At 45.5% G+C, this 144,179-nt stretch overlaps 4 protein-coding genes across 11 annotated transcripts; 2 read left to right on the top strand and 2 right to left on the bottom strand.

Annotated features, from left to right (window-relative positions):
* Nucleotides 1-9,731: 9,731 nt before the first annotated feature.
* LOC130291017 (transcription cofactor vestigial-like protein 4) lies at nt 9,732-18,993 on the top strand. 4 transcript variants are annotated; one of them, XM_056539345.1, is made up of 6 exons: nt 9,732-9,850; nt 15,275-15,415; nt 15,729-15,879; nt 16,635-16,887; nt 17,962-18,067; nt 18,590-18,993. In XM_056539345.1, exons 1-6 carry the CDS (start codon nt 9,844-9,846, stop codon nt 18,793-18,795), a joined length of 864 nt encoding a protein of 287 aa, XP_056395320.1. In that variant the 5' UTR covers nt 9,732-9,843; the 3' UTR covers nt 18,796-18,993. The 4 variants fall into 4 exon arrangements, with proteins under 4 accessions (XP_056395320.1, XP_056395322.1, XP_056395319.1 ...); XM_056539347.1 differs by lacking the exon at nt 9,732-9,850 and adding an exon at nt 12,549-12,570; XM_056539344.1 differs by lacking the exon at nt 9,732-9,850 and adding an exon at nt 13,738-13,866.
* Nucleotides 18,994-35,228: 16,235 nt separating this feature from the next.
* Nucleotides 35,229-84,130, bottom strand: CFP (complement factor properdin). Of its 3 annotated transcripts, none has more exons than XM_056537988.1 (10): nt 84,000-84,130; nt 60,341-60,491; nt 58,716-58,870; nt 56,666-56,836; nt 56,186-56,383; nt 54,643-54,816; nt 52,396-52,587; nt 51,742-51,850; nt 38,889-39,028; nt 35,229-38,073 (listed from the first exon to the last, which is right to left on the bottom strand). In XM_056537988.1, the coding sequence occupies exons 1-9, from the start codon at nt 84,004-84,006 to the stop codon at nt 38,890-38,892; spliced, it is 1,296 nt and encodes a 431-aa protein (XP_056393963.1). In that variant the 5' UTR covers nt 84,007-84,130; the 3' UTR covers nt 35,229-38,073; nt 38,889. The 3 variants fall into 3 exon arrangements, with proteins under 3 accessions (XP_056393963.1, XP_056393961.1, XP_056393962.1); XM_056537986.1 differs by lacking the exon at nt 84,000-84,130 and adding an exon at nt 60,655-60,832; XM_056537987.1 differs by lacking the exon at nt 84,000-84,130 and adding an exon at nt 62,823-62,969 and having other exon boundaries at nt 35,230-38,073.
* Nucleotides 83,234-98,481, top strand: LOC130290397 (leucine-rich repeat neuronal protein 1-like). Of its 3 annotated transcripts, none has more exons than XM_056537983.1 (2): nt 83,234-83,958; nt 95,941-98,481. In XM_056537983.1, the coding sequence occupies exon 2, from the start codon at nt 95,983-95,985 to the stop codon at nt 98,191-98,193; it is 2,211 nt and encodes a 736-aa protein (XP_056393958.1). In that variant the 5' UTR covers nt 83,234-83,958; nt 95,941-95,982; the 3' UTR covers nt 98,194-98,481. The 3 variants fall into 3 exon arrangements, with proteins under 3 accessions (XP_056393958.1, XP_056393960.1, XP_056393959.1); XM_056537985.1 differs by lacking the exon at nt 83,234-83,958 and adding an exon at nt 93,129-93,225; XM_056537984.1 differs by lacking the exon at nt 83,234-83,958 and adding an exon at nt 93,595-93,746.
* Nucleotides 98,482-130,178: 31,697 nt separating this feature from the next.
* On the bottom strand, nt 130,179-143,020 carry ELK1 (ETS transcription factor ELK1). The gene is made up of 6 exons (XM_056539674.1): nt 142,521-143,020; nt 141,929-142,137; nt 138,351-138,782; nt 137,238-137,660; nt 134,826-134,927; nt 130,179-133,980 (listed from the first exon to the last, which is right to left on the bottom strand). Exons 1-6 carry the CDS (start codon nt 142,624-142,626, stop codon nt 133,882-133,884), a joined length of 1,371 nt encoding a protein of 456 aa, XP_056395649.1. The 5' UTR covers nt 142,627-143,020; the 3' UTR covers nt 130,179-133,881.
* Nucleotides 143,021-144,179: the final 1,159 nt, after the last annotated feature.

Below are 144,179 nucleotides of genomic sequence, written 5' to 3'. Positions count from 1 at the left end.
TTTTTTAGAATCCAGGATTTCTATAAAAAGGAAATATAATTTTCTTATGAAGTAGATTAGAAAGGATAAAGTTTTACCAAGATGCACTTAATATTAAAAAAAAATGTCATTCCGACCATTCCCATGTAAAGGAGAACTCCAGCAAATACTAACTTATTACTTTTCTGTGGATAGGGGATAAGTAGATGATCACGGGGGGTCCGACCGCTGAGATCTCCGGAACGGGACCCAACTCCATTCATTTCTATGGGAGCGCCAGTGATGCCCGAGAGCTGTACTCCGGCCTTTTCTGCCCATAGAAATGAATGGAGCATGTGCCTTCTGTAGCATACATTTCTGACGAAGAGTTGGGTCCCATTCTCGAGATCATGGGGGGTCCCAGTGGTCGGACCCCCGCAATCAGCTACTTATCCCCTATCCTGTAGATAGGGGATAAGTGAGTCTTTGCTGGAGTTCCCCTTTAATGCAGTGTTCATTACTTTTATCTGATTCACAGGAAGCCTCTCTGACCCCAATGGCCACCCCCTTTGGAGGGGATCTTTATCTCTCCAAAAAACCTAAATCTTTCACCTGACCCCTCCCTGAGCTGCACAAGTGCCCGGGGGCCAACATTCCTGAGCAAACACCCTACAGAGTAAACATCGGCAGATGGCTGGCACAAGCCTTCACTCAGCGAGTGCGGAGATGGGGGGTGGGGGTGGCCCTTTAATCTGCTCCATCAGACAATTGAGGAGTGTGTGCGGCTCGTGAAAGGATCATTCTGTGCACAAGTCACGACACCCCCCACCATATTGGAACAACGCGCAGTCACAACTTGTTCACCTGTTGACCTAATTCTACTTTTTGTTTTTTTTGTTCCTGGCGGATGTGAAGAGACTTGTCCCCGCGCACGCTTCTGTATTACATTATTCTCCATGATAACATGGAAATCCCCCGCATGACCGTACACGGTAAACATTACATCCACATTCAACGCGGCGCCGGTTCAACTTCAAGGATAGGGAGCAGGGGCGGTGAGATCAGATTCACTCCCCAATAGAGGCGATGGAGGGAGGATGTGGTCATTATACAGACCCCTGCCCCCCCTCTACCTCCGCCGTGGTGTAAACTGAACCTGTATCCTGCAGGTGGAATTAAAAAGAGCAGCTTCGGGAATGTAATTTCCCTGCACCTGTTCTCCCCTAAAATTCAGATCTGTTTGTAATAGGTATGACAGTGTTTTCCAACCAGAGTGCCTCCCGCTATTGCAAAACTACAGCTCCCAGCATGCCCGGACAGACATTGGCTGCCCCCACCATGATCACTGTAGGGATGGTATTGGGCAGGTGATGGGCAGTGCCTGGTTTCCTCCAGACATGATGCTGCCCCCACCATGATCACTGTAGGGATGGTATTGGGCAGGTGATGGGCAGTACCTGGTTTCCTCCAGACATGATGCTGCCCCCACCATGATTACTGTAGGGATGGTATTGGGCAGGTGATGGGCAGTGCCTGGTTTCCTCCAGACATGATGCTGCCCCCACCATGATCACTGTAGGGATGGTATTGGGCAGGTGATGGGCAGTGCCTGGTTTCCCCCAGACATGATGCTGCCCCCACCATGATCACTGTAGGGATGGTATTGGGCAGGTGATGGGCAGTGCCTGGTTTCCTCCAGACATGATGCTGCCCCCACCATGATCACTGTAGGGATGGTATTGGGCAGGTGATGGGCAGTGCCTGGTTTCCCCCAGACATGATGCTGCCCCCACCATGATCACTGTAGGGATGGGATTGGGCAGGTGATGGGCAGTGCTTGGTTCCCCCCAGACATGATGCTGCCCCCACCATGATCACTGTAGGGATGGTATTGGGCAGGTGATGGGCAGTGCCTGGTTTCCTCCAGACATGATGCTGCCCCCACCATGATCACTGTAGGGATGGTATTGGGCAGGTGATGGGCAGTGCCTGGTTTCCCCCAGACATGATGCTGCCCCCACCATGATCACTGTAGGGATGGTATTGGGCAGGTGATGGGCAGTGCCTGGTTTCCTCCAGACATGATGCTGCCCCCACCATGATCACTGTAGGGATGGTATTGGGCAGGTGATGGACAGTACCTGGTTTCCTCCAGACATGATGCTGCCCCCACCATGATCACTGTAGGGATGGTATTGGGCAGGTGATGGGCAGTGCCTGGTTTCCTCCAGACATGATGCAGCCCCCACCATGATCACTGTAGGGATGGTATTGGGCAGGTGATGGGCAGTGCCTGGTTTCCTCCAGACATGATGCTGCCCCCACCATGATCACTGTAGGGATGGTATTGGGCAGGTGATGGGCAGTGCCTGGTTTCCTCCAGACATGATGCTGCCCCCACCATGATCACTGTAGGGATGGTATTGGGCAGGTGATGGGCAGTGCCTGGTTTCCCCCAGACATGATGCTGCCCCCACCATGATCACTGTAGGGATGGGATTGGGCAGGTGATGGGCAGTGCCTGGTTTCCCCCAGACATGATGCTGCCCCCACCATGATCACTGTAGGGATGGTATTGGGCAGGTGATGGGCAGTGCCTGGTTTCCCCCAGACATGATGCAGCCCCCACCATGATCACTGTAGGGATGGTATTGGGCAGGTGATGGGCAGTGCCTGGTTTCCTCCAGACATGATGCTGCCCCCACCATGATCACTGTAGGGATGGTATTGGGCAGGTGATGGGCGGTGCCTGGTTTCCCCCAGACATGATGCTGCCCCCACCATGATCACTGTAGGGATGGTATTGGGCAGGTGATGGGCGGTACCTAGTTTCCCCCAGACATGATGCTGCCCCCACCATGATCACTGTAGGGATGGTATTGGGCAGGTGATGGGCAGTGCCTGGTTTCCTCCAGACATGATGCTGCCCCCACCATGATCACTGTAGGGATGGTATTGGGCAGGTGATGGGCAGTGCCTGGTTTCCCCCAGACATGATGCTGCCCCCACCATGATCACTGTAGGGATGGTATTGGGCAGGGGATGGGCAGTGCCTGGTTTCCTCCAGACATGATGCTGCCCCCACCATGATCACTGTAGGGATGGTATTGGGCAGGTGATGGGCAGTGCCTGGTTTCCTCCAGACATGATGCTGCCCCCACCATGATCACTGTAGGGATGGTATTGGGCAGGTGATGGGCAGTGCCTGGTTTCCTCCAGACATGATGCTGCCCCCACCATGATCACTGTATGGATGGTATTGGGTAGGTGATGGGCAGTGCCTGGTTTCCTCCAGACATGATGCTGCCCCCACCATGATCACTGTAGAGATGGTATTGGGCAGGTGATGGGCAGTGCCTGGTTTCCTCCAGACATGATGTTGCCCCCACCATAATCACTGTAGGGATGATATTGGGCAGGTGATGGGCAGTGCCTGGTTTCCTCCAGACATGATGCTGCCCCCACCATGATCACTGTATGGATGGTATTGGGTAGGTGATGGGCAGTGCCTGGTTTCCTCCAGACATGATGCTGCCCCCACCATGATCACTGTAGAGATGGTATTGGGCAGGTGATGGGCAGTGCCTGGTTTCCTCCAGACATGATGTTGCCCCCACCATGATCACTGTAGGGATGATATTGGGCAGGTGATGGGCAGTGCCTGGTTTCCTCCTGACATGATGCTGCCCCCACCATGATCACTGTAGGGATGGTATTAGGCAGGTAATGGGCAGTGCCTGGTTTCCTCCAGACATGATGCTGCCCCCACCATGATCACTGTAGGGATGGTATTGGGCAGGTGATGGGCAGTGCCTGGTTTCCTCCAGACATGATGCTGCCCCCACCATGATCACTGTAGGGATGGTATTGGGCAGGTGATGGGCAGTGCCTGGTTTCCCCCAGACATGATGCTGCCCCCACCATGATCACTGTAGGGATGGTTTTGGGCAGGTGATGGGCAGTACCTGGTTTCCCCCAGACATGATGCTGCCCCCACCATGATCACTGTAGGGATGGTATTGGGCAGGTGGTTGGCAGTGCCTGGTTTCCCCCAGACATGATGCTGCCCCCACCATGATCACTGTAGGGATGGTATTGGGCAGGTGATGGGCAGTGCCTGGTTTCCCCCAGACATGATGCTGCCCCCCCCCCCCATGATCACTGTAGGGATGGTATTGGGCAGGTGATGGGCAGTGCCTGGTTTCCTCCAGACATGATGCTGCCCCCACCATGATCACTGTAGGGATGGTATTGGGCAGGTGATGGGCAGTACCTGGTTTCCTCCAGACATGACATTACAATCGAGGCCAAAAACTTCCATCTTGGTTCCATCAGACCAGAGAATCTTGTTCCTCACAGTCTGATCCTTTAGATCTTCTCTGTAATCTCCAGACGTCTTCCATGTTATTACTGAGGAGGCTTCTTTCTTCTTTCTGTCCAGATTGTGGAGGCCTCAGTGATGGTTCTGGACCTTCTGGAAGTTTCTCCCATCTGCACACAGGATCTTTGTGGCTCAGAGTGACCATTGGGTTCTTGGTCTCCTCTCTTACCAAGGTCTTTCTCCCCCGATTACTTAGTTTGTTGGGGCGGCAGCTCTAGGAAGAGTCCTGGTTGTTCCTTCTTCTCCCATGTAAGAATTATGGAGACCACTGGGGCTCTTGGGAACTTTCAGTGCAGAAGAAATGTTTTTGTCCCTTCTCCAGATCTGTGGCTCCACACAATCCCGTCTCTGAGCTCTACAGGCAGTTCTTTCCGCCTCATGTCTTGGTGTTTGCTCTGATATACATGGTCAGATCTGAGACCCTACATAGACAGGGCTCTGTCTTCCTAAATCCTGTCCAATCATATGAATTTACCACAGGTGACTCCGACCAAGGTGGAAAAACATCTCAGAGATGATCAGGAGAAATAGGAATCGCATAAAGACATTTGGGGGAGATTTATCAAAACATGCGCAGAGGAAAAGTTGGCCAGTTGCCCATAGCAACCAATCAGATCACTTCTTTAATTTTTAACAAGGCCTCTGCAAAATAAAACAAGCAATCGGATTGGTGGCTATGGGCAACTGGGCAACTTTTCCTCTGCACAGGTATTGATAATTCTCTCCCATTGTCCAACGTGGAGAAACCCTTTAAGGAATTTCTACCACAGTCACACACAACAATAACTATTGATAAATGGCGGTGTAAAAAGACAAGATAGTGGAGTGAAGTGTTGGCTTCTCTTCTGATCTCCACTACAAATAAAGTGAGTGATGATTAAGTAAACATAGGCTCGTCCCTCGCTGACAGGTATTTGAGGGATAGGGAGTGAGGCACGGATCAGGCTTGTGCCGCTCCCATGGAAGTGTGCAGAGTCTGGCTTGTCTTTCCTGTGGCGCCCCCGGGGCAGGGTGAGGATGAGGAAGGTGTGTCAGCGTTATGCCTGGCCTTATGTCTGGAGGGAGGGGGCAGATCAGGAAATATCAGTTAATAACAATGCACCTCAATCCATAGCCCGGGGCCGCGATGCCCCACATTGGAATCTCATTGTTTCCTGACATAGTGAGCGCTGTGCCCGGCGTGCTCCAACCCCGATGACTATTCCATAATGCTTCCCATTCTCCTGCGGCGCTCTGTCAACACCGGGCGTTCCCTTACATAGCTGGAAATTATAGGTTTATATAGGGTTTATGATTCTGCCGTATCCTGCCCCATTAAAGGGACCGCACACGGTATAGTCTACTGTTAATCCAGCTGCAGCTGAATAAATGATTATGTTTACGTGCGGTGTATGGCGGCACGATGTGAGCTTTCAAATCCACCCATATGGGCTGCAAATCATCATCCATCGAAGGAGTATCCTATATCCATATCATGGGTACAATCAGACGTCATGCATGGAAGTGGAACCCTTGGGGTCATTTTTTATTTTTTTTTAAAAGTGGTCCCTAAGGGCGCTTTTCATGGTGCCGCAACTCAGGACCACAAAGCTTTGCAAACGAGCTTGGAGAACGACATTCCACCACATTGGAACTTCTAAGGAACTTTTGTGGGATTGAGAAGATATCAGAAGGGCATAAAGGTCACCACAGACCAGCGGTCTCAAACTGTGGCCCTCCAGATATTGCAAAACCTCTACTCCCAGCATGTCCGGACAGCCAACGGCTGTGAATGTGGCACAGATTGTGTTCAGGACGCAGTCAGTATTATATTTAGGGAGCACAGCATGGGGCAGTATTATATGTAGGAAGACCAGAATATAGTGGTATTATATGTAGGAAGCACAGCATATGGCAGTATTATAAATAGGAAGCCCAGCGTATGTCAGTATTATAAATAGAAAGCACAGCATATGGCAGTAGTATATGTAAGAAGAACAGCATATGGTAATATTATATTTAGGAAGCCCAGCATATGGCATTATTATTATACGTAGGAAGCACAGCATATGGCAGTATAATATGTAGTTAGCACAGCATATGGCAGTATTATATGTAGGAAGCACCGCTTAGGGCAGTAATATTTTTAGGGAGCACAGCATGTGGTAGTATTACATATAGGGAACACAGCATGTGGTAGTATTATATTTAGGGAGCAAAGCATGTGGTAGTATTATATTTTGGGAACACAGCATGTGGTAGTATTATATTTAGGGAGCAAAGCATGTGGTAGTATTATATTTAGGGAGCACAGCATGTGGTAGTATTATATTTTGGGAGCACCGCATAAGGCAGTATTATATTTAGGGAGCACCGTATGTGGTAGTATTATATTTAGGGAGCACAGCATGTGGTAGTATCATATATAGGGAGCACAGCATGTGGTAGTGTTATATTTAGGGAGCACAGCATGTGGTAGTATTATATTTAGGGAGCACAGCATGTGGCAGTATTATATATAAGGAGCACAATATGCGGCATTATTATATTTAGGGAGCACAGCATGTGGTAGCATTATATTTAGGGAGCACAGCATGTGGTAGTATTACATATAGGGAACACAGCATGTGGTAGTATTATATTTAGGGAGCACAGCATGTGGTAGTATTATATTTAGGGAGCACAGCATGTGGTAGTATCATATATAGGGAGCACAGCATGTGGTAGTATTATATTTAGGGAGCACAGCATGTGGTAGTATTATATTTAGGGAGCACAGCATGTGGTAGTATTATATTTAGGGAGCACAGCATGTGGTAGTATTATATTTTGGGAGCACAGCATGTGGTAGTATTATATTTAAGGAGCACAGCATGTGGTAGTATTATATTTTGGGAGCACAGCATATGGCAGTATAATATGTAGGAAGCACCGCTTAAGGCAGTAATATATTTAGGGAGCACAGCATGTGGTAGTATTACATATAGGGAACACAGCATGGGGTAGTATTATATTTATGGAGCACAGTATGTGGTAGTATTATATTTAGGGAACACAGCATGTGGTAGTATTATATTTAGGGAGCACAGCATGTGGCAGTATTATATTTAAGGAGCACAGCATGTGGTAGGATTATATTTAGGGAGCACAGCATGTGGTAGTATTATATTTAGGGTGCACAGTCTGTGGTAGTATTATATTTAGGGAGCACAGCATGTGGTAGTATTATATTTAGGGAGCACCGTATGTGGTATTATTATATTTAGGGAGCACCGTATGTGGCAGTATTATATTTAGGGAGCACCGTATGTGGAAGTATTATATTTAGGGAACACAGCATATGGTAGTATTATATTTAGGGAGCACAGCATGTGGTAGTATTATATTTTGGGAGCACAGTATGTGGTAGCATTATATTTAAGGAGCACAGTATGTGGTAGTATTATATTTAGGGAGCACAGCATGTGGTAGTATTGTATTTAGGGAACACCACATAAGGCAGTAATATATTTAGGTAGCACAGCATGTGGTAGTATTATATTTATGGAGCACAGCATGTGGTAGTATTATATTTAGGGAGCATAGCATGTGGTAGCATTATATTTATAGAGCACAGCATGTGGTAGTATTATATTTTGGGAGCACAGCATGTGGTGGTATTATATTTAGGGAGCACAGCATGTGGTAGTATTATATTTAGGGAGCACAGCATGTGGTAGTATTATATTTTGGGAGCACAGCACGTGGTAGTATTATATTTAAGGAGCACAGCATGTGGTAGTATTATATTTAGGGAGCACAGTATGTGGTAGTATTATATTTAGGGAGGACAGCATGTGGTAGTATTATATTTAGGGAGCACAGCATGTGGTAGTATTATATTTTGGGAGCACAGCATGTGGTAGTATTATATTTAGGGAGCACAGCATGTGGTAGTATTATATTTTGGGAGCCCAGCATGTGGTAGTATTATATTTTGGGAGCACAGCATGTGGTAGTATTATATTTCGGGAGCACAACATGTGGCAGTATTATATTTAGGGAGCACAGCATGTAGCAGTAATATATTTAGGGAGCACAGCATGTGGTAGTATTATATTTAGGGAGCACAGCATGTAGTAGTAGTTCAGACATAGCCAGAAGTCTTCATGGCGGCCTGGGCCAAATAGACAAGAAAGAACGGCACTGCTCAGAGAAGATGTCACCTGTGAGTCACTGGAAGTACATGTTTGTCCTGCTGACAGTTGTAGTCCCTGCATGATCTGCAGTCAGATGATGATTAAGAACTGATCTTACGGAGAGGAGGGGCCCAAGCTGAATGTTTTGCACTGGGGCCCAGGAGCTTTTAGCTAAGCACCTGCCGAAAATGGTAACAAAATTGTCGAAAGAATAAATAATGTGGAACACGTGGGCAGCCAGCGCTCCACTCCCTCTCCCTGGGGCCGCCAGGTTTGGTAATGTTGAGTCCTATAGAGAATAAATGGAACACAGTTGGTTCACAAGTGGTGCGCACCATTAATTTATTATGTCACAAGGGCACTTATGATGTCATGGGGGGAGTGATCACACGTGTGATGTCATAATTCTAAGATGGTGGCCATTGATCTAATTTAGTTCCGAATTCTGTGTGTGCGCTGTGGAGGTTGGTCTCTCCCCCTGGTGACATCATGCCACGCCCCTCAATGCAAGTTTAATAGACTAGCATTGAGGGGGCATGGCGTCACGAGGGGGCGTTGCCGTCCCCCGCAGCGCGCACACACAGCGTTTGGAACTAAGTGTTCAGACCACTGGCCAGTGGAGTACCCCTTTAAGCCTGTGATGTCATCGATGCTGCACATGGATCCATTCACACACACCTTATCCACTGCAGATTTTATGCTGTTAAATCAATAGAAATAAATAGTTGCACACGGCATTGAATACGCAGTGGATACGGTATGTGTGAATGTACCCTTAAAGGAGGAGTGTCTCTTTAACCAACATCCTGGCTTTATAAGACACTGCAGCCCTGTCACCATATAGATGGAATTAACCCTATAATGGCTCCTTCATATAACACTTTAGGTTTCATTCACACCATATACACCGTAATGGCCATCATATGGAGAGAGCACGGGCACCGGCCTTGTTCTAATAGGGTTCAGTTTACTGGTCTTTGAGGGAGATTTATCAAAACCTGTGCAGAGGAAGAGTGGTGTAGTTGCCCATAGCAACCAATCAGATCGCTTCTTTCATTTTCCACAGGCCTCTTTAGAGGCCTGTGGAAAATGAAAGAAGCGATCTGATTGGTTGCTATGGGCAACTGCACCACTCTTTCTCTGCACAGGTTTTGATAAATCTCCCCCATTTAGTACATTAGTAGAAGAATAGATGGGGTCGTCCTTCATACTGTATAAACATATATATATTTATTTAGCAGCTGCACAGGCTACGTCTCTACGTCAGGCTACTGATCAGTATATGGACAAACAATACAAGTTGTGCTCTGACATGTTCATACGCATACCTTGTGATCCTATGGAGGAATGAGAAGTATGTAAACCAACTGGATTGTATGAGGGAATGTGCCTGCTACCTGCCTGATACGTGTGCGGGCCTGTGCTGTACCACAACGCCACTACCTGTGCTTGCTCCTGTCTGCCCGCCATTACCTGTACCGAACCACACCACCACTACCTCTGCTTGCTCCTGTCTGCCCGCCATTACTACCAGTACCACACCACTACTACCAGTGCCTGCTCCTGTCTGCCCACCATCACCTGTACTGTACCACACCGCTACTACCAGTGCCTGCTCCTGTCTGCCCGCCATTACTACCAGTACCACACCGCTACTACCAGTGCCTGCTCCTGTCTGCCCACCATCACCTGTACCGTACCACATCGCTACTACCAGTGCCTGCTCCTGTCTGCCCGCCATCACCTGTACCGTACCACATCGCTACTACCAGTGCCTGCTCCTGTCTGCCCGCCATCACCTGTACCGTACCACACCACTACTACCAGTGCCTGCTCCTGTCTGCCCGCTATCACCTGTACCACACCGCTACTACCAGTGCCTGCTCCTGTCTGCCCGCCATCACCTGTACCGTACCACATCGCTACTACCAGTGCCTGCTCCTGTCTGCCCGCCATCACCTGTACCGTACCACACCACTACTACCAGTGCCTGCTCCTGTCTGCCCGCTATCACCTGTACCACACCGCTACTACCAGTGCCTGCTCCTGTCTGCCCGCTATCACCTGTACCGTACCACACCACTACTACCAGTGCTTGCTCCTGTCTGTCTACCATCACCTGTACCGTACCACACCGCTACTACCAGTACCTGCTCCTGTCTGCCCGCCATTACCTGTACTATACCACACCGCTATTACCAGTACCTGCTTCTGTCTGCCCACTATCACCTGTACCGTACCACACCACTACTACCAGTGCCTGCTCCTGTCTGCCCACTATCACCTGTACCACACCGCTACTACTAGTGCCTGCTCCTGTCTGCCCACTATCACCTGTACCGTACCACACCACTACTACCAGTGCCTGCTCCTGTCTGCCCACTATCACCTGTACCACACCGCTACTACTAGTGCTTGCTCCTGTCTGCCCGCTATCACCTGTACCGTACCACACCACTACTACCAGTGCCTGCTCCTGTCTGCCCCATCACCTGTGCTGTACCACACCACTACTACCAGTGCCTGCTCCTGTCTGCCCGCCATTACCTGTACCACACCACTACTACCAGTGCCTGCTCCTGTCTGCCCGCTATCACCTGTACCGTACCACACCACTACTACCAGTGCCTGCTCCTGTCTGCCCCATCACCAGTGCTGTACCACACCGCTACCACCAGTACCTGCTCCTGTCTGCCCGCTATCACCTGTACCACACCACTACTACCAGTAACTGCTCCTGTCTGCCCCATCACCAGTGCTGTACCACACCGCTACCACCAGTACCTTCTCCTGTCTGCCCGCTATCACCTGTACCACACCACTACTACCAGTGCCTGCTCCTGTCTGCCCCATCACCAGTGCTGTACCACACCGCTACCATCAGTACCTGCTCCTGTCTGCCCGCTATCACCTGTACCGTACCATACCACTACTACCAGTACCTGCTCCTGTCTGCCCCATCACCTGTGCTGTACCACACCACTACTACCAGTACCTGCTCCTGTCTGCCCCATCACCTGTGCTGTACCATACTGCTACTAGTGCCTGCTCCTGTCTGCCTGCCATTACCTGTACCACACCACTACTACCAGTAACTGCTCCTGTCTGCCCGCCATTACCTGTACCATACCACACCACTACTACTAGTGCCTGCTCCTGTCTGCCCGCCATTACCTGTACCACACCACTACTACCAGTAACTGCTCCTGTCTGCCCCATCACCAGTGCTGTACCACACCGCTACCATCAGTACCTGCTCCTGTCTGCCCGCTATCACCTGTACCGTACCATACCACTACTACCAGTACCTGCTTCTGTCTGCCCCATCACCAGTGCTGTACCACACCGCTACCATCAGTACCTGCTCCTGTCTGCCCGCTATCACCTGTACCGTACCACACCACTACTACCAGTACCTGCTCCTGTCTGCCCCATCACCTGTGCTGTACCACACCACTACTACCAGTACCTGCTCCTGTCTGCCCCATCACCTGTGCTGTACCACACCGCTACCATCAGTACCTGCTCCTGTCTGCCCGCTATCACCTGTACTGTACCACACCACTACTACCAGTACCTGCTCCTGTCTGCCCCATCACCTGTGCTGTACCATACTGCTACTACTAGTGCCTGCTCCTGTCTGCCTGCCATTACCTGTACCACACCACTACTACTAGTGCCTGCTCCTGTCTGCCCGCCATTACCTGTACCGTACCACACCACTACTAATAGTGCCTGCTCCTGTCTGCCCACTATTCCCTCCATACAGCGCACCTCGCTGCCGCCAGCCTGACACCCCCAGGAGCGCTTTGTCTATCTCACTTTTATGTCAATTGCATAATGAACCGTTTTGCACCTTATTATTAGACTTTGGGGGACATTTATCAAACCTTGTGCAATGGAGCAGAGGAGTAGTTGCCCATAGCAACCAATCAGATTCTAGCTTTCATTTTTCTGAGGCCTATTTAAAAATAGAATCTAAAATCTGATTGTTGTTATGGGAAACTGCTCCACTGTTTCTCTGCACAGGCTTGATAAATTCCTCTCCATTCTCAAGATCTCCGCTTGCTGTCGGTGAATGGAGAAATTTTGGTTTCTTACAATGCATATGTGAGCTGATCTATTGGCCCAACAAAAAATCGCCTCCATATTTTGCACTAGAGATGCAGTTTTTGAGGCTTTAAAAAAAACTAAAAAACGAGTGAAGACACAGCCTAAGTTTTGCTTTTTTTTTTTTTTTGACATCCCCTGTGTTTTTTCAAGTCATGTGATTCCTTCATTAGGTAACTTAAAGGGGTACTCCAGGAAAACTTTTTTTTTAAGTGAACTGGTGCCAGAAAGTTAAACAGATGTGTAAATTACTTTTATTTAAAAATCTTAATCCTTTCAGTACTTTTTAGCAGCTGTATGCTACAGAATAAATTCTTTTATTTTTTAATAAATTTTTTATCTTGTCCACAGTGCTCTCGGCTGACACCTCTGTCCGTGTCAGGAACTGTGCAGAGCAGCATAGGTTTGCTATGAGGATTTTCTCCTGCTCTGGACAGTTCCTGATACGGGCCTCAGGTGTCAGTAGAGAGCACTGTGGACAAGACAAAAAAAAAATTCAAAAAGAAAGGAATTTCCTCTGTAGCATACAGCTGCTAAAAAGTACTGGAAGGATAAAGATTTTTAAATAGTAATAGTAATTTACAAATCTGTTTAACTTTCTGACACCAGTTGATTTAAAAAAATAAATAAATAAAATAAAATATTTTCCACCGGAGTACCCCTTTAAAGAATTGAGGCGGAAAAACACAACAGAAAAAATGGCAATATTAAGTGTATGAGGCGTTTTTTTTGGTGGTGTTTTTACAAACTTGAGTGAAAAGCATGGACATTTTTGCGCACGTTTGGCGTATAAGGTGAATAAGTAGGGTTAAAAAAGAGTACATTTTCTCCGATAGTACATGAGGCCCAATGTAAGAGGGTGCAGCTAGGTTAGGCCGGTGGCATGCGTATGGATGGATGATAACAGAGAGCAATAGATCACATTGTATCGCACAGTAAATACAGACAGACCGAAGGTTTATTGTTTTTTGACATGTTCTTTGTTCTGCCCAGGACACTATGGGGGAGATTTATCAAAACCTGTGCAGAGGAACACTTGCCCAGTTGCCCATAGCAACCAATCAGCTCGCTTCTTTCATTTTCATGAAGGCCTCTGAAAAATGAAAGCAGCGATCTGATTGGTTGCTATGGGCAACTGGACAAGTTTTCCTCTGCACTGGTTTTGATAAATCTCCCCCATTATATGGCTATATTATTTAGGCAATGAATAATAGTATTGCTCCGCACTTTGTGGAGATATTATAAAGGCAATGAATAGCGGTATTTTTAAGGGAACTGTATGGCAATATTGTTCAAGTAATATGGCTATTATTTGCGCACCGTTTGGCTATGTTACTTAGGCAGTGAATTGTGGCATTATATGGCGACATCCGTTAGTGAATGAAAAGTCATATTACTTGGATATTGTTTGGCAATTTTATTTAAGTAATGAATAATGATATATTGGTGCAGTGTATGACGGTATTATTTAGGCAATAAATAATGACATTATCGTATTATTTGGGCACAATATACTGATACCATCCGGATATTATTTAAAGGGGTGTTCCGGGCAAAAACATTGTATCCCCTATCCAAAGGATAGGGGATAAGATGTCTGATCGCGGGGGGTCTCAGCAGCAGTCACCCACGCCCCCTCCATTCATGTCTATGGGAGGGGGCGTGGCGCCCGTCACGCCCCCTCCCATAGACATGAATGGAGGGGGCGTGGCGTGACGTCACATTCCCAGTCCCGGAAACCCGGAGGTTTCCGAATCTGGAGATTCAGCAACCGCAAAGAATGCGGGTGCTGCAGGGAGATCGCGGGGGGTCTTAGCAGCGGGCCCCCCGCGATCAGACATCTTATCCCCCATCCTTTGGATAGGGTATAAAATGTTTTTGCCCGGAATACCCCTTTAAGTAATGAATAATGATATATTGGTGCATTGTATGACGGTATTATTTAGGCAATAAATAATGACATTATCGTGGCGGTATTATTTGGGCACGATATACTGATACCATCCTGATATTATTTAAGTAATGAATAATTATATATTGGTGCATTGTATGACGGTATTATTTAGGCAATAAATAATGACATTATCGTGGAGGTATTATTTGGGCACAATATACTGATACTATCCTGATATTATTTAAGTAATGAATAATGATATATTGGTGCATTGTATGACGGTATTATTTAGGCAATAAATAATGACATTATCGTGGCGGTATTATTTGGGCCCAATATACTGATACCATCCTGATATTATTTAGACACCCTATTGTTTGGGCACTATATGGCACTATTATTTCTTCTTGAGGGAACCCTGGGATCATTTTGCTCTTATCCTGCATCGACTTTGATGCTGGATGTAAGAAATATCCACATGACCGGCAGTAGAAATCAGTAGCCTTAAGGTGCAAGTGAGAAGAATGAAGACAAGTCACCTCTACGGGGCTGCACTTCTTGTCATAGACAACATTAGCACATCCATAGCCCTCCGAAGTCTTCTTGTTAACCCCCATCCCCCCCCCCTCTTACAAAGGTACAATCACAGTAGGTGCTGACATCCCAGGTGGTGAGATGGCGGGGGGTTGCATGCTCTGAAAGGTGATCATCCAGGTGAGGGGGTGGGTGGAGCTAAGTCCAGCTCCTCTTCTGATTGGCTGTCCTTTTATGCAGGTAAATATAAAACCAGCCCGGTGCAGCTCCAGGTAGAATTGTCTGTGATTTTGCAGCTGTTTAGTGCAGTGACAATGGCCGTATCTAGCCTGCAGTACACCATGGGAATCTCCAGTGGCTTCAAGGTCTACATCCTAGAAGGTGGGTGCTGTCTACTATCTATAATGTAACTATTTGTCCTATTATTATATTCATTATTTTACCAATTTCTAGTTTCATCTAACCCCATATTAATGATAGTTTGTTCCAAAAAGTAGCATTCTACCCACCCAAACCATCCAGTAATGCTCCATATAGGTTGCTCTAGGTGGGCACCAATGACCCCTGTGGGGATAGTTTGACTTTTTCTATGTATTGGCCCATGCTTGGACCATTTGTATGTCAAACTAAGGATTCACATTTCATGTCAGTAATTTGTTGACACTCATCACTTATTTACAATGTATCCTTGCAGGACAGCACAGCGCACGCAATGTGGACCGCTACCGACCATTGACCAACCACGGGATCAACCATGGGATCCCCATATACCCCATCAAACGCAAACTGAGTCCAGATCCACCACAACCTCACAAGAGACTTTGTTCTTCCAGCCAACAGAACAGGTAAGTGCTGTTCTATCGTTATTTTAGAATCTGCAGAGTATTACTATTATTAGTATTAGATCTGCAGAACGTGCCCCAAAATTGTTTTTTTGGGACTATGCTGAAGTTGGAGTATTCCTTAGACAAGCATTTCCCGCCCTGTAGCTCTCCAGCTGTTGCCGAAACTACAACTACCATGATGCCTTGACGGTCTGCTGTTGGTGGGCTCCAAACTATGACTCTCCAGCTGATGCAAAACTACAACTCCCATCATGTCCTGACTGTCTACAGCCTAGAGCTATAGTAGTTTTTCAACAGCTGGAGAGCCCAAGCTCGGGGAACAATGTCCGAGATCAGACTATATGTTCCAGTTCCCTCAAAAAAAAATCTCAGAACATTTGCAAACATTATTACAATTTTAATTATTTTGTTTATATATATATATATATATATATATATTTTTTTTTTTATCCAAGATATCCAGTTACAAAAAGGAAAAAAACAAAGCAAACAACAAAGGATGTTTCTCAAGTAGTACTAAATCCTTTACAAAGATAATAAGCAAGGCTTATAGGATATCTATCTCGATATCTCGATTTATATTTTACAACACAACCCCCCCCCCCCCAAAAAAAAATAATAATAAAAAAATAAATAGGGAAGAGAAATTATGTTTTATTTAACCTTTTAGATAACCATACTGACCATATCTGTTTATAGAAAGTAATATTATAGATAGCAATAAACATTATTAAAATTTCATTGCCTTCTTACAGGAACAAGTCCTCCCATTCACCTATGAACATGAAGTGTGCAACAAGACAAACTCCGACATCAGAGCCCCCCAGTCCCAAAGTATTTCCTTCTCATGTGGACCTCCAAAATGTTCTGAAGAGGTTAATGCCTGAACGGCGGCTCCTGGAAAGGAAAGAAACCCGGCAAACAGAAGAAGAACAACCTCTAGCATTGGTCAAAAGGTTGGAAAAGCCAAGTGAACAGCCAATGGTGTCCTCCGCCATGCTTCAACAGGTGGGTGACGTCCTTATGACCGACCAAAGTTGGTCTACAGAAGTGATGTCCAAACGGTGGCCCTCCAGATGTTGCAAAACTACAACTCACAGCATGATTGGACCCCATAGCAGTTCCTTATAAGTCAGATTCTTGTGATCAGCACCATATTAATACAATATGCAAGGTGCCTCCAGCTGTTGCAAAACTACAACTCCCAGCAAATAGATAAAATGGTAAAATGTGATTAAATTGATTAAATGGGGCGTGATTAGACCCCATAGCAGTTCCTTATAAGTCAGATTCTTGTGATTAGCACCTTATTCAAACTTATACAATATACAGGGTGCCTCCAGCTGTTGCAAAACTACAACTTCCAGCATGTTTGGACCCCATAGCAGTTCTTTATAAGTCAGATTCTTGTGATCAGCACCTTATTCATACTTATACAATATGCAGGGTGCCTCCAGCTGTTGCAAAATGACAACTCCCAGCATGATTGGACCCCACAGCAGTTCCTTCTAAGTCAGATTCTTGTGATCAGCACCTTATTCATACTTATACAATATGCAGGGTGCCTCAAGCTGTTGCAAAACTACAACTCCTAGCATGTTTGGACCCCATAACAGTTCCTTATAAGTTAGATTCTTGTGATCAGCACTTTATTCATACTTATACAATATACAGGGTGCCTCCAGCCCTTGCAAAACTACAACTCCCAGCATGCCCGGACAGCCAACGGCTGTCCGGGCATGCTTGGAGTTGTAGTTTTGCAACAGCTGGAGGCACGCCGGATGGGAAACACTGCTATAGTTTTATATTGATCCATTCCATCTACTGGTTTAGTTTGTAAGACTGTACACACTCACTTATGGAAGGGCAATATGCAGCGCATTGCAAAAGTATTCAACCCCCCTCAAAACTAAATTTTTTTATTTACTTCTACTATTTTTTTACTTTACGTTGGCTGTCCTGGCATGCTGGGAGTTGTAGTTTTCCAACATCAGGAGGGCCACAGTTTGGACACCACTGGTCTACAGGGATTTCATTATGGTCCATTTTTATCTCATATAACCATTGCTTCTCCTCTTTCAGATGAGACCATCAGTCATCACTTGCATATCCAGACCTAAAGCAAGTCCACCTCCGACTACGGACAACAAGACCTCAACAAGTCCTCTCTGGAACTCACAAACTCAACGTAAGTTCTAAATCTTTTGGACCTGAATGTTGTATTGATAAAATATTAAAAATATTTTTTTTTTAATCAACTGATGCCAGAAAGTTAAACAGATTTGTAAATGACTTCTATTAAAAAATTGTAATCCTTCCAGTACTTATAAGCTGCTGTATGATCCACAGGAAGTTCTTTTCTTATCAGTCTGGCCATTTATCAGTGCTCTCTGCTGACACCTCTGTCCGTGTCAGGAACTGTCCAGAGCAGAAGAGGTTTGCTATGGGGATTTGCTCCTACTCTGGACAGTTCCTAAAATGGACAGAGGTGTCAGCAGAGAGCACTATGGTCAGACAGAAAAGAAAAGAACTTCCTGTGGATCATACAGCAGCTCATAAGTACTGGAAGGATTAAGATTTTTTAATAGAAGTAATTTACAAATCTGTGTACATTTCTGGTACCAGTTGATTTAAAAAACTTTTTTTTCCAGTGGAGTACCCCTTTAATACATTGATAAAAGTCCTAAATCTGACCTTGATCTATCTGTAGGATCCCCCAGAACCTGCTCCCCAGACGTAGAAGAACATTTCCAAAGAAGCCTCAAATCCTGCACCTCGCATCCAAGCGCCCGCTCCCCTCCTTCCCCCTACAGTTCGGTAGAGGACCACTTCTCCAAAGCCCTGGGCTCCAGATGGCTCTTAATCCGAGCTGCAGCAGACTCCCCTTCGTCTCAAGAGAACCCAACCAGGCGCTAGCGCCGCCCACTGGACCTTTTTTTCATCGGAACCCTCAACACTTAGGTTCTGAGACCACTGGTCGGAACCCTCAACACTTAGGTTCTGAGACCACTGGACTGGAGATGACAGACTCTGTTTCTACTTTTGTAATATATATTTATTTGATATTTTATCGGTCGAAATGGAATTCTGAAGAATTTTGGGGGTGAAGGCTATCACTAGGGGGGTGGGGGGTGGGGTCAGTGTTTTCCTGTAATGGGTGAATATTGGATCATTGTGTACAAATGAAATGATTAAAAATAAAAGTGATTTGTTACATCATGGACTCGGTTCTCTTCCCTTACAACAGGGTTTTCCAACCAGGATGCCTCCAGCTGTTGCAAAACTATAACCACGGTTTTGACTCAGGTTTAAAAACCGTACTGCAACCACATACATTTTTTTTTAACATGGACGTCAATGGGAAACGCATTAGTATACGGTCCCATACGGGAAACCGTATACGATTTTTATTTTGCACATGCGCATTTGCATCCTAAAGTCCCCACCCTACACCCCTCCCATTAAAAATGGCCAAAATTATCAAAAACGTATGTATTTTTTTAAATTTTTTTAAAATAAAAATGGATGGAACTTTATGCACTTTTAAAAACAGTATACGGTTTACTTTTTCCCATACTGTTCCATCCGGGGTTTTTTTGCCATACGGTTTTCTTTTGAAAAACTGATTGAAAACAAAATGGCAAAAACTGATGTGAACTCGGCCGGGGCTTTTGGTGCAGGTCCGTAATCCCCTGACCTTCAGGGGCAGGGCATGATGGTAGTTGTAGTCTTGAAACATCAGCCCCAAGAGCCCACCCTCAAGGTGCCTCCAGCTCATAGGGTGCACCGTATGAAGACCACTGGCTTAGATAGAGGGTGGGCTCTTGGAGCAGATCAGTGTTCCACAACCTTTCTCCAGCCTTCAGGGTCAGGGCATGCTGGTAGTTGTAGTCTTGAAACATCCGACTACAACTACAGGTTGGGGAACATTGGTGTAGACCCTCTGGTGGCCCTCAAGGTGCCTCCAGCTGATAGTGTCCACAATTTGAAGACCACTGGCTTAGATAGAGGGTGGGCTCTTGGTGCAGTTCAATGTTTCCCCAATATTTCACCAGCCTTCAGGTTCAGGGCATGATGGTAGTTGTAGTCTTGCAACATCTGGAGAACTACAGGTTGAGGAATATTGGTGTAGACCCTCTGGTGGCCCTCATGGTGCATCCAGCTGATAGGGTCCACACTTCGAAGACCACTGGCTTAGATAGAGGGTGGGCTCTTGGTGCAGGTCCGTAATCCCACAACCTTTCTCCAGCCTTCAGGGTCAGGGCCTGCTGGTAGTTGTAGTCTTGCAACATCTGGAGAACTACAGGTTGAGGAATATTGGTGTAGACCCTCTGGTGGCCCTCATGGTGCATCCAGCTGATAGGGTCCACCAAATATCTGCGCTAATGTCAGGCCAATGCTCATAACACATCTGAGGACAATTAAAACATGGTCCTTAATACAGCCAATATCTACAAATTGCTTTTCAAATAATCAACCCCTCCAAGTTGGGTTACTTCCCTATGGATATAGCTTGTATGGTCGGTGGGCTCCTGGTGGTCTTCAAGGTTCCTCTAGATGACACTAGGGTCAATGGTAACATCACATTGTAACCCATACAGTCAAAATGTAGGAAGGCTTCTATTTCCCATACATGTTTCTTAAAAGTGTAAAAGTTTTCAACCCCCCTTTTTTTTATTTTATTTAGGAAGTCGATTGGTTTTCAATAAAGTTACAAAATAGTAGAAGTAAATTACTATTTTTTTGTTTTTAAGGGGGTTGAATACTTTTGCAATACGCTGCATATTGCCCTTCCACGAGTGAGAGTCAGCTATTGGTACAGTCTTAAAGACTAAACCAGTAGATAGAATGGATCAATATAAAACTATAGCAGCGTTTCCCATCTGGTGTGCCTCCAGCTGTTGCAAAACTACAACTCCCAGCATGCCCGGACAGCCGTTGGCTGTCCGGGCATGCTGGGAGTTGTAGTTTTGCAACAGCTGGAGGCACCTTGTATATTGTATAAATATGAATAAGGTGCTCATCACAAGAATCTGACTTATGAGGAACTGCTATGGGGTCTAATCATGCCCCATTTAATCACTTTAATCACATTTTACAGTTTTCTCTTTATTTGCTTTATAATATAGATAGCCATTGGCTGTCCGGGCATGCTGGGAGTTGTAATTTTGCAACAGCTGGAGGCACCCTGTATATTGTATAATTATGAATAAGGTACTGATCACGAGAATTTGACTTATAAGGAACTGCTATGGGGTCAAATCATGCCCCATTTAATCACATTTTACAGTTTTCTCTTTATTTGGTTTATAATATAGATAGCCATTGGCTGTTTGGGCATGCTGGGAGATGTAGTTTTGCAACTGCTGGAGGCCAAAAAATACTTGCCTTTGGTTTATGTGAATGAAACTTTATCATTGTATGATGAGTCATGTAAGTTTTCTAAAACCTTTTTTCAATTGTTTTCAAGACCTGTGCTTGCTTTGATAGAATAGAAATTGTCTATGGGGTAAACACATCTGTTAGTTTGCTACTATGTATCAGTGCAGGTATAATGTGTCAGGTATCTAAAATGGATACAATGTAAGATTGTTCCCATTCTCTGACAGCAAGCAGGGATCTTGAAGAATATTGATACAAAGAGGCTTTTCGCAATACAATGATGAAGTATCTGCACTGGGGGGTTCTATACCTGATCTGATGGAGAAGAGTCACCTGCAGCCCCCCCCATAGAGGACACTGAGGTTCAGGGGGGGGGGGCATCTGGTTCTGATTTGCTGTCAGTGAATGGAGTCTTCCTCCTGAGGAGCAGGTCTTAACTTGACAAAAAGCCTCAGCGCCAGGTGTGTTACCTGCACCAAGTGATTCATTGTATTAGAGACGACCGCACAATGAGTCATGTGACCCCCATGACAGATGGCGGCATCCTCAGCGTATGTATATGTTATAGGAGTGACATCATCAGCTGGTATAACAATAGACAGCAGGCGGTATCACACATGATGGGCTTAGATACACCAACAGTATGCCACATGATAGGCTTAGGTATACTATCTCAGCAGAAAGTATCATACTTCATAGGCTTAGATACACCAACAGCCTCCCACATGAGAGGCTTAGATATACCACCTTGGGAAAAGTAGCACACTTCATAGGCTTAGATACGCCAACAGTGTCCCAAATGAAAAGCTTAAATATACCACCTCAGCAGACAGTATCACACTTCATAGGCTTAGATACACCAACAGTATGCCACATGATAGTATATCTAAGCCTATCTCAGCAGAAAGTATCACACTTCATAGGCTTAGATACACCAACAGCGCCCCGCATGATAGGTTTAGATATACCACCTAGGGAAAAGTATCACACTTCATAGGCTTAGATACGCCAACAGTGTCCCGCATGATAGGCTTTTATATAACACCTCAGCAGACAGTATCACACTTCATAGGGTTAGATACCCCAACGATGTCCCACATGATAGGCTTAGATATAACACCTCAGCAGAAAGTATCACTCTTCATAGGCTTAGATACACCAACAGCGCCCCACATGATAGGTTTAGATATACCACCTAGGGAAAAGTATCACACTTCATAGGCTTAGATACGCCAACAGTGTCCCACATGATAGGCTTAGATATAACACCTCAGCAGACAGTATCACACTTCATAGGCTTAGATACGCCAACAGTGTACCAAATGATAGACTTAGATATAACACCTCAGCAGACAGTATCACACTTCGTATGGTTGGTACGTCAAGAGTGTCCCACTTGATGGGCTTAGATATACCACCTAGGGAAAAGTATCACACTTAATAGGCTTAGATACGCCAACAGTGTCCCACATGTTAGGCTTAGATATAACACCTCAGCAGAAAGTATCACACTTCATAGGCTTAGATACACCAAAAGCGCCCCACATGATAGGCTTAGATATACAACCTAGGGAAAAGTATCACACTTCATAGGCTTAGATACGCCAACAGTGTCTTACATGATAGGCTTAGATATAACACCTCAGCAGACAGTATCACACTTCATAGGCTTAGATACGCCAACAGTGTCCCATATGATAGGCTTATATATTACACCTCAGCTGGCAGTATCACACTTCATAGGGTTAGATACGTCAACAGTATGCCACATGATAAGTTTAGATATACCACCTCAGCAGACAGTATCACACATGATAAGCTTAGATACATCAACATTATGCCACATGATAGGCTTAGATACACCACCTGAGCAGACAGTATCATTATACACTGTAATATGCCATTACTAGATTAGCAGACAGTATCACATATGATGGTCTTAAATGCAAACACCAGTGGCTTAGATACATTAAAACAGCAGTATAGCATGGGATACGTTTAGTAGACTACGATTTTGGAGACGGGAAAAAAAAACGGATAAAACCGTAAATGATGCAAAACGTACACAACAGGATGCTACGTTTGGTATACGGTTTTCTATGAAATGTCTATATCTACGGTTTGCAATACGTTTATTTTTTACTGAAACTGGATATGGGGGCCGTATTGCAAAAACGAGATGTGAATGCGGCCTTAAAGGGGTATTCCGGGAAAAAACTTTTTTATATACTGTATATCAACTGGCTCCAGAAAGTTAAACAGATTTGTAAATGACTTCTATTAAAAAAATCTTAATCCTTTCAGTACTTATGAGCTGCTGAAGTTGAGTTGTTAATTTCTGTCTAAGTGCTCTCTGATGACACGTGTCTTGGACTCGGTTCTCTTCCCTTACAACAGTGTTTTCCAACCAGGGTGCCTCCAGCTGTTGCAAAACTATAACTCCCAGCATGCCCAGACAGCCTTCGGCTGTCTGGGCATGCTGGGAGTTGTAGTTTTGCAACAGCTGGAGGCACCCTGGTTGGGAAACAATGCCTTACAACAATTGGCCGACCAGAAGATAGGAACCATGAGGTCCGTAATCTCCCAACCTTTCTCCAGCCTTCAAGGTCAGGGCATGCTGGTAGTTGTAGTCTTGCAACATCCGGAGAACTACAGGTTGAGGAACATTGGTGTAAACCCTCTGGTGGCCCTTAAAGGGGTATTCCAGGAAAAAACTTTTTTTTCATATCTCAACTGGCTCCAGAAAGTTAAACAGATTTGTAAATTGCTTCTATCAAAAAATCTTAATTATTTCAGTACTTATGAGCTGCTGAAGTTGAGTTGTTCTTTTCTGTCTAAGTGCTCTCTGATGACACGTGTCTCAGGAAGAAGCAAATCCCCATAGCAAACCTCTTCTACTCTATGCAGTTCCCGAGACAAGCAGAGACGTCAGCAGAGAGCACGGTTGCCAGACAGAAAACCACAACTCAACTTCAGCAGCTGATAATTATTGGAAGGATTAAAGTTAAAGGGGTACTCCGGTGAAAAACTTCTTTTTTTTAAATCAACTGGTGCCAGAAAATTAAACAGATTTGTAAATTAATTCTATTAAAAAATCTTAATCCTTCCAGTACTTATTAGCTGCTGAATACTACAGTGGAAATTATTTTCCATTTGAAACACAGAGCTCTCTGCTGACATCATGAGCACAGTGCTCTCTGCTGACATCTCTGTCCATTTTAGGAACTGTCCAGAGTAAAAGGAAATCCCCATAACAAACATATGCTGTTCTGAACAGTTCCTAAAATGGACAGAGGTGTCAGCAGAGAGCACTGTGCTCGTGATTCAGCAGAGAGCTCTGTGTTTAAAAAAGAAAATAATTTTCTCTGTAGTATTCAGCAGCTAATAAGTACAGGAAGGATTAAGATTTTTTAATAGAAATCATTTACAAATCTGTTTAACTTTCTGGCACCAGTTGATTTAAAAAACAAAAAAAAAGTTTTTCATCAAAGTACCCCATTAACTTTAACTTTAATCCTTTCAATAATTATCAGCTGCTGAAGTTGAGTTGTTGTTTTCTGTCTGGCAACAGTGCTCTCTGCTGACATCTCTGCTTGTCTCGGGAACTGCACAGAGTAGAAGAGGTTTGCTATGGGGATTTGCTTCTAAACTGGGCGGTTCAAGAGACACGTGTCATCAGAGAGCACTTAGACGGAAAAGAACAACTCAACTTCAGCAGCTCATAAGTACTGAAAGGATTAAGATTTTTTAATAGAAGTCATCCGAGCTTCGTATCCTTCAGGATGTTCTCATCAGATGAAAGGGCACCTGGCGTTTCACGCGCCGTAATTAAAAGATATGGGGAATAAGAAGACGACATGGTCGGATTTAAGGCTGGAAGATGTGTCAGTACTCCGGTACTCCGCCAACCGCCGGCCCCACCTTCCAGGACAAGTCCTCGCAGCTTCTCGACATGTCACAAGAGCATTCCTCCCCACATGCCAAGCAGCCACAGCTGTCTCTTTAAGGTGTTACCTTCTTCAGACAACAATCCCCCGGGCTACGAGTTGTGAAGCTACAATCCACTCAGGAATACGATCCCCGGATAAACCGGTCCGACCGGTCTCCTGGAAGGAAATCCAAGACTCCGGGCTACATGTGAAGAATGCCTGTGTGTGTGTCACCCCATAGAACAAAGTCAATTTGCCCCTCGGGGCATCTAAAAAGAACAATGCATTTGTCTAAGGCCACGACATCAAACACACCGGGCTCGGAGGAAGACAAAGAGCCGTCTTGTATCATGTACAATAGACTTCATCAATGTGAATACGGAGGAAGGGGGGAATAATAAGGAGGGGGCGCATTATCTTGTTGCTGTGACCAGTATGGGGGGCTTAGATAATTGCAATAAGTACGCATATGCAAAGTCTGACCATAATAAATTGGAAATACATGGCCCGGGGCAGGGGGTGGACGGTCCAGGTGTGTAGATGTCTGCATAACATAGAAATGGTACCACCTACTATCATGGGTACTCGTAGCATAACACAGCCCAATGTCTCACAATGTATATTATAGTGTTTCCCAAGCAGGGTGCCTCCTGTTATTGCAAAACGACAACTCCCAGCATGCCCGGACAGCCGTTGGCTGTCCGGGCATGCTGGGAGTTGTAGTTTTGTAACCGCGGGAGGCATCATGTAGATTGCATAACTAAGAATAAGGTGCTGATCACAAGAATCTGACTAATAAGGAACTGCTATGGGGTCTAATCACACCCCATGTAAGCATTTTAATTATATTTTACAGTTTTCTCTCTATTTGCTTTATGATATATATATATATATATATATATATATATATACAGTATCTCCCATAAGTGAGTCCACCCCTCACATTATATACAGTATATTCCATAAGTGACACCACCCATTATATACAGTATATCCCATAAGTGAGTCCACCCCTCACATTATATATACAGTATATCCCATAAGTGAGTCCACCCCTCACATTATATACAGTATATCCCATAAGTGACTCCACCCCTCACATTATATATACAGTATATCCCATAAGTGACTCCACCCCTCACATTATATACAGTATATCCCATAAGTGAGTCCACCCCTCACATTATATATATATACAGTATATCCCATAAGTGAGTCCACCCCTCACATTATATATACAGTATATCCCATAAGTGAGTCCACCCCTTACATTATATATACAGTATATCCCATAAGTGAGTCCACCCCTCACATTATATACAGAATATCCCATAAGTGAGTCCACCCCTCACATTATATATATATACAGTATATCCCATAAGTGAGTCCACCCCTCACATTATATATATATACAGTATATCCCATAAGTGACTCCACCCCTCACATTATATATACAGTATCTCCCATAAGTGAGTCCACCCCTTACATTATATATACAGTATATCCCATAAGTGAGTCCACCCCTCACATTATATACAGAATATCCCATAAGTGAGTCCACCCCTCACATTATATACAGTATCTCCCATAAGTGACTCCACCCCTCACATTATATATACAGTATATCCCATAAGTGAGTCCACCCCTTACATTATATATACAGTATATCCCATAAGTGACTCCACCCCTCACATTATATATACAGTATATCCCATAAGTGACTCCACCCCTCACATTATATATACAGTATATCCCATAAGTGACTCCACCCCTCACATTATATACAGTATATCCCATAAGTGAGTCCACCCCTCACATTATATATTCAGTATATCCCATAAGTGACTCCACCCCTCACATTATATACAGTATATCCCATAAGTGACTCCACCCCTCACATTATATACAGTATATCCCATAAGTGACTCCACCCTCACATTATATATACAGTATATCCCATAAGTGAGTCCACCCCTCACATTATATATTCAGTATATCCCATAAGTGAGTCCACCCCTCACATTATATATACAGTATCTCCCATAAGTGACTCCACCCCTCATATTACATACAGTATATCCCATAAGTGACTCCACCCCTCACATTATATACAATATCTCCGATAAGTGAGTCCACCCCTCACATTATATACAGTATATCCCATAAGTGACTCCACCCCTCACATTATATACAATATCTCCGATAAGTGAGTCCACCCCTCACATTATATACAGTATATCCCATAAGTGACTCCACCCCTCACATTATATACAGTATATCCCATAAGAGAGTCCACCCCTCACATTATATATACAGTATATCCCATAAGTGACTCCACCCCTCACATTATATACAGTATATCCCATAAGTGAGTCCACCCCTCACATTATATATACAGTATATCCCATAAGTGAGTCCACCCCTCACATTATATATATAGTATATCCCATAAGTGACTCCACCCCTCACATTATATATACAGTATATCCCATAAGTGACTCCACCCCTCACATTATATATACAGTATATCCCATAAGTGACTTCACCCCTCACATTATATATACAGTATATCCCATAAGTGACTCCACCCCTCACATTATATATACAGTATATCCCATAAGTGACTCCACCCCTCACATTATATACAGCATATCCCATAAGTGACTCCACCCCTCACATTATATATACAGTATATCCCATAAGAGAGTCCACCCCTCACATTATATATATAGTATATCCCATAAGTGACTCCACCCCTCACATTATATACAGTATATCCCATAAGTGACTCCACCCCTCACATTATATATACAGTATATACCATAAGTGAGTCCACCCCTCACATTATATATACAGTATATCCCATAAGTGACTCCACCCCTCACATTATATATAGTATATCCTATAAGTGAGTCCACCCCTCACATTATATATACAGTATATCCCATAAGTGAGTCCACCCCTCACATTATATACAGTATATCCCATAAGTGAGTCCACCCCTCACATTATATATACAGTATATCCCATAAGTGACTCCACCCCTCACATTATATATACAGTATATCCCATAAGTGACTCCACCCCTCACATTATATATACAGTATATACCATAAGTGAGTCCACCCCTCACATTATATATACAGTATATCCCATAAGTGACTCCACCCCTCATATTATATATACAGTATATCCCATAAGTGAGTCCACCCCTCACATTATATATACAGTATATCCCATAAGTGACTCCACCCCTCACATTATATACAGTATATCCCATAAGTGACTCCACCCCTCACATTATATATACAGTATCTCCCATAAGTGACTCCACCCCTCACATTATATATACAGTATCTCCCATAAGTGACTCCACCCCTCACATTACATATACAGTATATCCCATAAGTGACTCCACCCCTCACATTATATATACAGTATCTCCCATAAGTGAGTCCACCCCTCACAATATATATGCAGTATCTCCCATAAGTGAGTCCACCCCTCACATTATATATATACAGTATATCCCATAAGAGACTCCACCCCTCGCATTATATACAGTATATCCCATAAGTGAGTCCACCCCTCACATTATATATATAGTATATCCCATAAGTGACTCCACCCCTCGCATTATATACAATATCTCCCATAAGTGAGTCCACCCCTCACATTATATATACAGTATATCCCATAAGTGAGTCCACCCCTCACATTATATACAGTATATCCCATAAGTGACTCCACCCCTCGCATTATATACAGTATCTCCCCCACCATGATTACCGTAGGGATGGTATTGAGCGGGTGACTGTCAGTGTCTGGTTTCCCCAAGACATGATGCTACTGTGGTGGCCCATTACAGGAGGTGTTACCCCGTACCCTTGCTGTCCTGTCAGGCCGCCTCCCTGCAGTGTCCCCTGGGCACTCTTATACCCGTCCCCTCATGTACATATGTTTTGCCATTTATTATGCTGTAAAGTGTGTTAAGAAGTGTTATAACTTTGAGAAATTGTGGTAACGGGATGTGATAAGGGCAGATGTTGTTACCTTAGGGGCAGATGGCATTTACCCCCTGTATTTGTGATGCCAGGGCGTGGTTTATCCTTCATACCACCCCAAGGTATACCGCTGGATCCTGGGCTGGGCACGGGGGGCAATAAAGACCAGACGCCAAGTTACAGACAACGGTAGCTTTACTGAGTGTAGACAGATGGTAAATTCTATACAGTTCAGTCAGGGCCCAAGGAGATGACCAGTGACTCAGAGACCTTAAGGGCTTGCTGGGAATAGTAGTAGGACTGGACAATTGAATGCAGACCACACTGACTTGACAGATGACAGATGACTTGACTTGACTCATAAAGCTGTGACTTTATCTTACTTGACGTGATGGTGGCTGCAGGACTGGACTTTGAGGTCTCCAACACTCTGGACACACACACTAGGCGACTGCACTGGACCTCAGCCAAGACTTGTCTCCAAAGAGAGAGAAGCTCCACCCAGGGCTTATATGGGGAACTAGCAGGGAGCCCATAGGTCACTCTTGGGATCACTTGGTCACTAGTCCCTCCTGGGTAACAATCACATGACATATCTCTTAAAGATACAAGACATTTTATAATACAATACACTGCAGAGCATATGTACAGGGGGGAAACAGGTGCAAGGGGCCCTGGGGACACTGAAGGAGGCCGCCTGACAGGACAGCAAGGGTACTGGGTAACATCTCCCATACTGGGCCACCACAAAATGTTCTCATGTGATCTTCAGTTGTCATGTGAGTTATCATGTGAATTTTACCCAGCAGGTATCAGTGACCAGGTGACCAATGGGACCAGAGTCTCCCCCATATAAGCCCTAAGTGGAGCCTCTGCTCTCTTTCTGCTAAGCTGAGGTCCAGTGCAGTCAAGTCTGGGAGTCTAGAGTCATAGGAGCCTCAAGTCAAGTCTGCAGCCACAAGATACAAGTCTACAAGTAAGATAAAGTCACAGCATTGTCAGTCACAAGTCAGTCTTGTGAAAGTCCTCTGTCAAGTCAGCGTGGCCTGCACGAAATTGTCCCATTCTACTACCAGTCCCAACAAGCCCTTAAGGTCTCTGAGTCACTGGTAAACTCCGTGGGCGCCCTGGCTGAACTGTATAGACTCTTCCATCTGTCACTCAGTAAAGCTACCAATGTCCGTAACTTGGCGTCGGAGTCATTATTGCCCCTGTGCCTAGCCCAGGATCCAGCGGTATAACTTCAGGTGATATTCAGCAGACACCACGCCCTGGCGTCACAAATAAAAGGGGTTAATGCCATCTGCCCCCTAGGGTAATTCCATCTGCCCTGCATCTCACACCCCATACTAAACTACCCCACCATGATCACTGTAGGGATGGTATTGGGCAGGTGATGGGCAGTGCCTGGTTTCCTCCAGACATGATGCTGCCCCCACCATGATCACTGTAGGGATGGTATTGGGCAGGTGATAGGCAGTGCTTGGTTTCCTCCAGCCATGATGCTGCCCCCACCATGATCACTGTAGGGATAGTATTGGGCAGGTGATGGGCAGTGCCTGGTTTCCTCCGGACATGATGCTGCCCCCACCATGATCACTGTAGGGATGGTATTGGGCAGGTGATGGGCAGTGCCTGGTTTCCTCCAGACATGATGCTGCCCCCACCATGATCACTGTAGGGATGGTATTGTGTAGGTGATGGGCAGTGCCTGGTTTCCCCCAGACATGATGCTTCCCCCACCATGATCACTGTAGGGATGGTATTGGGCAGGTGATGGGCAGTACCTGGTTTCCTCCAGACATGATGCTGCCCCCACCATGATCACTGTAGGGATGGTATTGGGCAGGTGATGGGCAGTACCTGGTTTCCCCCAGACATGATGCTGCCCCCACCATGATCACTGTAGGGATGGTATTGGGCAGGTGATGGGCAGTGCTTGGTTTCCTCCAGACATGATGCTGCCCCCCCCCCCCCCCCCATGATCACTGTAGGGATGGTATTGGGCAGGTGATGGGCAGTGCCTGGTTTCCTCCAGACATGATGCTGCCCCCACCATGATCACTGTAGGGATGGTATTGGGCAGGTGATAGGCAGTGCCTGGTTTCCTCCAGACATGATGCTGCCCCCACCATGATCACTGTAGGGATGGTATTGGGCAGATGAGGAGCAGTGCCTGGTTTCCTCCAGACATGACGATGCCCCCACCATGATCACTGTAGGGATGGTATTGGGCAGGTGATGGGCAGTGCCTGGTTTCCTCCAGACATGAGGCTGCCCCCACCATGATCACTGTAGGGATGGTATTGGGCAGGTGATGGGCAGTACCTGGTTTCCTCCAGACATGATGCTGCCCCCACCATGATCACTGTAGAGATGGTATTGGGCAGGTGATGGGCAGTACCTGGTTTCCCCCAGACATGATGCTGCCCCCACCATGATCACTGTAGGGATGGTAATGGGCAGGTGATGGGCAGTACCTGGTTTCCTCCAGACATGATGCTGCCCCCACCATGATCACTGTAGGGATGGTATTGGGCAGGAGATGGGCAGTGCCTGGTTTCCTCCAGACATGATGCTGCCCCCACCATGATCACTGTAGGGATGGTAATGGGCGGGTGATGGGCAGTGCCTGGTTTCCTCCAGACATGATGCTGCCCCCACCATGATCACTGTAGGGATGGTATTGGGCAGGTGATGGTGCCTGGTTTCCTCCAGACATGATGCTGCCCCCACCATGATCACTGTAGGGATGGTATTGGGCAGGTGATGGGCAGTGCCTGGTTTCCTCCAGACATGACGTTCAGTATTAAGGATAAAAACTTCCATCTTGGTTCCATCAGACCAGAGAATCTTGTTCCTCACAGTCTGATCCTTTAGATCTTCTCTGTAATCTCCAGACGTCTTCCATGTTATTACTGAGGAGGCTTCTTTCTGCCCAGATTGTGGAGGCCTCAGTGATGGTTCTGGACCTTCTGGAAGTTTCTCCCATCTGTACACAGGATCTTTGGAGCTCAGAGTGACCATTGGGTTCTTGGTCTCCTCTCTTACCAAGACCCTTTTCCCCGATTACTCAGTTTGGTGGGACGGCAGGCAGTTCTTTCCTATTGAACACTGCGTCAACAACTGAAATAAGCTGCATAACGAGTGGATGATCCTCATGATACATCTTTCATTGTAAAGTGATATTTCTTTGTCAGAAAATTGTATTAAAATTTTATATATAAATTACTAATATATTATTACCACAAATTATACTGGCTTTAGCATGTTTTTGCCTTAAATACTGTGGACAGGAAGTTGTGTAGTTCTCTCATTGTCAGTGTGGTGTTGTCTTCTGCTCCCCACCTACTCCCTCTCTCCTTTACCACTTTAACCCCTTTTGTAGGGTTTTCTATATGTAATATGGATGCCATTCAACTTATTCTTTCCTTGGACCCTGAATGGTCTAGAATTGCTATGTTGCATTACCCCACCCCCTGCTGAATGCTGCAATGTTGATCCCCACTCACGTCTGGCTGTTCTTCAGTTCTGACATTATAATCATGAACCAGGAGGATCAGGATGAGCAGTGCGCTGAAGCTTTACAGGACATCTATCTATGGTATTATCAGCTGTATTTCTGGTTGAATTGTGTCTGGTAACTCATAACATTATCTATAGTAATTTCCCTCAGGGTTCCAAAATCTGCAAGCGTCCCCCCCCCACCCCCCCCCCCCCCCGCCCCCGTCTATGCTGAGCACAAATGAAATGAAAATGTGCCCACCGACATGATATGTCAGGAAAGGGCATGATAATGCCAATGCGATAACAGGTCTCTACCCACTAATGGGAAAAAGTGACTTGGAAAAATAATAATACAGTTCTGCCATCTAGTGGTCTTAGAACAAATTGCACTGCAAATGTATCTTTTATTTTTATTTTTGCGCAACCACTTTTTGTGGTTAGATTTCTCTAATCCAGAGAATAAATAACGCTACAATAGTATTGTCATTTTCTGCACTAGCGATCCCATGTGTAAGACTCCTATGTTTCCAGGCATTCCTTTCTTATTCCAGTAGTCATCTCCATTAGTGGGATATAACATACATATCATTCTCGTAAAGGATTAATCTGCCAAGGAGGACACAGCTGCCTATAAAGTGTTAGAAAGAACACACATCTATTTATAAGGGGTTAATCTGTAAGAGGAGGACATAGCTGCTTGTAAGGAGTTAATCTGCTACATGAATACACAGCATCTTGTTAAGGCAAGGTTTACACTTGAATATTATATATTTTTTTTCAGACCAAAGGTCAAATGACCTGAACTGACCAGAAAATTACTGACTTGCAACGTAATATGGATGTTAAGATGCGTAAATCCATAGACGTCTAGTGTAAACCCAGCCGTACCGTCTTACAAAGGGACAGCGCTTATTCACTAAATAAGAAAGGAAATGCCTTATTTTTTCCTAATTATATATACCTGAGAATTATTTTATATTCCAGTCTTCACCCAGGAGTTGATAGGTTAATTTTTATCTATGTAAGTATATTGTATCTATTTCTATGTTGGAAGTAGAGCCCCATGATTCTTTATGGATTTCTGACCATTACCCCTCGCTCCTGTAAGGTGTGCGTGCTGTTCCCACCCTCTCAGGCATCATGTGGGTCTAATCGCTCCCGCAAACATTTTGTCACAGCTTTTCGAAGTAGTCCCCCGAGTCATCTCACATCCCCTTGTGTCATTTCATTACCCCCTGTGCTATTTTGTATTACCCCCTGTGCCATCTCATCCCCTCCTCGTGCCATTTCCCTTTTGTGGCATTTCAGATTTGCTGGACTGCGCAGGTCTTTTTGTGACCTGCTGTATGTTCTGTGACCGCCCGCAAGTTTTTTAAAGGGGTACTCCACCTCTAGACATCTTATCCCCTATCCAAAGGATAGGGGATAAGATGTCTGATCGCAGGGGTCTCGCCGCTGGGGACCCTCGCAATGTAGCATGCGGCACCCTCCTGTATCTGCTTCTGGCAGCGCAGGAGGTTCTGGCTCCCGACCACAGGAACGGAAGATCATGACGTCACGACTCCGCCCCCGTGTGACTACACGCTCCTCCCCCTCAATGCAAGTCTATGGGAGGGGGCGTGACGGCTGTCACGCCCCCTCCCATAGACTTGCATTGAGGGGGCGGGGCGTGATGTCAGACGGAGGCGCGATCAGACATCTTATCCCCTATCCTTTGGATAGGGGATAAGATGTCTAGGGGTGGAGTACCCCTTTAAGGGGTCCCGCGGGACCTGCAGGATCCCAATCCCAATGCAGGGCTCTAGTTGGAAGGGCCAATTGCAGAAATATGTCCTATACAGCTTTTCACAGCGCCACCTATTGGTCCTTATCAAAAATAACTAGCCTCACTTAAAAGGGGTTATTCACCATAAGGTGATTTTAGTAGGTACCCGACAGACAGTAATGGACATGCTTAGGAAGGATCTGCGCTTGTCTTGGGGCTAAATGGCTATGTTGGGAGTCCACCATGATGCTGATGATCTTTTTGTGAACTGGCTATTTCCTGTTGGAGTTCCCTCCCTCCAATTACAAGTCCCACGATTCCTTGTGTGTAAGTGTGAGGTCACTTTTCTCCCTCCCACACATCAGCCACCCCACCCATTGAAACACACCAGTGACCCTTTTCATTCAATAGACCAGTGTTTTCTAACCAGGGTGCATCCAGCTGTTGCAAAACTACAATTCTTGCAGAATGATCCCCCTCCCACCCAGCGGTCGCTCCGCCCATTGAAGCACACAGACTCCCTCTGAACACCTGACCAGTGATGTAATGTCTCGGGCCGCACTGCAACTGGGGAAAACCTGAGACCACAGTTATTTTGTATGCTGTTAAAAATAAACATTGGGGCAGAAATCACAGATGAATTGTGAGAAGACCATGAAACACAGGTACAGACACTATATTATGAACTACACTAACTTTACAGCCCCTGTAGCATAGTCAAATAAAAAAAAAAAAATCCTGGAATACTCCTCTAAAAAATATGAGATTTGTGTTTGCGAAAAAGACTTTTTTGTTTTATACATCAAATTCCAGCAACTTTGACAAAATGACAGGATTATAATGTCGGTGCAGACGCGGGGGGGGGGGGGGGCACATACATAAAAGCATCATGATATGGCGGTTGTGTATGATATTCCATTGCTTTCTTAGGAATAAAAGTCCCCCCCCGGCATGAAGACAGAAATAATATAAATTGGATCAACAATTTGGGACGGAGAGGAACAAAAGACACTGCGGCAATCAGGCACGGCACCCGTGGCGTCCACAACACCTCCGTAGCTGAAAGGGGGCGCTAGCATCCACAGTAGATATTCACACGAAAAAATCCAAAGAGAAGGTAAGAACACTGCACTCACCCAGGAGATTCTTGCCATGGAAATTGCTTTATTGAAGTGTCTTCCAAGAAGGCAAACAGGAGTCGAATGAGCGGGGAGCGAGAGACGATGCTCTCGGGTGCGGGGCGTACCACTAGATGGCGACTAGTTTCACGTCATGAAGACTCTTCTTCCGGTCAGTGGTACGCGCTCTGATGGAGTCGGCACTTGTGTATATCAGGTGGAGCTCGAAGACCAAAAAACGAATGTAGTAAGTAGAATGAAGTCCCGGCACTCACTTATAGCTGCAGAATCTTTCGTGTTTCTTCACACATCTTTAATAGAGCAACACACATCTAGTGGTACGCCCCCGCACCCCAGAGCTTCGTCTCCTGCTTCCCGCTCATTCGACTCCTGTTTGCCTTTTTGGAAGACATTACAGTGGTCTCTCAAGTTACAATATTAATTGGTTCCCGGGATGACCATTGTATGTTGAGACCATTGTATGTTGAGACCATAACTCTATGGAAACTTGGTAATTGGTTCTGAAGCCCCAAAATGTCATCCAAAAATAGGAAGAAGTGAAAATTAAAGAAAAATTAAGTAGATAACTAATATAGATAAAGCAAATCCTTATATATAAAAGTAAGAAAGATCTGCTGGGAGCTGTAAATCACGGTCTATGTCAGTGTTTCCCAAGCAGGGAGCCTCCAGCTGTTGCAAAACTACAACTCCCAGCATGCCCGGACAGCCTTCGGCTGTCCGGGCATGCTGGGAGTTGTAGTTTTGCAACAGCTGGAGGCACCCTAGTTGGGAAACACTGGTCTATGTAGAGGACAGGAGCTTCTTCAAGGTCCTGTACAGTACACAGTGTCCTAAAAAAGTAACATGGAGCCGCTCTCACCTGGTGTCCAAAGGAGCAGCTAGCCCTGGCACAGGTAAAGAGTACAGAACATGTAATACCTCCCTGTACTGTAGGGGGCGCTACCAGACACCAGTCAGTGCATACACTTCAGTAATAGAGGTAAAGAGTACAGAACATGTAATACCTCCCTGTACTGTAGGGGGCGCTACCAGACACCAGTCAGTGTATGCACTTCAGTAATAGAGGTAAAGAGTACAGAACATGTAATACCTCCCTGTACTGTAGGGGGTGCTACCAGACACCAGTCAGTGTATGCACTTCAGTAATACAGGTAAAGAGTACAGAACATGTAATACCTCCCTGTACTGTAGGAGATGCTACCAGACACCAGTCAGTGCATAAACTTCAGTAATACAGGTAAAGAGTACAGAACATGTAATACCTCCTTGTACTGAAGGGGGCGCTACCAGACACCAGTCAGTGTATACACTTCAGTAATACAGGTAAAGAGTACAGAACATGTAATGCCTCACTGTACTGTAGGGGGCGCTACCAGCCACCAGTCAGTGCATGCACTTCAGTAATACAGGTAAAGAGTACAGAACATGTAATACCTCCCTGTACTGTAGGGGGCGCTACCAGACACCAGTCAGTGTATGCACTTCAGTAATACAGGTAAAGAGTACGGAACATGTAATACCTCCCTGTACTGTAGGGGGCACTACCAGACAGCAGTCAGTGCATATGCTTCAGTAATACAGGTAAAGAGTACAGAACATGTAATACCTCCCTGTACTGTAGGAGATGCTACCAGACACCAGTCAGTGCATAAACTTCAGTAATACAGGTAAAGAGTACAGAACATGTAATACCTCCTTGTACTGAAGGGGGCGCTACCAGACACCAGTCAGTGTATACACTTCAGTAATACAGGTAAAGAGTACAGAACATGTAATGCCTCACTGTACTGTAGGGGGCGCTACCAGACACCAGTCAGTGCATATGCTTCAGTAATACAGGTAAAGAGTACAGAACATGTAATACCTCCCTGTACTGTAGGGGGCGCTACCAGACAGCAGTCAGTGCATATGCTTCAGTAATACAGGTAAAGAGTACAGAACATGTAATACCTCCCTGTACTCTAGGGGGCACTACCAGACATCAGTCAGTGCATACACTTCAGTAATACAGGTAAAGGAGTACAGAACATGTAATACCTCCCTGTACTGTAGGGGGCGCTACCAGACACCAGTCAGTGCATACGCTTCAGTAATACAGGTAAAGAGTACAGAACATGTAATACCTCCCTGTCCTGTAGGGGGCGCTACCAGACACCAGTCAGTGCATACGCTTCAGTAATACAGGGGTTTTACCAGTGAATGTCCATTCTGATTGGTAGGTTCTTCCGGCCATTGAATGGTTTTGCAGATCTGGACTGTCTGTACATTGTATGTTGAGTCTGGTTTCAACTTACAATGGTCCAGAAAAGATCATTGTATGTTGAAACTATTGTATGTTGAGGCCATTGTAAGTTGAGGGATCACTGTACAATAAAGCTATTTCCCTGGCAAGAATCTCGTGGGTGAGTGCAGCTTCCTTACTTTCTTTTTGGATATTTTTATTTGGGATGGAAGTCCGCAGGATAAGTCTGAGAGAGATGGAGAGAAGAAATGACGTTATTAGACTAAATTCACAACACTTGCAGGTTTCATCAGGGGATATTAGACACAATAATGTAACCCAGACCCACAGATATCACAGTATGATAGGGCGATAATGCACAGTCAACAAAAAGGCCCAGAAAAAGCACTCATGTTGTAGGGGGTTACACAATATTCTGTGTCATGTGACTCATGTCCCATATTTAGGGGGTGAGGGGAAACATGTCGGGATGGAAATTGATTTTTATAGCCACAATTTTAGGGGTAATCCTTAACTATTGTTGTAATGTACCATGATTTCTATTGCTCTATTGTTGTATGGGTAACACAATATCCTGTCCCCTGATGAACCTCACCACTTTTAGGGGGGGTGGGGGGGGGGGGAGGGGACATGTAAGGACAGGAATTGATCTTTAGGGCCACAATTTTGGGAGTAATCCTTACATATTGGTATAGGATACTCCGAGCTTTGATGACTATCAGGATCTATGATTAGTTGTGTCTTTATCAGTTTATATATTAGTGGAAACATTGTGTTTTGGAAAAAAAATTGTGTGCATCTATTTTTAACCATGCTGTCCCGGGATGCTGAGAGGGAAACACTGTATTATGAATTAAAGGTTAGGAATTAAATGGAGTTCACTTAGTCCTGCTAAAGTGTCTTTAATTGCATAATACTCCACGGGGCATCCCCCATTACATAATGTTGCTTTCAGGATCGTGACTACAATGCCGCATCTCCAACCAGGAAAACTACAATTCCCAGCATGCTCCGACAGATGTGTTAAATATTTCCATTTACCTTAAGAGCATTCCGGAAGATTTTTACACTCTTTTGTCTCCTCTATTTTTAAAGCTTCCCCATTGATGGGATCACATTTTGGTTTGGGAGTTCCCCAGAAAAATACTTCTACAGCCCTAACGGCTCCTTCCACGATGTCCCTGAAAAAAGAAAAATAATGGTTAGATTAAGTACATATATATAATACTGCCCCTATATACAAGAATATAACAACTATAATACTGCTCCCTAAATACAAGAATATAACTACTATAATACTGCTCCTATATACAAGAATATAGCTACTATAATACTGCCTCCTATATACAAGAATATAACTACTATAATACTGCTCCTCTATACAAGAATATAACAACTATAATACTGCTCCCTATATACAAGAATATAACTACTATAATACTGCCTCCTATATACAAGAATATAACTACTATAATACTGCTCCTATATACAAGAATATAACTACTAATAATACTGCTCCTATATACAAGAATATAACTACTATAATACTGCTCCTATATACAAGAATATAACTACTATAATACTGCTCCTATATACAAGAATATAACTACTATAATACTGCTCCTATATACAAGAATATAACTACTATAATACTGCTCCTATATACAAGAATATAACTACTATAATACTGCTCCTATATACAAGAATATAACTACTATAATACTGCTCCTATATACAAGAATATAACTACTATAATACTGCCTCCTATATACAAGAATATAACTACTATAATACTGCTCCTCTATACAAGAATATAACTACTATAATACTGCTCCTATATACTAGAATATAACTACTATAATACTGCCTCCTATATACAAGAATATAACTACTATAATACTGCCTCCTATATACAAGAATATAACTACTATAATACTGCTCCTATATACAAGAATATAACTACTATAATACTGCTCCTATATACAAGAATATAACTCCTATAATACTGCCTCCTATATACAAGAATATAACTACTATAATACTGCCCCTATATACAAGAATACAACTACTATAATACTGCACCTATATACAAGAATATAACTACTAATAATACTGCTCCTATATACAAGAATATAACTACTATAATACTGCTCCTATATACAAGAATATAACTACTATAATACTGCCTCCTAGCTGAGAGGTTGTGTCTGTGTAGCTCTCCTGATGTCTGGAGAAAGCCCAGGGAGGGGCCACCCTGGGTGGGGAAGCTCCCCAAGCAAGGCCCAGGCTTCTCGGCCTATTCTGGGAATTAACCCCTTAAGGACCCAGCCATTTTACACCTCAGGACCCGGCCATTTTTTGCAATTCTGACCACTGTCACTTTAAACATTAATAACTCTGGAATGCTTTTAGTTATCATTCTGATTCCGAGATTGTTTTTTCGTGACATATTCTACTTTAACATAGTTGTAAAATTTTGTGGTAACTTGCATCCTTTCTTGGTGAAAAATCCCAACATTTTATGAAAAATTTGAAAATTTTGCATTTTTTTAACTTTGAAGCTCTCTGCTTGTAAGGAAAATGGATATTCCAAATAATTTTTTTTTTTATTCACATATACAATATGTCTATTTTATGTTTGCATCATAAAATTTACGTGTTTTTACTTTTGGAAGTCACCAGAGGGCTTCAAAGTTCAGCAGCAATTTTCCAATTTTTCACAAAATTTCCAAACTCACAATTTTTCATGGACCAGTTCAGGTTTGAAGTGGATTTGAAGGGTCTTCATATTAGAAATACCCCACAAATTACCCCATTATAAAAACTGCACCCCCCAGAGTATTCAAAATGACATTCAGTCCGCGTTTTAACCCTTTAGGTGTTTCACAGGAATAACAGCAAAGTGAAGGAGAAAATTCACAATCTCCATTTTTTACACTCGCATGTTCTTGTAGACCCAATTTTTGAATTTTTACAAGGGGAAAAAGGAGAAAATTTATACTTATATTTGTAGCCCAATTTCTCTCGAGTAAGCACATACCTCATATGTCTATGTAAAGTGTTCGGCGGGCGCAGTAGAGGGCTCAGAAGCGAAGGAGCGACAAGGGGATTTTGGAGAGTACGTTTTTTTGAAATGGTTTTTGGGAGGCATGTTGCATTTAAGAAGCCCCTATGGTGCCAGAACAGCAAAAATCCCCCACATGGCATACCATTTTGGAAACTAGACCCCTTGAGGTACGTAACAAGGAATAAAGTGAGCCTTAATACCCCACAGGGGTTTCACGACTTTTGCATATGTAAAAAAATAAAAATAAAATTTCACTAAAATGTGTGTTTCCCCCCAAATTTCACATTTTTGCAAGGGTTAATAGCAGAAAATACCCCCCAAACATTGTAACCCCATCTCTTCTGAGTATGGAGGTATCCCATAAGTTGACCTGAGGTGTACTATGAGTGAACTACAATGCTCAGAAGAGAAGGAGTCATATTTGGCTTTTTGAGAGCAAATTTTGCTCGGGGGCATGTCGCATTTAGGAAGCCCCTATGGTGCCAGGACAGCAAAAAAAAAAACACATGGCATACCATTTTGGAAACTAGACCCCTTGTGGAACGTAACAAGAAATAAAGTGAGCCTTAATACCCCACAGGGGTTTCACGACTTTTGCATACGTAAAAAAAAAATAAAAAAAATCACTAAAATGTGTGTTTCCCCCCAAATTTCACATTTTTACAAGGGTTAATAGCAGAAAATACCCCCCAAAATTTGTAACCACATCTCTTCTGAGTATGGAGGTACCCCATAAGTTGACCTGAAGTGCACTACGGGCGAACTACAATGCTCAGAAGAGAAGGAGTCATATTTGGCTTTTTGAGAGCAAATTTTGCTCGGGGGGCATGTCGCATTTAGGAAGCCCATATGGTGCCAGGACAGCAAAATAACCCCCACATGGCATACCATTTTGGAAACTAGACCCCTTGAGGAACGTAACAAGGCATAAAATGAGCATTTACCCCCCACTGGTGTCTGTCAAATCTTTGGAACAGTGGGCTGTACAACATTTTTTATTTGCACAGCCCACTGTTCCAAAGATCTGTCAGACACCAGTGGGGTGTAAATTCTCTCTGCACCCCTCATTACATTCCGTGAGGGGTGTAGTTTCCGAAATGGGGTCACATGTGGGGTTTTTTTTTTTTTGCGTTTGTCAAAACCGCTGTAACAATCAGCCACCCCTGTGCAAATCACCTCAAATGTACATGGTGCACTCTCCCTTCTGAGCCTTGTTGTGCGCCCCCAGAGCACTTTGCGCCCACATATGGGGTATATCCGTAGTCGGGAGAAGTTGTGTTACAAATTTTGTGGGGCTTTTTTCCTCTTTACCTCTTGTCAAAATGAAAAGTATAGGGCAACACCAGCATGTTAGTGTAAAAAGTTTATTTTTTTTACACTAACATGCTGGTGTAGACCCCAACTTCACCTTTTCATAAGGGGTGAAAGGAGAAAAAGACCCCCAAGATTTGTAAGGCAATTTCTCCCGAGTACGGTGATACCCCATATGTGACCCTAAACTGTTGCCTTGAAATACGACAGGGCTCCAAAGTGAGAGCGCCATGTGCATTTGAGGCCTGAATTAGGGATTTGCATAGGGGTGGACATAGGGGTATTCTACGCCAGTGATTCCCAAACAGGGTGCCTCCAGCTGTTGTAAAACTCCCAGCATGCCTGGACAGTCAACGGCTGTCTGGCAATACTGGGAGTTGTTGTTTTGCAACAGCTGGAGGCTCCATTTTGGAAAGAGTGGCGTACCAGACGTTTTTCATTTTTATTGGGGAGGGGGGCTGTGTAGGGGTATGTGTATATGTAGTGTTTTTTACTTTTTATTTTATTTTGTGTTAGTGTAGTGTAGTGTTTTTAGGGTACAGTCGCACGGGCGGGGGGATTACAGCGAGTTTGAGCTGCCGCGCAAAATTTGCTGCATCGCAAACTTGCAGCCCGATACTCACTGTAAGCCCCCTGCCCATGTGAATGTACCCTGTACATTCACAGGGGGGGGGGGACCTCCAGCTGTTGCAAAACTACAACTCCCAGCATGCCTGAGAATGTTTGGGAGTTGTGGTTTTGCAACAGCTGGAGGCACACGGGTTGGGAAACACTGAGTTAGGAAACAATGTTTCCCAACCAGTGTGCCTCCAGCTGTTGCAAAACCACAACTCCCAAACATTCTCAGGCATGCTGGGAGTAGTAGTTCGGCAACATCTTTAGAGCCAGATGTTGCCGAACTACAACTCCCAGCATGCTTGGAGTTGTAGTTTTGCAACATCTGGAGGACTACAGTTTGCAGACCACTAATACAGTGGTTCCCAATCTGTGCCCTTCCAGATGTTGCAAAACTACAACTCCCAGTATGCCAAAACTGTCCAGGCATGCTGGGAGTTGTAGTTCTGCAACATCTGAAGGGCCAGATGTTACAGAACTACAACTCCCAGCATGCCTGGACAGTAAGGGCATGCTGAGGATGTGTAGTTTTGCAACATCTGGAAGGGCACAGTGGTCTCCAAACTGTGGACCTCCAGATGTTGCAAAACTGCAACTCCCAGCATGCCCAGACGCCAAGGGCTGTCTGGGCATGCTGGGAGTTGTAGTATACAGGGTCCTATTACAGCAATGCATGTCGCTTTACGGCGACGTGCATTGCTGTAAAGGGCCCGACCGCGGCTGAAGATCTACTCACCTGTCGCCGCCGCCGCCATCTTCCTCGCCGGGATCCGGGTCTTCAGGGACGAGGTAAGTACCGGGGCCGGTCCCCAGCACTCCCCCGTCCCCCGCCGCGTCCTCCGGTCTTCCTCCCGTCCTCTCCGGACTTTCAGGGGCCGGGCAGGACGGGAGGAAGTAACCGCCCCCCCTCCTGCGATTGGTCGGTTAACTAACCGACGGATCGCAGGGGATCGGAGGAGGTGGCCGGCTTGCCACCTCGCTCCGATACTTCAGCATGGTCCTGGCTGTCTGTGACAGCCGGGATCATGCGAAATTACCGGGCGGTCGGGTCCCAGAGACCCGATCAGCCCGGTATCGCCGCAGATCGCAAGGGCGATTTCCCTTGCGATTTGCGGCGATCGCCGACATGGGGGGCCTACATGGCCCCCCTCGGCGTTTGCCCTGGATGCCTGCTGAAGGATTTCAGCAGGCATCCAGTTCCGATCTCTGCCCGGCGAGCGGCAGAGACCGGAAAACGCCATGACGTATGCATACGTCATGGGTCCTGAACAGGTTAATCCCCAGACACCACAAACCATGGATGAAAATCCTAAAGTTTCTCTGGATGTGAGAAATGTTCAGAATGTTGTCAGTTCTGGTGCAGTAAGAAGCACAGATGAAAAGAAAGTCTTGGAAGCTAAGAAGGAATCATCAAGTAAGGTAATGGCTGCAGGTACAATCCACCTCTCCTGCAGTCAGACAGAGGAGAACATCCCTGGAGAAGCAGACCATGCAGGAGAATCTGCAGCAGCCTGTCCTGATACGGTCTGACCGCACACGATACGGGAGCAGGAGCAGCGCAAAAGTTACAAGCACGCCAGAGGGGACCAGAGGGAATACACCAGGAAGGCTTCAGGGGGCCACAAGTGCGGTCACTGGGAAGAACCCGGGGCCCAGTCCCCAGTCTGGAGATTGTGACCCTGCAGCAGTGATCACAGCACCGAGACAGATCCCACCTCAGAAGCAGAGTCCTGTGAGTACCCCACCAGCACGGCCCCCCAATACTCAGCGGGCACCTGAACTATGTCTGGCCGAGCAGATCCCAGCTCTGGTAAAGAGACTTGAGACTTTAAAAAAGACAAAGTTACAGCTGCAGAAACAGATAGACTGTATATACAAGCTAAAGGCAGCAAACCCCAATAACCAGGCTGTACATGATAAGAAGCTGAGCTCCCTCGCTGTGCAGCTCGCTGACACTGTGCAGGACATGGAGGACGTATTGGAGCGGATGGGACCAGTCGCTGAAACCTTCAGGAATCAGCAAAGATTTGAGGGATATAAGGAGAGACCAGCAACAAAGTCATCTACATCTACTGCTGAACCCAAGTCTACAACCTGTCCAGATGACATCCAGCAGTCCTGTGCAAGACAAGAGGACATCCAGCAGTCCTGTGCAAGACCACTCCTCAGACCAGCCAGCTTCCCTTTTGAAAAAGGGGATTTGTACAGACAAGCAGAAGCAAGCGTCCAGCAACATCAGAGACCTGCAGAGACTCCTCCAGAGGTACCACAAGTCCCAGCAGTCAGCACGGTGAAGCAGGACTATGGACACATACCTGAAGGTAACTCTGTAACAGTAGTGCAGTCACCACAAGCCCCTGGGGGCAGTAGAGAGCAGCAGGACTGTGGACTCTTACCTGAAGGCAGCAGTGCAGCAGAGAGTTCACAGGACATGGCTCTGCAGGGCTTGCTGGGCTCTGTAGTGCAGGATCATGCTGCCAGTGACTGCACTGATATGACTGTATGTGATATTACTGATAATGTGTCTGCAGAGGGGGGCGCTTCACAGTCTGTGTGGGATCTGGGGTCATCTCTGGGGTCAGGTCCACCATTAGTTCAGCCTCCAGAGGCTTGTGACCCCCAGAGTATAGAGGTTGATGGTGGGGAGGGGGCTGTACAGTCTGATGCACAACACTTCCCCCCTTTAGTCACACAAGTGTCAGACCCCCCTAGTACGGCTGGTCAGCAGCCACCACAGCGCCCCCAAGTACAGCAGGAGGGTAGAAGTAGTGGCGCCTCCTCTGGTAATGCCTGGAGTCGTGGGTCACCATTCATGTCCAATGTAAACTATACGGGTCAGGCTTTCAAGAGGAGGAACGTGGTCAGGTTCAGACATAGAGGGGCCAAGGAGGAGCTGCCTGACAGGAGGTTTGTGGTCCGTGAACTTCTGTGCCACCAAATGGGCTTCCTGCCATCTAACATCCTGGCAGTGATAAACCTTCCTGACAGGCAGGGCTATGACGTCAGCTTCAAACTCATGTCTGACCTGGACCGCTTCTGGGCCCATGTCACCCGGGTGAGAGATGCTGATGGCTGGAATAAGTTCAGCTTTGTCCCCATCTCCAGACCGGACACAGCGAATGTCACCATTATATTCTGGAACGAGTCTGTCCCCCCCCAGGATATTGTTGTATGGTTAAAGAGACACTGTGACCTAATGTCAGACCTGACTAAGACCAGGGATGAGGACGGCATATGGACGGGCGGGTGGAAGGTCCTGGTAAAGTTACGGCAGATTAATAACATCACCCAACATCTGCCCAATTCATTTTTCATTGGTCGGGAAAAAGGGGTTTGTTTCTATGCAGGTCAGCCCAGAAAATGCTTCAAGTGTGGGAAGACCGGTCATATCGCGAGTGTCTGCACCCTGGTGAAGTGTAATTTATGTGGGGAGATCGGCCATGTCAGCGCCACCTGCCAGAACATCCGCTGCAACCTCTGTGGTAAGACCGGTCACTCCCACAGGGACTGTCCTGACGCCTGGCATAACATCTGTAAGGACTTCCCTGATGAGGACCTGCTGGAGGGGGCAGAGGACCTGGAGGAGGAGACGTTGGTGTCAGGGTCAGCAGTGACACAGCCCGAGCCTCAGCATAACACTAGGGGTGACAATATGGGTGACACTGTAGGTGACACTAGGGGTGACAATATGGGTGACAATATTGGTGACACAGTGCCCGACCAGTCCCAGCCAGGAGCCACTGAGGGGAACAGGGAGGTCACTGAGCAGGTTGTGGCCATGTCTTCTTCTGCCCCAGCATCAATAAATCCGCAGAAGAGACGGAAAAAAGACAAAACCAGCCGTAAGCCTGAGGAGGGATGGACCACTGTCCAAAAGCCCTCCAAAAAGAAAGTAGACCCCGGGTCAGGTGTAATGACCATCACAAATAGGTACAGTGTGTTGTCAGAGTCAGACGCTGAGGAAGAGATGGAGAGGGAGCTAAAGAGAGTGATAGAGGAATTTAATGAAGACCAAGAGGGTGATCCCCCCACAAAAAGGAGACCCCCACGGGATAAACGTCTGTCCGAATCGGACATGGAAACAGGTGGTCAGCAGGAGGGCTCGGACTCAGATCTGTGATGATGGGGGTGACATCTCTGCTTCTTCTGCTTTCTTTTGTTATGATGGCCGACTTTACCCTTAAAGTGTTCTCCAGTAATGTGAACAGTGTCAGAGTGAGGAGGACCAGACACGTCGTATATGACCATCTAAAGTCTATTGATGCTGACATCTTCTTCTTACAGGAGACACGTTTAAATACTCAAGGACTGTTACGTGAAGCAGAGCGTGAATGGCGGTCTGGTCCATCCTTTTGGTCACTGGCTGTGGAACCAAGTGCCGGGGTCTCTATTCTGTTTACCACCAATGATGTAACTGTACATAGGCTGACAGAGGTATTGATGGGAAGGTGCCTAATGCTAGAAGTTACTATTCGGGGTAGAAGGCTCCGACTCATTAATATCTATGGTTCACAGACAGTGACTGAAAGGGTTAACCTTTATAATGAAGTGAAGCCATATCTCTTCACGTCTGTCCCCGTCATCTTGGCCGGAGATTTTAATGCCTCCAGAACAACTAGTGACAGATCCTCTAATAGACCTCTAACCCGAGACTCCAAGGTCTTAAACCAAATCATTCTACAGGCCGGGTTGTCAGATGTGTTTGTGCAGGGGGGTCGGAAGGCAAAGTTTACCTATTTTTGTGGTGGAAGAAGCAGTAGGATAGATTTGGCTCTGGTTAGTCCTACAGAGACGATTGGTGAGAAAGATGAGAAGATCGTCCCTTATTCTGACCATCTGGCCTTATATTTCTGTTTGGGTGTCACACGGTGTCCTGAGACAGGTAGAGGGTTGTGGAGACTGAATTCCAGCCTATTAGAGGATCCTTCTGTGCAGAGACAGGTTCACTCTCTTATACAGGGTCAACTAGAGAGGGTGGACTTCTATGATGATATGGCCGCCTGGTGGGAGGATGTCAAGGATGAGATCAGAACCCTCTTAAAGAGACTGTCAGTTATAAAGGGGAAGAGTAAGTATGGCCAGTATCTCAAGCTGCGGAAAGAATTGGAGTCACTGTATTCGGCGGGTGGGGACCAACAAAGGATAGACCGGCTGAAATCTGAGATAAGGCAGTATCAGTACAGCAGGTATACCTCCCTGGTTCTTGAACGGGATTATGGGTCCTTAGGGTCTCCTGATCCCTTTGAGAATTGCCGGGAGCGGGTGGCAAATAAATCTGTCACCGGTCTCACTGACTCCCAGGGTGTTTTGCAGGAATCTCGGGAGGGTATCCTGGGGGTGGTGAGATCGTACTATGCTGACTTGTTTCAGAGGAAGGTTTTGGATAGAGACAAGATGACCCAATTCTTGGAGACAACTCCGCTCCCTGATACTAATGATTTGGACTTTTCTCCTTTGACAGCAGAATTGACGGTGGCAGAGGTCAAAGAGGCCATTGATAAGTTACATCTGAAGAAGGCACCAGGTCCAGATGGGATAACAGCAGAATTCTATAAGACATTCAGAGACCTCTTGGCCCCAATCCTCGTGGATGTTTACACAAATTGTCTAGAAAGTCACCTGATGCCTCCATCCATGAGAGTGTCCTCGCTGATTCTGCTGTCTAAAGGTAAAGAGCCGAGTGACATCAAGAACTGGAGGCCGATTGCCCTCTTGAATGTCGACAGGAAGATTCTGGCAAAGATCCTGTTTTCTAGGTTAGTTTGTCTGTCCCCGGCACTGTTGGCAGGCTGTCAGTATGGCACAGTAAAAGGGCGGAACATCTCTGGGGCAGTGATCTCCATAAGGGAGATGTTTGAGAGATGTAAAGCCCTGAGGTGTGGGAGATATGTTGTGAGTCTTGACCAGGCTAAAGCCTTTGACAGAGTAGATCATGAGTATCTATGGGCCACTTTGTCAAAGTACGGTTTTCCGGGACAATTCATCGATTGGCTGAAGACTTTGTATTGTGAGGCCGAGAGCTTTCCTCTGATCAATGGTTGGCAGGGTGACACCTTCAGGGTTGAGGCGGGGGTGAGACAAGGTTGCCCACTGAGCCCGCTGCTGTATGTATTTGCCTTAGACCCGTTTCTGAGGTCACTGCAGGAGTGTGGTTTTCAGGGGGTGCCGGTCCCCCACTGCCTACCCCTGAGTGTTGTTGCCTACGCGGATGATGTGACCGTAGTGATATCTGAGCCTCGTGAGGTGGAGATGTTGTCTGCGGCCATCAGAAGTTACTCGGAGGCCTCAGGGTCTCTGGTCAACCTTGAGAAGAGTCAAGCTCTCTGGGTATCAGATACTGATCCAGATTTTGATCTGCCCCAATTTGTGAGAGCCTCCTCCTATATTAAAATCCTAGGGGTCAAATTCGGGAGGGACGATAACGCCAAACTAAATTGGGAAGAGAAGTTGGAAGCCGGAAATGCAAAGGTTCAGCGCTGGAAGAACTGGAGGCTGACCTATAGAGAAAGGGTTAAAATGTTGAAGACTTACCTGGTCCCCGTCTTCTTATATGTCTCTGTTGTTTTTCCTTTGCCAGAATCTTTCTCCGCTCGGCTCTTTAGCCTGTTCTTCCAAATGTTCTGAGGGAACAGGTTGAATCTGATAAAAAGAGGGGTCACCTACCTACAGAGGAGAGAGGGTGGGTTGGATATGCTGAATCCAAGGGTGTTCTTTGACTCCATGTTTCTAAAAGTTAATTTTGGTTGCATGGACTCAAACAGCTCTCTGTGGGCGAATAGTATCAGGGACTGGATATTGCCTTTTGCAGAGTCTTGGGTGCGAGGCGGCAGTCTCAAGAGGGGGAGATGGACGCGTGACTACCTCCCCCCGTACCTGGAATACGGGCTCAGATGTCTGAAGAGATGGCGCATTGAGAAGTCCTATATAGAGAGTAAGCCAAGGAAGGATCTATACGTAAGGGTTTGTAGGGCTTTCTTCTGCTCTCCACTTGCCTTGAGGGACTGTGTGACCAGCACTTTACAGGAAAGTCTTAAGTTCCTCAATGGGAAACGACTCCCCGCAAAATTCTTTGACATAGCTTGGCTGTCGCTCCATGGGAGGCTCTTTGTCAGGGGTAACCTGAAATATCTAAGCGTTTCTGATAGGAACTGTCCTCTGGGTTGTCAGCAGGAGGAGACTATGGAGCATTTCATATCTGACTGCAGGGGCGGGAGGAGGATATGGGAAGAAGTGTCCGGTAAGCTGAACATCCCATTACTGCAGAACCTGACGTATACTGACATCATATATGCTGTACCATCCAGTAACAGGACTGTAGACAGGGGGACTATGTACATTATAATTACTATCACTAAATATTACCATTGGCACATGAGAACTAGAGTGTCCATACACAATGAGCCATTCCATCACAACACAGCAGTAAGACAGATAATGTCCGAGCTCCAGTGGGTAAAGTCATTAGAGATACGGAGGAACCAAAATAATGGGAAATTATGGAGGAATGTCTCTTTGGTTTAACACGGATGATGTCATGTTATTTTATAAATTTTTTTTGTGTTTTTCCTTTTCCAGCAAATGTGGACTTTCTAAGTTTAATATTACTCTGTACATACTCTAGTTGAGTAGTCATTGTGTGTACAATGCTTGTTATTTTTGTTTTGCATTGTAAGAATTTATATTAATTGTAATTTTGTTTGTTTTCACAATAAAAATTGCCTCCTATATACAAGAATATAGCTACTATAATACTGCTCCTATATACAAGAATATAACTACTATAATACTGCTCCTATATACAAGAATATACCTACTATAATACTGCCTCCTATATACAAGAATATAACTACTATAATACTGCTCCTATATACAGGAATATAACTACTATAATACTGTCTCCTATATACAAGAATATAACTACTATAATACTGCTCCTATATACAAGGATATAACTACTATAATACTGCCTCCTATATACAAGAATATAACTACAATAATACTGCCCCTATATACAAGAATATAACTACTATAATACTGCTCTTATATACAAGAATATAACTACTATAATACTGCTCTTATATAAAAGAATATAACTAATATAATACTGTTCCTATATACAAGAATATAACTACTATAATACTGCTCCTATATACAAGAATATAACTACTATAATACTGCTCCTATATACAAGAATATAACTACTATAATACTGCTCCTATATACAAGCATATAACTACTATAATACTGCTCCTATATACAAGAATATAACTACTATAATACTTCTCTTATATACAAGTATATAACTACTATAATACTGCTCCTATATACAAGAATATAACTACTATAATACTGCTCCTATATACAAGAATATAACTACTATAATACTGCTCCTATATACAAGAATATAACTACTATAATACTGCCTCCTATATACAAGAATATAACTACTATAATACTGCTACTATATACAAGAATATAACTACTATAATACTGCTCCTATATACAAGAATATAACTACTATAATACTGCCTCCTATATACAAGAATATAACTACTATAATACTGCTCCTATATACAAGAATATAACTATTATAATACTGCCTCCTATATACAAGAATATAACTACTATAATACTGCCTCCTATATACAAGAATATAACTACTATAATACTGCTCCTATATACAAGAATATAACTACTATAATACTGCTCCTATATACAAGAATATAACTACTATAATACTGCTCCTATATACAGGAATATAACTACTATAATACTGCTCCTATATACAAGAATATAACTACTATAATACTGGGGCATTAAAAAAAATAAAAATAAAACATGTGTTTTTCAGCCTTCTTGTGCCCCCTACAGACATGTATTGCCTGATGCTATATGACTCACGGATAGTCGGGGTATTTCGGTGAACACTCCCTGTATCTTGATTTCGTAGATTGTCCACACGGGGCTGAACACAGTCCCCATGAGCTCCATTCTGTCCAGGATCCTGAAACTGCATAAAAAATAAAAATAAAAAAAGATATAAGATATATAGAGATGTATAAAGAGTTAACACTTCATACACAATGTAATGATCTCACCCTCTGCGACCAAAGCAGCATTCTAGAACACACTTAGGCCCTGTTCACACGGCGTCATTCTACCGAAACATCCAGCCGAGCATTCCGTTCGCACCGACTCAGTCGGCACTAGGACCGCTCGGAAGCACTTGCCGTGAACGGAATACTGTCTGTGGAGATGGAGCGGATTCTACCTTGGCCGTAATATAATTTTAAGGTCAGAATTTAAAATTCCGCTCCCAATTTTCCCGGCGCAGAAATTTCGCCGGGTGCGCGGTTCAGCAGAATCCCATTGAAAACAACGGGACAGAATTTTTCTGCTGGATTCCGCTTAGAAATTCCGCCATGTGAACAAGGCCTTAAACACACATTAATGCAAATATGAATAAGCCCCACCCCTGAGGTCCTACTTATGGACTGTCTTGTGCTGAACGAGGCGGCCATGTTGGCACTAGGCATCAGAACGGTAATGACTCACCGCCACATCCATTTATGTCATAGCAGCCGCGGCTTTCCCGGTGCTTCCCCTCACACCATTTCCCCTCATGGGCCTGGCCCTCACACGTCCGATGTCTGAACTGGTTTCCAACTCGTTGTTTACATCTAATAATATCTTTTTGCAAACGGGCGCACGGGGACCACTCGTTCCACTCGGTCCACTTCCCATCGACTGTGGGAGACAAAAAGATCATTTTAAAGGGGTATTCTGATGTCAGGTAACAAAGGGAAGCATATAGCCTTCCTCACATGTCTGCCCCAGTTCTGAAATTGACCAGTTGCCCATAGCAACCAATCAGATCGCTTCTTTCATTTTTCAGAGGCCTTTTTAATAATGAAAGCAGCAATCTGATTGGTTACTATGGGCAACAAAGAAACTTTTCCTCTGGACAGGTTTTGATAAATCTCCTCCTCATTTGTTTTGTGCTTCTGTAGTCCTCTCCCCTACCGTGTCACAAACACTACTTCCTGGTTGAGTAGTTGCCTCAGCACTACAATTCCCAGAATGCATTGCTTTCTCCAACCCTCCCACACTCCCACAGCACTCCTCCCTCACCTTTTTCTTACTAAATGTCCCAATGAGGGTCTATCCACATGTACAGAATATGCTGCATATTTTGATGCGCAGGATTTGAAACTGCGATCAGTCATTTGGTTTATAAAATCTGCGGCTTCAAATCCTGCCCATCAAATGTACAGGGCACTGCACATGTGGATACACCCGAAGGGTAGGTCACACGTTTGTCAATCTGAAGAAGGGGTATGCTAACTCCGAAACGCGTTGTTGTTGTATACCAATAAAGCTTGAACCTATATTCACTTCCATGACTTGGTTGTGAGATCTCTTTGGATCCCCGAGCGCCTGGCTAAAGGTCATTTTTTCCTACTATCAAGTCCATGTCAATAGGGCTCTCTTATAGGGCCCAGCCCGGAGCGGGGGCCGCCATGCCCCCTCCATATAGCTCTATGGAAGAGCCATTCAGCAATCTTCAGCTCTCCCATAGAACTATATAAAGGGGGCGTGGCCTCATATAGATTGTACTAAATGTATAAATATATATATATATATATTTAATATGTTATATAGGAATACCTCTGTATAGGACCTTAGAGGTCATGTGCCTTTAATTACAGTGTATTATGGTTTAAGGACCTTTGGGTCATGTGATACCCAGAGTTCACTGGGTCAGGTCTGACAGGTTCTTCTGACCAATGATCTTTGTCTTACCCCATTAATATATAAGGGGCTGCAGCCACTAAATTCGCTCTCTTCCTGCCGGACTATCAAGCAAGCACATCTCAGCACAAATATCAAATCAAGCTAGGCCTCAAGCCTACAGTCCAGCAGCCACAAAACCGTGAGTTACTCCAAGCTCAATCCTACAAATTCTGTGTGACTACTAGAAACTCAAATCTCCTAAAAATAGTAGCACAGTGGCTAGCACCAAAAGCTCATTGATCCCGGAGTCCCAGCAAACCTGTGAGGAACCTGTACGGCGGTTCTCTCTCTCAAAGACTGTTATGTTCCATGCCGTTGCATAAAATCTGCAGTAAAGTTACTTCAAGTTTGCTTCATAAAATCTGCTGTGGACATTTCGTTATTTCTCCCTGCCGTTTGTGGGACAGTTGGCGGTAGGACTATTACATTGAGGAAACCTCACCCTGGCGTCACGACTAGAGATGAGCGAACTTACAGTAAATTCGATTCGTCACGAACTTCTCGGCTCGGCAGTTGATGGCTTTTCCTGCATAAATTAATTCAGCTTTCAGGTGCTCCGGTGGGCTGGAAAAGGTGGATACAGTCCTAGGAAAGAGTCTCCTAGGACTGTATCCACCTTTTCCAGCCCACGGGAGCACCTGAAAGCTGAACTAATTTATGCAGGAAAAGTCATCAACTGCCGAGCCGAGAAGTTCGTGACGAATCGAATTTACTGTAAGTTCGCTCATCTCTAGTCACGACAATTAAGGGTTAACACCAATATACCCTACACTATCATCGCAACACCCCAGACACCATTACCCTCCCGGGTACCACAAACATACTCCCATTCACTGACAGCAAGCAGAGATCTAAAAAAAAAAAATAATCTTAAAATGATTAAACTTTGGAGATTTATTTACAGAGGAGGTGACCCCGTCATAGTAGTTAGGCATATGAGGCCCCCATTGAAGGGATACTGTATGTGTCCCCCAAATAATGTCACTATTCACTTATGGTTGCACTTACTAGGACAAGGTTTTTTTGTATTGCAGATGATCTGTTTGATCGAAGGTCCCGCACAATCTTTTCCTCCGTTGCGGGGAGCTGGGTTGTTACAAAGCCTTTTCTGTCTTGTCCGCCCAACGCCGCAGGTCACAGAACAATCCGAGTCGGCCTGCCATGACCCCCACTGTCCATCGACTGCGGAGAGAGGGCGCGCATCAGCAGAAAGTGACCACTGATTATTTATTCAGTATTATTATTATTTTTTTTTACTATTTTTATGTAGAAACAGTCAGAGGAACCGATACTGGCGGATCGATACGCAGAAGAAAACGATGATCCGGCACTTTTTTTTTTTTATATCAACTGGCTCCAGAAAGTTTAACAGATTTGTAAATTCATTTTATTAAAAAATCTTAATCCCACCAGTACTTGTCAGCTGCTGAAGTTGAGTTCTTTTTGGTCTGACAACATTGCTCTTTGCTGACACCTCTGTCTGTCTCAGGAGCTGTCCAGAGTTAGGAGCAAATCCTCATAGCAATCATGCCCCAGAAAGTTCCTGAGACAGACAGAGGTGTCAGCAGAGAGCACTGTGGTCAGACAGAAAAGACATTTTAAAAGAAAAGAACTTCCTCTGTAGTATTCAGCAGCTAATAAGTACTGGAATGATTAAGATGTTTTAATAGAAGTAATTTACAAATCTGTTTAACTTTCTGGAGCCAGTTGATATGATTTTTTTTCCCATGGAATACCCCTTTAATAAATTACAAGTTCTACAGATTTTTTTCCCCACACAAACTGACCAATATTTTAACTTGATGGGTTCCCCTTAAAGGGGTACTCCCGTGGAAAACTTTTTTTTTTTTTTTTTAAATCAACTTGTGCTAGAAAGTTAAACAGATTTGTAAATTACTTCTATTAAAAAAAATTGTAATCCTTCCAATACATTTTAGGGGCTGTATACTACAGAGGAAATGCTTTTCTTTTTGGATTTCTCTGACATCACGAGCACAGTGCTCTCTGCTGACCTCTGCTGTCCATTTTAGGAACTGTCCAGAGCAGCATATGTTTGCTATGGGGATTTTCTCCTGCTCTGGACAGTTCCAAAAATGGTCAGAGATGTCAGCAGAGAGCACTGTGGTCGTGATGTCAGAGAAATCCAAAAAGAAAAGCATTTCCTCTGTAGTATACAGCCCCTAAAAAGTACTGGAAGGATTAAGATTTTTTTTAATAGAAGTCATTTACAAATCTGTTTAACTTTCTGGCACCAGTTGATTTAAAAAAAAGTTTTCCACAGGAGTACCCCTTTAAATGTTATACCCAACTTACCACATTCCCTCCCATACTGATAATCAAATGCTCCAATATCTTTAGTATCAGGATTTGAGTAACCCAAAGATGGCATCCTCGGTGAAGATGCCAAGCCACCAACTCTCACCCCCTAGTTCCTGATAGTCATGACAATGCCCAAACCCTCAGACCCACAGCCCATTCCCATAATATACTAAAAGAAGAGCGGATCAGTCGACGGCAGCTCCCCCCCCCCCCCCATCTTTCAGGAACTTACCTTCACAGAAGGGAACATCTCGACACTCTCTGGTATCCTGCCTACTTTCCTCACATGGTTTTCCGGGCGGGATTGTTGAGGGTGGGGGGTTATTACACTCTCGAAAACGACTTTGAACTGGGAAAATCCCAGAACCTTCTTTAGTGCAGCTAGAGGAACATGGATTCCATGGCCCCCAGTTACCCCAAGAGCCATGAGCTGAGAACAGAGAAAAAGATCATCACAATGAACCCGTTACTTGTACACTCTTGGGGCTGCAATTTTGTGTTCCATTTTGTTGGTTGCAGACCAACAAAATGGCTGCCCGTTTAGTCTGCTCTCGGAGACAGGAGACCTCTTTATTCAGGGCATCAACAATGTCCCAGCATTCAGACTAACCATCAATACTAAGACTGGAGAACCCCTTTAAATCGCCCTCTGTATAACATTCTGCCTGTTGTACCATATTTTGTTTAATTTGCCCAATGTCACTTAACTTACTTGGACAAATTTGTTGCGTGTCACATTTTTCGACCTCTATAGGGTGCCCGATGCATTCACCATTACAGGACGGGGGAGGATTGTTGCATTCTCTGGTCCGTTGCCTTTGTCCAACCTGACATGTAACGGAGCATGAGGACCATGAGGACCATGAGGACCAACCTCCTTTCTCTGTAGGGATAACAAATAATAATACCAATCCAGACTTGACCAAAAACAACACTGGGGGCCCCCAATGGATCATGAGAACATTGGGTGTGTGGTTCCTGTACCCCCCATTTTGAATGACGTAGCTGTTGGGGTGGGCATGCTGCCAAGTGCTGTACTTATCCATCTCCACCAGTGGGGGCCCCCAATGGATCATGAGAACATTGGGTGTGTGGTTCCTGTACCCCCCATTTTGAATGACGTAGCTGTTGGGGTGGGCATGCTGCCAAGTGCTGTACTTATCCATCTCCACCAGTGGGGGCCCCCAATGGATCATGAGAACATTGGGTGTGTGGTTCCTGTACCCCCCATTTTGAATGACGTAGCTGTTGGGTGGCCATGCTGCCAAGTGCTGTACTTATCCATCTCCACCAGTCTGCCCCATAGACTTACAATGGAGAACATACATTTTGTTCCGCACACTTGGAGAAGTAGTAAGTAAAAAAAAAAAAGTGATCAAAAAGTCCCATCAAAACAAAAATGGTCCTGTTAAAAACTACAGATTGGGGCGCAAAAAATAACCCTCATACAGGCTGTATAAGTAGAAATAAAAAGTTATAGGGGTCAGAATAGGACAAAATTTTCCCCACATTCGTGTATCCTGTGATGTCACGCATCTATAATTAATTATACAAATTAGCATGGCCGGTATTATTTTGGAAGAAAGGTGGCGACCCTAGTAGGCCCCATAAGGTAGAATTGCTACGAGCGGCCGAGGCTGAGGGAAGAGCAACACTGCTATCTCTTCAGTAGTGACCGAGGGGGGCTAGGCCTGCCCTGTTTACTATCCTGTGGCCTTGGCCATGTTTGCACAAATCACAGCTCAAATATTGAACTAACACACGAAGTCCGATCCTCGTTCCAGTAAGGGTCAACCTGTGTTTCCTAAGAAGAATGGTGATTGCGAAAAAAAACATATTTTGTCTTGTGATGTCCCAGTACGGGATATATATCTCACAGTCCTGTCAGGTTGAGTCCCTGCACGTCCCCAGTCACCTGCACTGTACCCCTATAATCTGTATAATTGTATATTATGTGTAAAGGACCTTTGAGATGGTCACATGGTTATTGATCACATGATAATGATTGTCACATGTTAAAGTCACATGTTTTGTTACCCAGAGAGCACCAGGTGACCAGATGACCCGCAGCTAGCCTATGGGCTCCTTGCTCAGCCCCCTTTATAAGAGGGGGAGATGCTGCAATCTCTCTCTTTGATCATTCATTGCTCTTAGATCCTGAGGTCAAGTCCAGTCCAGACGTCTCAGAACCAGTGTCCAGAACATCTGGAGGACTCAACCTAAATTACAGCCACAAGTCAGTAAGTGAAGTCATCTCTGTCTGCTGTCACTATCTTCAGTCAAGTCAAGTCTATTATAGTCAGCGTGGCTGTCCTAAAGTCTGTCAAGTCACCGCAAGTCCCACCAATCTGCGAGGTCCCCTGTGTTACTGGTCACCTCTCTGGGATCCTGGAATAGCTGTATAGACTGTACCATCTATCTACCTCAGTAAAGCTACCGTTAACCCTAACCTGGCCTTGGACTCTTATTTGCCCTGCCTAACTAGGACTAGCGGTCCTACAGTTCGGATTGTTCTCGGTAAAAACCACGCCCTGGCGTCACAAACATTTAGGGGTTAACACCATCTACCACTAGGCTACAACATCTGCCTCATCTACCTCACATCGCACCCCCGTGGCGCACCACAGTGTCTTCCTGGAAATTTGCATGATCTGCTTCTAAAAAGGACAGACACCCTTATAAACAAAACAGAACAGTCTGGGTCGGAGACCTTCCATAGATGCCCCCACAACAGATCCCCTCACCCTGTCTATAATACTTACCAGGACAGCAGTCTTGAAGGCTACAAGACTGGACCTCCACTTTCTCTCCTTGACAGTCCCCTTGTCCTATGCAGATCCTCTGTCTTTCCTGAATACCTTCCTGACATGACACCGTACATGCAGACCACTCGCTCCACTGAGACCACTCGGCCGGGCTGGAGAGGAAAGAGTCAAGTGAGGTTGACAGAGACCACCATAACAACACCTTGGAATCAATGAGTCTGGCCTCATGGACAACATGGTCACAATAGGGCAGCTTTTCTAAAATTGTCTATTTCCCATACAGTGCAGACTAGACATCTTATCCCCTATCCAAAGGATAGGGGATAAGATGTCTTATCGTGGGGGTCCCGCCACTGGGGACCCCCCACTATCTTGACTGCTCACCCAAGACATCCGGTGCACGGAGCGAGCTTCGCTCTGTGCCGGGTAGAGGCTTGTGACATCTCGGCCGCACCCCACTAGTGATGTCACAGCCATGCCTCCTCAATGCAAGTCCATGGGAGGGGGCGTGATGTCTGTCACGACCCCTCCCATAGACTTGCATTGAGGGGGCGTGACCGTGACATCCCTAGCAGGGCGCGGCTGTGACGTCACAGGCCTCTGGCACTGCACCCGATGCTCTAAAGGAACACCGCGTGCAGCAGGGAGATCGCGGTGGCCCCCAGCGGCGGGACCCCCGCGATAAGATATCATATCTCCTATCCTTTGGATAGGAGATGAGAGGTCTAGGGGAGGAGAAAAAAGAAAGGCAGATGATCCAGCACTATTTCCAAGCAGCTTTATTAGGAACACAGCACACAGGTAAAATCAGCCTGAACTCAGACGCGTTTCGAGCGCATGCGCTCTTTGTCAGTGAGAAAGATCACTGACAAAGAGCGCATGCGCTCGAAACGCGTCTGAGTTCAGGCTGATTTTACCTGTGTGCTGTGTTCCTAATAAAGCTGCTTGGAAATAGTGCTGGATCATCTGCCTTTCTTTTTTCGCTGCTGGTGTTGGCTGGACACCGATCCGGGCACTTTAAAGGGGATTGGAGAGCTGGTATTTCCATGTGGACTCTAGGGGAGGAGAACCTTTAAAGTTGCTCATGCTATTGGCACATCTTTAGACTGTCTAGTCTAAGTTTAGACATACTATTGGTCTGCCTACATTTTGCCAAAACTATGTGGTGAAGGTTTCAAGTTCCTAAGCCCCAATGCAAAATCTGTAACGGCCCCACCTGCCATGTGCTGCGTCAGAGGTGTGTGAGTTGTTGAGGGCCCCCTCAGGTCCCAGGTGCATCATCTACTTCTCCACCCCCTTTAGCTAAGCTCCTGTTGGTCCCCATTATTAGTACTGAGTCAGACCAATGACACAATGGAGGATGTTTTAGTTCTCTGGTGGAACAGTCCAACCCTACGGTCTGGTGGGCCAAAACACAATGTTCCCTATCACCATAATTCATAATATTTTCTTCTCCATTCACACCTAAAATCCAGTGTTAGCCGGTTTCCTGAATTGTACATTGTCCATTGATGGGTGAAGCTTAACTATTAGATCACGTCTCTGACAACTGGGTGGATCTTAGCTGTTGTCTGTTTCCAAGGGCAACCAAGAGAATCTTGAAAGTAGCACCAATCTCTTACCGACAGCCCACACATGGGGAATGTTCATCCGCCTTAAAGGCGTATTTAATGTTCAGGCAGCATTCCTCTTCTGACACTCCATCTCCGAGATAGTCCGCACATTCTCCGGTCCCCTCATCCACCTCAGAAAAGCAAAGGACGCCATCGGCTCCTGAGGAAGAAAAAAATGGAGGCAGATGTCTAGTGGGTTTAGCTCAGTGGGAACCAGTCATGTCATATACATAGAGCTGGATTAAAGGGAGGACACACCACTTGGGTGGAAGTGGGGGCCTCCACCCAGATGATGGGTAGGTGTGCGCCTAGGGTGCCAGTACCTTTCCAGCCCTGAGGCGAGGGGTGAAACAGCTGGAGGTCGCTAGCATCAAAGGATTGAAGGCAATTGTCCAGGATTCCTGAGCAAACAAGAGCGTCTTTGAACTGTTCAAATATCCTTAGGACATACACGCAGGTGAAAGCTACAATGGAGTATGAAGCCATTGGCCACTTGCCCCATCACTTACTCTTGTAGGCCGCAGGGATCTACAACCTACAAGAAGCCGGGAGTGGCTGAAGACCTATCTATTTACTGAGGGTAAATTGCCTATATCTATAGAGGTAGCTACTTAAAGGGGTACTCCACTAGCCAGCATTCGGATCATTTAGTTCCAAATGCTGTGTACGTGCTGCGGGGGTTGGCCATGCCCCCTTGTACCATCACGCCATGCCCCCTTAATGCAAGTCTATGGGAGGGGGCGTGACGGCCGTCACGCCCCCTCCCATAGACTTGCATTGAGGGGGCGTAATGGTACGAGGGGGCGTGGCCAACCCCCGTAGCGCACACACACAGCGTTTGGAACTAAAATGCTGGCCAGCGGAGTACCCCTTTAATGAAGATGGCAGTTTTTTTAGCCTAACAGACTGTGACAATCTACAGCTTTGCATTACGTCTCGGTCTGCAGATCCTGCGCACTCATAGATTACCAAATCGACATATCAATCCTTCTTGTGGAGGCCTGAAGAAGAATTTCTGCAGCAGATGCTTCTGCCGTGTGCAAAGTGCAGCAGTAAATAATAGAACTCTGCTGCTTTCTCCTTGGAAATTCCAGTGTGAACATGGCCCGAGGCTACGAACAGACAAAACATTTCTGTTCCGGTGGGGTTTTTTGGGCCCGAAAAAAAAACAAACAACAATCACAAAATGATTTTGTTAATAACAATGCACATGGTGCAGATCGCCCCAATAACAATGTGTCAGCCACAGAGTACCCATAGGTGTGACACAGATCTAATGTGTCAGCCAAGATGCCCCATAGCAATGGGCCATAGATGCCCCTATAGGTGCCAGTCACATATGCCCCTTAATAGATGCCTCCATAGGTCCCAGTTGAAATGGCCCAATAACAGTGCAATACTTATAGATGCCCATCTAAATGTCAAAGATTCCCCATAACAATGTGTTGGTCACAGATGCCCTGTAACAATGTGTTGTAATAGATGCCCCGTAACAACGTGTTGGTCACCGATGCCCCATAACAATGTGTTGGTAATACATGCCCCATAACAATGTGTTGGTCACGGATGTCCCATAACAACCTGTTGGTCACCGATGCCCCATAACAATGTGTTGGTAATAGATGCCCCATAACAATGTGTTGGTAGTAGATGCCCCATAACAATGTTCTGGTCACAGATGCCCCATAACAATGTGTTGGTAATAGATGCCCCATAACAATGTGTTGGTAATAGATGCCCCATAACAATGTGTTGGTAATAGATGCCCCATAACAATGTGTTGGTCACAGATACCCCATAACAATGTGTTGGTCACAGATGCCCCATGACAATGTGTTGGTCACAGATGCCCCATAACAATGTGTTGGTAGTAGATGCCCCATAACAATGTTCTGGTCACAGATGCCCCATGACAATGTGTTGGTAATAGATGCCCCATGACAATGTGTTGGTAATAGATGCCCCATAACAATGTGTTGGTAATAGATGCCCCATAACAATGTGTTGGTCACAGATGCCCCATAACAATGTGTTGGTCACAGATGCCCCATAACAATGTGTTGGTCACAGATGCCCCATAACAATGTGTTGGTAGTAGATGCCCCATAACAATGTTCTGGTCACAGATGCCCCATAACAATGTGTTGGTAATAGATGCCCCATGACAATGTGTTGGTAATAGATGCCCCATAACAATGTGTTGGTAATAGATGCCCCATAACAATGTGTTGGTCACAGATGCCCCATAACAATGTGTTGGTCACAGATGCCCCATAACAATGTGTTGGTCACAGATGCCCCATGACAATGTGTTGGTCACAGATGCCCCATAACAATGTGTTGGTCACAGATGCCCCATAACAATGTGTTGGTCACAGATGCCCGTGATGTGCCATAGATGCCTCCATAGGTCTTATATGCTAATGCCTGATAAAGTGTTATGCCACAGATGCCCCAATAACAATCCAATAGGTCTGTTGGTGTCACTGACCTGTAACCTGTATGTTGGTGGTATGGAGTAGTAGTACCAGCAGGATGATGGTTGTAGATTGCATTGTGCCCTGGCACGTCCAGCACGTCTGCCCTGGTGTATAGTGTATCCCAGTGGTGCAGGGCATATGTTGTCACAACCACTGGCCCAGGCTTAAGAATGTTTTGGCAACCCCCACCCCCTACCCCTCCCCTTATTGAGAAAACAAAACAGGAATGTGATCTGTGTTGTAACATAGTAAACAGGGAAGTGTAACAAAAACCAAGGGCTTTGTGAAAGGCTGGGCCACTTCTGGGAATAACCTGGTAATATTTAGGGATGGACGGTGGAAAACAGGATGAATATAAGACAATGCTCCATGGAAATTAGCCTATTACTGCCAAGATATACCAGCAATGCCCATCTATTATATCACCACTGCCCAGATATACCAGCAATGCCCATCTATTATTTCACCAGTGCCCAGATATACCAGCAATGCAATGCCCAGTGTTTATGCCATGACTAAGGGCGCCACAGCCCGAAACGCGTAGTACTACGTTCCTGTGTATCCTATTTTTATTGATGCTACAATAAAAGAGGAATTTTACCTGCCTTCCTGGTGCTGGATACTTTTCTATATAGCAATGCCCATCTATTATATCACCACTGCCCAGATATACCAGCAATGCCCATCTATTATATCACCACTGCCCAGATATACCTGCAATGCCCATCTATTATATCACCACTGCTCAGATATACCAGCAATGCCCATCTATTATATCACAACTGCCCAGATATACCTGTAATGCCCTTATATAATATCACCACAGCCCAGATATACCAGCAATGCCCTTCTATTATATCACCACTGCCCAGATATACCAGCAATGCCCATCTATTGTATCACCACTGCCCAGATATACCAGCAATGCCCTTCTATTATATCACTACTGTCCAGATATACCCGCAATGCCCTTTGATTATATCATCACTGCCCAGATATAACAGCAATGCCCATCTATTATATCACCACTGCCCAGATATACCAGCAATGCCCATCTATTATATCACCACTGCCCAGATATACCCACAATGCCCATCTATTATATCACCACTTCCCAGATATACCAGCAATGCAATGCCCAGCGTTTATGCCATGACTAAGGGTGCCACAGCCCGAAACGCGTAGGCTACTACGTTCCTGTGTATCCTATTTTTATTGATGCTACAATAAAAGAGGAATTTTACCTGCCTTCCTGGTGCTGGATACATTTCTATATCGCAATGCCCATCTATTATATCACCACTGCCCAGATACACCAGCAATGCCCATCTATTATATCAGCACTGCCCAGATATACCCGCAATGGCCATTTAGTATATCACCATTGCCCAGATATACCAGCAATGCCCATCTATTATATCACCACTGCCCAGATATACCAGCAATGCCCATCTATTATATCACCACTGCCCAGATATACCTGCAATGCCCTTATTATATATCACCACTGCCCAGATATACCTGCAATGCCCTTCTATTATATCACCACTGCCCAGATATACCCACAATGCCCATCTATTATATCATCACTGCCCAGATATACCAGCAATGCCCATCTATTGTATCCCCACTGCCCAGATATACCAGCAATGCCCTTCTATTATATCACCACTGCCCAGATATACCCACAATGCCCATCTATTATATCATCACTGCCCAGATATATCAGCAATGCCCATCTATTATATCACCACTGCCCAGATATACCTGCAATGCCCTTATATTATATCAAAACTGCCCAAATATACCAGCAATGCCCATCTATTATATCACCACTGCCCAGATATACCCGCAATGCCCATCTATTATATCATCACTGCCCAGATATACCAGCAATGCAATGCCCAGCGTTTATGCCATGACTAAGGGCGCCACAGCCTGAAACGCGTAGGCTACTACGTTCCTGTGTATCCTATTTTTATTGGTGCTACAATAAAAGAGTAATTTTACCTGCCTTCCTGGTGCTGGATACATTTCTATATAGCAATGTCCAGCTATTATATCACCACTGCCCAGATATACCCGCAATGGCCATCTATTATATCACCACTGCCCAGCTTTACCAGCAATGCCCATCTATTATATCACCACTGCCCAGATATACCAGCAATGCCCATCTATTATATCACCACTGCCCAGATATACCTGCAATGCCCTTATATTCTATCACCACTGCCCAGATATACCAGCAATGCCCTTCTATTATATCACCACTGCCCAGATATACCCGCAATGCCCATCTATTACATCATCAATGCCTAGATATACCAGCAATGCCCATCTATTATATCACCACTGCCCAGATATACCAGCAATGCCCATCTATTATATCACCACTGCCCAGATATACCAGCAATGCCCATCTATTATATCACCACTGCCCAGATATACCAGCAATGCCCATATATTATATCACCACTGCCCAGATATACCAGCAATGCCCATATATTATATAACCACTAGTGTTGCTCGCGAATATTCGCAATTTGAATATTATTCGCGAATATCGCATATTCGCGAATTCGCGAATTTCGCGAATTCGCGAATTTCGCGAATATAGCGCTACATATTCGTAATTACGAATATTCGTTTTTTTTTTTTTTTTTTCTTCACAGTACACATCACAGTGATCACCCCTCTCTGCTTCCAGCTTGTGTGGTGTAAAGAAGGCTCTAATACTACTGTGCGAGACTGGCGTGCAAAATTTCGCATATGCGAAAATTAGCATATGCTAATTTTCGCATATGCGTATTTACGCGCGTGTTAATTTTGTATATGCCAATATTCACTTATGTTAATTTTCGCATACGCGAACTTTCGCATATGCGAAAATAAAACGAGAATATAACGAATATGCGAATATTCGCGAATATATGACGAATATTCGTCCATATATTCGCGAATATTCGCGAATTCGAATATGGCCTATGCCGCTCAACACTAATAACCACTGCCCAGATATACCAGCAATGCCCTTCTATTATATCACCACTGTCCAGATATGCCCGCAAGAGGCAGTAGTATATGTGTGTGCCTCTGAAGGCAGAGGAAGCCGGTGTTACTGCAATTCAGACTGTTGCTTAATCGATCCCTGCGGCCAGGACAGAGGAAGCGGATTTATCGCGAAAAAGTCTGCTGCCTAATTGATCCCAGCGCCCACCGGTGTCCGTCTTCAGCAACAGACTGTTTCGCAATAACGCCCGCTTCCTCTGCCCTGAAGTTATATTCTTATACATAGGAGCAGTATAATAGTAGCTATATTCTTATACATAGGAGCAGTATAATAGTAGCTATATTCTCGTATATAGGAGGCAGTATAATAGTAGCTCTATTCTTGTATATAGGAGGCAGTATTATAGTAGTTATATTCTTGTATATAGGAGGCAGTATTATAGTAGTTATATTCTTGTATATAGGAAGCAGTATTATAGTAGTTATATTCTTGTATATAGGAGGCAGTATTATAGTAGTTATATTCTTGTATATAGGAGGCAGTATTATAGTAGTTATATTCTTGTATATAGGAGGCAGTATTATAGTAGTTACATTCTTGTATATAGGAGCAGTATTATAGTAGTTATATTCCTGTATATAGGAGCAGTATTATAGTAGTTATATTCTTGTGTATAGGAGGCAGTATTATAGTAGTTATATTCTTATATATAGGAGCAGTATTATAGTAGTTATATTCTTGTATATAGGAGGTAGTATTATAGTAGTTATATTCTTGTATATAGGGGCCAGTATTATAGTAGTTATATTCTTGTATATAGGAACAGTATTATAGTAGTTAGATTCTTGTATATAGGAGTAGTATTATAGTAGTTATATCCTTGTATATAGGAGCAGTATTATAGTAGGTATATTCTTGTATATAAGAGCAGTATTATAGTAGTTATATTCTTGTATATAGGAGCAGTATTATAGTAGTTATATTCTTGTATATAGGAGCAGTATTATAGTAGTTATATTCTTGTATACAGGAGCAGTATTATAGTAGTTATATTCCTGTATATAGGAGCAGTATTATAGTAGTTATATTCTTGTGTATAGGAGGCAGTATTATAGTAGTTATATTCTTATATATAGGAGCAGTATTATAGTAGTTATATTCTTGTATATAGGAGGTAGTATTATAGTAGTTATATTCTTGTATATAGGGGCCAGTATTATAGTAGTTATATTCTTGTATATAGGAACAGTATTATAGTAGTTAGATTCTTGTATATAGGAGTAGTATTATAGTAGTTATATCCTTGTATATAGGAGCAGTATTATAGTAGGTATATTCTTGTATATAGGAGCAGTATTATAGTAGTTATATTCTTGTATATAGGAGCAGTATTATAGTAGTTATATTCTTGTATATAGGAGGCAGTATTATAGCAGTTATATTCTTGTATATAGGAGCAGTATTATAGTAGTTATATTCTTGTATATAGGGGCAGTATTATAGTAGTTATATTCTTGTATATAGGAGGCAGTATTATAGTAGTTATATTAGTGTATATAGGAGCAGTATTATAGTAGTTATATTCTTGTATATAGGAGCAGTATTATAGTAGATATATCCTTGCATATAGGTGCAGTATTATAGTAGTTATATTCTTGTATATAGTAGGTATATTTTGTACATAGGGGGCAGTATTATAGTTACATTAGTAGATTACTAATCAGGGAGGTTGACAATGACCAAAGAAAAAACCTCCTCCTAGGTGAAGAGAATATAACATTTAAGATCTGATACACACAAAATGCTTTATGTAAGATCATGAGGATTTATTCCGCTATGGAGCAGGTATATACGGGTATATACACTTTCTATTGAGGGTATATGAGTATAATTGAGTGTTTCATACAATGTTTGCGCTGTGTTGTAATACCAGAGAATGTAAAGGATTAGTCATGTTTGTTTTCGCAGGATCAGACGCTGTCTTGTTTTTCAGCGCAGTCGACAATGTCACCGGAGTGTGTGAGGAGTATCTTGGAGTTTCTGAGGAAGACTGCTGCTTAAATCATTTTATCTGACCTCTTCCTCACATGTAAGATGCAAACTTCAGATTCATTTCTTGAGAAAAGAAGTTTGCATCTTACATGTGAGGAAGAGGTCAGATAAAATGAAGTATATGAAGAAATATGGCCATAACCGTGCTGTATCATAGGCAGGCCCGGACTGGAGCCCCTCATGGGCCGGTCTCCTGGCTCCTCCCCTGGACAGGGAAGGCAAAACTACTGACCTGGCATATTTTGGCGGGGAATATTTTGCATTTAAATTTGGGGTCTTTTCTTGTGTCTGTCGGGTCAGAGAGGAGGGGAAGGACCAAAGCACCACAGACTGCACTACTGAAATACTAGAAGTCCCAGGAAATAAAGCGGTACTCCAGTGGAAAACTTTATTTATTTATTTTTTTTAAATCATCTGGTGCCAGAAAGTTATACAGATTTGTGAATGACTTCTATTAAAAAATCTTAACCCTTCCAGTACTTATCAGCTGCTGCATGCTCCAGAGGAAGTTGAGTTGTTCTTTCCAGTCTGACCACAGTGCTCTCTGCTGACACCTCTGTCCATGTCAGGAACTGTCCAGAGCAGAAGAGGTTTGCTATGGGGATTTTCTCCTGCTCTGGACAGTTCTTGATATGGACAGAGGTGTCCCCTCCTGCAGTGTCCCCTGGCCCCAATATTGTTGTAATTGTATATAATCCCTATGTGGTATATGTAAGAGTGTTATACCTTTAAGACGTTTTACCATGTGATTTGTCATGTGATTGTTACCCAGGAGGTATCAGTGATCAGGTGACCTAGGGGGGACCAATGGGATCCCCCCAGAGCCTCCCCCATATAAGCCCTGGGTGAAGTCTCTTCTTTCTCTTAGTCTTTGCTGAGGTGCAGTCGGACATAAGTGTCCAGAGTCATAGGAGCCTCAAGTCCAGTCTGTAGCCACAAGCTACAAACCTGCAAATAAGCCTCAGTCACAGTCTAGTCAGTCACCAGTCAGTCAAGTCAAAGTCCTCTGTCTAGTCAACGTGGCCTGCACTAAATTGTCCACCTCTACTGCAAGTCCCAGAAAGCCCTTAAAGGGGTACTCCGCCCTTAGACATCTTATCCCCTATCCAAAGGATAGGGGATAAGATGTCAGATCGCGGGGGTCCCACTGCTGGGGACCCCCGGGATCTCGGCTGCAGCACCTACCTCAACGGCTTCCGGCAATGCTGGAGGCTTCGGATCCCGACCACGTGAGCAAAAGAGCGTGACGTCACGACTCTGCCCCCGTGTGATGTCAAGTCCCGCCCCTCAATGCAAGTCTATGGGAGGGGGCGTGATGGCCGTCACGCCTCCTCCCATAGGCTTGCATTGAGGGGGCGGAGCGTGATGTCACACGGGGGCAGAGCCGTGTTGTCACAACGCTCCAGCCCCGTGATCGACAGTAATCAGACCCGGAGCAAACACGCTCCGGGGACTGATTTTAACGGGGTGCAGCATGGAAGATCTTGGGGGTCCCCAGCGGCAGGACCCCCGTGATCAGGCATCTTACCCCCAATCCTTTGGATAGGGGATAAGATGTCTAAGCGCTGGAGTACCCCTTTAAGCTCTCTGAAGTCACTGGTCACCTCCTTGGGCCCTGGTTGAACTGCATAGACTTTACCATTTGTCTAACCTCAATAAAGCTACCGTTGTCCATAACTTGGCGTCGGAGTCTTTATTGCCCCCATGTCTAGCCCAGGATTTAGAGGTATACCTTCGGGTGGTATTCAGGATAAACCACACCCTGGCGTCACGAACACAAGGGGTTAATGCCATCTGCCCCTAAGGTAATTCCATCTGCCTTGCATCACACCCCATACCACAGTGGCATACCATGCGGCTGCCATGGGGTCCTTGTAGAGAGGAGGGGCCCCATCCTGGTTGGCTCTGTCCCTTTGGTAAGACACTGTGCAGAACTCCTCCCTCCAGGGAACTGAATTGTCACCAATCTAATGGAGGGGGGTATTGCCCAATGGGTCATGGAAAGAAAGGGGAAAATAAACACCAGATCCTTCTGTCCTTGGGGCAAAATCAGACGCCGTCATAGGAGGCCCATTTTGATATTTGTTATGGGGCCCCCTTTCTTCTATGAATGCCCCTGCCAGGATAAATTGTTATCAAAGGTCCTGACCCCATCCGTGGCCGTCCTGGGATGGAAAGGGTGTCACAGGAGCCGCCTGAACCCCCGAGCAATGGGGGAGATTTATCAAAACCTGTGTAGAGGAAAAGTGGACCAGTTGCCCATAACAACCAATCAGCTTGCTTCTTTCATTTTAGAAAGGGCCTTTTAAAAAAATGAAAGAAGCGATCTGATTGGTTGCTATGGGCAACAGCTGTTGATAAATCTCCCCATTGACTCTACCACTTTTTTTTCAACCTTTTTTAACCATGCGATTACGTAATTACACTGGCTGTTATTCCTCAATTTTCCTGTAGGGGGCACTGAAGGGAGAAAATATTTTTTTTAAATGGAAAACCCCTTTAAAATCACAAAAAAAAGTCTGGAATAGAAATCCATGAAGTGGTCTCATAACTCTGGACCTCGAAATGTTGCAAAATTACAACTCCCAGCCAACGGCTGTCCGGGCATTCTGGGAGTTGTAGTTTTGCAATAGTTTGGGACCACAGTTCAGAGACCACTGGACTAAAGTGACTTCAAATGTCCGGGCATGCTGAGAGTTATAGTTTTGCAACAGCTGGAGGTCCACATTTTGGAGACCACGGGACTAGAGTGACTTTGGCTGTCCGGGCATGCTGGGAGTTGTAGTTTTGCAACAGATAAAGATCCACAGTTTAGAGACGCCTGGACTAGAGTGACCTCAAATGTCTGTAAATGTTGGGAGTTGTAGTTTTGCAACAGCTGGAGGTCCACAGTTTGGAGACCACTGGACTAGAGTAACTTTGGCTGTCCGGGCATGCTGGGAGTTGTAGTTTTGGAACATCTGGGAGGGTGGGAGGGGGTTTCTTTGTGACACACTGATCTTGCCCATACTGTCAGGCACGGTGGGCTTTATGGTTGTTACTCTATCTGGTGATTTAACCCTTTAAGAGCACGGTGTAGATTTCAGGTGTCATAATACAGTCCAGCGGGACCCCTCGAAACCCCCTGAGAATAATTAGGGCTATAAAACCTTGTTCACCCCTTTAAGGAACGGCGATTGGGTAACTGTGTACATTCCTATGGATTATACAGGGCACTTGGCGGTTCACCAACGTAACTAAGGATTATATCACCTGGCACACGGCACTGGCAGGACGGGCTCTGCCCTTCATACCACTGTGTGTTTAGTCCTATCTTCACAGAACCTATGACCTTGCCTATAGGACAGTGTTTTCCAAACAGTGTGCCTCCAGCTGTTGCAAAACTAAAACTTCCAGCATGCCCGGACAGCCAACGGCTGTCAGGGCATGCTGGAAGTTGTAGTTTTGCAACAGCTGGAGGCACACTGTTTGGAAAACACTGTCATATAGGGTCTATTATTTACAGATTCTCACATTCTAGTTGCATTTTTCAGCATTACCAGCAGGTGGTGCTATTACTTCTGGGTAAATCACATTGGAGTTATGTTTTTTTTTTGTCCCTTAGGGGGCACTATAGGGTTCACAGTGGTTGCTAGTTCACCCAGGGCACCGGGTCTGTGTGCCACATTAGAGGGGACCTGACTGATGGGCACCCCACTGATCCCAATGTAGCTATAAAGACACAACAGCGCCAGATAGTGAGTGAATCCTACCACCATCTAGTGCTAAATAAAGTTCTCACATAATACAGCCATGCAAAGGCCACCAAACAGTGCCACACATAGGGTTAAATAAAAGTGCCATACAGTACTCACATAACACAGCCATGAGACGAGAATAATATAATGCCAGATATAATTCTACCATATAGAGCTAAATAAAAGTACCATAACAGCCATAATAAGAGAACAATATAATGCGAGATATAATTCTACCATATAGTGCACCAAAAAATACCATACAGTACTCACATAACACAGCCATAAGAAGAGAACAATATAATGCCAGATATAATTCTACCATTTAGTGCAACAAAAAGTACCATACAGTACTCACATAAGACAGCCATAAGAAGAGAACAATACAATGCCAGATATAATGCCACCATATAGGGCTAAATAAAAGTACCACACAGTACTCACATAACAGCCATAATAAGAGAACAATATAATGCCCGACATAATGCCACCATATAGGGTTAAATAAAAGTACCATACAGTACTCACATAACAGTCATAAGAAGAGAACAATATAATGCCAGACATAATGCCACCATATAGGGCTAAATAAAAGTACCATACAGTACTCACATAAGACAGCCATAAGAAGAGAACAATACAATGCCAGATATAATTCTACCATGTAGCGCAACAAAAAATACCACCATACAGTACTCACATAACACAGCCATAAGAAGAGAACAATACAATTACAGACAAAATGCTGCCATATTGTGCAAAATAAAAGTACCATACAGTACTCACATAACATAGCTATAATGAGGGAACAAAAGTGTCAGATTGTGACTTAATACTACTACTAAATAGTACTAAATAAAGGTTGTGTTCAGTGCCCATATAATATTCCCACATGATGAGTACAAAACCGTGCCATACCTTATCCTGCTAAATAAACAATACCATACAGTGCCCACATAAAAGTCATAAGAGGGAGGGGTACAAAATAGTGGCAGACAATGACGATATAATACCACCATATAGTGTTAAATAAAAAGCGCCATACAAAGAGCACAAAGTGATAGACAGTGACAGACAGTGACTAAATAATGCTACCATGAAAGTACCATTTAGTGCCCACATAATACAGCCATACAAAGAACATAAAACAATGCCAGACAGTCATTCATGATGCTACCATATAGCGCTAAATAAAAGCACCGCACACAACACAAGTGTCACAGACTCTAAGCTAGTCTTTTCTATACCTGGCAGGGGGATAGATTTAGTTGTAAATACCAGGACCAAGGCAGAATGGTGTGTTGGCGCCCCCACCTGGCACATGTGACACACTACGTCTCCGTTAACTATACCCCGCTGTGGTGGACAGTAACTAAATAATACCACCATAGTTTCAGTATTGGCCACTATTCAGCCAAATGTGGGTTAGTGACCCCCATTACTGTGCCCACCTTTCCTCAGACCCTCATTACTGTGCCCACCTTTCCTCAGACCCCCATTACTGTGCCCACCTTTCCTCAGACCCCCATTACTGTGCCCACCTTTCCTCAGACCCCCATTACTGTGCCCACCTTTCCTCAGACCCCCATTACTGTGCCCACCTTTCCTCAGACCCCTATTACTGTGCCCGCCTTTCCTCAGACCCCCATTACTGTGCCCACCTTTCCTCAGATCCCCATTACTGTGCCCACCTTTCCTCAGACCCCCATTACTGTGCCCACCTTTCCTCAGACCCCCATTACTGTGCCCACCTTTCCTCAGACCCCCATTACTGTGCCCACCTTTCCTCAGACCCTCATTACTGTGCCCACCTTTCCTCAGACCCTCATTACTGTGCCCACCTTTCCTCAGACCCCCATTACTGTGCCCACCATTCCTCAGTCCCCCATTACTGTGCCCACCTCTCCTCAGACCCTCATTACTGTGCGCACCTTTCCTCAGACCCCCATTACTGTGCCCACCTTTCCTCAGACCCCCGTTACTGTGCACACCTTTCCTCAGACCCTCATTACTGTGCCCACCTTTCCTCAGATCCCCATTACTGTGCCCACCTTTCCTCAGTCCCCCATTACTGTGCCCACCTTTCCTCAGACCCTCATTACTGTGCCCACCTTTCCTCAGACCCCCATTACTGTGCCCACCTTTCCTCAGACCCCCATTACTGTGCCCACCTTTCCTCAGACCCCCATTACTGTGCCCACCTTTCCTCAGACCCCCATTACTGTGCCCACCTTTCCTCAGACCCCTATTACTGTGCCCACTATTCCTCAGACCCCCATTACTGTGCCCACTATTCCTCAGACCCCCATTACTGTGCCCACCTTTCCTCAGACCCCCATTACTGTGCCCACCTTTCCTCAGAAGACCCTCATTACTGTGCCCACCTTGTCATTCTGGGATGACCCGCGAGGCCTCCTTATTGTTCTGGTATATTGGATTTCCTTGTACTTGGACATCAGGTACCCTGTGCCGTCTCCATGGTGATATCATTGCATCCTGGTGTTGTCCCTGAGGACATCGCAGCTGATGAAGAGACATGGCGTGACCACCATTATGTCATCCGAGCCGCCTGCTTCACTTACCCCATCATGCTATGTGAGCAAAGACCCTGGAAAAGGTCACGTGACCGATCAATGTACTGGAATCTGCGCGCTCTGACTCAGCTACATGTAATTGTTGTTATTATGGTGCGGCGGGGGCTGGAGAACGCTGATGTCATGCAAAATAGTGTGCCAATTGTGCCATTTAGGATGCTGGGAAAGTTGAGTCGTCCTCCATCGTCGGGTTGGTAAATAATCCTAGTTACATCTGTTTCTGGAAAAGCTGGGTGACTGCTGTGTTAGGAGCAGTAATGGCGGCCATATTATTATTATTTTAGGCGATTGACTACTTCTGGTTCATTGGCATTAACCAAAGCTGCCACAAGGTATTCCTCTAAAAGACATGTAAAAATAATATTTCCATGCGATGAATAAATAATAAATAAATAATACCGCCAAATAACAACCATACAGAGCTCACATAATACAGTCATATGTGGAACAAATAGCGCCATAGATTGCCTAAATGATACCACTACACAGTGCCACATAATACAATCATATAGCGAACCCATAACATTGCCATACAATGCCTATATAATACTACCGTATATTGCTAGATATCAGCACTATACAGTGCCCACATAACATTGCCATACAATGCCTATATAATACTACCGTATATTGCTAGATATCAGCACTATACAGTGCCCACATAACATTGCCATACAATGCCTATATAATACTACCGTATATTGCTAGATATCAGCACTATACAGTGCCCACATAACATTGCCATACTGTGCCCATATATAATACTACCGTATATTGCTAGATATCAGCACTATACAGTGCCCACATAACATTGCCATACAATGCCTATATAATACTACCGTATATTGCTAGATATCAGCACTATACAGTGCCCACATAACATTGCCATACAATGCCTATATAATACTACCGTATATTGCTAGATATCAGCACTATACAGTGCCCACATAACATTGCCATACAATGCCTATATAATACTATCGTATATTGCAAGATATCAGCACTATACAGGGCCCACATAACATTGCCATACAATGCCTATATAATACTACCGTATATTGCTAGATATCAGCACTATACAGTGCCCACATAACATTGCCATACAATGCCTATATAATACTACCGTATATTGCTAGATTTCAGCACTATACAGGGCCCACACAACATTGCCATACAATGCCTATATAATACTACCGTATATTGCTAGATATCAGCACTATACAGTGCCCACATAACATTGCCATACAATGCCTATATAATACTACCGTATATTGCTAGATATCAGCACTATACAGGGCCCACATAACATTGCCATACAATGCCTATATAATACTACCGTATATTGCTAGATATCAGCACTATACAGGGCCCACATAACATTGCCATACAATGCCTATATAATACTACCGTATATTGCTAGATATCAGCACTATACAGTGCCCACATAACATTGCCATACAATGCCTATATAATACTACCGTATATTGCTAGATATCAGCACTATACAGTGCCCACATAACATTGCCATACAATGCCTATATAATACTACCGTATATTGCTAGATATCAGCACTATACAGTGCCCACATAACATTGCCATACAATGCCTATATAATACTACCGTATATTGCTAGATATCAGCACTATACAGGGCCCACATAACATTGCCATACAATGCCTATATAATACTACCGTATATTGCTAGATATCAGCACTATACAGTGCCCACATAACATTGCCATACAATGCCTATATAATACTACCGTATATTGCTAGATATCAGCACTATACAGTGCCCACATAACATTGCCATACAATGCCTATATAATACTACCGTATATTGCTAGATATCAGCACTATACAGGGCCCACATAACAATGTCATGCCTCAAAGAGCGTTATACAGTGCCTTAATAATGCCAAAATACAGTACTAAATAATAGTGTTGAGCGCAAATATATGAAATGCACATTTTTACTGTGAATATCGTCACTTCGCGATTTTGCGAATATTTAGAATATAGCGCTATATATTCGTAATGATGAATATTCATGTTTTTCCCCTTCACAGTACACATCACGACAATGATATATACTGTGTAAAACAAAATGGCGATCATCCCTCCCCGCTTCCAGCTTGTGGTCCAAAGAAGGAGGTGTGGAGCGCAAATATTTCGTATATGCGAATATTTGCAAATATCGGCACCTCCAGGGGACACTGATCCCTCCCTTCTTTTAGCTTTAGATAAGGTAGGTTAGTTTAGCAGATAGGTTGTAGTGTGGGGTACAGTGTTAGCTGAAAGATATAATCGCGCACGCGCACTATACGGATTTAGAGAATATGCAAATTTTGCGAACATGGGAGGAATATTCATCCATATATTCGCGAAATATCGTGAATCTGAATATGGCCCCTGCCGCTCATCTACTAAATAAGTGTCCACATAATACTGCCATATACTGAACCCATAACAAGGCCATACTGTGCCCATACATAATACTACTTTATATTGCTAGATACCAGCACTATACAATGCCAACATAATACTACAATATAGTGGACCCATAACAATGACATGCAGTGCCTAAAACTTCTTCCAAACATTGCTACATACCACCATGTAGAGCACCACATAATACTGCTAAATAATAAACACAGAACAGTGCCAAATAGTCCCTATATACTACAGGTACGTGTGCACAGTATGGTCTCGGTATGTGTGCACAGTAGGGTCCTGGTACGTGTGCACAGCAGGGTCCTGGTACGTGTGCACAGTATGGTCTCGGTATGTGTGCATAGTAGGGTCCTGGTACGTGTGCACAGTATGGTCTCGGTATGTGTGCATAGTATGGTCTCGGTATGTGTGCATAGTATGATCCTGGTACGTGTGCACAGTAGGGTTCAGGTACGTGTGCACAGTAGGGTCCCGGTATGTGTGCATAGTATGGTCTCGGTATGTGTGCATAGTATGGTCCTGGTACGTGTGCACAGTAGGGTCCTGTCGCAATAATGTGGGCACTGTAAGACACTGTTATGTGTTTACTATATTGCAGTATAATGTGGGCACTGTAAGACACTGTTATGTGTTTACTATATTACAGTATAATGTGGGCACTGTAAGACACTGTTATGTGTTTACTATATTGCAGTATAATGTGGCCACTGTAAGACACTGTTATGTGTTTACTATATTGCAGTATAATGTGGCCACTGTAAGACACTGTTATGTGTTTACTATATTGCAGTATAATGTGGGCACTGTAAGACATTGTTATGTGTTTACTATATTACAGTATTCTGTGGGCACTGTAAGACATTGTTATGTGTTTACTATATTTCAGTATAATGTGGGCACTGTAAGACACTGTTATGTGTTTACTATATTGCAGTATAATGTGGGCACAGTAAGACACTGTTATGTGTTTACTATATTACAGTATAATGTGGGCACTGTAAGACACTGTTATGTGTTTACTATATTGCAGCATAATGTGGGCACTGTAAGACATTGTTATGTGTTTACTATATTGCAGTATAATGTGGGCACTGTAAGACACTGTTATGTGTTTACTATATTACAGTATAATGTGGGCACTGTAAGACACTGTTATGTGTTTACTATATTGCAGCATAATGTGGGCACTGTAAGACACTGTTATGTGTTTACTATATTGCAGTATAATGTGGGCACCGTAAGACATTGTTATGTGTTTACTATATCGCAGTATAATATGGGCACTGTAAGACACTGTTATGTGTTTACTATATTGCAGTTTAATGTGGGCCCTGTAAGACACTGTTATGTGTTTACTATATCGCAATATAATGTGGGCACTGTAAGACACTGTTATGTGTTTACTATATTGCAGTATAATGTGGGCACTGTAATACACTGGTATGTGTTTACTATATTGCAGTATAATGTGGGCACTGTAAGACACTGTTATGTGTTTACTATATTGCAGTATAATGTGGGCACTGTAAGACACTGTTATGTGTTTACTATATTGCAGTATAATGTGGGCACTGTAAGACACTGTTATGTGTTTACTATATTGCAGTATAATGTGGGCACTGTAAGACACTGTTATGTGTTTACTATATTACAGTATAATGGGGGCACTGTAAGACACTGTTATGTGTTTACTATATTACAGTATAATGGGGGCACTGTAAGACACTGTTATGTGTTTACTATATTGCAGTATAATGTGGGCACTGTGAGACACTGTTATGTGTTTACTATATTACAGTATAATGTGGGCACTGTAAGACACTGTTATGTGTTTACTACATTGCAGCATAATGTGGGCACTGTAAGACACTGTTATGTGTCTACTATATTGCAGCATAATGTGGGCACTGTAAGACACTGTTATGTGTTTACCATATTGCAGTATAATGTGGGCACTGTAAGACACTGTTATGTGTTTACTATATTGCAGTATAATGTGGGCACTGTAAGACACTGTTATGTGTTTACTATATTGCAGTATAATGTGGGCACTGTAATACACTGTTATGTGTTTACTATATCGCAGTATAATGTGGGCACTGTAAGACATTGTTATGTGTTTACTATATCGCAGTATAATGTGGGCACTGTAAGACACTGGTATGTGTTTACTATATCGCAGTATAATGTGGGCACTTTAACACACTGGTATGTGTTTACTATATCGCAGTATAATGTGGGCACTTTAACACACTGTTATGTGTTTACTATATTACAGTATAATGTGGGCACTGTAAGACACTGTTATGTGTTTACTATATTGCAGTACAATGTGGGCACTGTAAGACACTGTTATGTGTTTACTATATTGCAGTATAATGTGGGCACTGTAAGACACTGTTATGTGTTTACTATATTACAGTATAATGGGGGCACTGTAAGACACTGTTATGTGTTTACTATATTGCAGTATAATGTGGGCACTGTAACACACTGTTATGTGTTTACTATATTACAGTATAATGTGGGCACCGTAAGACACTGTCATGTGTTTACCATATTGCAGTATTATGTAGGCACTGTAAGACACTGTTATGTGTTTACTATATTACAGTATAATGTGGGCACTGTAAGACACTGTTATGTGTTTACTATATTGCAGTATTATGTGGGCACTGTAAGACACTGTTATGTGTTTACTATATTACAGTATAATGTGGGCACTGTAAGACACTGTTATGTGTTTACTATATTGCAGTATAATGTGGGCACTGTAAGACACTGTTATGTGTTTACTATATTACAGTATAATGTGGCCACTGTAAGACACAGGTATGTGTTTACTATATTGCAGTATAATGTTGGCACTGTAAGACACTGTTATGTGTTTACTATATTGCAGAATAATGTGGGCACTGTAAGACACTGTTATGTGTTTACTATATTTCAGTATAATGTGGGCACTGTAAGACACTGTTATGTGTTTACTATATTGCAGTATAATGTGGGCACTGTAAGACACTGTTATGTGTTTACTATATTGCAGTATAATGTGGGCACTGTAAGACACTGTTATGTGTTTATTATATTGCAGTATAATGTGGGCACTGTAAGACACTGTTATGTGTTTACTATATTGCAGTATAATGTGGGCACTGTAAGACACTGTTATGTGTTTACTATATTACAGTATAATGTGGGCACTGTAAGACACTGTTATGTGTTTACTATATTACAGTATAATGTGGGCACTGTAAGACACTGTTATGTGTTTACTATATTGCAGTATAATGTGGGCACTGTAAGACACTGTTATGTGTTTACTATATTGCAGTATAATGTGGGCACTGTAACACACTGTTATGTGTTTACTATATTGCAGTATAATGTGGGCACTGTAAGACACTGTTATGTGTTTACTATATTGCAGTATAATGTGGGCACTGTAAGACACTGTTATGTGTTTACTATATTTCAGTATAATGTGGGCACTGTAAGACACTGTTGTGTGTTTACTATATTGCAGTATAATGTGGGCACTGTAAGACACTGTTATGTGTTTACTATATTGCAGTATAATGTGGGCACTGTAATACACTGTTATGTGTTTACTATATTGCAGTATAATGTGGGCACTGTAAGACACTGTTATGTGTTTACTATATTGCAGTATAATGTGGGCACTGTAAGACACTGTTATGTGTTTACTATATTACAGTATAATGGGGGCACTGTAAGACACTGTTATGTGTTTACTATATTGCAGTATAATGTGGGCACTGTAAGACACTGTTATGTGTTTACTATATTACAGTATAATGGGGGCACTGTAAGACACTGTTATGTGTTTACAATATTGCAGTATAATGTGGGCACTGTAAGACACTTATGTGTTTACAATATTGCAGTATAATGTGGGCACACTGTAAGACACTGTTATGTGTTTACTATGTTGCAGTATAATGTGGGCACTGTAAGACACTGTTATCTGTTTACTATATTGCAGTATAATGTGGGCACTGTAAGACACTGTTATGTGTTTACTATATTACAGTATAATGGGGGCACTGTAACACACTGTTATGTGTTTACTATATTGCAGTATAATGTGGGCACTGTAACACACTGTTATGTGTTTACAATATTGCAGTATAATGTGGGCACTGTAAGACACTGTTATGTGTTTACAATATTGCAGTATAATGTGGGCACACTGTAAGACACTGTTATGTGTTTACTATATTGCAGTATAATGTGGGCACTGTAAGACACTGTTATCTGTTTACTATATTGCAGTATAATGTGGGCACTGTAAGACACTGTTATGTGTTTACTATATTGCAGTATAATGTGGGCACTGTAAGACATTGTTATGTGTTTACTATATTGCAGTATAATGTGGGCACTGTAAGACACTGTCATGTGTTTACTATATTGCAGTATAATGTGGGCACTGTAAGACACTGTCATGTGTTTACTATATTACAGTATAATGTGGGCACTGTAAGACACTGTTATGTGTTTATTATATTGCAGTATAATGTGGGCACTGTAAGACACTGTTATGTGTTTACTATATTGCAGTATAATGTGGGCACTGTAAGACACTGTTATGTGTTTACTATATTACAGTATAATGGGGGCACTGTAAGACACTGTTATGTGTTTACTATATTGCAGTATAATGTGGGCACTGTAACACACTGTTATGTGTTTACTATATTGCAGTATAATGTGGGCACTGTAACACACTGTTATGTGTTTACTATATTGCAGTATAATGTGGGCACTGTAAGACACTGTTATGTGTTTACTATATTGCAGTATTATGTGGGCACTGTAAGACACTGTTATGTGTTTACTATATTACAGTATAATGTGGCCACTGTAAGACACTGGTATGTGTTTACTATATTGCAGTATAATGTTGGCACTGTAAGACACTGTTATGTGTTTACTATATTGCAGTATAATGTGGGCACTGTAAGACACTGTTATGTGTTTACTATATTTCAGTATAATGTGGGCACTGTAAGACACTGTTATGTGTTTACTATATTGCAGTATAATGTGGGCACTGTAAGACACTGTTATGTGTTTACTATATTGCAGTATAATGTGGGCACTGTAAGACACTGTTATGTGTTTACTATATTACAGTATAATGGGGCACTGTAAGACACTGTTATGTGTTTACTATATTGCAGTATAATGTGGGCACTGTAAGACACTGTTATGTGTTTACAATATTGCAGTATAATGTGGGCACTGTAAGACACTGTTATGTGTTTACTATATTGCAGTATAATGTGGGCACTGTAAGACACTGTTATGTGTTTACTATATTGCAGTATAATGTGGGCACTGTAAGACACTGTTATGTGTTTATTATATTGCAGTATAATGTGGGCACTGTAAGACACTGTTATGTGTTTACTATATTGCAGTATAATGTGGGCACTGTAAGACACTGTTATGTGTTTACTATATTGCAGTATAATGTGGGCACAGTAAGACACTGTTATGTGTTTACTATATTGCAGTATTATGTAGGCACTGTTATGTGTTTACTATATTACAGTATTATGTAGGCACTGCTATGTGTTTACTATATCGCAGTATAATGTGGGCACTGTAAGACACTGTCATGTGTTTACCATATTGCAGTATTATGTAGGCACTGTAAGACACTGTTATGTGTTTACTATATTACAGTATAATGTGGGCACTGTAAGACACTGTTATGTGTTTACTATATTGCAGTATTATGTGGGCACTGTAAGACACTGTTATGTGTTTACTATATTACAGTATAATGTGGGCACAGTAAGACACTATTATATGTTTACTATATTGCAGTATAATGTGGGCACTGTAAGACACTGTTGTGTTTATTATATTGCAGTATAATGTGGGCACTGTAAGACACTGTTATGTGTTTACTATATTGCAGTATAATGTGGGCACTGTAAGACACTGTTATGTGTTTACTATATTGCAGTATTATGTAGGCACTGTTATGTGTTTACTATATTACAGTATTATGTAGGCACTGTTATGTGTTTACTATATTGCAGTATTATGTAGGCACTGTTATGTGTTTACTATATTACAGTATTATGTAGGCACTGTTATGTGTTTACTATATCGCAGTGTAATGTGGGCACTGTAAGACACTGTCATGTGTTTACCATATTGCAGTATTATGTAGGCACTCTATAATACTGCTATATATTAAACACCTAACAGTGCCATTCAAAATTCTACCATATATTACTAAATAAAAGTACAATACAGTACAAACATAATACTTTCACATAGTGAGCATATAACTGCACCCTACAGTACCAAAATACTTCTGCCAAACAGCACCTATTGGACACTGCCACTTAGTACCTATATAATTACATTATATAGTTAACAAATAGTATTACACCGCCATACGGTGCTCCAAACTGTACATATGCCTCCATATTGGCGGCACACAATGCCAATGTAATAAAATATCAGTATTTTAAATATAGAGCAAGGTGCAGGGGGATAGACACCACTTCTGCCCATGTAACAGTAGTATTTATTAGAATTAGGGCGGTATGAAGTCACAGGTGCCTGTAATAGGTTAAGGGGGGGATAGAATGGATGCATCATGGCAGTGCGGGGATCTCTGCAGCAGATGCAGATGTGTCTGGTTTCTAATAAGCCACCACTTCTGTCTGCCCCGACGTCTCAGCCCTTCCCCTCCGAGCCGAGGCGAGATGGGTTGGGGGATTGGGGACGGCGTAGGGTGGGGGATAATGAGCTAACATGCCAAATCCTCTGTTTCCAGGCAGGTCAGCGATGTGATCTCAGGCTTGATCCATATTCATAATATCACCGTGTGTTGTCATCTTCTATATCAGAAGCTTTACACATCCATCCAGCCCGCCTCCCCGTCTCCTCCATTGGTCGCATCCTCGGGAGCCCTGGGAGCCCATTGGTCGCTCGGAGCACCTGTCAGACTAAAATGCTCCTTTTATTCCGTCTAAAGGAGAAAGAAACAGTCACAAAGCAGAACACGAGGGAGAGAGAGAGAGAGAGAGAGAAGAAGAACGAGGCCGGGAGGAAACCATGACGGACAAAGACCACCGCCGCTTCAAGTAGACCCCTCCAGGAGGCGTCTCCATAGGGTTGGGGAAGCCAAGGACCAAGAGACGAAGACAAAGAATGATAGACCCCAGCCCGTAACAGCTGACGGCGGAGAGTTGAAGACCACCATCTTCTTCATCGGTGGGGACCACGAGACCGCAGCCTGCTAGACGGTAAGATAGTCTATGGCGGTAACATGGTCTATGGCTTATACCGTCCATCCTCCTGCGTGGCGGCTTAATGGTTGGCGTCAATTCTCCGTCTCGTTCTGCCTCATTGACTCCAGATTCCTCTCGCTCCCCATGAAAGTGGATGGCATGCGCCGATTCGGCTCTGCTATGTGGCACGTCGCCTTGTTGTGGAAGGTGACGTCATGTGGAGATGATGTCAGCCTCACACAGTGCAACTGTGGTCTTCAAACTGTGGCGCTCCAGGTGTTGCAAAACTACAAATCCCAGCATGCCCGGACAGCCGTTGGCTGTCCGGGCATGCTGGGAGTTGCAGTTTTGCAACACCTGGAGCGCCACAGTTTGGAGACCGCTGCAGTACAGTGTTGAGTAAATATATATACCCAACATTGTACTGCAGCGGTCTTCAAACTGTGGACCTCCAGATGTTGCCAAACTACAACTCCCAGCATGCCCAATATAAATGATCCTATATGGTCTTTATATGTTATTTTGTGTGAGTATATGTATATATATATATATATATATATATATATATATATATATATATATATTATTTTTTTTAATTTTTTTATATACACACACACATATATATATATATATATTTGTTTTATGATATTTCTTATTTATTTATATTAATTATATATACATTTATTAATGTTTTTAATATATATATTTATTTTTATATATATATAATATTTTTATTATATATAATATATATTTATATGTATTTTAATTATTATTATTTATTTATTTTCATATTAATATAATTTATAAATATATACATATATATTATATAAATAAATAATAATATTATATATACACAAAATAAGAACTTATAGGATATATATATGTATTTAATTATATTTATTTAATGATATTTCTTATTTATATTAAATATATATTCATATATTTATTTTTTTAAATATTTATTTATATATATATATATATATATATACACACACACACATATTTATTTAATTATTTAGTTATATTTATTTAATGATATTTCTTATTCATATTAAATATATTCATTTATTTGTTTTTTAAATATATATTTATTTATTTTATATATATTTGAATAATTATTATGTTTTTATTTTCATATTAATATCATTTTTATATAAATATATATTATTATTTTTTTTTATAAATAAATAATAACATTATATATACACAAAATAAGACCATATAGGATAATTGATCAAAACCACGTATACTTCAATATATTTCCCAGTGCTGAGCGCCACCTATGGCCGAAATTAAAGGGCAACAAAAACATTGTGAAAATGTTAAATATTTAAAAGTTTTGGATTTTCCTTAGTTACAAGGTTGAAAAAAAAATCTTTTGTTTATGTTCAGCAAAAAAAAAAAATATATAAAAACAGTGACACCTGGAGGTGGACGGGGGTACTGCAGGAAGCAAGGAAAATCATACGCATCCGAAAATCATGGGCACAAACGCTGAACTTATTATAAAGGGAGTCTACCTGGAAGATTTGTAGCCTTTTTATGGGGGATCGTTTGTACCAGAAAAGTACCCCCCCCCCCCCATTTCACATGTAGATCGAATGAACTTTGGGTTTGTAAAGAGCAATGTTTTTTTATTGTACCTCAATAGTGCAGCAGGGGGCGCTGTGATGTTTTTGGAAAGTAGTCCCGTAGGGGTCCTTTTAACTAAAGCCTGTTGAGTAGCTAGTGATTGCTTCATTTGTATCATGTGACTAGAATGAATATGACCCCATTTTTTTTGAGGGGGGGGGGGGGAATACAATGGGCACTGGGTAGGGTGGGCCTTCTGCAAAGTAAGAGGCAGCTCTGCTTCACAAGACCAAAGAATTTAATGATAACTATTATTCTGCTTACAGTCACCACTAGGGGGAGCTCTTTGGACATGTATAATCTGTATGTGGTGAGCTCCCCCTAGTGGTGGGTGTGGGCAGAAAATGTGGCTGTATAGATGTGTAATGAATAGTGGGTTATTTTGAGCTTTGTATAAGGAAGATTGAGGTCTGACCTCTATTCAGATACACGAAATTATTGAAAACAGAATTTTGGATCTTTGTCAAATCTTCTCTAACACAAAGAAGTTTATTGGGTTTCCTAGGGACCCCTGTAACTTCATAAATAAGAAACATTAATCTGGTGACATCAAAGAGCAGGTATAATCCAAACAGTGATGTCACAGAACAGAGATAATACACAGTGATGTCACAGTACAGGTATAATCCACACAGTGATGTCACAGAACATGTATAATACACACAGTGATGTCACAGTACAGGGATAATACACACAGTGATGTCACAGTACAGGGATAATATACACAGTGATGTCACAGTACAGGGATAATACACACAGTGATGTCACAGTACAGGGATAATACACACAGTGATGTCACAGTACAGGGATAATACACAGTGATGTCACAGTACAGGGATAATACACAGTGATGTCACAGTACAGGTATAATACTCAGTGATGTCACAGTACGGGGATAATACACACAGTGATGTCACAGTACAGGTATAATACACAGTGATGTCACAGTACAGGGACAATACACAGTGATGTCACAGTACAGGTATAATACACAGTGATGTCACAGTACAGGGATAATACACACAGTGATGTCACAGTACAGGTATAATACACAGTGATGTCACAGTACAGGGATAATACACACAGTGATGTCACAGAACAGGATAATACACACAGTGATGTCACAGTACAGGGATAATACACAGTGATGTCACAGTACAGAGATAATACACAGTGATGTCACAGTACAGGGATAATACACAGTGATGTCACAGTACAGGGATAATACACACAGTGATGTCACAGTACAGGTATAATACACAGTGATGTCACAGTACAGAGATAATACACAGTGATGTCACAGTACAGGGATAATACACACAGTGATGTCACAGTACAGGGATAATACACACAGTGATGTCACAGTACAGGGATAATACACAGTGATTTCACAGTACAGGGATAATACACACAGTGATGTCACAGTACAGGGATAACACACAGTGATGTCACAGTACAGGGATAATACACAGTGATGTCACAGTACAGGGATAATACACACAGTGATGTCACAGTACAGGGATAATACACACAGTTATGTCACAGTACAGGGATAATACACACAGTGATGTCACAGAACAGGGATAATACACACAGTGATGTCACAGAACAGGATAATACACACAGTGATGTCACAGTACAGGGATAATACACAGTGATGTCACAGTACAGAGATAATACACAGTGATGTCACAGTACAGGGATAATACACAGTGATGTCACAGTACAGGGATAATACACACAGTGATGTCACAGTACAGGTATAATACACAGTGATGTCACAGTACAGAGATAATACACAGTGATGTCACAGTACAGGGATAATACACACAGTGATGTCACAGTACAGGGATAATACACACAGTGATGTCACAGTACAGGGATAATACACAGTGATTTCACAGTACAGGGATAATACACACAGTGATGTCACAGTACAGGGATAATATACACAGTGATGTCACAGTACAGGAATAATACACACAGTGATGTCACAGTACAGGTATAATACACAGTGATGTCACAGTACAGGTATAATACACAGTGATGTCACAGTACAGGGATAATACACACAGTGATGTCACAGTACAGGGATAATACACACAGTGATGTCACAGTACAGGGATAATACACACAGTGATGTCACAGTACAGGGATAATACACAGTGATGTCACAGTACAGGGATAACACACACAGTGATGTCACAGAACAGGGATAATACACACAGTGATGTCACAGTACAGGGATAATACACACAGTGATGTCACAGTACAGGGATAATACACACAGTGATGTCACAGTACAGGGATAATACACAGTGATTTCACAGTACAGGGATAATACACACAGTGATGTCACAGTACAGGGATAACACACAGTGATGTCACAGTACAGGGATAATACACAGTGATGTCACAGTACAGGGATAATACACACAGTGATGTCACAGTACAGGGATAATACACACAGTTATGTCACAGTACAGGGATAATACACACAGTGATGTCACAGTACAGGGATAATACACACAGTGATGTCACAGAACAGGATAATACACACAGTGATGTCACAGTACAGGGATAATACACAGTGATGTCACAGTACAGAGATAATACACAGTGATGTCACAGTACAGGGATAATACACAGTGATGTCACAGTACAGGGATAATACACACAGTGATGTCACAGTACAGGTATAATACACAGTGATGTCACAGTACAGAGATAATACACAGTGATGTCACAGTACAGGGATAATACACACAGTGATGTCACAGTACAGGGATAATACACACAGTGATGTCACAGTACAGGGATAATACACAGTGATTTCACAGTACAGGGATAATACACACAGTGATGTCACAGTACAGGGATAATATACACAGTGATGTCACAGTACAGGAATAATACACACAGTGATGTCACAGTACAGGTATAATACACAGTGATGTCACAGTACAGGGATAACACACAGTGATGTCACAGTACAGGGATAATACACACAGTGATGTCACAGTACAGGGATAATACACACAGTGATGTCACAGAACAGGGATAATACACACAGTTATGTCACAGTACAGGGATAATACACACAGTGATGTCACAGTACAGGGATAATACACACAGTGATGTCACAGAACAGGGATAATACACACAGTTATGTCACAGTACAGGGATAATACACACAGTGATGTCACAGTACAGGGATAACACACACAGTGATGTCACAGTACAGGGAAAATACACACAGTGATGTCACAGAACAGGGATAATACACAGTGATGTCACAGTACAGGGACAATACACAGTGATGTCACAGTACAGGTATAATACACAGTGATGTCACAGTACAGGGATAATACACAGTGATGTCACAGTACAGGGATAATACACACAGTGATGTCACAGTACAGGTATAATACACAGTGATGTCACAGTACAGGTATAATACACAGTGATGTCACAGTACAGGGATAATACACACAGTGATGTCACAGTACAGGGATAATACACAGTGATGTCACAGTACAGGGATAATACACAGTGATGTCACAGTACAGGGATAATACACACAGTGATGTCACTGTACAGGGATAATACACACAGTGATGTCACAGTACAGGGATAATACAAACAGTGATGTCACAGAACAGAGATAATACACACTGTGATGTCACAGTACAGTGATAATACACAGTGATGTTACAGTACAGGGATAATACACACAGTGATGTCACAGTACAGGGATAATACACACAGTGATGTCACAGTACAGGTATAATACACAGTGATGTCACAGTACAGGGATAATACACACAGTGATGTCACAGTACAGGTATAATGCACAATGATGTCACAGTACAGGGATAATATACACAGTGATGTCACAGTACAGAAATAATACACACAGTGATGTCACAGTACAGGGATAATACACACAGTGATGTCACAGTACAGGGATAATACACACAGTGATGTCACAGTACAGGGATAATACACACAGTGATGTCACAGTACAGGGATAATACACACAGTGATGTCACAGTACAGGGATAATATACAGTGATGTCACAGTAAAGGGATAATATACACAGTGATGTCACAGTACAGGGATAATATACACAGTGAAGTCACAGTACAGGAATAATACACAGTGATGTCACAGTACAGGGATAATATACACAGTGATGTCACAGTACAGGAATAATACACACAGTGATGTCACAGTACAGGAATAATACACAATGATGTCACAGTACAGGGATAATGCACACAGTGATGTCACAGTACAGGGATAATGCACACAGTGATGTCACAGTACAGGGATAATACACAGTGATGCCACAGTACAGGGATAATACACACAGTGATGTCACAGTACAGGGATAATCCACACAGTGATGCCACAGTACAGGGATAATACACACAGTGATGTCACAGTACAGAGATAATACACACAGTGATGTCACAGTACAGTGATAATACACACAGTGATGTTACAGTACAGGAATAATGCACACAGTGATGTCACAGTACAGGGATAATACACACAGTGACATCACAGTACAGGGATAATGCACACAGTGACGTCACAGTACAGGGATAATACACACAGTGATGTCACAGTACAGGGATAATACACACAGTGATGTCACAGTACAGGGATAATGCACACAGTGATGTCACAGTACAGGGATAATACACACAGTGATGTCACAGTACAGGGATAATGCACACAGTGATGTCACAGTACAGGGATAATACACACAGTGATGTCACAGTACAGGGATAATACACAGTGATGTCACAGTACAGGAATAATACACAGTGATGTCACAGTACAGGGATAATACACACAGTGATGTCACAGTACAGGGATAATACACACAGTGATGTCACAGTACAGGGATAATACACAGTGATGTCACAGTACAGGGATAATACACACAGTGATGTCACAGTACAAGGATAATGCACACAGTGATGTCACAGTACAGGGATAATACACACAGTGATGTCACAGTACAGGGATAATACACAGTGATGTCACAGTACAGGGATAATACACAGTGATGTCACAGTACAGGGATAATGCACACAGTGATGTCACAGTACAGGGATAATACACACAGTGATGTCACAGTACAGGGATAATACACACAGTGATGTCACAGTATAGGGAAAATATGTGATATGTGCAACCAATCAGTGTTCAGATTTCCTTTTTCCAGATTTTTTGTCCATCCGGCTGTTGGGGCATGCTGGGAGTTGTAGTTTTTTGTAACAGCTGGAGGAACCCTATTTGGTAAACACTCTTATAGATAAATGTACTGTAGCTGCGCAGCCACCAAAAAACAAAAATGAACAAAATGCCAAGTGTGGCGAGGACCGGGACATCCTGATGGTCCTGTATACAGAATGAGCTGTCCCTAGTGCTGAAGCTGCATGTAGCGGTGTTATACATGTAACCACATGGCAGGGTACGTTCATTACAGATATTACGTGTATGGCCCTTTAAAAATCAGAGTGCCTCAGATAATCACTATGGCGGCTTTCAAGATGGCGGCTCGGTGGAGTAACCTACGTTATGTGTTCCCTTATTGCGGTTTAGTGGTTCACAGGTATTTGACTCTGATGTAGCAGAGGTGAATTTGTCATGATTGATTACTTATGTGAAGTCCAAATAATGCAGTAAGTTTCCCTGCATTCCAATAAGTACAGTGGTCTCCAAACCGTGGCCCTCCAGATGTTGCAAAACAACAACTCCCAGCATGCACGGAAAAAGCTACATGTCCAGGAATACTGGGAGTTGTAGTTTTGCAATATCTGGAGGGCCCCAGTTTGAAGACCATGGCAGAAAAACGTCATGACAAATGACAAACTCAGCACTGCTACATCTGTCTGTTAAAACGCCATGACAAACCTAAAACTATTACATCTCTAGCACAATGGATAAAACGTCACGACAATTGACAAACCAAACACTATTACATCTGTTTTTACCATGACAGATTAAAATGGCGTGACAAGTGACAAACTCTGCTCTACTACATCTGGACACAAAACATCATGATAAACTGAGCACTGCTACATCTGTCTATAGCACAACGGATATAAACATCATCACAAATGACAAACTGAGCACTGCTACATCTGTCTATAGCACAACGGATATAAACATCATGACAAATAACAAACTCTGCACTGCTGCATATCTACACAAACCATCATGACAAACTCAGCTCTGCTGCATCTGTCTATAGCACAACAGATCAAACCTCATGACAAACTGAGCACTGCTTCATCTGTCTATAGCACAACGGATAAAAACATCATGACAAATGTCAAACTCTGCTACATCTGTCAGGACAAATTACATCGTCAGTACTACTGCATCTGTCTATAACCCAACAGATGAAAACTTCATGAAAAATGACAAACTCGGTACTGCTGCAAATTGTCTATAGCCCAACAGATAAAACATCATGACAAACTCAGCACTGCTGCATCTGTCTATAACACAACAAATAAAACGTCATGACAAATGACAAACACAGCTCTGCTACATCTGTCTATAACACAATAGATTAAACAGTATGACAAACTTATCACAGCTACATCTGTCTATAGCACAACAGATCAAACGTCAGGACAAATGACAAACACAGCTCCGCTACATCTGTCTATAACACAACAGATCAAACGTCAGGACGAATGACAAACTCAGCTCTGCTACATCTGTCTATAGCACAACAGATAAAAGGTCATGACAAACTCAGCACTGCTACATCTGTCTATAGCACAACAGATCAAACGTCAGGACAAATGACAAACTCAGCACTGCTACATCTGTCTATAGCACAACAGATCAAACGTCTTGACAAATGACAAACTCAGCACTGCTACATCTGTCTATAGCACAACAGATAAAAGGTCATGACAAACTCAGCACTGCTACATCTGTCTATAGCACAACAGATCAAACGTCAGGACAAATGACAAACTCAGCACTGCTACATCTGTATATAGCACAACAGATAAAAGGTCATGACAAATGACAAACTCAGCTCTGCTGCATCTGTCTATAGCACAACAGATAAAAGGTCATGACAAACTCAGCACTGCTACATCTGTCTATAGCACAACAGATCAAACGTCTGAGACAAATGACAAACTCAGAACTGCTACATCTGTCTATAGCACAACAGATAAAACGTTATGACAAATGACAAACTCAGCACTGCTACATCTGTCTATAGCACAACAAATCAAACGTCATGACAAACTCATCACAGCTATATCTGTCTATAACACAACAGATCAAACGTCTGAGACAAATGACAAACTCAGCACTACTACATCTGTACACACATCTGGACATGCTTTGGCGTTCATTGACTTTCGCCGTACATGATCTGGTGGCGAAGCAGAGCTGGGCGGCGCGCTCAGGGTTAACAATGAGCCTTCATTCTCCTGTCATTGGGAGAAAACGCTCAGGGTGTTGCCATGGCAACATCTTAGTGCGAGCAAAAAAAAAAAAAAAAGAGCGTAGGAGACAGGGGCTTAAGATGGGGAGACAAATGAGGGGAGCCGGCGAATTATAAGGAAGGACGGGCGGAGAGGAAGCGGCACGAGGTGGAGGCAAGAATAAGGGGATCAAGGAATCGTATTGATAGGGAAGAAAGGGAAAACATTGGCGCGGGCTAAGCGAGCCAAGATGGAGGATGGGGGGGGGGGGGATAACTTAATCTACGGCTTAGGGGAAGAAATGGTATAAAACGGATATTGAAGCTTTAATGGCGCCAAAGAACGTGTATATATAATAAATAACGCTATAATATGGGGGGCGGGGTTCATCAAAACCGACAGAAATGGACGGTAGAGCATTCCCCATAGCAACCACTCAGGCGGAGGCTTTTACTCTCCAAAATCTGGAATCTGATAGGCCCGTTAGAAAATGAAAGCTGCGGCCTGATTGGTTGCTATGGGCAACTGCACCACACTCCATTGGCACAAGCTTTAATCTGTGAGAAAACCCTAAGGGCCCGTTCACACCACTCGGTGGGATTCTGCGGCTCAGCTAACGTCTTCCCGCTGAGTCCGCCGGCGAATGGGACGGCGCTAACTGTCCACGGCGGATCGCAGCAGACACGAAGGCCGCTGTAAGAGAAATACGTCCGGAATGGATGGCTTGTGCTCGCAGCAGCCTCTATCGCAGTGGTCTCAAACGGTGGCCCTCCAGATGTGGCAAAACTACAACTCCCAGCATGCCCGGACAGCCGTTGGCTGTCCGGGCATGCTGGGAGTTGTAGTTTTGCCACATCTGGAGGGCCACAGTTTGAGACCACTGCCCTATAGGAAATGGCGGTTAATGTATGCACAGAATCTAAGCGCTGTCCTGACTGCAGGACAGTTCCGGGCGTATTGCCCCGTAAGAATTAACCGCCATATTGGAATTTCTGACGTGTGGACTGTGCAGTACAATCCCATTGCCAGCAAAGCATATAAATTCCAAGCGGACATTCTGTTGTAGTGTGAACGTTAAACGTTTCGGAATGCGCTGCACTGTATGTGTACTCGAGGAGCAGCACTTTTCCTGGCCATTATATTACATATATATTGTATTTTTCTGTAAATTTCTGCTCTGCACACTTCATCTATAATTTGCAGTTCTCCCAGAGCTAGTGGGTAGATCTGTATTGCTTATCTGGAGCTCCCTCCTCCCTAGACGTGTATTGCTTGTCTTGATTTCCCTCCTCCTCCTCCATAGACTTGAATTGCTTATCTTGAGCACCCTCCTCCCCCCTCCATAGACGTGTATCACTTGTCTTTAGCTCCCTCCTCCTCCCTCCATACACATGTATTGCTTGTCTTGAGCTTCCCCTTCCATAGACTTGCAATGCTGGTTCTGAGCTCCCTTCTTCCCCCCTTCATAGACTTGTATTGCTTGTCTTGAGCTCCCTCCTCCCCTCCATAGACTTGTATTGCTTGTCTTGAGCTCCCTCTTCCCCCCTTTATAGACTTGTATTGCTTGTCTTGAGCTCCCTCTTCCCCCTTTATAGACTTGTATTGCTTGTCTTGAGATCCCTCCTCCCCCTCCATAGACTTGTATTGCTTGTCTTGAGATTCCTCCTTCCCCTCCATAGACTTGTATTGCTTGTCTTGAGATTCCTCCTTCCCCTCCATAAACTTGTATTGCTTGTCTTGAGCTTCCCCTCCCCCCTCCATAGACTTGTATTGCTTGTCTTGAGCTCCCTCCTCCCCCTCCATAAACTTGTATTGCTTGTCTTTAGCTTCTCCTCCCCCCTCCATAGACTTGTATTGCTTGTCTTGAGCTCCCTCTTCCCCCCTTTATAGACTTGTATAGCTTGTCTTGAGCTCACTCTTCCCCCCTTTATAGACTTGTATTGCTTGTCTTGAGATCCCTCCTCCCCCTCTATAAACTTGTATTGCTTGTCTTGAGCTTCTCCTCCCCCTCCATAAACTTGTATTGCTTGTCTTTAGCTTCTCCTCCCCCCTCCATAGACTTGTATTGCTTGTCTTGAGCTCCCTCCTTCCCCTCCACAGACTTGTATTGCTTGTCTTGAGCTCCCTCCTCCCCTCCATAGACTTGTATTGCTTGTCTTGAGCTCCTTCCTCCCCCTCCATAGACTTGTATTGCTTGTCATGAGCTCCCTCCTCCCCCTCCATAGACTTGTATTGCTTGTCTTGAGACATTTTTGTCTACATTAGGGTAAAAACATATGTGTGTATGGCAGTAGGTCCCTTCACTGCTGATCCTGCTGGGATCGGGGGTTTACCCAGAGCCCCCATGTCTTCCTCTTTTAGATGGGCATTAATAGATTAAAGGGGTACTCCACCCCTTGACATCTTATCCCCTATCCAAAGGATAGGGGATAAAATGTCTGATCGCGGGGGTCCCGCCACTGGGGACCCCCGTGATCTCAGTTGCGGCACCCCAGACATCTGGTGCACCATCACGCCCCCTCTTTGTTTCTGGGACTGGGGATGTAACGTCACACCATGCCCCCTCGTGACATGACGCCATGCCCCCTCCATTCATATCTATAGACATGAATGGAGGGGGCATGGCATCATGTCACAAGGGGTGTGGTGTGACGTCACGTCTCCAGTCCCAGAAACAAAGAGGTTTCCGAGAATGGAGCATCAGCCCACTATAGAATGCAGGTGCTGCACGGAGATTTCGGGGGCCAGTGGCGGGTCCCCCGCGATCAGACATCTTATCTCCTATCCTTTGGATACGGGATAAGATGTCTTTGGCCGGAATACCCCTTTAATAGCTGAAGAATTTCCATTCCTTCACTTAATTCTGCCTTTTCTTTTGTCTCCTTACAGATCCATCTACTTACACCCGGACTATTGTCTTCTTCTGATCTCATGCCTCATATCCATTCCATAAGAATGAAGAGATCAATTCCTTGGACTAAGACCTGGACCCTTCTGCTCATTTGCCAGTCATCGTACATCTCCGGTTTGGCGTTCTGTCCTCCTCAATGTGTCTGTGAGACAAGGCCCTGGTTCACACCACAGTCCGTGTACCACGAAGCGAAAACAGTGGACTGCAATGACCTACTCCTGACCCACATCCCGGAAAACATCTCCATCGACACCCAAGTGCTCCTTCTACAGAGTAATAAGATTTCACATATGGGATGGGAGCTTCAAGATCTGGTCAACCTTACCGAACTTGACTTGTCTCAAAACCACTTCCAGAGCATTCAGGATTTAAGCGTGTCCAACCTTTCCCATCTCATCACCCTTTATCTAGAGGAGAATCAGCTTACAGAGCTGCCGGACTATTGCCTAAAAGATCTCGAGAGTTTAGAAGAACTATATATAAATCACAACCAGATCAATTATATCGGTCCTCGAGCCTTTGCCGGCTTGGGAAAGCTACTGAGACTTCACCTCAATGCCAACCGTCTACGTGTCATCGACTCCACATGGTTCGAAGACCTTCCAAATCTCGAAATACTTATGATTGGGGAGAATCCCGTAAGCGCCCTTCAAAACTTGAATTTTCAACCTCTTGGAAGGTTACATAGTCTAGTACTTGCGGGGATGGAACTCAACTGGGTTCCAGAAAATGCCTTCTTTGGGTTGGACTACCTGGAAAGCCTCTCATTTTTCGATAACCGTCTGACTTCTGTCCCCAAGGAAGCACTGAAGCACTTGAAACTGCTGAAGTTCTTGGACCTTAACAAAAATCCCATAAGTAGAATTCGGACTGGAGATTTCAAAGACATGCCTCATCTTGAGGAACTCAGCCTAAATTCAATGGAGGATCTAGAACGTGTGGAAGCCGAAGCTTTCCAGGACCTACCGGAGCTTATTAAATTAGAAATTTTCAACAATCCTAGGTTGACCTACCTGGACCCCAGTGCCTTTGGGCCCAACGTTGGTGCTTTGAAGACTTTACTTCTTAGCAATAATCGATTGGCACTAATACCGCTTAAAGTATTTCAGACACTACCGGGATTATCTGAAATCAGCTTATACAGTAATCCTCTGCGCTGTGATTGCCAGAACAACTGGAAGGGACTCTCATCAGTTCAGCTGATAGAAGCCCAAGCCACACTTTGTACCAGCCCACCGCTGGTTAGTGGACACCTCTTCCAGGAAATACAAGGACAAGCTTGGTTAAGTCGCTGTCCTCCACTAATAGATGAACATTCTTTCCCGTCCCGGCTTCACCTTTCCAAACACCAGCTGGTGACTCTCAATTGCCAAGCCAGTGGTCACCCAAAGCCTGAAATATACTGGATAACCCCTCACGGAGAAAGAATATCGGGAGGAACGGGACGAATCCATATCCTAGCCGAGGGTTCTCTGGAGATTTTGGATGCCACCGAAGAAGACTCTGGGTCATACATGTGCCAAATGTGGAACTCAGATGGTACAGACAGTAAAAGTGTTGTCGTCTTCATCAATGGGACTGAGGAGCAAGAGTTCACTTCTCTTTCCATAGTTACCAAGAAGGTCCATTCCAATTTCGTTGTGGTGGAGTGGAAGATGTTAGGTGGGCCAGCCAATGCGCCCAACGTCCTTGTTCCAGCCTTATGGACCTCTGCGACCATGAGGATACACAACCCACATATTAGTTACACTGCCAAAGTTCCTTTAGATATACAAGAGTACAACCTGACACATCTACAGCCAGCCACCAAGTATGAGGTTTGCTTCACTGTGTCATCCCTGTCCCGGCCCAGTCAACAGTCTTGTCTCAATGTGACCACCAAAGACGCTTCTTTTTCCGTGGCTGCGGTCGGCCGGCCGGTCAGTATTGCCCTCTCAGCAGCTCTAGGCTCCCTCATTGCTGGACTATGCATGGCCGCTGTCATTGTATATGCAGGACATCACCTCCGTTACAAAAGTTGCGGACATTCCCTAAAAAAGTACATGCAGAGGGCGTCCTTCATCCCGCTCAACGATTTCTACCCCCCGCTCATCAGCCTGTGGGAAGGAGAAGTCGAGAAGGAAAAGGAGAGCAGCTTGGAGCAGCCAGTCTTGGTGCCACCTCAAGAGGATAAGACTTTTCCATCGGTGGTTCAAATTGATACATCAAAGACTTACATGTGGCAGCCTTAAGCCCCTCCCCCCTGACACCACGAACTGGACGTTGGTCCCTGTGAATTTCATGCGTAGAAAACGTTTCTGTCTTAGAAAATTTTTTGTACCAGCAAAATATGAGGAGATGGTGACATTAGCACAATTCTGCCCTGACTGGCATCAGCTAGAGACTTTGGGGACATGTTTGGTTTTTCTTTTTGCTCTTGGTTTGACCTCCATTACCAGCTTTCAAAAGTAAATGGTGGCCATTTATACGTCACGTGTCTTTTGTGGAAAAATGTCAATAAGAAAGGGATTTGGAAAGTTGACAAACGTCTGCGGTCTGGTGATTTTGTTGCTTCTAATATTGAGGTCTCACACATTATTTGGAAAGTTGGGTACAACCAGGGGGTCATTTCTAGGCCCCAATGCAAAACCTGTCACAGGGGCCCTCATATACCACGTGCCACTTATAAACCTAGGGGGGAGATCTACGAAAACCTGTCCAGAGGAAAAGTTGCTGAGTTGCCCATAGCAACCAATCAGATCGCTTCTTTCCTTTTTCAGAGGCCTTGTTAAAAATGAAAGAAGTGATCTGATTGGTTGCTATGGACAACAGGTTTTGATAAATCTCCCCCCTAGTGTCTTCGTATATAGGAGAGGGACTAAACATCAGGATCTAGGTGCAAGAGCTCGTTCCGAACCCTCTATAGCTCCAAGAAGCTGAGTATTACCTCCAAAGTTATGGTCCCTTACAGGTATGGACCTACACAGGGCTCAAGTCCTACAGGAAGGCATGGGAACAGAGATCCTGCACTTTTTCCAAGGCAGGAACACTGTTCCCATTAGCAGGAGTTCTGCAGGACCAGCCCTTGAGAGGAAATCTTGCGTTGAGTTCCCACCCTTTTTCCTAGGACTTGACCCCTGAACCTACAATCACCTCCCAAATTCAGTCAGTGGGCGCCATTCTATAGGGGTAATGTTACAGAATTTCGGCTATCATTTTTGGTTGTGTGTTGCCCTTGTATCCCTCAAGGGGTTAGCTTCATTGGTCAATCCCAATTTTTTAGAGCAGTGGTCTCAAACTGTGGCCCTCCAGATGTTGTAAAACTTCAACTCCCAGCATGCCAGGACAGCCGTTGGCTGTCCTGGCATGCTGGGGGTTGAAGTTTTGCAACAGCTGGAGGCACGCCAGTTGGGGAACACTGATATAGTTTTATATTGATCCATTCCATCTACTGATTTAGTCTTTAAGACTGTACCAATAGCTCACACTCACTTATGAAAGGACAATATGTAGCACATTGCAAAAGTATTCAACCCCCCCTGGAGGGCCACAATTTGAGACCACTGCTTTGGAGGGATTGTTTGACTGATCACAACCCTGCAGTAAGTGTTCCGTTTACCAGCAGCACCACCACAGGAGAAATTAAAGGGGTACTCCGCCCCTAGATATATAGGGGATAACATGTCTGATCACGCGGGTCCAGCCACTTGGGACCCCATGCGATCTCTGCTGCGGCATCCTAGTCATCCAGTGTGCTGAGAGAACTCCGCTCTGTGACGGATGACCGGCGATCACAGCCGTCACGCCCCCTTACCATTGACATGAATGGAGGGGGCTTGGCATTACATCACAAACACGGAAGCCCCAGCTTCGGCCTGGAGATCACGAGGGGTTTCAGCAGCCAGACCCCCCCGCGCTCAGACATGTTATCCCCTATCCTCTGGAAAAATCTTAATCCTTCCAGTACTTATCAGCTGCTGTATAATACACAGGAAGTTATTTTCTTTTTTAATTTATTTTCTGTCTGACCACAGCGTTCTCTGCTGACACCTCTGTCCATGTCAGGAACTGTCCAGAGCAGAAACAATTCCCCATAGCAAACCTCTCCTGCTCTGGACAGTTCCTGACTGGACAGAGTGTCAGCAGAGAGCACTGTGGTCAGACAGAAAAGAACTACACAACTTCCTCTGTAATATACAGCAGCTGATAAGTACTGGAAGGGTGAAGATTTTTTAATACAAGTAATTTACAAATCTGTTTAACTTTCTGGCACCATTTTCCACCGAAGTACCCCTTTAATAATGATCACCATCTGTGGGTACGTAAGCTCCCCCTAGTGGTGGCTGAAGGTCTCCAAATTGTTATCATTCAGCCTGATGTTCATACAGTGGATTTAGAGCTCTGCATTAGGCTCTGACCACTGTCAAGGTGTATTAAAGGAGATCTCTGGCAAAAATGTACTTATCCCCTATCCACAGGGGACAGGTGCCGGCTGCAGCTTTCATTGCTACGGGAGCGCGGAAAAGACCTGAGTACAGCTCTTGGGCATTATCGGCGCTCCCATAGAAATGAATGGAGTGCGTGCCGTCTACTGGTAGATAACAAGCACTCCTCACTGAGAGAGCCGGGGTCCTATTCTGGAGATTACGGGGAGCCCTAGCGGTCGGACCCACTCCGCCGCGACCAGCTACTTATCCCCTATCCTATGAATAGGGGATAAGTACATTTTCGCCAGAGTACTCCTTTAAAGGAGTTCTCCGGGATGGGAAAATTGCCGTCATACTGCCGGCAGTAAAAAAGATAAAGAGGTACATACAGGGCTCAAGTCCTGCAGGAAAGCATGGGAATGGAGTTCCTGCACTTTTTCCACAGCAGGAACACTGTTCCCATGAGAAGGACCAGCCCTTGAGTGGAAATCTTGAGTAAGTTCCCTCACTTTTTTTTCCCCAGGACTTGACCCCTGGGTACATACCTTCCGTTGCTCCCCCCGATGCCTCCGGTAACCCTCTCCGGCCTCCGCTGCGATCCTCTTCCTGGTTGCCGGTGGTCGGCGAGTCAAACTGCACTCAGCCAATCACCGGCCGCAGCGAAGTCCCGCCTCAGCCAGCGATAGGCTCAGCTGCATTGTGACGTTTTCGGACCGGCACCGCTCAGCCTATGACGGGCAGTTTTCCCATCACGGAGTACTCCTTTAAGGACACAGTGTTTGAATTGTTTGGATTAAAAAATGGTGTTCATGAGTAGACATTTCCTTTCTCCACCTTCCATTGACACCTCGTGCGTTGCCGAATTTCCTTACCTATGGCACAACACTCTTTTTGATACCTATCCTGCCAAACCCCATGTCCGCTGTACAGACCCTCTATACCTGCATGGTGAGAAACTGAGGATCTAAAGACACTGGGGGGAGATTTATCCAAACCTCTGCAGGGAATAAGTTGACCAGTTGCCCACAGCAACCAATCAGATCGCTGCTTTCATTTTGAAAAAGGCTTCTGAGAAATGAAAGTAGCGATCTGATTGGTTGCCATGGGCAACGTTTCCTCTGGACAGGTTTTGATAAATCTCCCCCATTGTTTCCAAGGTGCTTATGTTCTAAAACTGTGGTCTCAAGCTGTGGCCCTCCAGATGTTTCAAAACTTCAACTTCCAGCATGCTCGGACAGCCATTGACTGTCCGGGCATGCTGGGAGTTGAAATTTTGCAACATCTGGAGGGCCACAGTTTGAAACCACTGTTCTAAAGGGTCCTGGAGTCCCATAGGTAATGGTTTTATGGTCCTGGATGTAGCTATCATGTGCATGTATATTTTTGTCATCCTCTACTCCTTGACTCCACCTTTTGGCCCGCCCTTTCACACGCCCCACCTTACTACTGGGATGACACACTGTAACAAACCTCCTCCTAATGTAATCTCCTTACTACTGGGATGACACACTGTAACAAACCTCCTCCTAATGTAATCTCCTTACTACTGGGATGACACACTGTAACAATCCCCCTCCTCATGTAATCTCCTTACTACTGGGGTGACACACTGTAACAATCCCCCTCCTCATGTAATCTCCTTACTACTGGGATGACACACTGTAACAAACCTCCTCCTCATGTAATCACCTTACTACTGGGGTGACACACTGTAACAAACCCCCTCCTCATGTAATCTCCTTACTACTGGGGTGACACACTGTAACAATCCCCCTCCTCATGTAATCTCCTTACTACTGGGATGACACACTGTAACAAACCTCCTCCTCATGTAATCACCTTACTACTGGGGTGACACACTGTAACAAACCCCCTCCTCATGTAATCTCCATACTACTGGGGTGACACACTGTAACAAACCTCCTCCTCATGTAATCTCCTTACTACTGGGGTGACACACTGTAACAAACCCCCTCCTCATGTAATCTCCTTACTACTGGGGTGACACACTGTAACAAACCTCCTCCTCATGTAATCTTCTTACTACTGGGGTGACACACTGTAACAAACCTCCTCCTCATGTAATCACCTTACTACTGGGGTGACACACTGTAACAAACCTCCTCCTCATGTAATCTCCTTACTACTGGGGTGACACACTGTAACAAACCTCCTCCTCATGTAATCTCCTTACGACTGGGGTGACACACTGTAACACACCTCCTCCTCATGTAATCACCTTACTACTGGGGTGACACACTGTAACAAACCCCCTCCTCATGTAATCTCCTTACTACTGGGGTGACACACTGTAACAAACCCCCTCCTCATGTAATCTCCTTACTACTGGGGTGACACACTGTAACAAACCTCCTCCTCATGTAATCACCTTACTACTGGGGTGACACATTGTAACAAATCTCCTCCTCATGTAATCACCTTACTACTGGGTGACACACTGAAACAACCTCCTCCTCATGTAATCTCCTTACTACTGGGGTGACACACTGTAACAAACCTCCTCCTCATGTAATCTCCTTACTAATGGGGTGACACACTGTAACAAACCCCCTCATCATGTAATCTCCTTACTACTGGGGTGACACACTGTAACAAACCTTCTCCTCATGTAATCTCCATACTACTGGGGTGACACACTGTAACAAACCTTCTCCTCATGTAATCTCCATACTACTGGAGTGACACACTGTAACAACCTCCTCCTCATGTAATCTCCTTACTACTGGGATGACACATTGTAACAAACCTCCTCCTCATGTAATCACCTTACTACTGGGGTGATACACTGTAACAAACCTCCTCCTCATGTAATCTCCTTACTACTGGGGTGACACACTGTAACAAACCTCCTCCTCATGTAATCTCCTTACTACTGGGGTGACACACTGTAACAAACCTCCTCCTCATGTAATCTCCTTACTACTGGGGTGACACTGTAACAAACCTCCTCCTCATGTAAATAGCTTACTACTGTGGTGACACACTGTAACAAACCTCCTCCTCATGTAATCACCTTACTACTGGGGTGACACTGTAACAAACCTCCTCCTCATGTAAATAGCTTACTACTGTGGTGACACACTGTAACAAACCTCCTCCTCATGCTGCTGATTGAGCGATGGTTGGGATGCTGCTTGTCTAACTTTCTTGTGTCAGGCAGAGCGGTGCCCCCCATCCAGAATGCGCTCTAGGCCATGGGTTCTCAACCAGGGGTATGTCAAGGGTTATGCGCAGGTACGGCAATTCGCTGACAGATACCGGTCATGTACTGGTCTGTATTTGTCAGCGCAGAGCGGGGATTGGATGCTGCAATGGCTGCTGGGCCTGATGTGTGACGTCCCTGATGTTGTGCGGAGGTGCGAGCACAGCGCAGAAGGATGTCATCCGTCAGTGTGGCCCTCCAACCCCCGCCGAACGGTATAGACACAGGCCTGGTAAGATGAAGGGGGGGGGGGGGATAATAATAATAGCAAAAGGGGATCAGAGGGAGGGGGGGATAATGGCAAAAGGGGATCAGAGGGAGGGGGGATAATAGCAAATGGGGATGAGAGGGGGGGAATAATAGTAAAAGGGGATGAGAGGGAGGGGGATAATAGCAAAAGGGGATGAGAGGGAGGGGGGATAATAGCAAAAGGGGATGAGAGGGAGGGGGGATAAGAGCAAAAGGGGATCAGAGGGACGGGGGATAATAGCAAAAGGGGATCAGAGGGAGGGGGATAATAGCAAAAGGGGATGAGAGGGAGGGGGGGATAATAGCAAAAGGGGATGAGAGGGAGGGGCATAATAGCAAAAGGGGATGAGAGGGAGGGGGGATAATAGCAAAAGGTGACGAGAGGGAGGTGGGATAATGGCAAAAGGGGATAGAGGGAGGGGGGATAATAGCAAAAGGGGATGGGAGGGAGGGGGGATACTAGCAAAAGGGGATCAGAGGGAGGGGGGATAATAGCAAAAGGGGATCAGAGGGAGGGGGGATAATAGCAAAAGGGGATGAGAGGGAGGGGGGATAATAGCAAAAGGGGATGAGAGGGAGGGGGATAATAGCAAAAGGGGATGAGAGGGAGGGGGATAATAGCAAAAGGGGATGAGAGGGAGGGGGGATAATAGCAAAAGGGGATGAGAGGCAGGGGGGGATAATAGCAAAAGGAGATCAGAGGGAGGGGGATAATAGCAAAAGGGGATCAGAGGGAGGGGGGATAATGGCAAAAGGGGATGAGAGGGAGGGGATAATAGCAAAAGGGGATGAGAGGGAGGGGGGATAATAGCAAAAGGGGATGAGAGGGAGGGGGGATAATGGCAAAAGGGGATGAGAGGGAGGGGATAATAGCAAAAGGGGATGAGAGGCAGGGGGGATAACAGCAAAAGGGGATCCGAGGGAGGGGGGTTAATAGCAAAAGGGGATGAGAGGGAGGGGGGATAATAGCAAAAGGGGATGAGAGGGAGGGGATAATAGCAAAAGGGGATGACAGGGAGGAGGATAATAGCAAAAGGGGATGAGAGGGAGGGGGGATAATAGCAAAAGGGGATGAGAGGGAGGGGGATAATAGCAAAAGGGGATGAGAGGGAGGGGGGATAATAGCAAAAGGGGATGAGAGGGAGGGGATAATAGCAAAAGGGGATCAGAGGGAGGGGGGATAATAGCAAAAGGGGATGAGAGGGAGGGGGGATAATAGCAAAAGGGGATCAGAGGGAGGGGGGGATAATAGCAAAAGGGGATGAGAGGGAGGGGGGATAATAGCAAAAGGGGATGAGAGGCAGGGGGGATAATAGCAAAAGGGGATCCGAGGGAGGGGGGATAATAGCAAAAGGGGATGAAAGGGAGAGGGGATAATAGCAAAAGGGGATGAGAGGGAGGGGATAATAGCAAAAGGGGATGACAGGGAGGATGATAATAGCAAAAGGGGATGAGAGGGAGGGGGGATAATAGCAAAAGGGGATGAGAGGGAGGGGGATAATAGCAAAAGGGGATGAGAGGGAGGGGGGATAATAGCAAAAGGGGATGAGAGGGAGGGGATAATAGCAAAAGGGGATCAGAGGGAGGGGGGATAATAGCAAAAGGGGATGAGAGGGAGGGGGGATAAAAGCAAAAGGGGATCAGAGGGAGGGGGGATAATAGCAAAAGGGGATGAGAGGGAGGGGGGATAATAGCAAAAGGGGATGAGAGGCAGGGGGGATAATAGCAAAAGGGGATCCGAGGGAGGGGGGATAATAGCAAAAGGGGATCAGAGGGATGGGGGATAATAGCAGAAGGGGATCAGAGGGAGGGGGGATAATAGCAAAAGGGGATGAGAGGGAGGGGGGATAATAGCAAAAGGGGATGAGAGGGAGGGGGGATAATAGCAAAAGGGGATGAGAGGGAGGGGGATAATAGCAAAAGGGGATGAGAGGGAGGGGGATAATAGCAAAAGGGGATGAGAGGGAGGGGGGATAATAGCAAAAGGGGATGAGAGGGAGGGGGATAATAGCAAAAGGGGATGAGAGGGAGGGGGGATAATAGCAAAAGGGGATGAGAGGGAGGGGGGATAATAGCAAAAGGGGATGAGAGGGAGGGGGATAGTAGCAAAAGGGGATGAGAGGGAGGGGGATAATAGCAAAAGGGGATGAGAGGGAGGGGGGATAATAGCAAAAGGGGATGAGAGGGAGGGGGATAATAGCAAAAGGGGATGAGAGGGAGGGGGGATAATAGCAAAAGGGGATGAGAGGGAGGGGATAATAGCAAAAGGGGATCAGAGGGAGGGGGGGATAATAGCAAAAGGGGATGAGAGGGAGGGGGGATAATAGCAAAAGGGGATCAGAGGGAGGGGGGATAATAGCAAAAAAGGATGAGAGGGAGAGGGGATAATAGCAAAAGGGGATGAGAGGGAGGGGATAATAGCAAAAGGGGATGACAGGGAGGAGGATAATAGCAAAAGGGGATGAGAGGGAGGGGGGATAATAGCAAAAGGGGATGAGAGGGAGGGGGATAATAGCAAAAGGGGATGACAGGGAGGAGGATAATAGCAAAAGGGGATCAGAGGGAGGGGGGATAATAGCAAAAGGGGATGAGAGGGAGGGGGGATAATAGCAAAAGGGGATCAGAGGGAGGGGGGATAATGGCAAAAGGGGATGAGAGGGAGGGGATAATAGCAAAAGGGGATGAGAGGGAGGGGATAATAGCAAAAGGGGATGAGAGGGAGGGGGGATAATAGCAAAAGGGGATGAGAGGGAGGGGGGATAATGGCAAAAGGGGATGAGAGGGAGGGGATAATAGCAAAAGGGGATGAGAGGCAGGGGGAATAACAGCAAAAGGGGATCCGAGGGAGGGGGGTTAATAGCAAAAGGGGATGAGAGGGAGGGGGGATAATAGCAAAAGGGGATGAGAGGGAGGGGATAATAGCAAAAGGGGATGACAGGGAGGAGGATAATAGCAAAAGGGAATGAGAGGGAGGGGGGATAATAGCAAAAGGGGATGAGAGGGAGGGGGATAATAGCAAAAGGGGATCAGAGGGAGGGGGATAATAGCAAAAGGGGATGAGAGGGAGGGGGGGATAATAGCAAAAGGGGATGAGAGGGAGGGGGATAATAGCAAAAGGGGATGAGAGGGAGGGGGGATAATAGCAAAAGGTGACGAGAGGGAGGTGGGATAATGGCAAAAGGGGATAGAGGGAGGGGGGATAATAGCAAAAGGGGATGAGAGGGAGGGGGGATACTAGCAAAAGGGGATCAGAGGGAGGGGGGATAATAGCAAAAGGGGATCAGAGGGAGGGGGGATAATAGCAAAAGGGGATGAGAGGGAGGGGGGGATAATAGCAAAAGGGGATGAGAGGGAGGAGGATAATAGCAAAAGGGGATGAGAGGGAGGGGGGATAATAGCAAAAGGTGATGAGAGGGAGGGGGGATAATGGCAAAAGGGGATGAGAGGGAGGGGGGATAATAGCAAAAGGGGATGAGAGGGAGGGGGATAATAGCAAAAGGGGATGAGAGGGAGGGGGGATAATAGCAAAAGGGGATGAGAGGCAGGGGGGATAATAGCAAAAGGAGATCAGAGGGAGGGGGATAATAGCAAAAGGGGATCAGAGGGAGGGGGGATAATGGCAAAAGGGGATGAGAGGGAGGGGATAATAGCAAAAGGGGATGAGAGGGAGGGGATAAAAGCAAAAGGGGATGAGAGGGAGGGGGGATAATAGCAAAAGGGGATGAGAGGGAGGGGGGATAATGGCAAAAGGGGATGAGAGGGAGGGGATAATAGCAAAAGGGGATGAGAGGCAGGGGGGATAACAGCAAAAGGGGATCCGAGGGAGGGGGGTTAATAGCAAAAGGGGATGAGAGGGAGGGGGGATAATAGCAAAAGGGGATGAGAGGGAGGGGATAATAGCAAAAGGGGATGACAGGGAGGAGGATAATAGCAAAAGGGGATGAGAGGGAGGGGGGATAATAGCAAAAGGGGATGAGAGGGAGGGGGATAATAGCAAAAGGGGATGAGAGGGAGGGGGGATAATAGCAAAAGGGGATGAGAGGGAGGGGATAATAGCAAAAGGGGATCAGAGGGAGGGGGGGATAATAGCAAAAGGGGATGAGAGGGAGGGGGGATAATAGCAAAAGGGGATCAGAGGGAGGGGGGGATAATAGCAAAAGGGGATGAGAGGGAGGGGGATAATAGCAAAAGGGGATGAGAGGCAGGGGGGATAATAGCAAAAGGGGATCCGACGGAGGGGGGATAATAGCAAAAGGGGATGAGAGGGAGAGGGGATAATAGCAAAAGGGGATGAGAGGGAGGGGATAATAGCAAAAGGGGATGACAGGGAGGAGGATAATAGCAAAAGGGGATGAGAGGGAGGGGGATAATAGCAAAAGGGGATGAGAGGGAGGGGGGATAATAGCAAAAGGGGATGAGAGGGAGGGGGGATAATAGCAAAAGGGCATGAGAGGGAGGGGATAATAGCAAAAGGGGATCAGAGGGAGGGGGGATAATAGCAAAAGGGGATGAGAGGGAGGGGGGATAATAGCAAAAGGGGATCAGAGGGAGGGGGATAATAGCAAAAGGGGATGAGAGGGAGGGGGGATAATAGCAAAAGGGGATGAGAGGTAGGGGGGATAATTGCAAAAGGGGATCCGAGGGAGGGGGGATAATAGCAAAAGGGGATCAGAGGGATGGGGGATAATAGCAGAAGGGGATTAGAGGGAGGGGGGATAATAGCAAAAGGGGATGAGAGGGAGGGGGGATAATAGCAAAAGGGGATGAGAGGGAGGGGGGATAATAGCAAAAGGGGATGAGAGGGAGGGGGATAATAGCAAAAGGGGATGACAGGGAGGAGGATAATAGCAAAAGGGGATGAGAGGGAGGGGGGATAATAGCAAAAGGGGATGAGAGGGAGGGGGGATAATAGCAAAAGGGGATCAGAGGGAGGGGGGATAATGGCAAAAGGGGATGAGAGGGAGGGGATAATAGCAAAAGGGGATGAGAGGGAGGGGATAATAGCAAAAGGGGATGAGAGGGAGGGGGGATAATAGCAAAAGGGGATGAGAGGGAGGGGGGATAATGGCAAAAGGGGATGAGAGGCAGGGGGGATAACAGCAAAAGGGGATCCGAGGGAGGGGGGTTAATAGCAAAAGGGGATGAGAGGGAGGGGGGATAATAGCAAAAGGGGATGAGAGGGAGGGGATAATAGCAAAAGGGGATGACAGGGAGGAGGATAATAGCAAAAGGGAATGAGAGGGAGGGGGGATAATAGCAAAAGGGGATGAGAGGGAGGGGGATAATAGCAAAAGGGGATGAGAGGGAGGGGGGATAATAGCAAAAGGGGATCAGAGGGAGGGGGGATAATAGCAAAAGGGGATCAGAGGGAGGGGGGGATAATAGCAAAAGGGGATGAGAGGGAGGGGGGATAATAGCAAAAGGGGATCAGAGGGAGGGGGGATAATAGCAAAAGGGGATGAGAGGGAGGGGGGATAATAGCAAAAGGGGATGAGAGGCAGGGGGGATAATAGCAAAAGGGGATCCGAGGGAGGGGGGATAATAGCAAAAGGGGATGAGAGGGAGAGGGGATAATAGCAAAAGGGGATGAGAGGGAGGGGATAATAGCAAAAGGGGATGACAGGGAGGAGGATAATAGCAAAAGGGGATGAGAGGGAGGGGGGATAATAGCAAAAGGGGATGAGAGGGAGGGGGATAATAGCAAAAGGGGATGAGAGGGAGGGGGGATAATAGCAAAAGGGGATGAGAGGGAGGGGATAATAGCAAAAGGGGATCAGAGGGAGGGGGGGATAATAGCAAAAGGGGATGAGAGGGAGGGGGGATAATAGCAAAAGGGGATCAGAGGGAGGGGGGATAATAGCAAAAGGGGATGAGAGGGAGGGGGGATAATAGCAAAAGGGGATGAGAGGCAGGGGGGATAATAGCAAAAGGGGATCCCAGGGAGGGGGGATAATAGCAAAAGGGGATCAGAGGGATGGGGGATAACAGCAGAAGGGGATGAGAGGGAGGGGGGATAATAGCAAAAGGGGATGAGAGGGAGGGGGATAATAGCAAAAGGGGATGAGAGGGAGGGGGATAATAGCAAAAGGGGATGAGAGGGAGGGGGATAATAGCAAAAGGGGATGAGAGGGAGGGGGGATAATAGCAAAAGGGGATGAGAGGGAGGGGGATAATAGCAAAAGGGGATGAGAGGGAGGGGGGATAATAGCAAAAGGGGATGAGAGGGAGAGGGGATAATAGCAAAAGGGGATGAGAGGGAGGGGGATAATAGCAAAAGGGGATGAGAGGGAGGGGGATAATAGCAAAAGGGGATGAGAGGGAGGGGGGATAATAGCAAAAGGGGATGAGAGGGAGGGGGATAATAGCAAAAGGGGATGAGATGGAGGGTGGATAATAGCAAAAGGGGATGAGAGGGAGGGGATAATAGCAAAAGGGGATCAGAGGGAGGGGGGGATAATAGCAAAAGGGGATGAGAGGGAGGGGGGATAATAGCAAAAGGGGATGAGAGGCAGGGGGGATAATAGCAAAAGGGGATCAGAGGGAGGGGGGATAATAGCAAAAGGGGATCAGAGGGAGGGGGGATAATAGCAAAAGGGGATCAGAGGGAGGGGGGATAATAGCAAAAGGGGATGAGAGGGAGGGGATAATAGCAAAAGGGGATCAGAGGGAGGGGATAATGGAAAAAGGGGATGACAGGGAGGAGGATAATAGCAAAAGGGAATGAGAGGGAGGGGGGATAATAGCAAAAGGGGATGAGAGGGAGGGGGATAATAGCAAAAGGGGATGAGAGGGAGGGGGGATAATAGCAAAAGGGGATCAGAGGGAGGGGGGATAATAGCAAAAGGGGATCAGAGGGAGGGGGGGATAATAGCAAAAGGGGATGAGAGGGAGGGGGGATAATAGCAAAAGGGGATCAGAGGGAGGGGGGATAATAGCAAAAGGGGATGAGAGGGAGGGGGGATAATAGCAAAAGGGGATGAGAGGCAGGGGGGATAATAGCAAAAGGGGATCCGAGGGAGGGGGGATAATAGCAAAAGGGGATGAGAGGGAGAGGGGATAATAGCAAAAGGGGATGAGAGGGAGGGGATAATAGCAAAAGGGGATGACAGGGAGGAGGATAATAGCAAAAGGGGATGAGAGGGAGGGGGGATAATAGCAAAAGGGGATGAGAGGGAGGGGGATAATAGCAAAAGGGGATGAGAGGGAGGGGGGATAATAGCAAAAGGGGATGAGAGGGAGGGGATAATAGCAAAAGGGGATCAGAGGGAGGGGGGGATAATAGCAAAAGGGGATGAGAGGGAGGGGGGATAATAGCAAAAGGGGATCAGAGGGAGGGGGGATAATAGCAAAAGGGGATGAGAGGGAGGGGGGATAATAGCAAAAGGGGATGAGAGGCAGGGGGGATAATAGCAAAAGGGGATCCCAGGGAGGGGGGATAATAGCAAAAGGGGATCAGAGGGATGGGGGATAACAGCAGAAGGGGATGAGAGGGAGGGGGGATAATAGCAAAAGGGGATGAGAGGGAGGGGGATAATAGCAAAAGGGGATGAGAGGGAGGGGGGATAATAGCAAAAGGGGATGAGAGGGAGGGGGATAATAGCAAAAGGGGATGAGAGGGAGGGGGGATAATAGCAAAAGGGGATGAGAGGGAGAGGGGATAATAGCAAAAGGGGATGAGAGGGAGGGGGATAATAGCAAAAGGGGATGAGAGGGAGGGGGATAATAGCAAAAGGGGATGAGAGGGAGGGGGGATAATAGCAAAAGGGGATGAGAGGGAGGGGGATAATAGCAAAAGGGGATGAGATGGAGGGTGGATAATAGCAAAAGGGGATGAGAGGGAGGGGATAATAGCAAAAGGGGATCAGAGGGAGGGGGGGATAATAGCAAAAGGGGATGAGAGGGAGGGGGGATAATAGCAAAAGGGGATGAGAGGCAGGGGGGATAATAGCAAAAGGGGATCAGAGGGAGGGGGGATAATAGCAAAAGGGGATCAGAGGGAGGGGGGATAATAGCAAAAGGGGATCAGAGGGAGGGGGGATAATAGCAAAAGGGGATGAGAGGGAGGGGATAATAGCAAAAGGGGATCAGAGGGAGGGGATAATGGAAAAAGGGGATGAGAGGGAGGGGATAATAGCAAAAGGGGATGAGAGGGAGGGGGGATAATAGCAAAAGGGGATGAGAGGGAGGGGATAATAGCAAAAGGGGATCAGAGGGAGGGGGGGATAATAGCAAAAGGGGATGAGAGGGAGGGGGGATAATAGCAAAAGGGGATGAGAGGCAGGGGGGATAATAGCAAAAGGGGATCAGAGGGAGGGGGGATAATAGCAAAAGGGGATCAGAGGGAGGGGGGATAATAGCAAAAGGGGATCAAAGGGAGGGGGGATAATAGCAAAAGGGGATGAGAGGGAGGGGATAATAGCAAAAGGGGATCAGAGGGAGGGGATAATGGAAAAAGGGGATGAGAGGGAGGGGATAATAGCAAAAGGGGATGAGAGGGAGGGGGGATAATAGCAAAAGGGGATGAGAGGGAGGGGATAATAGCAAAAGGGGATCAGAGGGAGGGGATAATGGAAAAAGGGGATGAGAGGGAGGGGATAATAGCAAAAGGGGATGAGAGGGAGGGGGGATAATAGCAAAAGGGAATGAGAGGGAGGGGATAATAGCAAAAGGGGATGAGAGGGAGGGGATAATAGCATAAGGGGATGAGAGGGAGGGGATAATAGCATAAGGGGATGAGACGGAGGGGGAATAATATGAAAAGGGGATCAGAGGGAGGGGTGATAATAGCAAAAGGGGATGAGAGGGAGGGGGATAATAGCAAAAGGGGATGAGAGGGAGGGGGGATAATAGCAAAGGGGGTTGAGAGGGAGGGGGGATAATAGCAAAAGGGGATCAGAGGGAGGGGGGATAATAGCAAAAGGGGATGAGAGGGAGGGGGGATAATAGCAAAAGGGGATGAGAGGCAGGGGGGATAATAGCAAAAGGGGATCCGAGGGAGGGGGGATAATAGCAAAAGGGGATCAGAGGGATGGGGGATAATAGCAGAAGGGGATTAGAGGGAGGGGGGATAATAGCAAAAGGGGATGAGAGGGAGGGGGGATAATAGCAAAAGGGGATGAGAGGGAGGGGGGATAATAGCAAAAGGGGATGAGAGGGAGGGGGATAATAGCAAAAGGGGATGACAGGGAGGAGGATAATAGCAAAAGGGGATGAGAGGGAGGGGGGATAATAGCAAAAGGGGATGAGAGGGAGGGGGGATAATAGCAAAAGGGGATCAGAGGGAGGGGGGATAATGGCAAAAGGGGATGAGAGGGAGGGGATAATAGCAAAAGGGGATGAGAGGGAGGGGATAATAGCAAAAGGGGATGAGAGGGAGGGGGGATAACAGCAAAAGGGGATGAGAGGGAGGGGGGATAATGGCAAAAGGGGATGAGAGGGAGGGGATAATAGCAAAAGGGGATGAGAGGCAGGGGGGATAACAGCAAAAGGGGATCCGAGGGAGGGGGGTTAATAGCAAAAGGGGATGAGAGGGAGGGGGGATAATAGCAAAAGGGGATGAGAGGGAGGGGATAATAGCAAAAGGGGATGACAGGGAGGAGGATAATAGCAAAAGGGAATGAGAGGGAGGGGATAATAGCAAAAGGGGATGAGAGGGAGGGGGGATAATAGCAAAAGGGGATGAGAGGGAGGGGGGATAATGGCAAAAGGGGATGAGAGGGAGGGGATAATAGCAAAAGGGGATGAGAGGCAGGGGGGATAACAGCAAAAGGGGATCCGAGGGAGGGGGGTTAATAGCAAAAGGGGATGAGAGGGAGGGGGGATAATAGCAAAAGGGGATGAGAGGGAGGGGATAATAGCAAAAGGGGATGACAGGGAGGAGGATAATAGCAAAAGGGGATGAGAGGGAGGGGGGATAATAGCAAAAGGGGATGAGAGGGAGGGGATAATAGCAAAAGGGGATCAGAGGGAGGGGGGATAATAGCAAAAGGGGATGAGAGGGAGGGAGGATAATAGCAAAAGGGGATCAGAGGGAGGGGGGGATAATAGCAAAAGGGGATGAGAGGGAGGGGGGATAATAGCAAAAGGGGATGAGAGGCAGGGGGGATAATAGCATAAGGGGATGAGACGGAGGGGGAATAATATGAAAAGGGGATCAGAGGGAGGGGTGATAATAGCAAAAGGGGATGAGAGGGAGGGGGATAATAGCAAAAGGGGATGAGAGGGAGGGGGGATAATAGCAAAAGGGGATGAGAGGGAGGGGGGATAATAGCAAAAGGGGATCAGAGGGAGGGGGGATAATAGCAAAAGGGGATGAGAGGGAGGGGGGATAATAGCAAAAGGGGATGAGAGGCAGGGGGGATAATAGCAAAAGGGGATCCGAGGGAGGGGGGATAATAGCAAAAGGGGATCAGAGGGATGGGGGATAATAGCAGAAGGGGATTAGAGGGAGGGGGGATAATAGCAAAAGGGGATGAGAGGGAGGGGGGATAATAGCAAAAGGGGATGAGAGGGAGGGGGGATAATAGCAAAAGGGGATGAGAGGGAGGGGGATAATAGCAAAAGGGGATGACAGGGAGGAGGATAATAGCAAAAGGGGATGAGAGGGAGGGGGGATAATAGCAAAAGGGGATGAGAGGGAGGGGGGATAATAGCAAAAGGGGATCAGAGGGAGGGGGGATAATGGCAAAAGGGGATGAGAGGGAGGGGATAATAGCAAAAGGGGATGAGAGGGAGGGGATAATAGCAAAAGGGGATGAGAGGGAGGGGGGATAATAGCAAAAGGGGATGAGAGGGAGGGGGGATAATGGCAAAAGGGGATGAGAGGGAGGGGATAATAGCAAAAGGGGATGAGAGGCAGGGGGGATAACAGCAAAAGGGGATCCGAGGGAGGGGGGTTAATAGCAAAAGGGGATGAGAGGGAGGGGGGATAATAGCAAAAGGGGATGAGAGGGAGGGGATAATAGCAAAAGGGGATGACAGGGAGGAGGATAATAGCAAAAGGGAATGAGAGGGAGGGGATAATAGCAAAAGGGGATGAGAGGGAGGGGGGATAATAGCAAAAGGGGATGAGAGGGAGGGGGGATAATGGCAAAAGGGGATGAGAGGGAGGGGATAATAGCAAAAGGGGATGAGAGGCAGGGGGGATAACAGCAAAAGGGGATCCGAGGGAGGGGGGTTAATAGCAAAAGGGGATGAGAGGGAGGGGGGATAATAGCAAAAGGGGATAAGAGGGAGGGGATAATAGCAAAAGGGGATGACAGGGAGGAGGATAATAGCAAAAGGGGATGAGAGGGAGGGGGGATAATAGCAAAAGGGGATGAGAGGGAGGGGATAATAGCAAAAGGGGATCAGAGGGAGGGGGGATAATAGCAAAAGGGGATGAGAGGGAGGGAGGATAATAGCAAAAGGGGATCAGAGGGAGGGGGGATAATAGCAAAAGGGGATGAGAGGGAGGGGGGATAATAGCAAAAGGGGATGAGAGGCAGGGGGGATAATAGCAAAAGGGGATCCGAGGGAGGGGGGATAATAGCAAAAGGGGATGAAAGGGAGAGGGGATAATAGCAAAAGGGGATGAGAGGGAGGGGATAATAGCAAAAGGGGATGACAGGGAGGATGATAATAGCAAAAGGGGATGAGAGGGAGGGGGATAATAGCAAAAGGGGATGAGAGGGAGGGGGATAATAGCAAAAGGGGATGAGAGGGAGGGGGGATAATAGCAAAAGGGGATGAGAGGGAGGGGATAATAGCAAAAGGGGATCAGAGGGAGGGGGGATAATAGCAAAAGGGGATGAGAGGGAGGGGGGATAAAAGCAAAAGGGGATCAGAGGGAGGGGGGATAATAGCAAAAGGGGATGAGAGGGAGGGGGGATAATAGCAAAAGGGGATGAGAGGCAGGGGGGATAATAGCAAAAGGGGATCCGAGGGAGGGGGGATAATAGCAAAAGGGGATCAGAGGGATGGGGGATAATAGCAGAAGGGGATCAGAGGGAGGGGGGATAATAGCAAAAGGGGATGAGAGGGAGGGGGGATAATAGCAAAAGGGGATGAGAGGGAGGGGGGATAATAGCAAAAGGGGATGAGAGGGAGGGGGATAATAGCAAAAGGGGATGAGAGGGAGGGGGATAATAGCAAAAGGGGATGAGAGGGAGGGGGGATAATAGCAAAAGGGGATGAGAGGGAGGGGGATAATAGCAAAAGGGGATGAGAGGGAGGGGGGATAATAGCAAAAGGGGATGAGAGGGAGGGGGGATAATAGCAAAAGGGGATGAGAGGGAGGGGGATAGTAGCAAAAGGGGATGAGAGGGAGGGGGATAATAGCAAAAGGGGATGAGAGGGAGGGGGGATAATAGCAAAAGGTGATGAGAGGGAGGGGGATAATAGCAAAAGGGGATGAGAGGGAGGGGGGATAATAGCAAAAGGGGATGAGAGGGAGGGGATAATAGCAAAAGGGGATCAGAGGGAGGGGGGGATAATAGCAAAAGGGGATGAGAGGGAGGGGGGATAATAGCAAAAGGGGATCAGAGGGAGGGGGGATAATAGCAAAAGGGGATGAGAGGGAGAGGGGATAATAGCAAAAGGGGATGAGAGGGAGGGGATAATAGCAAAAGGGGATGGCAGGGAGGAGGATAATAGCAAAAGGGGATGAGAGGGAGGGGGGATAATAGCAAAAGGGGATGAGAGGGAGGGAGATAATAGCAAAAGGGGATGACAGGGAGGAGGATAATAGCAAAAGGGGATGAGAGGGAGGGGGGATAATAGCAAAAGGGGATGAGAGGGAGGGGGGATAATAGCAAAAGGGGATCAGAGGGAGGGGGGATAATGGCAAAAGGGGATGAGAGGGAGGGGATAATAGCAAAAGGGGATGAGAGGGAGGGGATAATAGCAAAAGGGGATGAGAGGGAGGGGGGATAATAGCAAAAGGGGATGAGAGGGAGGGGGGATAATGGCAAAAGGGGATGAGAGGGAGGGGATAATAGCAAAAGGGGATGAGAGGCAGGGGGAATAACAGCAAAAGGGGATCCGAGGGAGGGGGGTTAATAGCAAAAGGGGATGAGAGGGAGGGGGGATAATAGCAAAAGGGGATGAGAGGGAGGGGATAATAGCAAAAGGGGATGACAGGGAGGAGGATAATAGCAAAAGGGAATGAGAGGGAGGGGGGATAATAGCAAAAGGGGATGAGAGGGAGGGGGATAATAGCAAAAGGGGATCAGAGGGAGGGGGATAATAGCAAAAGGGGATGAGAGGGGGGGGGATAATAGCAAAAGGGGATGAGAGGGAGGGGGATAATAGCAAAAGGGGATGAGAGGGAGGGGGGATAATAGCAAAAGGTGACGAGAGGGAGGTGGGATAATGGCAAAAGGGGATAGAGGGAGGGGGGATAATAGCAAAAGGGGATGAGAGGGAGGGGGGATACTAGCAAAAGGGGATCAGAGGGAGGGGGGATAGTAGCAAAAGGTAATCAGAGGGAGGGGGGATAATAGCAAAAGGGGATGAGAGGGAGGGGGGGATAATAGCAAAAGGGGATGAGAGGGAGGAGAATAATAGCAAAAGGGGATGAGAGGGAGGGGGGATAATAGCAAAAGGTGATGAGAGGGAGGGGGGATAATGGCAAAAGGGGATGAGAGGGAGGGGGGATAATAGCAAAAGGGGATGAGAGGGAGGGGGATAATAGCAAAAGGGGATGAGAGGGAGGGGGGATAATAGCAAAAGGGGATGAGAGGCAGGGGGGATAATAGCAAAAGGAGATCAGAGGGAGGGGGGATAATAGCAAAAGGGGATCAGAGGGAGGGGGGATAATGGCAAAATGGGATGAGAGGGAGGGGATAATAGCAAAAGGGGATGAGAGGGAGGGGATAATAGCAAAAGGGGATGAGAGGGAGGGGGGATAATAGCAAAAGGGGATGAGAGGGAGGGGGGATAATGGCAAAAGGGGATGAGAGGGAGGGGATAATAGCAAAAGGGGATGAGAGGCAGGGGGGATAACAGCAAAAGGGGATCCGAGGGAGGGGGGTTAATAGCAAAAGGGGATGAGAGGGAGGGGGGATAATAGCAAAAGGGGATGAGAGGGAGGGGATAATAGCAAAAGGGGATGACAGGGAGGAGGATAATAGCAAAAGGGGATGAGAGGGAGGGGGGATAATAGCAAAAGGGGATGAGAGGGAGGGGGATAATAGCAAAAGGGGATGAGAGGGAGGGGGGATACATAGCAAAAGGGGATGAGAGGGAGGGGGGATACTAGCAAAAGGGGATGAGAGGGAGGGGATAATAGCAAAAGGGGATCAGAGGGAGGGGTGGATAATAGCAAAAGGGGATGAGAGGGAGGGGGGATAATAGCAAAAGGGGATCAGAGGGAGGGGGGGATAATAGCAAAAGGGGATGAGAGGGAGGGGGATAATAGCAAAAGGGGATGAGAGGCAGGGGGGATAATAGCAAAAGGGGATCCGAGGGAGGGGGGATAATAGCAAAAGGGGATGAGAGGGAGAGGGGATAATAGCAAAAGGGGATGAGAGGGAGGGGATAATAGCAAAAGGGGATGACAGGGAGGAGGATAATAGCAAAAGGGGATGAGAGGGAGGGGGATAATAGCAAAAGGGGATGAGAGGGAGGGGGATAATAGCAAAAGGGGATGAGAGGGAGGGGGGATAATAGCAAAAGGGGATGAGAGGGAGGGGGGATAATAGCAAAAGGGGATGAGAGGGAGGGGATAATAGCAAAAGGGGATCAGAGGGAGGGGGGGATAATAGCAAAAGGGGATGAGAGGGAGGGGGGATAATAGCAAAAGGGGATCAGAGGGAGGGGGGATAATAGCAAAAGGGGATGAGAGGCAGGGGGGATAATAGCAAAAGGGGATCCGAGGGAGGGGGGATAATAGCAAAAGGGGATCAGAGGGATGGGGGATAATAGCAGAAGGGGATTAGAGGGAGGGGGGGATAATAGCAAAAGGGGATGAGAGGGAGGGGGGATAATAGCAAAAGGGGATGAGAGGGAGGGGGGATAATAGCAAAAGGGGATGAGAGGGAGGGGGATAATAGCAAAAGGGGATGACAGGGAGGAGGATAATAGCAAAAGGGGATGAGAGGGAGGGGGGATAATAGCAAAAGGGGATGAGAGGGAGGGGGGATAATAGCAAAAGGGGATCAGAGGGAGGGGGGATAATGGCAAAAGGGGATGAGAGGGAGGGGATAATAGCAAAAGGGGATGAGAGGGAGGGGATAATAGCAAAAGGGGATGAGAGGGAGGGGGGATAATAGCAAAAGGGGATGAGAGGGAGGGGGGATAATGGCAAAAGGGGATGAGAGGGAGGGGATAATAGCAAAAGGGGATGAGAGGCAGGGGGGATAACAGCAAAAGGGGATCCGAGGGAGGGGGGTTAATAGCAAAAGGGGATGAGAGGGAGGGGGGATAATAGCAAAAGGGGATGAGAGGGAGGGGATAATAGCAAAAGGGGATGACAGGGAGGAGGATAATAGCAAAAGGGAATGAGAGGGAGGAGGGATAATAGCAAAAGGGGATGAGAGGGATGGGGATAATAGCAAAAGGGGATGAGAGGGAGGGGGGATAATAGCAAAAGGGGATCAGAGGGAGGGGGGGATAATAGCAAAAGGGGATGAGAGGGAGGGGGGATAATAGCAAAAGGGGATGAGAGGGAGGGGATTATAGCAAAAGGGGATCAGAGGGAGGGGGGGATAATAGCAAAAGGGGATGAGAGGGAGGGGGGATAATAGCAAAAGGGGATCAGAGGGAGGGGGGATAATAGCAAAAGGGGATGAGAGGGAGGGGGGATAATAGCAAAAGGGGATGAGAGGCAGGGGGGATAATAGCAAAAGGGGATCCGAGGGAGGGGGGATAATAGCAAAAGGGGATGAGAGGGGAGAGGGGATAATAGCAAAAAGGGGATGAGAGGGAGGGGATAATAGCAAAAGGGGATGACAGGGAGGAGTAATAGCAAAAGGGGATGAGAGGGAGGGGGGATAATAGCAAAAGGGGATGAGAGGGAGGGGGATAATAGCAAAAGGGGATGAGAGGGAGGGGGGATAATAGCAAAAGGGGATGAGAGGGAGGGGATAATAGCAAAAGGGGATCAGAGGGAGGGGGGGATAATAGCAAAAGGGGATGAGAGGGAGGGGGGATAATAGCAAAAGGGGGATCAGAGGGAGGGGGGATAATAGCAAAAGGGGATGAGAGGGAGGGGGGATAATAGCAAAAGGGGATGAGAGGCAGGGGGGATAATAGCAAAAGGGGATCCCAGGAGGGGGGATAATAGCAAAAGGGGATCAGAGGGATGGGGGATAACAGCAGAAGGGGATTAGAGGGAGGGGGGATAATAGCAAAAGGGGATGAGAGGGAGGGGGGATAATAGCAAAAGGGGATGAGAGGGAGGGGATAATAGCAAAAGGGGATGAGAGGGAGGGGGATAATAGCAAAAGGGGATGAGAGGGAGGGGGATAATAGCAAAAGGGGATGAGAGGGAGGGGGGATAATAGCAAAAGGGGATGAGAGGGAGGGGGATAATAGCAAAAGGGGATGAGAGGGAGGGGGGATAATAGCAAAAGGGGATGAGAGGGGGGAAGGGGGGATAATAGCAAAAGGGGATGAGAGGGAGGGGGGATAATAGCAAAAGGGGATGAGAGGGAGGGGATAATAGCAAAAGGGAATCAGAGGGAGGGGGGGATAATAGCAAAAGGGGATGAGAGGGAGGGGGGATAATAGCAAAAGGGGATCAGAGGGAGGGGGGGATAATAGCAAAAGGGGATGAGAGGGAGGGGGGATAATAGCAAAAGGGGATGAGAGGCAGGGGGGATAATAGCAAAAGGGGATCAGAGGGAGGGGGATAATAGCAAAAGGGGATCAGAGGGAGGGGGGGATAATAGCAAAAGGGGATCAGAGGAAGGGGGGATAATAGCAAAAGGGGATGAGAGGGAGGGGATAATAGCAAAAGGGGATCAGAGGGAGGGGATAATGGAAAAAGGGGATGAGAGGGAGGGGATAATAGCAAAAGGGGATGAGAGGGAGGGGGGATAATAGCAAAAGGGAATGAGAGGGAGGGGATTATAGCAAAAGGGGATGAGAGGGAGGGGGATAATAGCAAAAGGGGATGAGAGGGAGGGGGGATAATAGCAAAAGGGGATGAGAGGGAGGGGATAATAGCATAAGGGGATGAGAGGGAGGGGGGATAATAGCAAAAGGGGATGAGAGGGAGGGGGATAATAGCATAAGGGGATGAGAGGGAGGGGGGATAATAGCAAAAGGGGATGAGAGGGAGGGGATAATAGCATAAGGGGATGAGAGGGAGGGGGGATAATAGCAAAAGGGGATGAGACGGAGGGGGGATAATATTAAAAGGGGATCAGAGGGAGGGGTGATAATAGCAAAAGGGGATGAGAGGGAGGGGGATAATAGCAAAAGGGGATGAGAGGGAGGGGGGATAATAGCAAAAGGGGATCCGAGGGAGGGGGAATAATGGAACATGGGGATTAAATATCTATCGCATTAGAAAGGTGAGCACACGCCAGTATAAAATTAACTACTTTTTTATGACATATTTTGTCCGCGGGTACCCATCGCTCGTAAGTTCCGTGTGAGTGGTACCCGCGGACATGCTTTCACCCTTTGGGGGTAGAGTTGCGAAAAAGGTTGAGAACCACTCCTCTAGGCGGCTGCCTATTTTGCCTATAAAGCAGAGCCAGCCCTGCAGTCCCCATTATGTTGGAATTTTCAGTACTAATGAAGAATCCTAAGTATCCATTGCGTAATGCTCGGTTACAATCTATAAGACCCTCTGGAATGCCCTTTGGGCCTTTGAAGAGTCTCCTCTGCTTATCCTGATGATCACCACCAGCCCTGCAGGACATTCACGGCCCATTGCTATGGCTTTATAGTAGGTTTGTCATCCGTGAGAGTGGAATGTAGCAGATGTTCCTAGAGGCTCCTGTTTAGGGCCCCACCTGACATCTATTCTGTCATGTAGTGCGGGATCAGGCTCCGACAGGCCCCATACCAAAGAGGGTACACAATGCCTCAGCAAGAAGCGGAAATCTGAGATCAGGGAGGGATATCCTCTGTCCAGGTTATGGTGAGAGATCACAGAAAAGACGTAAGAAAGATCCAGACACACGAGATATTTTTAAAAAATATATTTACAGATATAACAATATATAATGATTTACAGTGTCCTCAAAGGCCTTCATAAAAGAGTCAAATGAACAAGACCAGAAGAGTGAGACAGTGTGAGAGCAGCATGGAGACCCCAAGAGAGCGTCTCCTCATCAACAAGAACCAAGAAGGTCGCTTTAAGAGAGATCAATATTGTCTGGAGAGGGACATCTGAACCTAGGAAAGATGGGTGTACACCCACTGCTGGTGTAACATGTGCATATAGTGACTGGAGGGGACGGGCTGTGTATATAGTGACTGGAGGGGACGGGCTGTGTGTATAGTGACTGGAGGGGACAGGCTGTGTATATAGTGACTGGAGGGGACGGGCTGTGTATATAGTGACTGGAGGGGACGGGCTGTGTATATAGTGACTGGAGGGGACGGGCTGTGTATATAGTGAGTGGAGGGGACAGGCTGTGTATAGTGACTGGAGGGGACGGGCTGTGTATATAGTGACTGGAGGGGACGGGCTGTGTATATAGTGACTGGAGGGGACGGGATGAGTGTATAGTAACTGATAGGGATGGGCTGTGTATATAGTGACTGGAGGGGACGGGCTGTGTGTATAGTGACTGGAGGGGACAGGCTGTGTATATAGTGACTGGAGGGGACGGGCTGTGTATGTAATGACTGGAGGGGACGGGCTATGTAGATAGTGACTGGAGGGGACGGGCTGTGTATATAGTGACTGGAGGGGACGGGCTGTGTATATAGTGACTGGAGGGGACAGGCAGTGTATATAGTGACTGGAGGGGACGGGCTGTGTATATAGTGACTGGAGGGGACGGGCTGTGTATATAGTGACTGGAGGGGACGAGCTGTGTATATAGTGACAAGAGGGGACGAGCTGTGTATATAGTGACTGCAGGGGACATGCTGTGTATAGCGACTGGAGGGGACAGGCTGTGTGTATAGTGACTGGAGGGGACGGGCTGTGAATAAAGTGACTGGAGGGGACGGGCTGTGCATATAGTGACTGGAGGGGACGGGCTGTGTATATAGTGACTGGAGGGGACGGCTGTGTATATAGTGACTGGAGGGGACGGGCTGTGTGTATAGTGACTGGAGGGGACGGGCTGTGTATATAGTAACTGGAGGGGACGGGCTGTGCATATAGTGACTGGAGGGGACGGGCTGTGTATATAGTGACTGCAGGGGATATGCTGTGTATATAGTAACTGGAGGGGACGGGCTGTGCATATAGTGACTGGAGGGGACGGGCTGTGTATATAGTGACTGGAGGGGACGGGCTGTGTATATAGTGACTGGAGGGGACAGGCTGTGTATATAATGACTGGAGTGGACGGGCTGTGTATAGTGACTGGAGGGGACGGGCTGTGTATATAGTGACTGGAGAGGACGGGCTGTGTATATAGTGACTGGAGGGGACGGCTGTGTATAGGGACTGGAGGGGACGGCTGTGTATATAGTGACTGGAGGGGACGGGCTGTGTATATAGTGACTGGAGGGGACGGGCTGTGTATATAGTAACTGGAGGGGACGGGCTGTGCATATAGTGACTGGAGGGGACGGGCTGTGTACAGAGTGACTGGAGGGGACGGGCTGTGTATATAGTGACTGGAGGGGACGGGCTGTGTATATAGTGACTGGAGGGGACAGGCTGTGTATATAATGACTGGAGGGGACGGGCTGTGTATAGTGACTGGAGGGGACGGGCTGTGTATATAGTGAGTGGAGGGGACGGGCTGTGTATATAGTGACTGGAGGGGACGGGCTGTGTATATAGTAACTGGAGGGGACGGGCTGTGCATATAGTGACTGGAGGGGACGGGCTGTGTATATAGTGACTGGAGGGGACGGGCTGTGTATATAGTAACTGGAGGGGACGGGCTGTGCATATAGTGACTGGAGGGGACGGGCTGTGTACAGAGTGACTGGAGGGGACGGGCTGTGTATATAGTGACTGGAGGGGACGGGCTGTGTATATAGTGACTGGAGGGGACAGGCTGTGTATATAATGACTGGAGGGGACGGGCTGTGTATAGTGACTGGAGGGGACGGGCTGTGTATATAGTGAGTGGAGGGGACGGGCTGTGTATATAGTGACTGGAGGGGACGGGCTGTGTATAGTGACTGGAGGGGACGGGCTGTGTATATAGTGACTGGAGTGGACGGGCTGTGTATATAGTGACTGGAGGGGACGGCTGTGTATAGGGACTGGAGGGGACGGGCTGTGTATATAGTGACTGGAGGGGACGGGCTGTGTATATAGTGACTGGAGGGGACGGAATGTGTATATAGTGACTGGAGGGGACGGGCTGTGTGTATAGTGACTGGAGGGGGACAGGCTGTGTATATAGTGACTGGAGGGGACGGGCTGTGTATATAGTGACTGGAGGGGACGGGCTGTGTGTATAGTGATTGGAGGGGACGGACTGTGTGCATAGTGACTGGAGGGGACGGGCTGTGTGTATAGTGATTGGAGGGGACGGGCTGTGTATGTAGTGACTGGAGGTGACGGGCTGTGTGTGGTGACTGGAGGGGGACGGGCTGTGTGTGTAGTGACTTGAGGGGACGGGATGTGTGTAGTGACTAGAGGGGGACAGTTGTGTGTGGTGACTGAAGGGGGATGGGCTGTGTATATAGTGACTGGAGGGGACGGGCTGTGTATATAGTGACTGGAGGGGACGGGCTGTGTATATAGTGACTGGAGGGGACGGGCTGTGTGTGTATAGTGACTGGAGGGGACGGGCTGTGTATATAGTGACTGGAGGGGACGGGCTGTGTGTGTGGTGACTGTAGGGGGACGGGCTGTTTGTGTAATGACTGGAGGGGACGGGCTGTGTATATAGTGACTGGAGGGGACGGGCTGTGTGTGTGGTGACTGTAGGGGACGGGCTGTTTGTGTAGTGACTGGAGGTGATGAGCTGTGTGTAGTGACTGGAGGAGGACGGTTGTGTGTGGTGACTGAAGGGGACGGGCTGTGTGTGTAGTGACTTGAGGGGGACGGTTGTGTGTATATTGACTGGAGGGGCTGGCTGTGTGTGGTGATTGGAGGGGGCCGGCTGTGTGTATAGTGATTGGAGGGGCCGGTTGTATGTATAGTGATTGGAGGGGTCGGCTGTGTGTGGTGATTGGAGGGGGCCGGCTGTGTGTTTAGTGATTGGAGGGGTCGGCTGTGTGTGGTGATTGGAGGGGGCCGGCTGTGTGTTTAGTGATTGGAGGGGGCCGGTTGTGTGTGTGTGTGTGTGTACATTGTCTATGTCCATATCCACAGTTTTCCATCTCTCAGATTTAATAAATATTGTTGCTTTTTCCCATCAGTTCGGAGAACTGGTAATAAATAAAATATATCTGTATGAGAATACATTTTCAGCAAAAGCAAGTCATTGTCGACATAATTTTTCCTGTTTAAATCATAAATATATTTCCTAACAAACATGATCACTTAAGTCCTCTGAAGAAAGGTCAGAGACTTAAGCGTATTTAGTAATAAATTCCCTTTATAGCGGCTTACTCCACAGAGCACATCCAGAAATCACGTCACAAAAATATTGCATAAGACTTGAATTTGTCACCTGAACAAATCAGAAAAATACTAAAATCTTGCATGAAATTTCTAACCAACCTAGAACTACGGAAAAACCGCCTATAGATAGACTCCATACTTTTTGGCACACGAAGAGTACAAAAATGGCCACCAGACAGCTGGGAGGAAACTGTTGACCTGCAGACAAAGCACATTCATCACCCCTCCCCTCCCCCGAATCCCAAACCCTAAAAATTTCACAGCAGCTAAATTCATGAAAAAAAAAAATTCTGTTGTGGGTCATCTCAGCGGGGCCGAGCATCAATAAATTGACCCGCAGATACAGCATTATAATAAGTATTATGTAACAGAGCACAACATCGGGAGAGCAGCATTTCTACATTTTGAAGGTATCGGCATTGACCCTCCATATATGCAATAAGGATTGTCTTAAGAATTTGTACAATAAGGTCGAAATTCAAAAGAAGCATCTGAAGAACATCTCATAGATAGCTCTGACCTGTTGCTCCAGTGGGCCTTTGGGGTTCCAACTATCTGAGGATCAGGAGTAGACAAGGTACTGTGGAGCCAATCACACCAATCCAGGAGCGGCCAGGCGTCAATACAAAGCAACTCAAAAAGTTTGGTTTCAGCAAGGATTAACCCACAGCTGCTATGGAGCCCATGGAGAGGTCGGCTCCAGCTCAAGTTAGTTGCCAATGGGTGAAATGAACCTAAGCATGGTACCACCATCTTCATGGCCACTCTAGTGTTAGCCAACAGGGCAGACGTACCAGCCAGAGTTATCCTAACTTATCCTACAAGAGGGTGTACTCAATTGCCATGGGCCCTTAGACTTTACATCAATTTCCAAACACACTTACTCTAGTCTAGCCCTGGCATGATATGGCCCTTTTGGATCTCCAGTGATATGTGGGTACAACTGCACATTCAATGGGCGCAATAGTGTTAGCAAACATAACAGAAGGGTTATCCTAACCTATTTTACTAAAGAATGGGGCAACAAGCAATGGGCCCTTCATTTTCTGGAGGGATGGGGATATGAAATAGCAAAAGGATGGATCCCATTGCCATAGGTCTTGTTTTTGGACGCTAGGGAATAATTGGGTACACCTCCTCTCCTTAGGCACTGTAACGTTAGCAAACATCATAGAATGACCATCCAAAGGATCATAACTTATCCAAAATGAGATGGGGGTAAAGTAGCCTTTTATGTCCTGTATGGTAGGAAATATGAACCAGCAAGAGGATAGACCCCACTGCCATGCACCCTTCTACTTCTTACCAACTTCTGAATGACTTGGCTTCAGCCCAGGCATGGTTTGGACTTTTTGAGCCTTCAGATATATATTGACCGAAAAACTTAACAGGGAACAACTCTATACTTCTTAATATGTGATTCAGCCATGATACAAGGATCCATACCCATGAACTATTTTAGATACCTTCTTCTACGTGTAACATGGCCAGGCGTGCAGTTTTTTTTTAAATTATTTTCCCGCCTAGATCAAAGGTTTGCTGGTAGATTCTAGACTCAAAGGATTTTAATGTAAAAAACTTATTCCTCCACCTTTAAATGCTTCCACCTTCCTATGTTTAGGAGCTTAAAGGAACTTAAGTCTTCATGGCCCATCTGACACTGATTCACAGAAAAATTTGGCGGATCTAGGTCAATTGAGTTGGGGGAAAGATTTTTTCCTGAACCACCAAACATAAAACCTATGACCTCATGGACGCTGGGTGTTTATATGGCTTTTAACCAACTGGCCAGCACTGCGAGCCAATCTGAACACAAAGCAGAATGAAAACATACGAACAACTGTACATAAGAAGGCCCGCGATATGTCAGCCAGATATCCAGCATTCCGGAATGAAATGGTGCCGTCTGTGGTCCGTGCACTGGGCCGTCTGCCCACCCTTGTACTGTTTGCCAACATAGTGCCCATAAAGGTTTACACTACCCAGAACCAATCCTAACTGGGCACTCTCACTTTTAGGACCCATAGTTGCCACAGAAGCTCATAACTGGTTGCAAAGCATACGCCATTTTGACTTGGGTACATGGCCATCCAACCCTATAGAAATAACCAAAACCATATACAAAGCAGGCCTCCACACTGGCAAAGCAGCAACTGGCTCAAAGCGCCCTAGATATGACATAGAATGCTATGACCCCAACCACCACCCCCCGGCTAACAGCTGCTATGTCAATGGCGCCATCGATAAGGTTCCTGTTCAGCATAAGCATTGAAAGATTTGGACAAGACCTCAACAGTTCATGCAAAAAAGTGACATGTGACATAAAAAGACTCTCACCCAACCACAAACCTAACATACACATTCACACATTTTGGTACATTGTAATAGTAGCGACCCCTACCCTCATCATAGGGTGCGGGCAGTCTTAAAAGGGTGGGGGACTATAAACCCATAATAATGAGTATTATCCTAAGGAATGACTGTATAAAAATAGCCTAGCGTCTATGAAGTCTGCCCGCAGAATTCACCATACTTTACACCTGATTCCTTCCTTCTCATCAGAATTCCTCGTTCCCTGCTATTTTTTTTAAGTTAAAACGCACCTCTGTGTAATGCATCTACACCTCTGAGATTAGCGTCCCTATAGGATCCATAATAATCAGATTGTATCATAAATATAATATATAATATAACGGTGCTCTGTAATACATGTGATGTCTGCATAGAGCTAGCTTGATGCTGGAGTTAGCAGCAATGGCAGGAGTTGGGCCCCATTGTAAAATGTGTACCAGGGACCCCTTATACCCCTAGCCATTTATAGTACTGGTGTCCAATTAGGTGGCAAGAGGGCAACACCCCCCCCCCCCTCCTGCCACCAGGACCCCCGCACTGTTGTATTAGTCAAACGTCACACAGCACCAGGCGGATTGTACATCTGTAACAATGAGGCATTACATATAGGAGGGGGTCATCCACTGTGACTTGACAATTCAGTACATCCCCCTCGCCCCTTATACCCCTAGCCATTTATAGTACTGGTGTCCAATTAGGTGGCAAGGGGGCACCCCCCCCCCTCCTGCCACCAGGACCCCCGCACTGTTGTATTAGTCAAACGTCACACAGCACCAGGCGGATTGTACATCTGTAACAATGAGGCATTACATATAGGAGGGGGTCATCCACTGTGACTTGACAATTCTGTACATCCCCCCTCGCCCCTTGTCCCCGTTTTGACCCGTTTTGTCCTTTCACTTGTGCATATACCATTAAAACCCATAATGGATTAAATTACTGGGCGCTAAGAGCTCGCCCCACTTTATGGCATCCAGCTGGACAGGACTCTTAGTCGGAGCATTGTGAGCATGTGCAGCTCCCAGCCAATCAGCATCACTGGGACCATTCTTGGCCAGGCTGATTGGCTGTATGAAGCGGACACACATGCTCCACCCATCTGTCCTTTTCAGCATGACGCCAAGCGCAGCATACACCCACCCAATCTCTTAGAGAGCACAAATTACCCAATAATTTAACCCTTTACAGACCATGTCAGATTTTTTTGCTTCGCAGTGGTCACAAAGTTGGGATTTGACCATCTCCCTGTCGCCATAAATTCTTATAAAAACACATTTAACTCTCTCCATACAAAACATAGCCATAAAAAATAACCCTTCAGCTGCTAGCGGACCAACATAGCGCATATCCTGTTAAAGTGGGTGCACTTGTGCAGTTTTCTTTTTTTTTGCACACATTTTTTCTTTGTAAACTAAATTTGGCACACTTATAAAACTTGCATTGTTTTTGTTTGTTTTTGTTTTTCAAAAATTACTAATATATATATATATATAAATCTCATCATAGGAGCTCATTTCCAGAAACAGCGCCACTCTTGTTCTTGGGCTGTGACTGGTATTGCAGCTCATCTCTGTTCAAACAAAGAAAAAAAAAGACTAGACTGCAGTACCCAAAATGGCCAATAGAGGAGCTGTTTCAGGAGACTGAAGCTATTTTTTTTTTCCTTAACCCTGGACCATCCATTAAGGGAGGCCATCCATTAAGGGAGGGGTTAAATAATGACCAATAAAATTAAAGGGGACAGGTTGAAAATAAAACCCGCCCAAGTGTTTTTAAATAAGTGTGTGTTCACAAGCTCAGGTTTTTAAAGAGGTACTCCACCCCTAGACATCTTATCCCCTATCCTTTGAATAGGGGATAAGATGTCTAATCGCGGCGGTCCCGCCGCTGGGCACCCCCGCGATCTCGGCTGTGGCACCCCAGACATTAGGTGCATGGAGCGAACGTCACACCGTGCTGGAGGACTGGCAATATGGACCAGAGGCTCGTGACATCACGGCCACGCCCCGCTCGTGACGTCACGGCCACGCCCCCTCAATGCAAGTCTATGGGAGGATGCGTGATGGTCGTCACACCACCTCCCACAGACTTGCATTGAGGGAGTGTGGCCGAGATGTCACAAGCGGGGCGTGGCCGTGATGTCACGAGTCTCCGGCACTGCACCCGACACTCTAAACAAATGCTGGATACAGCAGGGAAATCGCGGGTCCTTTGGATAGAGGATAAGATGTCTAGGGGCAAGGGGTACTCCGCCCCTAGACTTCTTATCCTCTATCCAAAGGACCCGCGATTTCCCTGCTGTATCCGGCATTTGTTTAGAGTGTCGGGTGCAGTGCCGGAGGCTCGTGATGTCACGGCCGCGCCCCGCTAAGTGCAATTAAAGAGCGCAAAACCATGAACATATTTATGATTCGTTCCAGACTCTGTATTCAATAACTGCAAGTAAAAACCTGACCATGTGAACACAACCTTAGAGGAATCCCACACACTGTCATTTCAATAAAGAAGGGGACTCCCTCCCCTGCACCAAGTACATTGCACGTCTCTATAACCTCTGTGCAGACAATAAAAAGGTTACGCGAAAACAAAACGTAAAAGCACACGGACGGTGTTGTGCTTGGAATTTTCAGCAGCAAAGGCAAAGTTTTACATCAGAATTCAGCCGGCAAAACCGCTAGAGGACGCAGCCCGTGACCCGGTGTGAACTCTGCACATACGGTGTCAGACTGCGTAGGAAAATGGGTGTTCCTTTTTCCCAGAAGCCCTTTCAAGGACAAGACGCCCCTGTGGTAAGTAAAGAAAGGCCTTAGGAAAGGTGAGGGAGAGCCGCAGGGACCACATACCCCTCCTTAATAAAAAAAAATGTGTTACCCTGAAATGTCTTATGTTTAGGGGGTGTCACTGGGCTCCCCCTCTGTCTGGCATCTGTGGAACATTCCTGAGTAGTTCTTTGGAATAGGTGGAACCTGACCACCAAGAAGGGAATGTGAGATACAGACTGTTCCATGACTGGTTATCAAGAGGGGGGGAACACAAAACCAACATCAGATTATATACAGTGAAAGTATAAGAAAGCAGCAAACCACCAAAGGGATTCCTAAAAGGTTCTAGACATGGGGGGTAAAGGGGGATTGAGACGATCTACAGATATGGATGATGGATCTAGACTTGAGGATGAAGACCAAGAATACAGAATGATAGATGAAGGATCTAGAATTAAGGATGATGATAAAGAATACAGAGAGAGTGATGGATCTAGAATTAAGGATGATGATAAAGAATACAGAGTGATAGATGAAGGATCTAAAATAAAGGATGATGATAAAGAATACAGAGTAATAGATGATGGATCTAGAATTAAGGATGATGATAAAGAATACAGAGTGATAGACGAAGGATCTAGAATTAAGGATATGATAAAGAATACAGAGTGATTGATGATGGATCTAGAATTAAGGATGATGACCAAGAATACAGAGTGATTGATGATGGATCTAGAATTAAGGCTGATGATAAAGAATACGGAGTGATAGATGATGGATCTAGAATTAAGAATGATGATAAAGAATACAGAGTGATAGATGAAGGATCTAGAATTAAGTATGATGATAAAGAATACAATACAGAGTGATAGATGATGGATCTAGAATTAAGGATGATGACCAAGAATACAGAGTGATAGATGGTGGATCTAGAATTAAGGCTGATGATAAAGAATACAGAGTGATAGATGATGGATCTAGAATTAAGGATGATGACCAAGAATACTGAGTGATAGATGGTGGATCTAGAATTAAGGCTGATGACCAAGTAAACAGAGTGATTGATGATGGATCTGGAATTAAGGATGATGACCAAGAATACAGAGTGATATATGATGGATCTGGAATTTAGGATGATGATAAAGAATACAGAATGATAGATGATGGATCTAGAATTAAGGATGATGACGAAGAATACAGAGTGATAGATGGTGGATCTGGAATTTAGGATGATGATAAAGAATACAGAATGATAGATGATGGATCTGGAATTAAGGATGATGACCAAGAATACAGAGTGATAGATGATGGAACTATAGATGTGGTTGATGACTGAGAACAGAAAGATATGGATGCTGGATCTTCAGATATGGATGATGAATTACAAAATCTAGAGATATAGATGAATAATTTAAAAAGGTGGATGACAACCGATCCATTTTAGAGATATAGAGCTAGAAGTTTGGATGATGAATTAGAGAACATAGTGACGTAGAAATCTAGAAATATGGTTGTAGAATTAGATAATCTAGAGAATGATATACATCAAATATGATAAGATCAGAAAAAAATGGATGATGAATAAGAATCTATGCGGATAACAAAAAAAAGGACATTTGACTGTAGAGATGATCCAAGATAAAAGAAGGAGCTGTCCCAAAGATATAATACGACATAGGGATCAGATATCCTCAGATGAGGGGATTAGAGGGGAAATGATGGCGTCCATGAGGGGCGGGTAGTGAAGCAGCTGCTTTCTACTAACCAAGAAATAATAAAATCATTTGCCTCAAGAATTAAGGAATATCTAAAAGCCATGTTCTAGCACAGAAATGACTAACCTCGGGGGAGGGGGGCATAAAATGAGGTGCATTTATGATTTCACCTCGGACAATCACAGCCCCCTTCCCCCCACTCATAAAAAACTTTCAACTAAGATTCCTGACCCCTTTGGTTTTCCGATGGGTTGGTTGTCCATCACCATTCTACGACACATGCATCAGTTATCCACGTCACCTGGAAAGGACGGAGGACACCATAAAAACAGGATCCAGATCAACAAAACATTAACGGAAAAACAAGAAAAGGAATCCAAAAAAAGGCTAGCAACACAAAGTCTAAATATAGTCCTATCTTCATCGGTGGCTGAACTTTCTGCTGCTCGAGAAGGAGGTGAGGAGACAACGTGATAAAGGTGTGAGAGACTGTGTGTCCTAGAATCTCAGTATCAATAGAAGAAAGATTTTCGCACTAGCGAAATAAAGAGATCTGCGGCGTCTGTGCGACTTCTTAGCAATAATGCACAAGAAAGTGCCAGCAGATCGTCCGTGCTAAGTGCTATCCAAAAGATTCCCAGGCATTTTGGAGAAAGTGGATGCATCTTCGTGGGAACTATATTTTACTCAAATATCTAGGAGTCTTCTGAATTTGGGGTGGCAGCCATCTTTAATGTAGCAGGACCTTATTTTCTCCTCATCGTGACCAGCTGGATGTTCTCCAGATCATTGCCATTCTTTGTCTTGCCGTTTTCAGAAGTTTGGTCTACATATTGATGACCTCCCCTATCCCCATATAGAATTAAGTTCTCACAAGTATGAAAATAACAAATTTTCAAAAAGTTATTCACACAGTAAAATGTGAAGACCATACATTCGGAAATGTTGCCGAGTTGGAGGCTGCAAGTTGATTGCCGATTTTAAGAACATAGCTATGAAAATGACACCCGGTTGACCAGGCAACCTCTAGCGAGACATGTAGGCAGATATTTCGGTAACCATGGATTTGGTAACATTCATTTTTCATTCAGAACCAAGGAGCCATTCTCACCGTAGAAGGACCTTACGAGTCTTCTTTTCCATACTGCAAACATGACTGAGCTTGTGAGTGTCTTTATAGCTCTCCATCATAGATGCCCACCGTGGATTTGGTGGTGACACCCTTTAGAGGATTATGAGGAGGCTTATCTTCATGAAGAGAGGGTGGCAATGGATGTTCTTCTAGTAATCCACACATCACTTGGTAACCATCCACCAAGCATGGAACAATGTCTACTGCCTTGTGGGCTGCACACCAGACTGGGTGTCATCTGGATGTCCCTGGTGGGTCTTCTTGTTTACAGCCAAGGAACAACCCTAAACAAGATGCAGGCTGCGTCCATTGAGATAACACAACACAAAAATATACATCTGTCAACAGGCAAGAGCCGCACGAGGATAATCTTGTGAAAAGACAAGATATTGTGTTCTTATGAAGTAGTTTGAGATCACAGCTCTGTGGATTCCTTATGGCTTCTGAGGTCCAGGCGAGAGGACAACAGGGGTGGATAGTCCATCGACACTGAGGGTTGGTATGTGGATCTGGTTGCTTCCATTTGATGGGAACTAGAATGAAAAGAAAAATAGGAGCGATTTAAAAGTTTCATGGGAGATGGGCCATAAAGAGATGTCTACTAATCTTATGACTATAAACTACGTATTTGAAACTTAGTAATCTTTTTTTTAAAAGATGATCCCAAGATGTTTCCTAACCTTCAAAACCTTTAGGCCCTGGAAAGTTCCAGGGCCAATCTCTCACCGAAGCTTAGTAAAGCCCATCTGGGCTTTGAGGTTTGTCTTGGCTGAGACACAAACATCTAGGGTTTATCATCTGGTGGTCCCATTGAAGTAGGGGCTGGTGGTTGGGAGGGTAATGGAACAAAATGGCCACCACTTCTAGATCTTATGGAAGGATAACAAAACAACACATCACAATTTTTGTAATGAAGACAAACCCTAGTGATCCTGACTGATCATGTGGGTTTACCATCCCCAAAACATTGAGAAATGGGTTATCAAACCGCTTGGCCTTGGGAAAGGGGTACTCTGCCCCTAGACATCTTATCCCCTATCCAAGACTTGCATTGAGGAGGCGTGACCATGATGTCACGAGCGTCCGGCCCACATCGCCAGTCATTCGGCATGGAGCGAAGTTTGCTCCGTGCACGGAATGTCTGGGGTGCAGCAGCCGAGATCGCGGGGGGCTCCTGCGGCGGGACCCCTGCGATCAGACATCTTATCCCCTATCCTTTGGATAGGGGATAAGATGTCTAGGGGCGGAGTACCCCTTTAAAGGTCAGTACTTCAGCCATATAGGATACACTCAGGTCTACATTTCCTTGTGTACAATCTATCTGCTCCATTTCAAACAAACAATATGCATATGACACAAGTACAACAGCAAACCTTACCTGGAAGGACAACTTTGCAGGACTTCGAGGAGCGATGGGGCTGAGCGTACTCCAGAAGTGAATAGAAGGGGGGAGAGAGCTTGGGGTGAGCAGTAGAGGTGTCTGAAAAAGAGATCAGGAGGGTCATTAAATATAAATGACTGAGCACCATCGGTAAATACATATAGAAAGAACGGCGCACAATCCGGCCGCTGTATCTTAAGCGGTACATCAGCGTGTTTTGTCTACAGATTGATGCATGAGATGTAGCCAGTGTTTTTCTGTTCCCACTGGGCTGAGATCTCAGCTGCTGTGTATGAGTATTCATGACAAGATGGGAATTCTATAACAGATCAGATTTATTTATCGAGAACACGGGACAGAAGAGTCCTGTGGATGGCGTGGAGTCTCCTTATACGGTGATCCCTCAACTTACAATGGCCTCAATATACAATAGTTTCAACATACAATGGTCTTTTCTGGACCATTGTAACTTGAAACCAGACTCAACACACAATGCTACGGACAGTCCAGATCTGCTAAACATGTCAATGGCTGAAAGATCTGACCAATCTGAATGGACATTTACACCTGTACTACTGAAGTGCATGCACTGACTGTCTGATAGCGCCTCCCTACAATACATGGTCAATACACGCTCATTCTTCCACACAAACAAAACATATACAATATTTTAAAAGTGTTGTTTTTTCTCTATAATAACCATAATATATTAATGAACTATATACAATATTATATACAATATGCCTACACCATTAAAGGGGTACTCCGGTCCTGAGACATCTTATCTCCTATCCAAAGGATAGGGGATAAGATGTCTCACCGCAGGGGTCCTGCCGCTGGGGACCCCTGCAATCTTGTATTCGCCACCTGCCTGTTTGAGCTGCACGCCGCAGTGCCAGCTCACAAACAGCCGGTGGCGACCTCGGGGCCGGAGTACAGGCCCCCCGTGTGATGTCACCCCCCCGCTATGCAAGTCTACGGGAGGGTGCGTGATGGGGCCCGGAGTATCGTGATGTCATGAATCCGCCTCCATGTGATGTCACCCTCCGCCCCTGCTATGCAAGTCTATGGGAGGGGGCGTGGCGGCCATCACACCCCCTCCCATAGACTTGCATAGCGGGGGTTGACGTCACACGGAGGCGGAGTTGTGAAGTCACGATACTCCGGCCCCGTCACGCCCCCTCCCATAGACTTGCATAGCGGGGGGGGTGACGTCACACGTAGGCAGAGTCATGACGTCACGATACTCCTGCCCCGTCACGCCACCTCCCACAGACTTGCATAGCGGGGGGCGGGGGGTGATGTCACACGGGGCGGAGTCTTGACGTCAAGATACTCCGGCCCCGTGGTCGCAACCCGGCTGTTTGTGAGCTGGCACCGCGGCGTGCAGCTCAAACAGGTGAGTGGCGAATACCAGATTGCAGGGGTCCCCAGCGGCGGGACCCCCGCGGTGAGACATCTTATCCCCTATCCTTTGGATAGGGGATAAGATGTCTCAGGACCGGAGTACCCCTTTAAATGTAGACTCCTTGCCCCTGTTGCAATCTTCACAAAATAAAAAGAATCAATTGTGCACAATCCAACACCAACTAAATAACGTATTTTATATTATTTTTATTATATTGTATTATGCTCCATAGCTGACAGACATTCCCCTGTGAACTCGGCTGAACTCCTATAAGACAGATTTAGGGTGCATAGATAGTTTTCCCTATATCGGATGTTCGTACAATACCTGGGGTAAGGACACATCCCAATGCGAAAATGACCTAAACAATAAGAGTATGTTACGAGATTCACCTCTGAAGCCAGCAGAATTATCAATACAGCTCTGGAGTATAATACAGGCTGTGAATAATTTTAGTGATTTGGGGAATCAAGGAGCACATAGTGTCTTAAAGAGGTACTCCGGTGGAAAAAAATTTTTTTTTTTTGTTCAAATCAACTGGTTCCAGAAAGATAAACAGATTTGTAATTGATTTCTATTAAAAAATCTTAATCCCTCCAGTACTTATAAGCTGCTGTATGCTCCACAGGAAGTTGTGTAGTTCTTTCCAGTCTGACCACAGTGCTCTCTGCTGAAACCTCTCTCTGTGTTAGGAACTTGTCCAGAGTAGGAGCAAATCCCTATAGCAAACATCTCCTGCTCTGGACAGTTCCTGACACGGACATAGGTGTCAGCAGAGAGCACTGTGGTCAGACAGGAAACAACAACCCAACTTCCTCTGGAGCACACAGCAGCTCATAAGTACTGGAAGGATTAAGATTTTTAAATAGAAGTGATTTACAAATCTGTTTATCTTTCTGGCACCAGTTGATTTGAAAAAAAAAATAAAATAGTTTCCCCTTTAACTCATAGACCCCTCCGATTACACCTTCTTGATTATCTTTTTTCGGGTACCTCCTTACCAGAGAATGAGAAGTGATGACAGAAGATGCACTTCCAGGAGCCAGCAAGGAATTGACAGCAGTGTTCATCTTCTCTGACCCTATCACAGAAGAAAATGGAATTTCCAAGTCCTTTGGCTTTTTCCCTTTTAGGGGCTGTCCTCCTTCAGAAGATGACACTGGAGCAGACGTCTCCTCGTTCTTAACCTCCTCCTCCTCCTCCTGAGAATCCGTGTTTCCCTTTACCTCCTCCTCCTCCTCCTTTTTGGGTGAGTTAATGACTACCAAAATCTCCTGGGTAAGTGGCTGATCAGAAGTCGGGGTCTTCAAATCCGGTAGAGAAGCAAGAAAGACCTGAGGTTCCGAGAGGTCCTCAATATCTGCCGAGGCTTCTTCAAGGGGGTCCTCCACCTTAATGTCAGGAGTTGGTGGATCAACTGTGACCTAAGAGATAAAAAAAAATATGTCATGACACAACTAGATGAGCTTCATAAGTTCTGTAAATTCTATAAAACGATTGTCCTTAATATTTCAGGTTAGTGAAAGACCGATGGGGCAAAATGGCCTGTGTAGGGTCAACAGTACTTAGAAACCAGGACAAATGCTCTATATTGGTAGTATTCATGGTTGCTATAGGGTCCATGGAGGAAAGTCAGGATGTTACTATAGTGGGTGCAGTGGTTGTGGTCCCACTGGGGCCCAGAGGGGGCCCTTTTACCCCATATAGTGCATCCAGTATAATAAAGTATAATAGCTCAATAGACTTTGCATTCGGGCCCAGGAGCTTCAATTTGTGCCTCTAGAGAAAGGGCCTCATTGTGAAGGCTTGGCCCCATCTCCAGTGCCCATCTGGACCAGCATGATGTCTTCATGAGTAATGCAGAGTTCTTCAACTTGTGGCTTTCAAGCTGCTGAAAAACAACAACTCCCATCATGTGTCACAGCTGGAGAGCCACAGGTTGGGGAACCATAGGGAATGGCAAGCGTGGCGTTATCCATTATCGATAGTCAAGCTCACTTATCCTGCCCTGGGAGGTTGCCTAAAATGGGGTGGTGGGCCCAGTCCTACTTTTCCTATTAGGCCAGCTTTCCTTCTTGTTACCCCTGCTATCTACCACCCTCTATGGACATTACATGGAGCTGCAGTTCCTTGGAGCTATGGATGTTGACTTCTAAGGAGAGATCTCCATCATCCTGCTCCACAGCCTCGTATGACGGGATGCTGATGCTTGGACCTTTGGCCTCTGGTATTGAAGGAGCTTCAGCTGGAGGCAAGATGTCCGGCTTGTTAGCCTTGGGCTGCGCACTGGGTGGAGCTTGTAGCGACTGGATGGTGAATGTGGAGTAGAGACCAGAGCGCATGTATTCATTGCGACTCGTCTTGGAGCTGCTCCTCACCATCTTGGGGACAAAGGGGGAGCTATCTCCAGGTTTTGGGGTCTGGGTCAGTTCATTCACAGAGTCCCTACACTTGGCGTCTTCCTTGGAGGGTTCACCGCTGCCAGGGTCTGGGTAACACACAAACTTGTACACAAACTTTTGCCCGCTGACTTTCTTGATAATGTTCTGTAAAAGCAAAAATAGAATATCTGTCAATGCATGGGAACATGTGGACAGTTTATCAGCTGAGGGTTTGGAACAATGGTATCCAAAGTAGACAATACTCTGTCAGTCTGGGCAGGATAGGATTATAGCAAACCCTCAGCTGTGAGAAGCACAGCTGTGTATGTCTAAACAGGTTTTTCAGACTTAAAGGGGTACTCCGGTGGAAAACTTTTTTTTTAATCAACTGGTGCCAGAAAGTTAAACAGATTTGTAAATTACTTCTATTAAAAAATCTTAATCCTTCCAGTACTTATTAGCTGCTGTATACTACAGAGGAAATTATTTTCTTTTTGGAACACAGAGCTCTCTGCTGACAGCACAAGCACAGTGCTCTCTGCTGACACCTCTGTCCATTTTAAGAACTGTCCAGAGTAGGAGAAAATCCCTATAGAAAACATATGCTGCTCTGGACAGTTCCTAAAATGGACAGAGATGTCAGCAGAGAGCATTGTGGTCATGATGTCAGCAGAGAGCTCTGTGTTCCAAAAAGAAAAGAATTTCCTCTGTAGTATTCAGCAGCTAATAAGTACTGGAAGGATTAAGATTTTTTAATAGAAGTAATTTACAAATCTGTTTAACTTTCTGGCACCAGTTGATTTAAAAAAAAAAAAAAAAAAAAAAAGTTTTCCACCAGAGTACCCCTTTAAGTTTCCAGCCATTCACAGCAAGCAGAGATCTCGAAAATGTACAGTACCTGAAGCACAAACATTTTTCGTAGAAGAGTGCGATCCAATTGGTTGCTATGAGCAGCTCCTTCAGGTTGAAATTGTCCATAGCATCTGGATTACAGTCAGAAAATGAAAGCTGTGATCTGATTGGTTGTTGTGGCCCGCTCCTTTAGGTCAAAGGAGTTGTCCATAGCAACTGATTACTTTCCGAAAATGAAATATGTGATTCGATTGGTTGCTATGGCCGACTCCTGTAAAGTAAAGGAGTTGCCAATAGCCACAAATCAGATTACAGTAAAAAACATAAAATATAAAAGCTGTGATCTGATTGGTTGTTACGGACAACTTTTAAAAGTCAGAGGTGTTGTCCATAGCAACAAATCAAATTATCGTCAGAAAGTGAAAGCTGTGATCCGATTGGTTGCTATGGGCAGCTCCTCCAGTTTGAAGTTGTCCTTAGCAACTGGCTTACAGTCAGAAAATTAAAGCTGTCATCTGATTGGTTGCTATGGCCAAATCCTGTAAGTCAGAGCTGTTGTCCATAGCAACAAATCAGATTACAGTCAGAATGTGAAACTGACCAACTTCTTCAGGTCAGCGAGGTTACCCATAGCAACCATAGCAATTTCCACTGCATTTAGGAAATTTATAGACAGTTTTTTTAGTTGCTACGGGCAACACAATGCTTTAACCCTATCCTGGTTTTCCAGAGCGGGCCGGTGCCTTTAAGACATGTGCTCCTAGTCCAGCCAATGACCGCCCATGACTCCCACATCCTGTTTTGCTTCAGTATAAATATTTTTCCCGTAATTTAAATGAAAATACATATGGCTGACCGCCATTATGGGTGGTGAAAGGGTCAGACATCTTCATTGCTGTACTTATATGGCAATCCATAGGTGCCATCTACTCAAATAGGGGCCACGGCTGCTATGGGGGTCTCGAAAATAGGGGTCCAAGCCCTGGTGGGCCTTATTTATGCCATGGCTACAAAATACGTAAATCATGTGACAGATGGAAATATGGACATCAAAATCAGATGTACGTTGTTAGGAACCTGCAAATAGCTCCCCACCCCAGAAATAAAATCGGTATATTCAGGGTAGCCACAGTTTCCCCTCCATTTTTATGTCACCTATGGATTCTATACAATGTCCTCCGGAACAGTTGCGCAGATCACTATACGGCAAGTTCCCACAGTCCTTGGCTCAAAGTGGCACAAGAGTAACCCAATGTAAAGACTGTCAATAAACTACTGACACCTAATAAATAGGCTCAGACAATTCCAAAATGGTGGACCTCCAGGTCTACGACTCACTTGGCTGTCAGGGCATGCTGGGAGTTGTAGTTTGGCCAGATCTGGCGGTGCAGTTTGGAGACCACTGACCTAGACCCTAGGTCTCCAAACTGCGGACCTCCAGCTGTTGCAAAACTACAAAACCCGCAACTACAACTGGGTCTCCAAAAGATGGCCCTCTAGATGTTGCCAAACTACAACTCCCAACATACCCTGGACAGCAGTTGGCTGTCCGGGCATGCTGGGAGTTGTAGTTTGGCAAGGTCTGGAGGTCCAGTTTGGACACCACTGATCTAGACCACAGGTCTCTAAACTGTGGACCTCCAGCTGTTGCAAAACTACGTAACCACAACTGGGTCTCCAAACGGTGGACCTCTAGATGTTGCAAAACTACAACTCCCAGCAAGCCCGGACAGCCGTTGGCTGTCCGGGCATGCTGAGAGTTGTAGTTTTGCAACATCTGGAGGTCCATTTTGGAGACCACTGACCTAGACCCTAGGTCTCCAAGCCGTGGACCTCCAGCTTTTGCAAAACTACAACTCACATCAACTACAACTCCCATTGTTCTCCGAAACAAGTTTGCAGATCACTATGTGGCATCTACCAGTCTCACAAGTGAACTACAGACACCTTATAAGAGAGTTGTAGTTTCACAACAGCTGGAGGTCCAAAGTTTGGAGACCTAGGGCCTAGGTCAGTGATCTCCAAACTGAACCTCCAGATGTTGTGCTGAGCATGCTGGGAGTTGTTGTTTCGCAACTGCTGGAGGTCCACAGTTTGGAGACCACTGATCTACAAAATTCACCCATACCGTTGTAGTACAGGAAAGTTAGGTGCTAACCAGTATAGCAATTACTACTGCTCGGGGGGCATTATACGATAATGACATCTCAACTACCCCCCTCCACTACTGAACCCAAAGTTCGGTTCTGTAGCAGGGTTCTATGATACAGCTTTCCCAGACATCTGCACGGCAAACCCACCTATCAATGTAGTGATATGGAAGAAGTTGAGCTAACGTATGTATCTGAAGGCTGCAATGGTGGCCATACTGGTAGCCACCCAGCTTTTCCTGCAAGCAGACATTGTTTAAAAAAAACACAGCGGACAGTGCGGGTTGCGTTAAAGGGGGGCGCTCTCACCTTGTCGTAGTAATATCTGAGAGCCCGGCTCAGCTTGTCATAATTCATATTGGTCTTATTTTTGCGCAGGCCCCATAGCCGTGCCACCTCCTCGGCGTCCAGCAGCTTGAACTCCCCATCGTTGGACGTCCAGGAGATGAGGTGCCGATGACTCTGCTCCTCCAACAACTGCAGGAGAAACTGCCAGAGTGTCCCAGAAGGGTCCATCTCTGCCAGGACGAGGAGAAACATGAGGCGGGCACTGGAAGAATGCAATACAAACACACGCACGCGGGTGACAAAGTTAACCATTAATAGGAGGGCAGTCACCAGTGGAAGGACAGAGAAGGGAACACATGTGGGTGGATGTTGGCAGGACGCGTTTCGGTCTCACCTGACTCTGTGCTGTCACTCTACCGCTCTGCCATGCTGCTCACGGTACCGTACAGATGCATGGCGCCACGAGCAGCGGGCACAGAGCAGCCACAGCGTGGGAGGAGGAACAAGGGCACAGGTAGAGCAGCGGATGGATTGACAGCACAACATGTTTTGACACCCATCGCCGACAGCCTTCTTGCACCTCCAGATATTTTTGGCTCCCCAGCCCCCCTACCTGTCTGCAGTCTCAGGCGCCTCTCCTGTCCAGAGAAGTCTTGCGGATCTGGTCGACTTTGCTCTTGAAGGGTCTTTGAGTGACGATTTGTCCCTGCAGCAACCATGAGGCTGCGGAGAAATCCGCCTGGAACATTGTCCTGGATCTAAGGAGAGGCGAGAAGGAGAAGGGTGAAGATTTTTTGGCCTGGTTCAGACAGCAGCGCTCTGTTTTCCTGCCTCCCTCCCTCTTGTCTCCATCTCTCCCATATACTCTCCTCCGCCTCCTACTTGTTTTTCTTGTTTTTTTTTTTTCTTCTTCAATGTCTGCCCCTCTCCATACACCCAGCAGACACAGGAGAGAATCCTGTCCTACGTCAGAGGGAAGGAGAATCAGCAGCACAGGGAGGAGGAGAGGGGAGGCGACAGGGGAGGGGAGGCGTACAGGGTCCTGCACTCTCAGACATGGATGCACTGGATGTGGGCACAGCAACCGTACACTGCCTGCCCCCCCCCCCCCCCCAACCAGACGCTGCATGCATCGGATAACTTACTTCTGTCCGCTTCCGAGAAAGCTGGGTGACAACCAACATGAAAAGCCTACAGAGTTCTAGGAAAGCTGGGTGACAACCAACATGGCCATCATTATCACTGTAGTCCTGAAAAGCCTACAGGGTTCTAGAAAGTTGGGTGACAACCAGCATGGCTGTCATTATCTCTGGAGTCCTGAAAAGCCTACAGGGTTATAGGAAAGCTGTGTGACAACCCAAATAGCCGTCATTATCGCTGGAGTCCTGAAAAGCCTACAGGGTTCTAGGAAAGCTGGGTGACAACCAACATGGCCATCATTATCACTGGAGTCCTGAAAAGCCTACAGGGTTCTAGAAAGTTGGGGGACAACTAGCATGGCTTTCATTATCACTGGAGTCCTGAAAAGCCTACAGCAGTGGTCTTCAACCTGCGGACCTCCAGATGTTGCAAAACTACAACTCCCAGCATTCCCGGACAGATGATGGGATTTGTAATTTTGCAACATCTGGAGGTCCGCAGGTTGGAGACCACTGGCCTACAGGGTTATAGGAAAGCTGTGTGACAAGCCAAATAGCCGTCATTATCGATAGAGTCCAGAAAAGCCTACAGGGTTCTAGGAAAGCTGTGTGACAACCAACATGGCTTTCAATATCGCTGGAGTCCTGAAACACTCACATGGTTCTCGAAAAGCTGGGTGACAACCAAATAGCCATCATTATCACTGGAGTCCTGAAAAGCCTACAGGGTTCTAGAAAGTTGGGTGACAACCAGCATGGCTGTCATTATCACTGGAGTCCTGAAAAGCCTACAGCAGTGGTCTTCAACCTGCGGACCTCCAGATGTTGCAAAACTACAACTCCCGGCATGCCCGGACAGCCAATGCTGGGAGTTGTAGTTTTGCGACATCTGGAGGTCCACAGGTTGGAGACCACTGGCCTACAGGGTTATAGGAAAGCTGTGTGACAACCCAAATAGCCATCATTATCGATAGAGTCCTGAAAAGCCTACAGGGTTATAGGAAAGCTGGGTGACAACCAACATGGCTTTCATTATCGCTGGAGTCCTGAAACACTCACATGGTTCTCGAAGAGCTGGGTGACAACCCAAATAGCCGTCATTATCGCTGGAGTCCTGAAAAGCCTACAGGGTT

Source organism: Hyla sarda, chromosome 9 (assembly GCF_029499605.1).
Source record: "Hyla sarda isolate aHylSar1 chromosome 9, aHylSar1.hap1, whole genome shotgun sequence".
Taxonomy (NCBI): domain Eukaryota; kingdom Metazoa; phylum Chordata; class Amphibia; order Anura; family Hylidae; genus Hyla; species Hyla sarda.
Note: the sequence above shows the minus strand (reverse complement) of the source record. Positions and strands in the feature narration are given on the sequence as shown.

Coding starts and splice junctions, on each gene's coding strand:
- LOC130290397 (XM_056537983.1), top strand. CDS start 95,983: ATGCCTCATATCCATTCCATAAGAATGAAGAGATCAATTCCTTGGACT.
- CFP (XM_056537986.1), bottom strand. CDS start 60,817: ATGGCTTCATACTCCATTGTAGCTTTCACCTGCGTGTATGTCCTAAGG. Junction 58,871..60,340: donor TCCCCATGTGTGGGCTGTCG/GTAAGAGATTGG, acceptor TTTCCTCTCCAG/CCCGGCCGAGTGGTCTCAGT. Junction 51,851..52,395: donor TGACATAAATGGATGTGGCG/GTGAGTCATTAC, acceptor TTTTTTATGCAG/TTTCAGGATCCTGGACAGAA.
- ELK1 (XM_056539674.1), bottom strand. CDS start 142,626: ATGGTTGCTGCAGGGACAAATCGTCACTCAAAGACCCTTCAAGAGCAA. Junction 142,138..142,520: donor GCGCCTGAGACTGCAGACAG/GTAGGGGGGCTG, acceptor TCGTCCTGGCAG/AGATGGACCCTTCTGGGACA. Junction 137,661..138,350: donor CCAAGGAACTGCAGCTCCAT/GTAATGTCCATA, acceptor TTTATCTCTTAG/GTCACAGTTGATCCACCAAC.
- LOC130291017 (XM_056539344.1), top strand. Junction 16,888..17,961: donor CCTCCGCCATGCTTCAACAG/GTGGGTGACGTC, acceptor CTCCTCTTTCAG/ATGAGACCATCAGTCATCAC. Junction 18,068..18,589: donor CTGGAACTCACAAACTCAAC/GTAAGTTCTAAA, acceptor ATCTATCTGTAG/GATCCCCCAGAACCTGCTCC.